At 40.0% G+C, this 121,896-nt stretch overlaps 5 protein-coding genes across 36 annotated transcripts; 2 read left to right on the plus strand and 3 right to left on the minus strand.

Annotated features, from left to right (window-relative positions):
* Nucleotides 1-16,324: 16,324 nt before the first annotated feature.
* trmt61a (tRNA methyltransferase 61A) lies at nucleotides 16,325-34,082 on the minus strand. Of its 2 annotated transcripts, none has more exons than XM_031280409.1 (4): nucleotides 33,856-34,082; nucleotides 31,575-31,921; nucleotides 24,849-25,115; nucleotides 16,325-17,034 (listed from the first exon to the last, which is right to left on the minus strand). In XM_031280409.1, exons 2-4 carry the CDS (start codon nucleotides 31,903-31,905, stop codon nucleotides 16,733-16,735), a joined length of 900 nt encoding a protein of 299 aa, XP_031136269.1. In that variant the 5' UTR covers nucleotides 31,906-31,921; nucleotides 33,856-34,082; the 3' UTR covers nucleotides 16,325-16,732. The 2 variants fall into 2 exon arrangements, with proteins under 2 accessions (XP_031136269.1, XP_031136268.1); XM_031280408.2 differs by having other exon boundaries at nucleotides 33,972-34,055.
* Nucleotides 32,436-39,740, plus strand: ckba (creatine kinase, brain a). Of its 4 annotated transcripts, none has more exons than XM_031280404.2 (8): nucleotides 32,436-32,661; nucleotides 36,621-36,808; nucleotides 36,935-37,089; nucleotides 37,321-37,453; nucleotides 38,557-38,728; nucleotides 38,842-38,965; nucleotides 39,101-39,290; nucleotides 39,406-39,740. In XM_031280404.2, the coding sequence occupies exons 1-8, from the start codon at nucleotides 32,639-32,641 to the stop codon at nucleotides 39,582-39,584; spliced, it is 1,164 nt and encodes a 387-aa protein (XP_031136264.1). In that variant the 5' UTR covers nucleotides 32,436-32,638; the 3' UTR covers nucleotides 39,585-39,740. The 4 variants fall into 4 exon arrangements, with proteins under 4 accessions (XP_031136264.1, XP_031136267.1, XP_031136265.1 ...); XM_031280407.2 differs by lacking the exon at nucleotides 36,621-36,808 and adding an exon at nucleotides 35,319-35,520 and having other exon boundaries at nucleotides 32,503-32,661; XM_031280405.2 differs by lacking the exon at nucleotides 32,436-32,661 and adding an exon at nucleotides 34,016-34,053.
* Nucleotides 39,741-42,336: 2,596 nt separating this feature from the next.
* Nucleotides 42,337-98,592, minus strand: mark3a (MAP/microtubule affinity-regulating kinase 3a). Of its 26 annotated transcripts, XM_031280395.2 has the most exons (21): nucleotides 97,948-98,592; nucleotides 89,583-89,765; nucleotides 86,941-86,994; nucleotides 79,458-79,506; nucleotides 77,323-77,388; nucleotides 74,893-74,963; nucleotides 73,188-73,244; nucleotides 70,911-71,147; nucleotides 69,965-70,105; nucleotides 67,884-67,983; nucleotides 62,702-62,814; nucleotides 61,139-61,286; nucleotides 59,449-59,666; nucleotides 58,880-58,983; nucleotides 58,116-58,304; nucleotides 55,930-56,202; nucleotides 53,322-53,348; nucleotides 49,789-49,868; nucleotides 49,541-49,588; nucleotides 45,540-45,584; nucleotides 43,098-43,218 (listed from the first exon to the last, which is right to left on the minus strand). In XM_031280395.2, the coding sequence occupies exons 1-19, from the start codon at nucleotides 97,996-97,998 to the stop codon at nucleotides 49,542-49,544; spliced, it is 2,208 nt and encodes a 735-aa protein (XP_031136255.1). In that variant the 5' UTR covers nucleotides 97,999-98,592; the 3' UTR covers nucleotides 43,098-43,218; nucleotides 45,540-45,584; nucleotide 49,541. The 26 variants fall into 26 exon arrangements, 24 of the variants coding, with proteins under 24 accessions (XP_031136237.1, XP_031136240.1, XP_035850410.1 ...); XM_031280377.2 differs by lacking the exons at nucleotides 49,541-49,588; nucleotides 49,789-49,868 and having other exon boundaries at nucleotides 42,337-43,218; nucleotides 97,948-98,066; nucleotides 98,258-98,591; XR_004101712.2 differs by lacking the exon at nucleotides 49,789-49,868.
* Nucleotides 98,593-104,441: 5,849 nt separating this feature from the next.
* Nucleotides 104,442-113,793, minus strand: eif5 (eukaryotic translation initiation factor 5). Of its 2 annotated transcripts, none has more exons than XM_031280362.2 (12): nucleotides 113,698-113,793; nucleotides 112,178-112,406; nucleotides 110,409-110,688; nucleotides 110,123-110,204; nucleotides 109,556-109,728; nucleotides 109,322-109,433; nucleotides 109,055-109,182; nucleotides 107,812-107,973; nucleotides 107,251-107,412; nucleotides 106,569-106,733; nucleotides 105,790-105,936; nucleotides 104,442-104,866 (listed from the first exon to the last, which is right to left on the minus strand). In XM_031280362.2, the coding sequence occupies exons 3-12, from the start codon at nucleotides 110,478-110,480 to the stop codon at nucleotides 104,768-104,770; spliced, it is 1,302 nt and encodes a 433-aa protein (XP_031136222.1). In that variant the 5' UTR covers nucleotides 110,481-110,688; nucleotides 112,178-112,406; nucleotides 113,698-113,793; the 3' UTR covers nucleotides 104,442-104,767. The 2 variants fall into 2 exon arrangements, with proteins under 2 accessions (XP_031136222.1, XP_035850637.1); XM_035994744.1 differs by lacking the exon at nucleotides 113,698-113,793 and adding an exon at nucleotides 113,610-113,628.
* Nucleotides 113,794-114,280: 487 nt separating this feature from the next.
* vps29 (VPS29 retromer complex component) lies at nucleotides 114,281-120,275 on the plus strand. 2 transcript variants are annotated; one of them, XM_031280459.2, is made up of 5 exons: nucleotides 114,311-114,409; nucleotides 115,644-115,655; nucleotides 117,076-117,267; nucleotides 117,859-118,094; nucleotides 119,750-120,275. In XM_031280459.2, exons 1-5 carry the CDS (start codon nucleotides 114,407-114,409, stop codon nucleotides 119,865-119,867), a joined length of 561 nt encoding a protein of 186 aa, XP_031136319.1. In that variant the 5' UTR covers nucleotides 114,311-114,406; the 3' UTR covers nucleotides 119,868-120,275. The 2 variants fall into 2 exon arrangements, with proteins under 2 accessions (XP_031136320.1, XP_031136319.1); XM_031280460.2 differs by lacking the exon at nucleotides 115,644-115,655 and having other exon boundaries at nucleotides 114,281-114,409.
* Nucleotides 120,276-121,896: the final 1,621 nt, after the last annotated feature.

A 121,896-nucleotide genomic window follows, 5' to 3' on the forward strand; every position in this document is an offset into this window, starting at 1 on the left:
TTTGTGTTCGTTTTTTCAGTCAAAATTATATGTTGTATGCTTATGAGTCACGTCGTAGCTGGTTAGCCAAAGGCATGGTCTAAAACTCTCTATGTACGGATTTTTCTAGACGTCAATGGGAGAAATGAATGGGAAATTTACTTCCGGAATCCAAGGTCTCTCGGAGGAGGGGCGGGACTATTGAGGTCCCAGACGTAGTACTGAAGGGAAATGAAAATTGAGCGTAAGTACGTAGGAGGGTGGAGCCAGGCTAGTTTAAATGATGTTTAACACTATAAAAACCTATAATTTACTTGAAATGTGGATGCTTGGTGTTACAGGGTTATTGCACAGGGTTTGTTCCTGACACTAAGGTGTTAAGTGTTCATCGTAGTGACGGCCTGTGGATATTGGACTTACATTCATCATGTGGACACAAGCATGGCTGTAAATGAATCATCACGTCGCTCTGTAACTACCTGATGTGTAAACAAACTGTTTGCTGACACGATGGTCATATTAACTTTATAAGCTGGTAATATTTGACATGTTTACAGCTTGTTGTGATGCCCCAGAGTGTCCAAAACAATCAGCTAATGCAGATGTTTTACATTCAATTTATTTAGCTGATGCTTTTATCCAAAGCGATTAAATAAGTGCATTCAACCATGTGGGTACAATCCAAAAAAGTGAAAGAATCATGCAAGCAGTACATCAACTTCATCAAATATGCTGATCTACTTCAGGTGCTACATTTGGACACAATAATGAATAGAGAAAAAACGTTTTTTTTAAGGTAAACTCAAGCAACCAGACCACTTATAGCCTGAGGCATTCTGTTATTTATATTTTAGATCATTTGTATTCAGTTTTCAAGGTCAGCTTGTCTTTGAGTGCTTTCTGAGTGTGAGTAGTAATGTTTTCAGATCGTTTCAGTTATTATGAGCACTACACGAGTCCGGTGCCTTTTAAAGAACTGTGTCAGCGTCCTGCTTCGTTATCACAAGGTTGAGCTGTGACTGTCGGTATGTAAAGTCCTGCAGGCAGCGATTAGGCCAACTCTGAGCCAACATGCAGGGCTCTCGGCACTCCTTGTCTCATATTGTCTTTTTATGACTTTGAACTTCCTCAATGACAAGCGTTTTAAACATATGATAACACCAGTAGCCAATCAGAAAGTCTGTAACGATGCTTTTACATGTTTTTATATTCTGCTGATAAACTGACAGGTTGGTTAAAAAAAGTGTGACCAAAGATAAGATGATTCAACCAATATGAGTTTTTATTTTTAAGTTCAAGTCTTTTAGGTTTTATTTGTTTTAATTCACACTTGTGTTATCTTACTTTATTGTGGTGCATTTAAAAAACATTTCTTACCGTGTTCCAACTTATTATGCAAATTATATTTTACACTGACTTTCCTAAATAGTCGATGCAAATGACATTATAATTATATAATTTTCAAGTCACCAACCGTTATAACTTGAATTTCATTGAACAAACCACCCAATGAAAACTGCATTTTTTTCAAAAATAAAAAAACTCAAAATGCACTGTTCCAAATTATTATGCACAACAGAGTTTCAAAACATTTTATAGGTTGTAAAGAACTGAAAATGGTCATTTGCTGAATTTGCAGCATTATGTGGTCATATTTACTGAAATAAAAAGCTATTTCAATCAAACACATCTTAACAGGGCAAGTTACATGTTAACATAGGACCCCTTCTTTGATATCACTTTTTTTCTTGAGGATGCTCCAAAGGTTCTCAATAGGGTTGAGGTCAGGGGAGGATGGTTGCAGTGGGCCCAGAAATACATGAAGACTAATTTTCAAACAGTCTTGTTTACTGATGAGTGCCATGCAACCCTGGATGGTCCAGATGGATGGAGTAGTGGATGGTTGGTAGATGGCCACCATGTCCCAATAAGGCTGCAACTTCAGCAAGGAGGTGGCGGAGTCATGTTTTGGGCCGGAATCATGAGGAGAGAGCTGGTAGGACCCTTTAGGGTCCCTGAAAGTGTGAAAATGACCTCGGCAAAGTATGTAGAGTTTCTAACTGACCACTTTCTTCCATGGTACAAAAAGAAGAACCGTGTCTTCCATAGCAAAATCATCTTCATGCATGACAATGCACCATCTCATGCTGCAAAGAATACATCTGTCATAGGCTGCTATGGCCATAAAAGGAGAGAAACTCATGGTGTGGCCCCCATCCTCCCCTGACCTCAACCCTATTGAGAACCTTTGGAGCATCCTCAAGCAAAAGATCTATGAGGGTGGGAGGCAGTTAGCATCAAAACAGTAGCTCTGGGAGGCTATGCTGACATCCTGCAAAGAAATTCAAGCAGAAACTCTCCATAAACTCACAAGTTCAATGGATGCAAGAATTGTGAAGATGATATCAAAGAAGGGGTCCTATGTTAACATGGAACTTGCCCTGTTAAGATGTGTTTGATTGAAATAGCTTTTGATTTCAGTAAATATGACCTCCTAATGCTGCAAATTCAGAAAATGACCATTTTCAGTTCTTTACAACCTATACAATGTTTTGAAACTCTGTTGTGCATAATAATTTGGAACAGTGCATTTTGAGTTTTTTATTTTAGAAAAAAAAATGTAATTGGGTGGTTTGTTCAATGAAATTCGACTTATACCCTAACGGTTGGTGACTTGGAAATTATACTGACTGTCATTTATTAATGACATGACTATTGTACAGATATTAATGACTATTTAGGAAAATCAGTGTAAAATATAATTTGCATAATAAGTTGGAACACGGTGGTAATTTTGTTTGTTTAAAGCTATAGCGCATAGTTTCTGTCGCCCACATGAGGAATACTAAGTAATGACAACAACACTGGCGGCGCTTTAAAAACTTTATTTTGAAGTTGAAAAAGGAGGTTGCGTGGTTCAACAATGGAGATTTTTGATGGGGTGCTAAACCCCAAATCCAATAGGCATGTTCCAAAAAAGTGAAGAAAAGGTAGCACATCTCAAGGTCCTACGTTAAGAACGACAAAATACTGTCATCTCACTTATTTAATTAGGCTCCCATCACAATAAATCAACGCACAGCCTAATAAATAAGTGAAATGACAGTACTTTGTCCTCCTTAACATGGGACCTTGAGATGTGCTACCCTTTCTTCACTTCTTGATTTAGACACTTTGTAACGTTGTTATGAAAAGTGCTGCACTTGTAAAGTTTATTATCATTTTCACCACCTTTAAATACATAATTTGTGCTGATTAAAGGCTCAGAAAGTCCTCTAGCATTAAGAGACACAAAAACTAAAAATAATAAAGTTCTTTCAACAAAGTGTGACCACCTGGGACAAACCACACCTACACTGTAAATTGTCACACAGGAATTCAGTAGAATCAACTCACTGGGACGCCGGCGTTCGGCTGGGACTGTTTTTAAGGTAGCACGAGAACTTACATTTTTATGTTGAACCAGCAATAAGAAGTGATGTAAATGCCTACACACGCCGATTCCTTCTAAGCATGAAAAAAAAATCGTCTAACAAGTGCCTTGATGTTGTTCCCTTCGACCATGATGTCATTTTACAGTCACCTTTGTGGGCTTTGACTCACACAGTCACCTCTGCAGGAGTAACAGATAACAGCCTGTGTTCATGCAGCATATCTGCTCTTATATGTACTCTGTCTGTAGGCAAAGAACAGGCTTCACATTTACATTTTGTTCAGATAAGATACTGACCGCTGCAGTAATTTTCCTTCAGCTCCGACATTTAGCCTACATGTGCAGTGTGTTCACTCAGGATCCTCTCATGAACAATTCCTAAATATCGCTACGAAATGTAATGCACTGTAAATGTTATTGTACGTATTTATTACTGTATGCACCACATTTGACTGCTGTTGTATAAGGGCGTGAAGTGCCCTGCGAATGTTGGAAGTCGGGGTGGATGCTTTCAAGCAGGTTTTAACCCAAACCATGATCTATTTTCCTAATCTTAACTAGTTGTTTTGGTGCCTATACACTTAATTGTGGTCGCCGCATGACGCTCACTTTCTGTTGGCTTAACTCTGCAACGGCCTCTGAAAGGACCGTCGCCTCACTTTAATCTTCAATTTAACTGTACAGACCGCTAAACTTAACTGTCATGTGACCAGTCGTCGCGTGAATATCATTCAAATTGTTGTGCATACATTTTCGTACGATATCATACGAACACTTTCGTGAGAATGTGTTGGTTCACTTATCGGCAAAGCTAGGCTGCCATTGAATAATCAAAACATTATTTTTCCTAACCACTTTTCCTTGGTCAAGGAGACATGAAAGAGAAGATGGACTACTAAAAGCATCTTAGATACTTTGCTCCATCTGTATTTTAACATGTTGTTTCATGCAGGCTATATGAACTTGGACAATGGAGTGAATAATATGACTTCATTGCCAAGGTTGGAATTGAAATAAAAAGAGGAATACAGGCTAAAAGTGAAATAAAATGGTTTTCACATTGAGAATGGTTGCTCACGATCACCAGCCTGTCCACTCATATTTATCTACATGAATCCCAATTAGTAGGCCTATCATCTAACTATAAATCGAGGAATCTCTGTGCGTGTGTGTGTGTGTGTGTGTGTCTCCCGCATGTGCAGTACAGCAGCAGGGGCAGGGAGTTTCTACATACATTACATGAGCCCTTCATTGATTGCAGTACACCGTCTACCGGTGTCGTACCAAAACCTGATTATCCGCCAAAAAGTGATTACCGTCCACCCTATGCACATGATGAAATTAATCGTACACAAACATGTTCGATGAACGCCCAGGCTCTTGGGCTCTCCACTTTGGAATAAAAAAAAATACTGGGAACCAAGCAATCGGCCCGCTTGGAACAGACAGACTCCAAACGGGCACTGCACTAGTCGTATGAAAATAATTGTTAAATTTATGCAAGATCGTTTGTTTTTTCGTGAACGGCCGAATGGTGTGTCGCTTTAAATGCTGACCGTGGTTTGGGTTAAAATCAGGCGTCACTTCAATTCCGGTTAAGCAGGTGACGCGGAACGGTTAAGTCTTCCAAAAAGCTAGGGAAAACATTGCATTAAAATACATAATTTAGCTTCAGATACTTCTCCCCAAAACATTAAAAAAACTGGAGAAATAAACCTAACTTGGGACGTGGGCTACTCATTGTGTAACAGAGGCGTGTGAATTCAGCAGAGAAGAAGAGGGTATTCATCTTCCAGTTTACAAACATGTTGCTAAAAATGTATCAGGAATATTTAATCTCCTGCCCTCTTTAAATGCTTTTTTTTTGCTGTGGTGTGTGAAGTACACAGGATCCATTTTCAGAGCTGCAGAAAGTGTAACAAAGACTCAGCTGACGGGTGGCTGACGTCAGAGCGAGGCAGAACAAAAGCCTCGACTCTGACCTCTGAGAAACCACCGCTGATAACGCACAAAGACTTACAGTCCGCTGACACACACTGAGAATGTACTCATCTGCAGGCGTGGACACTTCCTGTCTTCCTGTCTGCAGATTTACAGTACATTTCATGATTTCAATATCCGCTGATTATGGTCCACATTAAACTTATAGGAAATGTTGTTCTGAGATTCCATTAGGGCTGGGTATCCCCACCGATTTCTCGAATTGATTCGATTCACAAGGTCCCGATTCCATTGCATTTTTTTGGGGCATTTTCGGCCTTTATTTTTGACAGGACAGCTGAAGACATGAAAGGGGAGAGAGAGGGGGAATGACATGCAGTAAAGGGCCACAGGTCGGAGTTAAACCCGGGCCTGCTGCGTCGAGGAGTAAACCTCTATATATGGGCGCACACTCTACCAACTGAGCTATCTGGGCACCCTCCATTAGATTTTTCGAGTCAATATCAAATCAGTTATGGAAATGTCTGTTATAATACCAGTTTTTCCTAGATATAAAAGAGATTCTCAGAGAACTCATGCCGTTAATTGTACAAGCAAGAAGAAACTCTTTAATATTTCTTAGAAGCACCAGGTTAATGTTTAGCCCAAAAAGTGGGTCAATGGACCACATTTATGGTGAAAAGGCATATTAAAAGATTGATTTCGGGACTTTATTAATCAATATCAGACATCAGCAAATTTACGAACCAAAAGTAAAATCCCCATTATGCCGACAGTCCCGTTTCAGAATAATGTATATTATATTACTGAATTAAAAAAAAATACTTCCAGCACATAACTTTCCTCACAAACCATAAATTGTAGTTTCTATACTCTTTTTGTGTATTTATTAAAGAAACAAGATACAACACTTACATTTATGATTTTTAGAGGTGTTTCCCGAGCTGCTTCCAGTCTTTATGTAACATTTGTAATTCATTTTGGATGTTTTTTTATCGACTTTGGATTTTTGCCACTTGAATCTGGACAAATCTGATTATCTATGTGCATTTTAAGGTGTGAGAGACTGCATTTAAATTCGTCACACTGTGTCTTTTCCAGGCTTTTCTAGTGTTGGACAAACTCCTCATACCAACACAACAAACCCTCTTTTCCCAGAACGGTCCCCAGTGCACCCACTGCTCAGTTCCCATTTGCAGCGGTGGCCTCCTGCCAACCAGTTCGCCCATTAAAGGAGGATGAGCAGAGAAACACTGATTGACCCTCAATTGTTGTCCTACTCAGTGGGTGACCCCGCACCCCAGTGATGAAGACGATTGGCCCCGATCCAAACTGTCGCAGGAATGTCAGGGGAGACGAGGCTGGTGTTGTGTTCTAATGAGGGTGGTTCCCAGGGTAACAATGACTGTCTCTTAAAGCTCAGTGGGTGGTTGAAAAACAGTGAAACTATCCTTTAATTCCATTTAATTTATCTATCAGTCCATTTAATTTGATCTGCATTATCTACACCTTTTCTTTAAGGTTGCTCCATTTATGAATCATGAATCCCACCATACTTTAATCTGGAGATCATGTCGCCTATTCTGACCCTCATGTGATGGAAGAAATACACTTTTTGATCAGGACATTTTAAAGATACAGTAACTATCAGTGGTGGAATGTAACTAAGTACATTTACTCAAGTACTGTACTTAAGTACACATGTTGAGGAACTTGTACTTCACTTGAGTCTTTTCTTTTCATGCCACTTTCTACTTTTTACTCCACTACATTCATCTGACAGCTTTAGTTACTAGTTACTTTACACATTAAGATTTTTACATACAACACACATGTAGTTTATAAAATCTGATGTTTTATTATAAATGAAACTAGCCAACAATATAACGGCCTACAAGTCCAGCTGAAATGATCAGACCATTAAACACACAACTGTTTGGATCCTTTACACTTTATAAAATGGGAGGATTTGTCTGCATTGAGTACTTTTACTTTTAATACTTTAAGTACATTTTCCTGATGATACTTACATACTTTTACTTAAGTAACATTTTCAACACAGGACTTTTACTTTTTATTTGTAACATAAAAAGTATTTTTATAAAAGTAAAAAGTATTTTATTGAGTATTTTTTCAGTGTGGTATTAGTACTTTTACTTAAGTAAAGGACCTGAATACTTCTTCCACCACTGGTAATTAAATTAAATAATGCATACATTTATTGAAATAGAAGTCTATTGGTTGATAGACAAAAAACGGTCTACAACAGTCTACAGCTCTGTGAGGCTGAACCTAGGTACAGCGGTACTTTGAGCAAAATGCTAACAAGAGCAAGCTCACAACAAAAATGTTAACATGCTGATGTTCAGCAGGTATAATATTTACTATATTCTGCATTTCATTTTTGCATGCTAATACTTACAAATGGGCACTAAACACAAAGAACAGCTGAGGCTGATGGGAGTGTCATTAATGTTGCATGTATTTGGTCATAAACCAAAGTATTGGACACATTGAAATGTTGACCTGATAATGGCGCTATAGGAAAGGTCATAGGTTATTACAAAGTTATTACAATTCATCCAGGGGGGACATGAATGGTTGAACCACATGTCATATCGTTGTGCAATATGTTAGTTGTGCAATTCGTAGGCTATTTGGGTTGTGCATTATGTCAGTACATTGTGTCATTTGTGCAATACGTAGGCTATTGGGGTTGGGCAATATGTTAGTTGTGCAATATCTCATTGTGCAAGGGCTGTGCTACACTTATTGCAGAGAATGCAGCCGACAGGGTTGTTCAATTAAAAAAATGCCAATGAAAAGAGTAGTTAAAATGCTTACTATATAGGTACCTGTCTAATGTATATGAAAGCATGTTTTGTGCTGCATGAGAGTATGTGTTGAGAGATGCTTATTTTCTGTATTTTGTGTTGTCTTTGTAAAGCTGCGGAACAGACAGAGTCCAAAACAAATTTCCCTTCGGGGACAATAAAGTATATCTTATCTTATCTATCGTATCTTATTTTATGTCAATCCAGTTAACGGTTGTTGAGATATCTGATTAAAAACCACAAAAGTCAACTTGATGGTGGCACTAAAGGGAAAGTCAGAGGATCATCAAAGTCAGTAGAATTCATCCTCTGGGAAACATGAATGTCGGTTTATCGAATATTAGGATTCGTTGCTTTTTTAGTGTTATGTCATAACTGATTATATTTGGGTTTTGAACTGACGGATGAACAAAACAAGCAATTTGAAAACATCACCATGGGCTCTGGGAAACTGTGCAGGACATGTTTTATTCATCTCGTTGTAGATCAATGCATTAATCATTCATTGGAAACAAAAGACTGAGTGACACAAATTATCATCAGTTGCAGCTTTCCAAGATGGAAAGTAAGTCAATTATTCATTTACGTACACAAAAAAAGTAGAAAGAGGGCGTATATACTGTATATTCAAATAAAAAAAATTAAAAAATGCAGATTAGCAGTCTTTCTAAGACATTGAACAAACAGCATTGTCTTTCAATCCCAAAACTGATCGATAGTAATTTAGGAGACAACTGGAACAGATTCAAACAAGCTGCCCTATCAATATTTCATACAGTAATGAGACCACAGAGGAGGCCCGTGGAAACATTTGTCCCTCACTGAAACTGGGTCACAGACATTTTGTCTTAATTATTACTGGTGGATCCCCAGATTGATTAACATCTTTCTGTCTAAGTAAGCTACAGAGTAAGTCTGTTTCTGTATTATCATGTTTCCTTTTCACACACTGTAAAAAGCTTTTTATGGATTGTCCCGAGTCACCCGAGCTAAAACATTGAGTATACGACAAACAGAGCAAAGCAAAGAACTAGTTCAGTTAGGTCCGGACATAAAGGGATAGTTAGATGTTTTGCAGTGTGGTTGTATGAGCTATGTCTCCATAGTCCGTGCATAGGCGTAGATTTCAGCGGGGATGCAGTAGATACGTCCCCTCCAATATTTAGAAGAGGTAGATTTTATCTCCCTCAAAATATATGAAAGACAACTCCCTCCCCAAAAAGAGGTAAAATAACCGTTCAGGGGGTTCAAAACAGGTATGTGTCTACCTTGTGCTACAGTGGGGGGTTAAAGAACACAGGAGCGTGAATTCTTTTTTGCGATTTCATGTCTTTTATGTAGTTACATAAGTAGTGTACTTTGGAGCTTCTGGCTTTAACAAGGTCTCATTCTCTAACAGATTTGTTGCCGAGATGTACACGATTCCTAAAAAAAGCATCCCGAAACACGTGTGATGTTTTGAATAATTTCCTTTACCTAAATAAAGACATTTGCACCATACATTGTTGCATAAAAAAAATCACCAGAATGCAGGAAATTAAGTTTTTGACTCTCAACACTTTATTGGGGAGGACCCCCAGCCCTGCGGTTATAATGTTATTAATGTTGAAACTAAACCTACGCCCTTGAGTCAGTTTGCTAGCTCCTAGCTCGGGAGCAGCAGCTAAACACATTTTACCAGACTCCTTTAAAGCATAACTCTCGCCGAAATGCAACCTAGGGTCTTTTTGTGAATGTACCTGAGTCAAACTTTTGTTTAAAAGCATATTTAGGACGGAATCGCCACTTTGAAGATTTACCGTATTTTCGGTCAAATGGCCTTTTGAATGGGAGTCCTAGGGGCACTTCTATGCTAGCCTCAAAATAGCTATTTTTAAACCACTAAGAAGGCTCAACACAACATGAGACTTTGCTCCAAGTATCACCAGGGACTCTAAACCTTAACGATAGCATTGACAACATTGTTTGTGTACCCAGAGTTTACTAAAAAGAAAGGTTTTGAAATACTCACCGTAGGTCTTGTTGTTTCCGGCCGCAGCCATTTTATCAGTCAAAAACAATCGATTTCCGAATGCAACGTAACAGGGAGGAGAGTAAAGATGGAAAGCTCATAAAGCTTAGTTCCATATAAATGCACGGATTATTTATTGTTTTGTCGTTATTGAAAAACAATATTGACCTCGTAGTTGAAAAAGGAGCCTCATATGGAGTCCGTTCATTCGCATTCGGATATCGACTCGTTTTGACTGCCGAGGTGGTAGACCATCATCTACTGTAACTAACACGCTGACTATGGAGACGTAGCTCATACAACCACACTGCAAAACATCTGAACTGGCCCTTTAAAGTCATAGCTACCAGTTAGGTTCGGGTCTCAACAGTATTTTAGGCCTGTGTAGAACTCTAGTCATTAAAATAATTAGGATTTATCTTCAGGAGAGCATAAACATTTGACTAAATGTTGTAATACCGGAAATCTGAACATATTTTCAATAAAATCCTGTTGTGTGTTTAAATGTGTCATTTCTTTTGTGTTTTATATTCTCCCATACTGGCATTATGACAAAATGCATTTAAAGTCAGTTTAATCATCATGTTTTCTGAACACAGGACTGTTGCAGTGATGTTCTTGTCTTGATTTGAAAGGTTCAGTCAGACAGGAAGCTGGATGTACATACCGCCTTCCCCACTGACAGGGAGTGTTTGTTACTACGATTATGTTCTTTTATTACTGCTTTTTAGTTGTATGTAGAGCTGGGTGATATGGAGAAAATAAAATATCACGATATTCTTGACCAAATACTTCGATGTCGATATTGCGGCAATATTGTAGTGTTGATTATTGGTGCTTTCACAAAATATTAAAACAATGAGATTTTAAATAAATAATCATAAGTAATGTAGCTATAATGACTAAATGGGTAAAGGCAAATAATAAAACAGCTAGTAAGTCTGGTTATTTATTTATTTTTTGTCGTTGTGTGTGTGTGTATGTGGGACCTGTCTTGGATGAGGACCATCAATGTGCAGGTGGACGGATAAATGGGGGCGGGGGTGGGAGAGGTGGGCGGATGGTAGGGTGGGTTGGGGGAAGGGAGGTGGGTTGGTAGGGGTGGGTCGGTATAATCAATACTTATTGAGGGAAGCATAGTATGTAAAAGTAGAGACGAAATTCTGAAATTGTTTTTTTCCCCCATTGTTCTTGTTTCGCCCTTATTCAATGTACTTCCTGGTACCTAATCATGATGACCCACAGAAATTAATAAAAAAAAAAAAAAAGTAAGTCTGTTAAGTTCAGAAAATTACATCACTTTACTGTGATGCAGCCTTTAAAACCAGGAAAAGACAACACTTCATATCACATTATTACGATATCCAAAATCTAAGATGATATCTAGTCTCATATATCGATATTTTGCCCAGTCCTAGTTGTATGTAATATATTTTAATGTAAACTCATCACACTTGTAAAAGAGAACCTCCTGTTCCTCAGTGTGTGTTTACCATGTGTAAATAAAGGATATGCTGCTTGAACAGTCTACAGTTCTGACCTTTGACACCAAATCTTGCCAATCACTTTAACTTGACAAACAGGAGCACAAAGCCCCCTCCTGCTGACGTGTCCTTGAGCAATAATGATCTATGGCTGCTGCTCTGCTACCCTTTGACCTCTGACTCTGGAAGGCAGCTTTTTTTTTTTTATTCTTTTTTTTTTATTAAATCGTGTACATTCAGCCTCACTTTAACTTTGATAAATCCATCCATTATTGATGGAATTAAAATCTATCCGCTGCCATTTAGACAGCGAGATGAAGACTTGTGTAAGAGGTTTATTCAAACCATGGAGCAGCAACAGAAGCTTTATTCTCTGAGTCTCTTTTCAGCCTCTAATCTCATCATCGCTGCTTTCTTCATCTCGCTCACTCTTTCTCTTTTAGTCCCACCAGGATTAAAGGGTTAATGGCAGCCCTGTTACTGTCCTCTGCTGAACTCCTGACAGGGTTCTTGATATTAAAAGAAAAAGGAAATGAAACTGGAATATCACCTTTTTTTGTTTTTTTTTTACAAAACTAAAGACATCTTAGCATTTCATAAAAAGTCATAATTAAAACACTGAAAGAGATCTGAGACTTTTTGTGTCCTTTTTGACGCATTTTTCTTCCCTGCAAACAGTCGCCGTTTAATTCAGTTAGCAACTACAAAACATATTGACATACTTAAATCAATGCTTCCTCCATCCACCATATACGGTAATATCTAACCTCAGTGTCCTCTCCACAACAACCTTTCTGCACCATTCGTTCAGTTACCAACAAACCTGCAACTATATCTTTAAAATGACTGAGTCGACTTTTTGAATCCTATTTTGATGCATTTTCTCCTTCCGAACCACTTGATCTCCTTTAATTCAAGTACAAAGTAGTTTTAATTGAAGAAAATGGTGAACCCTAACCACATGAAATCATCTGACTACTATTTTGAAAAATGGAGACATTTCTCTTCATTTGTGTCCTTCGTTTACACGCAAACGGAGAATTTGCCTCTGAAAACGATTCTTTCTAAAAACTCCGGCCAGAGGGGAGATTTTGGAAAACTTCAGAGAAAGAAAACGGAGGTTTCATCTTTGTTCAAAAGAGAAAGAGGAAGTGAGTCGTTGCTGTTGTTGCTATTTTCGGGATTCTGATTGGGTAACATGGGCTTGAGCTTCTCGTTACACTGCCCCCTACAGGTTTGTATGCTTGCATGCTCTTGATGGCATATACACGGGTTCGTGTATTGAATGAACACTATCCTATGAGATACTACAATGTCACATGTGGAAGTTGGCTGCAGTTTAAAGTGGCTATAATCAATATTTTTAATAAATGTTTAGATGTGAAAGGATTCGCACATGGTCAGGAAGCCACAGAAAGCCATACCGTGACGACTCAGTTCCCCTCAGCTCTACGAAGCTTTATAGCGTCTTTTAGCTCATTCTTTTGGTTTCTCTCCGCTCTAGTAGCGTTGTTTTCAGCCGTAAAAAAGAGCTCTAAAACCTACTGTACTTTACCTGCTTAGCACCAAATAGCTGACAAACAAAATACAGTAAGTAGTTGGTCAACATAGTGAAACATTTAGCATCTAAAAAGCCAGAATGAATGTCTCTTCTTCAACAAGACACCACCTGAGACCAGCTCAGTGACAAATAAAACCTGCAACTATTTTAAACCTAAAGCGATGACTCTGTTCTTGTGTCCACTTTGGAGGCCTTACACGCCCCCTCGCCGGGATTTGGTCGCGTGCCGCCTCACCACATCTGTGGTCTTGCTCTCTGGCAGCGTTGTTTCAGGCCTGGATGTATTTGGTATCAGCGTTGGGGCTCAGGAGGGCAGAAGACAAGCTGATTACGCGGCAGGATTTCCAGCAGATCAGGGCTGCTATTCCCGGCCTCGGCCCGGTGCAGATTAAGACCCTCCAGAGCTGCCTGCTGCTCTGGTGTGCGGGTGGGACGATTCACTGAGTGCTCAGGCGTTTCTCCAGCTTTCACTCAATTACATGACTCTGTTTTCTGGAAGCTCACCAGAGAAGCTAGTATTTATTTAATGAAGGGTTGAATAACATTCTCATCAGCCTCCTAGAGGTCATGATAGTAGGACATCTCTATCTCCCAGAAGAACAGCCAAGAGAAGGCTTTATATTATACAGGTTTGGATTTTTTTGGATGTATTTTTGCTCCTCCAGGCATCATTTGTTTCCATATGGTACAAAAAAAATATCAAGTGTTAAAACTAGAGCTTGACTTTATCCATCGCAGTGAATATCAAGTTTGCTTAACTTTGAGTCAATGTTGCATAATCATTGCATGGTAAAGAAAGTCTGCCCTGTATTACCTTAACAGAAATGTCATTAATGCAGACATGTTCACACAACTGCAGGTTTCAAGAGTCTAATCATTTTGTACGATATGGAAATGAATGCCTGGAATGCCAGAAAAAAAGTACATTTAATGTATAGAGCACTTCGATACTTCGAATGATTAGCTGTTCTGAAAGAGACATGATTTGTAGTCAAACTATTCATTTATAGTTCGGCAGTCCTCCTATTCTTTTTGAGGGCTATATTACATTATGTCTGGCTTTTTGCGAGACATAAAACTAAAACAATGAGCTGAAAGACACCAAAACTGTACAGAGAGATTTGGGTGATAATTCTCTGTGGGTTTTTCTCTATGAGCAGCACCTTTCACTTTACACAATCATTTGATTCATTGATAATTCCAAAATACTGATTAGTGCAGGGGTCTCAAACTTGCGGCCGGGGGCCAACTGAAGCCTGTGGGCTGATATTTTGTGGCCCCCCTACTTGACATCAAAGTTTAGTGTCAGTGCGGCCCGCGTGTTGTTCTGAAACGCACCTTTTGGCTGAGTCGTTGCGTGTGCCACGCTTGCCACGCTTTTATTTTATTTGTTTAGCACTTACGGGCTTACTCCTGCAGATTCATGCGAACACAATCCAGTTATTAGTCATTTCTCCAATTAAACGACTCCCCCGTTTCCCAGCCAGGGCATCATTTATGATATGTGACATAAATCCAAAACAACTTCAAGTAACACCCCATTTACTAGGGATGTCCCGATCAGGTTTTTTTGGCCTCGAGTCCGAGTCATTTGATTTTGAGTATCTACCGATACCGAGTCCCGATCCGATACTTTTATAATAATTCAACTTTATAATACCTCCAGACCGCAGACATACTTGCGCTTTCCGCTTCAAGCTGCTTCCGTGTTCTACTTTGCCGGCATTTAACCAATAGCGTCTCTGCAACAAAGTGATGTCATGCCGCACGCGTTGCTGTTTCTGTGTGGAGTCAAAAGGGTCTAACTCTGTGCCACCGCATAACTATAGATGTGTTAAAAAATAATGAGAATATATATATACATATATATCAGAGTCCTGATCGGGAGGTAACGTCCGATTCCGATCGAGTCTGAAACCACGTGATCGGGCCCGATTTCCGATCACGTGATTGGATCTGGACATCCCTACCATTTACTGCTGTCAATTTCTAGTTTGCGCCTTATTGACAATGAATATTAGTAATATATTGATAGTAAAACAGGCTGGTCCAGAAGTGGAAACTGGCTGTTATAGCCACTCCTTCATACACAGTCAAGATGCAACAACCTGTCCAACACAGCGGACTAAAATAACCAGTGCTTTTTATAGCCTACGGTAAACCGCCAGGATTATACCATTTAACAGGCCCGAAACGTCCCGACAGCCTCCAAATGTAGCAGCAGGTTTTGACTATTAACAGCAACAGCAAAGCAGGTCCAATTTAATAAGATATGATCAAATAAAAATGTGTCACAACATGTCATTAGATTTCTTCAGTTTTAAACACTAAACATCTTCCAGTGAAGCTTTGGGAGTGACTTTTCCTCAAAGATGAATGAGAACACCCACAGTCCAAAATTGAAATACAGCAGTAATGATTTTCCGGTGCTTCTTGGTGCACCGGATCTCTTTGTGTCAGAGAGGGGGAATGGGAAAGCTCACTTTGGGACAGTGCAATCAGTCAGGGAAGGGAATAGTAGAAACTCCTCTGTGTTTAACTGCAGATATTTTCTCTGCCTTCTTTGGTGCTGAGCTGCACAGAAGGGAGACACTTTAAAGTGTTTCAATGTGTTGCAAAGACTATAAATTGTCACTGTAGTTGAATTGAAGAAGCTGGAAAATAGGACCCTTGGTTGATGTTTTTGCTTTTAACTTTTTTTTGGAAAATTCAAATACCTCTATGTGCATCTTGAATTAGACATGGCTATTTTTTTGTCTGTTTATTGTGCATTTATTGTGAAACAAAATAAACTTTGAATACAAGGAAAGAGAATGAAAAGGAGGCTCAGTTGACATTGAGATGAATCCTGACATGCAACCTCAGTAGATGTGATGATTTCATCCAAAACACTTTTAGGACTTCTCATTTGTGTTTGCTTAGAAAGCTTTCCAAAAAAAAGCCAGTAGGTGGACCTAGCTGGGATCGGATCTCGATGGTAAGTCGAAAGCTCCAGAAAAAAGCTTTTACAAGTCACATCAGCGAAGGAATTAAACGTTTGACTTTTCTGCTTGTGGTGCAACAGATTGGAGAAAAACAAGAATCTTTTCACACATTTATTGTACTTACTGAATACAAAAGTGCAAAATAAAAAAACTGAAAAAAAATATTTCTTCCCCCAACAAATGAAAGAATTGATTAAAAGTGATTTTTATAAAAAGGGGAGACAAAGTATAGTTCATTCTTCTCATATGAAATCACTGTTGACTTGATTTTCACTCTTGCTTGATGCAAGCAACAAACCAGTGCCAGGTGACAGAAGGCTAAAATGATGTAACACAAACTAAATCCTCTTGGTGCTGCAGTGCCAGCCGGGACCTGGAGGAGCCTGGTGCCCCTGCTGGATTATCAGTCTTATTAATGTACATGGAAAACACACTGGAGCGAGGCAAAGAGCACACATTATAACCACGTCCTACTTACTGGAGGGGAAAATAAAGAAAAATCCCTTTAGGTTCTGGGTTTGGTAGCGAAGGTGAGGTACCCTGTGTGACCTGGCATTTCTCTGGGCAGGATGGTGGTCTTCATGGCGACAGAGGCCTGGATTGGAGGCGTTTTCTCTGCAATGTCGGGCTGAGTCTGAGCTAAGGAGTCAGGGCCGAAGTCGGGCAGCGGCAGAGAGACGGTTCGCACGTCGTGGATTCTCAGCAGGATCTCCACGGTGCTGATCTCCTCGAAGCCCTGATCCACCAACGCCTCGCACGTCCTCTGAACCTGCTCGATACACGGAGAGAACGAACATACCCGACCTCCTAGGCAGAGAGAGAGACGACAGTTGTTGATGAACAGTTAATAGCTTGTTCACCAAAAATAATAAAGACCAGTTAGTAACAAATATGTCTTCACCTTCTTTTGAGCACCATCTGTTCTTTCTGGCTCATTTTAACCCACATTAGTGACTCTCGGGATGGCTCCACCACTTTGGTCCCGTCTGAAATATCTCAACAACTACTGGATGGATTGCCATGAAATTCTGTACAGCCATTCATGGTCCCTAGAGATTGGATCACAGGGACTTTAATGATCTTCTGACATTTCCTCTAGCGCCACCAACGGGTCAAAGTTTGATTTATCCAATGAAACAGCTTATGGATGGTTCCCAGAGGGTCCATCCCAATGACTATGTGTTATTCTGAGGGGCTTTGGTTATCCTCTGACTTTTTCTCTAGTGCCACTTGTAGTTTTGAGTAAACATCTCAGAATTATTGGATGGATTGTCCGAAAATTAGCACATGTACATGTCTGAACATCTTGTGCTTACTGGGAATCTTACTAGTTTTGCCAAAATAAGATGAGCCCATGACCCCCATGCATCGGCAAATAAAAGACTGAAACCCAATTGAGTAGCAACTTGAAATCCCTACAGTATTTCAGCTAATGCTAACATACTAGCTGACTGATTGTGGCAATAAACCTTTTTCTGATTCTGATGTTTGGCGAACATGCAGACCAAAGTTGGACTGTTATGTTGGTATATTCCCAGCTGCAGTATATAAACAAATTTGATTTAGCAATCCAACACTATAGTCAAAATATGAATGCGTCTAAACAGTAGTATTTTGATTTCTGTAACCAAGAGTAGCCAAGATTTGTAGAGCAAAAAAGTCCTTTAGACAATGGTACAGCCTATTTGGCACCCCCTAGCCTGAGAGGATGCCCCAAATCTTTATTTACTGCCCATGTTTCTGACCTCATTTGGGACACCCCCACTGTTATCAAACATGGTGGATATCTTTGCTAGGTATCTTCTAGTGTGAACTAGCTCAAACTAAATGATCTGATACTGGGTTATGTGAGAAGTCTGGGGAAATGCCAGAGACACCGCTATTTCCTGAAGAATGATAAAAAGAATTTCCAAAATATACAACAATCAGAAGCAATAACTTTTGTTCTTCTTCTCCTCTAACACTGGGATGGTACGAAGCAAGATTTGGCGTTAACGAGGTAACTTCAGGTTCAACCCAGGGTTTTCTGTATCACTTGTCACTTGTTACCGGGTTAAATCGCCGTGGTAACTTATGCTAACCTGGTCGGGAGCAGGTTATGTTGGAGATTAATCAACTGGTGTAAAAGCACCGCCTACTGACCAATCAATACTCGACTGATAACGGAGTCACCGTTCTTAGAAGATCCGGTAGAGCTTGGTGCGCGGAGAGAAAGAGGTACACTCAGAAAAGTTAAAACATTTAGAGACCGACAACCCCGTTAACATTCCCCGATGGGTATTTTTATAAAAGAAATAGATTTTCAACAGAGGGGAATTACATATAGGCTATTTGTCGGCTTCTTGAGCCGTGTGTTGCCAATGGGCACATCGGTTTGAATTATGTTTTTATATATTGTATTTGCTCTCACGATTGCTTACCACGCCAGGGTTGCAACTGAAATAATAGGCTAAAGCAATGACAGTTTATGGAAAGAACAAGTGTAATCATGGCCAGATCTTGTGCCTGACTGAGGGGTTGATAAGCGTTGTAATTTACGCATTTACAGCGTCGGCTATTTTTTTTGCCAGCTTTCGTTCCTGTTTTAGGAAGCAGCGACTGTATTGCATTTTGCTTGTAAAACGGTGTCTGTGTTCTTCATATTTATGTACAATTATAGTTTGCTCTTCTTATGTAAAATATGCGGCTGATGTTTGCGATTGGTCGTGCTGTGCAAACGCCGCCTCTTTTATGTGAACGCACGCGTCGCAGGATTGGGAAACCCTGGGTTGATTGAACTAGTTGTTAACCACCGTCGTGACACAGTTTATGCGGGACCGCGGTTGTTAGGTTAGGTGAAGCCGGGTAAAATCCAGGGCATGTTGATCTTGATTGGTAGTACAGGCCTCACGAGTCACTCACAGTTGTAATTAACTAAGTGATTGAACATCAAGACAAGACTGCTTCAGGTCCACTTATCCCGGGATCTGTGTTTACCACGTCCTCTAAGGGAACGTTTGTGAGATTATACACAAGGTTTATGAATGAGGATATTTGAAAAGATTATACAATTTACCATCCTTGCATGGTTATTCTTTGGACAAAATCAAAGCTTCCTCAAAACATCAAGGGTCTCAAAAAGGAGTGTAGAAGGTGTTTTCATAGTTATTATTATAGAATTATGCTTTAAAAAGCAGTCACACACAAATAAAAATAATCAAAACCAGATTTATGAACTTAATATGGACTCAGGAGACATTTATTCAACTCCAGGGAAACCCATGATACTCCTACTACTATTAATAATTTGTTTTTCTTACAACCAAAAGCACTTTTCATAGCATATGTTTTCCTTAACAAAGCAGGTCTGTGACCTGTTCGGCTCCAGGCTGTAGTGTGTGGATCATCATGGGATGAACCTGCGCTCTAATAAACACAGATCACCTCTCTGCTCTGGGTCTCTCAGCTCGACATAAAAACCCTGCGGTGATTCGTGACGGGAGGTTGGAGCAACGAGCCAAGAAAAATTTCACCGGCTGACCTGAAGAGCGAAGAATGTGAGACTGACCAGGACAGCTGGAGAAGGGTTAGGGTTAATGAAACAAATTGAGTTTCTATACGTTTTCTACTGTAAAGTGACTGAGAAATCATGTGGGTTTGTCTTGGATTTTGCAGTTAGAGATGAGATTTAAGTGTTGGGGGATGAAATTGGTGCAACTCTGATGTGATGAATGTGTAGCATTTGAATAATTTTACCTGGCTTAAGTAACAAAAATAGCTAAATGTTGTATGCCAAGGGTGATGGCATGGCCAGAAATACTGCCATATGAATCACAAATAGTTGCTGCAGGTTTGATATAACAATATCACTGTTTTTTTTAGGGGCAGGGGCAGCGGGAACAAGTTGTGATCACAACACTGACATCACTTTTTAAGTTGATATGGTGGACTTAAGGCTAGAGGTCGACCGATATGGTTTTTCTCTGGCCGATGCCGATCTTTAGAAATCAGAGTCAGCCCATGGCCGATTAATGCTGCCGCTTTATTTTGGCCGATATGTGCTTGTTTTTAAACCTCTATTTGAAAGATAAAATGTAACACTAATATACACAGAATTTCTCAACAAAAACATTTATTGAACACTTCACCAATCTACACGTGTAGCCTATACTTCAATTAAAAATGTATAATGTAAAAACATACTGTAGCCTATATTGTATAAATAATGTATGAAAAATATAGGCCTATTAAATAAACGAAACAGGTAAAAAGAAAATAAACTTTGTCAAATAAACCTTTCAATGAAAAAATAAAGTTTAGTGCACTTAGCAGCATTTATTAAACTTCTGAGAATACAAATCTGCAAGCTTCACAGAAAGTGACATTATTATTAATCTCAACACTATTTCCTCCTAACTCCTGTTGAATCACATCAGACTAGGGCTGTCTAAAGTCAGTTCTTGTTCACCTTGTTTGTTAGATCATTGTTCATTTGTAAGTGTTTTATCTGTGTTTTGGGGATCCTACTGTTACATGTCCTGTTGACCTCATTAGGATCTTATCTGAGCACATTTCTGTCATTCAAACAACTCTGAGTTGTAATTTAAAACTCGTCCAGCCAATTTAATAAAATTAAGGGTTTTATTCGTGCTCGAGTCCATAGATACAGTTAATGGATAGCCTACAGGCACGGAGAACTGAAGGCTCTGTTAGCAACGATTAGCTCCGTTAGCGGTTAGCTCCGTTAGCTCCGTTATAGGAGTGGATGAGACTGCCATGGACAGGGGTAACAACCAGACTCTGATAAATGCAAGAACACCAGCAACATGCTATTGCTAACGGTAGCGTCTGAACCTGAAGTGACTGTGCGAGACAGACACACTGCGCAAGAAAGAATTCACGAGGGGAGGGGCTGGAGGCAGCTGGTCTGGGTGCACTGTAAAAAAATGTTGCCTATTCATGTTTTTAACACTAGGCTGCCCGCAGATGCGCCTGCTTATTAATCGGCCTGATATACTGGGATATTGGCCGATGCCGATTATGTAAAAAAATGCCAAAAATCGGCCGATTAATCGGTCGAACTCTACTTAAGGCTCATTTAAGCTCAACGTTAGATATGTATTTGAATACAGACGGAGCCTTCTGATACTGAGGAAATGCAGCAGTTCCAGTGGAAATTACGGGGGCAGTGTAGCCAATAGTTCAAACGAGACAAGTCCATAGGACCCAACAATAACATTTAGAAAATGGCAGAGCTAGGGGAGTTAGAAATAAACTAGAACATCTAAATGATGTTACTGCGCCCGGGCACAGGGACAAACATCAGAGGAGATTGGACAGGGTTTACATGTAAGTCGGACGGTGGCAAAGGAAAATTGGAGGTCTTCACAAGACTGATTTGTTCAAGCACCCCCTAGATGCAAGGAAGTATGTGAGCATTATTTCCACATACAGCAGCAACATGATCATTAATTAGGATTATTTGTGTTTGTCCAATATTCTCTCTTTTAGCTCTGTTTTTGGTCTCCACCACCTCCTGAGGAAAATATCTGTCGCTTTAGCTGCTAAATGCTCCACGCTGTTCACCAGCTAGTCTCTAACTGTGTCTGGCTGCTGACAATCATTGTGAAGCAGAATTCACCAAGCGTTGGATTGTTCACCCACTAATAGGGAACGTGAGCTGGGTTTAGACCGTCGTGAGACAGGTTAGTTTTACCCTACTGATGATGTGTTGTTGCAATAGTAATCCTGCTCAGGCACTGGCTGTTCAGTGGGGTTTTACAGCTTTTCTCTGATAAAGACGCTATGAGAGCGCTGAAAGTGAACCAGAACAGTAAAGTTGTGTTAAAGACAGCTAAACAATGAGCTGAAACACATTATAAATACTATACTCACCCCAATGCCGAGGAGCTGCAGATTAAGCTGATAATTCTCTGTAGACTCATCACTACGAGCGACACCTTTCACATTGTCATTTGATAAATGTCTATAAAAATATTGATTATCTATTGCATGTCAGTTGGTTGTTGGCTGTTCAGATTACAAAGCCCTTTGAGGCACAATTGGTAATTATTTTATTGTCTAGAATAGAGCTGGGCAATATAACGATATTAGATTATATTATATATAGATATTAGATATCATCTTAGATTTTGGATATCGTAATATGGCATAAGTGTTGTCTTTTCCTGGTTTTAAAGGCTACATTACAGTAGAGTGATGTCATTTTCTGAACTTACCAGACTGAAATATTTTGTGAAAGCACCAATAATCAACACTACAATATCGTTGCGGTATCGATATCGAGGTATTTGGTCAAAAATATTGTGATATTTGATTTTCTCCATATCGCCCAGCCCTAGTCTAGAATTTACATTTTGTATTGCAGGCACCACATACAACAGTAAACTTGTTCAAGACATCCATTAGTGTTCAAATCCTCCTTTTCTATCTTCCACTAGCCACAACTTTGGGGTTTTTCGCCTATTGAGTATCAGAGGCTCACAGCTTTGCTGCAATCTGCTCATTTAATCTTACTTTATATTTCAGAGGGGAAAAATCTGCATTCTGAAGTGATAATATGAGACAAATGTATGCCTGATGGGAGACATGTGTCTGGGATTCAAACTTTATATTTTGAAGTCATCAACATGGAATAAAAACACACTGCCGAGTTACTGACTGAAATAAAGCACAAGTCTGCAGAGGGCAGCCTTGTTGAAGAGTCTGTTGTGTCTGATAAACATTCAACTTTGGGATGTTTCAGATAGCAGGCGTTCCTACAGCTAACAGGACCAGTGTTCTCCCTTCAAGATGGCCATAACAGAACTCAATGGTCTCCTAGAAACCAGGACTAACACAGGGAGGGGTCCGGTTGAAGATTGTACAAGGGCGTCTCAAGTGGTTAATATTAGCCTCAAATATCAACCCTATGTCCATGACTAGCGTCTACACATGCATGAAACTATGATTCCTTATCGGGTTGTTGAGTGTTTGAGTTCATGGGACATGTTTGCTTTACAGTTGAATAAAAAGAGTCTGAGAGCAGGGAGGGAGGGTTAATCAGGATCCAGGGTCCTTCTCAGAGTCCAGACTGGGCTGCAGGCCAAAACATTAGAAGAATTAGAACTTTTATATTCTGTCCACTGCAGCAAACTAACTCTCAGCAACTTTTTTCTTGAGCCTGAGAACAGATCTGGAATCAGTCTGTGCAGAAAAACAGGACAAGGACAAGGTGATGAATTTGGGCTGTGAGTGATAAGTCATGCCTCCTGTCGTTTCCACTCTACAAACAACTTGTCTGGCAAAACACTGGCTAGCTTCCTACCATGTGGTGCACAACACCTCAGAGCTTTCCCAGGTTACTTTTTTTGCGTTTAAGCATTTTTGGGGGACAATGGTGCTCAGCTTGCCCTTGACTCTCTAGAGAAAACATCCAGTCTGAGCAGTGGGAAGTAAATCAAAAAGCCTTTCCTTATGGAGCCACATTCACCAGCTCTCTCTCCCTGCAGCATAACCCTGTATGGTCATGGGACTGCTTCTACAATGGCTGCACTCTATTTATCTGTATCTCTGTGTGTGTGTGTGTGTGTGTGTGTGTAATATGTAGCAGTGGCACCATAAAAGGGATTCAGAGAGGAGGAGGGAGAGCAGCATTCCTCTTCATATTGGGGCTTACTTTTTAAAATCAGGCTGCATTTAAGTGGCCACATGAGCATGTACACATAAACCACTGATCCTGTGCATCTTAACATTTTACTTCTAAACACTGACCACCTCAGTGAACCGCCAACCTGCCCAGACATGCTGCTGCTCATGGCTGTCACAGAAACGCCAACATCATTCTGCCACCAGGTACAAACACACACAAGGACAAAGTTAATGAGAGATGTGTCGATCGATGGTCAATGTGCGAGTGCAGAGTGAGGCGACACAGCCGGAGGGGAATAAATTCCCTGGCTGGTATTTTAAAATGTGCTCAGTCACAGTCATGTTCCTGCAGTGTAAGACCGAGTCACAGAAAAGTCAACATCAGCTGATGGTGAATGTTTTTCTGCAGTAACAGGAGAAGGATATATATATGTGTGTGTGTGTGTGTGTGTGTGTGTGTGTGTGTGTGTGTGTGTGTGTGTGTGTGTGTGTGTGTGTGTGTGTGTGTGTGTGTGTGTGTGTGTGTGTGTGTGTGGCTGGGCGATATGGAGAAAATCAAATATCACGATATTTTTGACCAAATACCTTGATATCGATACCGCAACGATATTGTAGTGTTGACTATTGGTGCTTTCACAAAATATTTACACAATGAGATTTTTGATAAATAATCATCAGTAATGTGGATATAATGACTAAGTGGGTAAAGGCAAATAATAGAACAGTTACAACAGTCTGGTAAGTTCAGAAAATGAGATCACTTTACTCTAATGCAGCCTTTAAAACCAGGAAAAGACAACACTTATGCCATATTACGATATCCAAAATCTAAGACGATATCTAGTCTCATATCACGATATGGATATATTGCCCAGCTATATCTATCTATCTATCTATCTATCTATATATAAGTCAATCAGTGTGAGCTTAAAAGACTCCATTGGTCAAGTACTAATATAAAAGACACATGCAGGGTGTCTCACAAGTCTAACCTTGTTTCTTCATAGCAGCCTTGGCGTGTCTCACTGCCTCCCAGGGACTGGGGATGTCCAGGAAGACGGCGTCCGCCACCCCGGTTACTCCGAAGCCGTCCTTGCACACATCCTGGTTCCTGACGGTGACCAGGTGATCCACGCGGTGCTCCTTGAACTCCTCGGCCACCTTCTCCGCCCGCTGCTGGTGGAACTCCACCGTGTGCAGGTGACCTGTGGGGGCAATGGTGCGCAGGATGGCGTGGGAGAGAGAGCCGCTACCGGTCCCTAAAACACAGACACCAACAGGGAGGATGAGAAAATATATCTGCAACCGTTTTTAAAATTGCTATGAGACCTTTTTATTGGAGTAAAAATTTCCAAAATTCTCTGGTTCCAGCTTCTCAAATGTAAATATTTTCTGCTTTCCTTTGTCTTCTATGATAGTAAATTAAATATCTTCAGGTTTGGGGCTGTTGCTCAAAACAAGACAATTGAAGATGTCACAATGGGCTTTGGGAAGATTAGATGGGCATTTTTCGACATTTTAAAAAGGAACTTTATATGATGTTATTAATCAAGATAATAATCAACTCAGAATGAAGCATCGAGAGCACAGTTAGAAGTCAGCAGATCCTCCCCCTCCCCCTTCTTCTCCTGACATTACATCACGGCCGCCTTTGTTCGTGCAGCGACAAAGAGGGCAGTGTAAACCCCAGAGCAGCACTTTGACGTGCTAAAACCTCACACTGCTGAGCCGGATGGAAAACAGTAAATGTGGAAACTGTGAATGGGTGATGTAAACCTTAACAGTTAGGATACACAGATGTAAATATGCAGCTATAAACAACAAATGTCTCATAAAAAACACAGCAGAGAGAGACAGAGAGCTAAAACCTCTTAGATAAGCTTTCTGCTTTCAATCTCCACCACTAATGCCACAAATATGGGCACTTATTTTCATATTTTCTTAACTTTATTTTTTATTATTCAGTGAGTTTTACTTTTCATCTTATGTTATGCATTCTTATTTCTACTATTATGAAGTGTTTTATTTCCCATTAATTATCGTATTCTATCCCCTTACAGATTAATCAGTCGATTATAGATATATCAATCGTAGTCTATAAAATGTTGAGAAAAGCCTAGCAAAGTGTCTTAAAATGGCTTATTCTGTCTGATCAACACTAAAAAAAAGAAAAAAAAAAAAAAAGATATTCAATGTATATAAAAGAAAAGCAGGAAAGAGCAGTTGGTATTTGCTCATTAAAGGTCACATGTTATGCTTTTTCGTGTTTTCTGTCATATCTACAATGTTATGTTGGATTTTCATGTTAAATGGGCCAAAACTTCAAACAATGAGGTAAACGTATTTTAGACAAATCCCTGTGAGCTAAAACGTTCAGATTTCCAACTATTGGACACTCAGATTTCAACAGTTTTTTCTACTCTCAGCTAAGTGTTACACAACTCTAAGCCGGGCTTCTATGATTGGTCATCTGCTTTTTTTTGTGTTAACATTGTCCCATGTAACTACATGCTAACAGCAGTGAACTATGTCACCTTGGCTGCCAGTGTCATTAAATTCTCTCCAGTTTGGGGTTGCATTACTGCTGAAACAGTGTGTCAGATTGGGTAGTGTTTGGTTCAGAGGCCTTTATCTGCGATTTCTGAGGGTAGAAAGTGCTGCTTCGTTCCACTACCAATCTAACGTTGGCATACTGCTAACTATTAAGTAGCTACCTGCTAACGCGACATAGCTGTAATCTCGGCCAACGCTGGTCATTTCTCCCCAAATTCCGGTCACTTTACTGCTGGGACACGTCCGGTTGTGTAATATTTGGTTTAGAAGCCTTTATTGGTGATTTTTCACGGTACAAAGTCCTGCTATATACTCCGTTGCAGTAGCTCCAGCTTCAACTAGTGAAACACGAAGCGGAGGCTCCGGAGATTCCAGGAAGCGTGCTGGCCAATCAGAGCAGACTGGGCTTTTTCAGGAGGAGGGATTAAAGAGACAAGCGCTATATGCTATATAATAGTTGCCCTTTAAATGTTTTAAATGATTAACCGATTTCCGTTGACCAACTAACTGATTTATATGTTATTTGCTGCCATTTCATCAGCAGTGACATAATAAACTTAAATGGCCATATAGTCTGAAATAACTAAACCAAGACTTTGTTTATTATTACACTGTTATATTGGCTGAACGCATTGTTCCCCATCTGTAAAGCAGAATTTACTGTTGAGAGGAAATGGCTGTGCATCCAGCAGCGTTCTGTCTGAGTGATGGGGGAGCCTAAAGCTTGAACACTATCTGAACTCGATCCGCATTAAACAGACAATCAATCAGCACAGAATCAAAATCTGGACCTCAGGCTTCATGCCAGCGTGCTGACAGTTCAAGTCAATCGCCAAGTCCACCAGAAATACACTCAGTATCAGCTGTTTTGTGTAATATCATGTCAGGAAAGCAAGTCAGAAATGTGTAAATACAAAATGAAATGTGATTATAGAGCACAAATGTTTAACATTTGTTCTAAAATTGGAATTAGCATTTGAGTATACAAAGTGCATATTCTGGGAAAGGACAAATTTAATAAAAAAGGGATCTATTGTTGTAAGTGGTACTGTAACTGGAGGCACATTTTTACATTGAGAACATGAGACAGTCGGTCCTAAAGTCAGACTGTCCTCTAAACCAGGACTTGCTTATGATCTGTTTACACTCACAGGCTGAAAGACAGTTTAATTCAAGTTAGGGATGCCCCAACACATTACTCTGCATTGGTTATTTGTTCAATACGAGCCAAAGCCAGACAAAGGGGAAGGAACTTGAGAAAACAACATGTCAGCTGTGTGGAAATATTTTACACTAAAAAACGAAAAAAAAAAAAAAAGGAAACTGATGAGAGGAATCAGTGTTAAACCATCATGTATTTTTGTTATAAGTTTAATGAAAAGGACTCTGATGAAGTTGGCAAAAACACTGAAACAAGAAGACAAAAACGCAGAGTTTGGACGCAGAGTCTGAACAGTTCATCACATTTTAAAATACTGGAAGAATTTAAAATGGTTTGACCCGATGATGGCGCTAAAGAAAAAGTCAAAGGATCACCAAAGTTTCTACAATTCATCCCGAGGGGAACATGAATGTCTGAATCAAATTTCATCTAAATCCATCCAAAAAGGTATCAAGAAATTTCATGAATGTTTTTTTTTGTCCCAATCCATCCAGATGATTAAGATTTTATGAAATTCTGCTACTTCACACGGTCAAACTTTGACCTGATGGTGGCGCGAGAGGAAAGGTCAGAGGATCACCAAAGTTTTTAGGATTCATCATGTGGGGACCATGAATGTCTGTACACAATTTGATGGCAATCCCTTTAGCAGTTGTTGAGATATTTCAGTCCAGAATAAAGTGGTGGTCCGGCTGATTGACCTTGTTATCCCTAGAGGCATGTTGCTAGCAAACCTTTACAGGCCTGGAATTGGCATTTTTCAAATTCCATAAATTTTCCAGGTTTTTTCAAAACGTATGAACCCTGTAAAGAGGAAATGCAACTCTGTTTGACCCTTTAGACATGTCGGCTAAACTATGTGTACATAAAGAGGAAATGCTATTTTGTTTGACCCTTAAGACGTGTCAGCTAAAAGACCTGGTGGCCACATTAACCACCAGCTCTTTATTGAGGATATAAACATAATAAAAATCTCCTGTCACCGTCTATGTTATAAATACAGTTTGTTGTAGGTGTACTGAAGAACAAACTATTACATAATACTTAATGAGGGCTTTGATGCAAATGGTCAAGGCTACTCTTACTCATATCAGCGTTTCTAATCTGCTCATAGAATAAGACGTCAAGTCAGTGGGCAGCTACTGTACGAGAGTTAGAAGAGGATGATGATGGGGGAGGGGGCTGTTGACCTGCACTGTGGGTCATCTCTGCTTTCTGTTCTCCAGTACTATCATGTCGTTAACTAACATGGTCGTTTCCTGGGTGAGAAGCAAAAGCGGTGACTGAGGCCAAAGAACTTGAAATCCCTGCAGGCAGAAAAAAGTCCTCCAATCATTAACCCACTTCTATTTCTGTAGACATCAGTAAAGCACTCAATTCCTAAATGTTGTAGTACAGACCAACAGTAATTAGAACATCACGAGAAACTTAAAATCATGAAACCACTAATGAAATTACTTAAGGAAAAAATGTCATCCATTAAATTGTAAACTCTAAGCAAAAGGCCTGGAAGTAATTTAGTCAATTCTAGTTAGGATTACATTTATTTTCAGGAAAATTCTCTTTAAAAACACATTTTTAGGATTAGGTTAGCGACCAGCCAGTACAACCACAGCCTTATGCTTAGTAAAGTTATTCATTTGGAGTTTTAGATACACATTACTGCTAATGGTGTCACACTAATTCACTGATCTACAGGTGGTGGTGATACACCAAGATATGCTGCAATTAGGATTGTGGGCAGTGTCCGTGGTTTCTCAAAGTGCGCTAGTCTACTCTGCCTTTAGCTGCAGACTGTTGGACGTCCCACTGGAATCCTTTCCAGTGAAATACAGCCATGCAGTAGACCATTTAGCTGTCAGCATTTTAACTGTGTTTAAGCCAGCTACTAGCTAACGGTATGCTAACATTATTTACCGGCTGTGTATTAACTAGCTTCATGTGCAGTGATGCTTTTGTTGCCTCAAATGTCTGTTACTGAGCACCAGAGAGCAGCGCAGGCATTTTAGTGGCACTGAAAGGAGGCACCTAACCCGCATCGCTATTCGGTCCGGTGGATACCGGTCGTTTGGTTATGGTTAATTGATTGAATAATCGGTACAATACTCGACTACCAAAATAATCAATAGCTGCAGCCCTAGTTGTCAGTAATGTTTGTTAAAAGCTTCATATTGGTAAGTGTCTCCATGTCAAACAATGTTTGTCTAACCAAGCCTTTTCAGATTAATTTCATAATTAATTTGAAGACCTGTGTTTTGGTATCCTTTCCAGTGAAATACAGTCACACGCTTGACTGTTTCGCTTTTAGCATTTTAACCGTGTTTCGTAGCTAACGGTAGGCTAACGTTACCTGCTGCCAGGTGTAATGTTAACTAACGTCACGTGCAGTGATACATCTTTTGCCTCCAATGTCCGCAGTGGAAGCATTTAAGTGGCACCGGGTTTCGGTACCCAACCCTGTCTACGACACAACTGTTTACATTGGAAAGCAAAAACAAGCCAGAAGAACGGTACACACCTGGACTTAAACCCTGGGTCTGGGTCTTTGTAGGTGGGCAAATTGTGTCCCTGTACCATCTGTGCAGCCTAAATACAATGACGCAAAAAGCCCTTGAGTTACTGGGAGTATTTACCGAGTACACTGAAGCACTGATACAGGTGTAAAAAAATAAAACGTACAGTAAATAGTTAGCTTGGCCAAGGTGACTCCTCTACATGACCGAATGCTCCTTCAGTGGTTTCGGTTTGTAGGCCCAAGTGAGAACAGCCAACAAAACGATCACCTCTAATCGCTGCATGTTTATACAGCTCACTGACACCACAGGAAGGCACGTACTGGTTATAGACTATCAGGGTGGACATTATGAGTCACCACTGTGTCGTACAAAACACTGCAAAGTTATTTGCAGCTAATAAAATGCTGCATTCAGGAAGTAATTTAATAAAATGGTAATTTGATATTCATATTTCAAAACCAATATTCCTTGGAATTTAAACAAGATAGGATTCCAGAGTGATGGTTTAAATATAATGCATGTATGTGGATGCAGAGTGTTAAATATGCATTACAAAAAAGCCAGAGTTATGTGATGCCGATGCAGATAGTGCAGTCCTCTTGCTGACTAAACAACTTCCTTCTGAGCTCATTCATCACCCTGACCCAGGAGCCCCCTCCACCCACCCCCACACACACACACACGGTTGCCAGCAGTAAAACATGATGAAGCACTGCACCACCTTACACATATTAACATCCTCTCCCATCCCCCCCTCGCTGCCCTTGGAATGGAAGAAACTGCAGCTCCAGCTAACCCGGAAAACACACCAAACACTCTCTTTGTGATTGGAATTAAACAAATGGAAATGCAGGATGCAGCTGAAGACGAGAGACATAAAGTGACGATGTCAACAAATTGTATTACATAATTGTCTTTGGCACATCTGTGAGCTATGATGTTCAATATCAACAGCTGAGGCTTTGTGGGACAGAACATCTGACTCAAAAGGTGAACAGGACAATAAAATCAGGTGCTTTTTAAAGCTGCAGTGGTGAAGATTTGAGGCCTTAAAACATTATAAAAAATAGGCTGCAAATAACTAAAATATCCCATGACTCTTCTTGATACCAGTGAAGAAGTATTCAGATGCTAAACTTAAATAAAGTAATCAATACCACACTATGAGTACACTGTGGGGCGACCGTTGAGTGCAAGCAGCGTCCAGCTTTTCACATTCAACATTTTGACCGTGTTGAGTGCAGCATCCGGGTACTTACAGTGCACTACAGTTGGCCACACTTCGTCACTGTGAACGCACTATGTACTCAAAATAGCAAGTGCAGAACTGCGCGATATGAGATAGAGCACAAATGTTCCCTGTGCGTGTTTTCCTATCAATTATCAAACTATGTGACACTTTTTCTTGATTTAATCATTCTAAAAAGATTAACAAATACTATGTACAAACACATAAATATTTGTCTTGAATCTGAAAGAACCCTCACCTGACTCGCAGACGACTGAGCCCGGCTTCAGCTCCAGCATCATGGTGATGGTGGCGATGTCGGTGGTGTAGAGGATCTGTGTGCGGTGCGGCAGGGTGACCGTCCACAGCTCAGGTGTGGGGTGAAGCACGTAGACCCAGCCGCCTTTGCTGCAGGTGACCTTCGACCCGTACCGCTGACCTATCAGGTCCGTGGAGTGGCGAATAGCTCCGTAGCGCGTCTGCGTTTGGGCGCCCTGCTGCACCTTGACTGGCATCATGGATTCATGGCCCAGGTAGACGACAGCCACGTCCCCGTCCTGAATGAAGTCTGAGTACTCCACAAAACTCATGGTGAGCACCGTCACTCTGTAACAGGGAGGTAGGAGATTAACTCAAAATGATTTACATGTCTCCATGTGCATCAGCCTGTCAAACTAAATGCATTTAATGTTGCTTATATGAAATTGTTCATTGAAATTTGAGAGCACCTAACCCTTTGTAATCATGGTTGAGTTTTAAACTACATGTTTATCATATTTTTTGGATACCACAAAGGCATATTCTATATTAGACCTAAAATGGTTAAATTAAAATCAATTAATCAGCAACCATTTTCACAATTGATCAAAAACTCAACTGTTCGTCAAAACAATTTAAGACATCATCTTGGTAAAATAATTTCAAGCTGAACAGATGTAAAATCCGACTTTGCAACAAACCTGAGACATTATCACTAAATTCTAATGTAATATTAATCCTTTTAGTTAGTTGGTAAATTTCATAAGTCCTTCCCAAATATTAACATTTTACTGGTTGAATTCAATTTGTATATTGTCACACATCACATCAACCCTTATGACAAACAAATAAAGTAAACGCAACAGTTAGGGGTTAACAGTTATGCATTCCCCCCTCGAGCCTTTTTAAATTAACTACCTCGCACTAAACCAGTTATTTTTTTCAAACCAGCATCTTTCAAACTGAAGAATAACAGTAGCTTAATTCAACAGCTAGCTAAACTAACTGAACTCACACTTCAGAAAGAGCAGGACGAATTCACTTTGCTGATTCACGAACGAAAACATGTCGGACAACTTAGAGAATATGTGAGTTAGATGGATGAATGATTGATTGATTGAATATTGTTAAATGTCTGATGTTTCTTGTGGGGGCAAATCTGGGTTTGTTTTAATGTATATTTCTCCTTCAAAGTGTTTCCTGTAACGTGTATTGAGGAGGGTTGAGTTAACGTTAAGTTTGAAAGTTAATTTGAGATTAATTTAGCCTAAGAATTAAGTAGGTTTAGATATATCACAAGTCGATGGAGAAACAGACTTCGACACAATAACGTTAACTGAAGATTTGTTTTCCCTGAACCGTTTATTAGCTAACGTTAACTTTGCTAACTTTTCGATAATAACTAACGCTAAAGTTAGCGGTTATCGATGACTGTTCGGGTAGGTAGCAGCTAACTTTATAATGTATTGGGTCACATTTTAATAATTTAACGTTAGATTATATAGCTAGCTAGCTAGCTAGCTCACAGTGTTTCCCCTATAACTGTACAACGGGAACCTCCGCCAAAAGATGTCTAACTGCAGGACAGTCGAGTAGCTAGCTATCTAAACTGCTAAAATCAGTTGAAACGTTGTCGTTGACGGTTAACGTGCTAACGGATTCGGTGTTTTGTGTTTTAGCTGAGATGGGAATGAGATGAGAACATTTAGCTAGTTAACGTTTACGGATCGGTGATGCTGTTCTGCCTTCATTGTTCTGCGTGAAGTTTGCTGGAAGTGATGTAACGTTAATGTAGCTAGCGTTTTGGTAGTGGGCACTGCGCCAGACTCCTTTAAAAAAACAAGTTGCCTTTTAAAAATCGACATTGCTTGTATGGAAATAACGGGAGTAACAGGCGACCTACCGTTAATTGTAAAAGCAACGTTTTTTTTTTGTTTTTTTTTTAAAAACGCTGCGCAGTGGTTCCAATTCATACCGAGGTTAAGTGGTTCATGCTGATTTCGAAAAGTAACGTCAACTGATAACGTTAGCTAGCTAAATGTTTGAAGAAACGCTCTCAACCTAGGGGAAGGTTAACACTGTAAATATATTACTTCAATGTATATTAAAACACTGTCTAACATCAAACACACAGAAAGGTCACGGTGCAAAACGTCTGTACGCTCAGTTTGTTTGAATTTGAACGTTAACTGGTTGCACTTGCTAACTAGCTAATATGCTAACGTTAGCTGTTGTAACCGTCAACTACGCTCAGCAGAACCGTTGGCGGACTCTCCACTTACCTTCTCCAGAAGTGGCGTTCTTTTGAGTTTAAACGAACGCAAACGTTGGTCAGTAAACGGCAAGTCGTGCTCTTAATGCAGTTGAATGTGTATGTGTGGACAGCGCTGACAGCTACCCATTCATTTCCCTCACACGTGGTGTTGTTTTCAGAGGAAGTTGAGGAGACGTGACCGGATGCTGAGCCGCCACACTGATAGGTAAACTCCCTTCGCCGAGACAGTGGATTCAAAGAAGCTGTCCAGATGATTTGTAAATCTGCTTTTCACCCGCAGACGCCGCATATTTTTTATCAGGCTCCAGAATGTAGACCATAGATGTAGACGCACGGATCTCCTGAAGTATGATGAAGCTGTTTTTGAATTAAAATTACACCATGTTCAAGTAGTAAAAGGGACATACTGAAACAATAAGCCAGATACTTTTTTTTATTTTTATTTTTTTAGCAATTACCTTTCTGTCAAAATACTAAATTAACGTTAAAAGTAAAACTCTTGTAACATTATTTAGAGGAACCCAAGTAGCTGTAATTGTATAGTTTTTTAAATGAAAATGTACATGGCTACTTTGTTACTTGCCACCACCGGCAGTGAATTAACATCACAAGAGCAATTGCATCTGATCAAATTTTATTCGATTAGTTTAATCATTATAAATTTACATGGAGGCACTTGACGCAACTTCAGTTCCACTCAACGTTATTGGACGTATGTTGGAAAAACAGGTACTTCATCTTGTTGATTCGTTTCATTTTATATTATCTGCAAATTATGATTTACTGCACAAAAAGATGAATAAACTAGTGTAATTTGTGTATGTAGAAGGAGTCCCCACTTTAAGCGGAGCGCGTGTCCAATTAAATGAATGGACTACAAATACAGACCAATGGGAGGAGAGATGGTCTAGTATAAATAACGATCTCCTGGCATCATCGGCAAGTCTGACCGGAGAGCTGCTTGCTGTTAGGCCACTGCTGGTGAATAGTAAGCTCCTCGGCTGGAACAATAGGGATCTTCGTATCAACCACTAGTAGTAGTAGTCCTCAAATCCGACAACAGGTAGGAATATTATTTAATTAAGATCGAAATTCCGTCACACGTGCAGATTATCTTTGATTTTTAACGATTAAATGATATCTGGGCGGTAGGCTAGAGACAGATTTTCTCGGCTCTTCAATACAATGATTTATGGTATCACTTTGAGTCGCTTTAATAAAAATAATCTAGAATTATACGATGCATAAAATGTATCTCAAAATGTCTGCTACACATTTCTGCACCTGTTTAATTCGCATTCAGGACACTCTGTTCACTGCAGGATATTTCATTGTCGTTTGAGCTAAAAATGTAACCTCCATCATAATCTTGACACGAGCTGTAGAATCGCTGCTGACTGTCCGCACTGTGCATTCATTCGGTTTATTTCGCTGCTTTTCACCGTGTCTTCCCTCCCATCCTCCGCCCAGGGATCAGCCATGCCTTTCGGTAACACGCACAACCAGATGAAGATGAAGTACGCCTCGGAGCAGGAGTACCCGGACCTCAGCAAACACAACAATCATATGGCCAAGATCCTGACTCCTGCTATGTACGAGCGGCTGAGGAGCAAACAGACACCCAGTGGATTTACTCTGGATGATGTCATTCAGACTGGGGTTGATAACCCAGGTAAAAAAAAAAAAAAAAAAAAAAAAGAGGCTCTTCGGCAAATCAGCCATCTGTTCTTCCCCACCGAGCGCGTTTAATAGCCGCAGCGGCGCTCTGCTTCATGCTCCTGAGAGGGAGCTAACAGCTTTCTGCACTGTGACCTTGCCAAGGGGATAATACACCATGGGCAGCATTTAGAGACAAATGGATTGCCGAATCAGTTAGAAAACATTCAATTTTCCTCTAAATGGGCCCTGATTATCAGAGCATATTGCACATCTTTATAGCAAATGTTAAAGATTAGCAGTGTTGCATAATGTATGCAGGGCGGCAGCTGATAATCCACTGCAGCTTTCCCTGTTTCATTATGTCACTTACAGTCTGTAGTGTAGATGAATTGTATCAGCTGGACAGTGTTTACACCATTCAGAGCAGGTTTCAAAATAGAGCCTGACCGATAAAGGATTTTTAAGGCCGATATCTCCAGAAATGCACAACAAAACAGATTTCCCTAACATTAGTTATTTATGAGTCCTCACTAAATAATATGATAATGCAGTTTAAAAATAAACTTTGTTTTATTGTCAGAACAGAGGAACATCAAAAATATATTCAAAGTTCTGATAAATAAAATGTATAAAAATACAAACTTAAGATATGAAACTTAAAGGGTTAAACACGAGTGATGCTCCCTCTGGTGGACAAACTATGCAACACCAACACTCAGAACATGGTTGAAGGGTGTTTTGTCTGTTTTTATTTTTTTAAATATTTCATTTATCGGCCATTATAAATGCCGATACCGATAGTTTGAAAAATGCCTAATATCGGCCCACCGATATATCGGTCGGGCTCTAGTTCAAAATGAACGTTTTTGTCGACCAGCCATACGGCTAGTGAATGTTCAGCTTTTACCAGCCACTCAATAGATTACCATTGGGTTTTTCTGGGGGGGGGTTGGTGAGTGAAGCAAATCTACCAGCCACTTGCATATTTTACCAGCATTTGGCTGGTGGATGGCGCTAATGTTGAACCCTGATTCCGGAGTATTCGGGTGAACTCGGTCACTGCAGTGTAGCAGGTTGACACTCCTTCACCCTGTAGACTGTGTTTCTGTTTAGCTCTGAGAATATGGCCAAGCTGACGCTGAAGAGGCTGTCGGCCGAGGAAGAGTTCCCAGATCTCAGTCAGCACAACAACCACATGGCCAAGTTCTTAACCCTGGACATTTACAAGAAGCTGAGAGAGCGGGCTACACCCAACGGCTTCACCATAGATGGTGTCATTCAGACAGGGGTTGATAATCCTGGTACAGTAACACAGTCCCACCCTGAGCCCCGATGACACGCAAGCAAATTGAGTTAGTGAGGATGTTGGTCAGTCTGTCCCTCTGTGTCCACCGTCTCCTTGGTGACCCGGTTGTCTTTGTGTGCAGGCCACCCCTTCATCATGACCGTGGGCTGCGTCGCCGGAGATGAGGAGACCTACGAGGTGTTCAAAGAGCTGCTGGACCCCGTGATCGAGGACCGACATGGAGGCTACAAACCCTCAGACAAGCACAAGACCGACCTGAACCCAAGCAACCTGAAGGTACCGCAGCCGTCTGTCCAGCTAACCAGGCTGACCGGAACACCCAACAGAGAAACTAACATGCAGGGCTTTAAAGTTCTCAGGAACCATGCTGTAATTTAGGCATGAAGCCGTTTAACATTTTATATAATACTTGATTCAATACATTGTACACTTTTCCTCCAGGACAGCATTTCAGGCTTACACGTTTTTTTTTTGCTTTAACCTCTGAACATGTGTTTTTCTCCAAAGGGTGGTGATGACCTCGACTCCAACTACGTCCTGAGCTCCCGAGTGCGAACCGGCCGCAGCGTCCGCGGCTTCTGCCTGCCGCCTCACTGCAGCCGAGGAGAGAGGCGCGCTGTGGAGAAGCTCTCCATCGAAGGTAACTGGAACACTTGAACCTATTAATCATTATTACTGAATCAGAATCAGCTTTATTGGCCACGTTTGCGTAAGCAAAGAAGGAATTTGACTCCGGTTAATCTTTGCTCTCAAAGTACAACACTCACTTAACGGATAGAATAAAAACAGGACAGTAAGACATATAAAAAATACTATTAAGTATACAGTATAACAATACAATAGAATTTACAAAAAATATACAATAACAATTGAAGAAGAGAGGGAAGGAATAGTGCAATATTGGTATAGTCTTGAGATTTAAATATAAATAGTGCAAGGCTGTTCAGTGCAATGGTATATATTAGTAACAATATTGTAATTGTAAGATTGAAATGTATGAGGTAGATGAGCAGAACAGTGTTGATTGACTGTGTTCAGTGTAAGGGTGGGGGCTATTTCTGAGCGTTCAACAGAGTGACTGCTTGGGGAAAGAAGCTGGTTTTGGCAAACAGTGCCCTGTATCGCCTACCAGAGGGAAGGAGGTTGAACAGTTTGACCAGGATGGTGGGGGGGGGGTCTGCAGAGAGTTTTGCTGCCCTGACACTGCAGGTGCTTCTGTCCATGCTGAGGCCCTGACCCAGAGACTGCCGTCTGTACTCACTGCTCTGCATACAGGGAGAGACGTGATGACTCTTGTGTAAAGTGCATGAGAGTAGAAGGCTGTGGCCTGAACCAGTGATGCTCAGTGTAGTCAGCATGATGTTGGTCGGTCTCTTTTTTTTGTGTAGCGGTGGGTTCCCTCTAGTGGTAGCACGATGAATGACATTATAGTACAGAACTCCTTTAAAGGCAAACCTGTGTAGTGACGATATTGTCCACAAACAAACTTGGAGCCATTAAGCCGTTCATAGATAGATAGATAGATAGATAGATAGATAGATAGATAGATAGATAGCTACTTCACCTGGGTGGCTGAGGCCGCATGGTACTTTCAAAACAAAAGCACCAACAGATACTGAAGTAACCAAATATAATTAATAAATATGTAACTATTAAATGAAACAAAAACAATGAACAGCTCCAACTTGAATTTCTGCGTTTTGGTTTTTGACATTTTGAGATGTGTGGTCTTCAAACTTGCAGCTCTGGCCTCCCTGAGTGGAGACCTGAAGGGGAAATATTACGCCCTGAAGAACATGACGGAAGCAGAGCAGCAGCAGCTCATCGACGACCACTTCCTGTTTGACAAGCCAGTGTCTCCTCTGCTGCTGGCCTCAGGGATGGGCCGCGACTGGCCTGACGCCAGGGGCATCTGGTGAGACTTTATCGTCACCGGCACACAACCTCGTGTGCGTGTATTTATTTATTTTTTCTCTTTTGGGAGATTTAATTTAGACAGAAGCTGAACGTAATTCCATTTGTTTGAAGGCACAACGATAACAAGACATTCCTGGTGTGGGTGAACGAGGAGGACCACCTGCGTGTGATCTCCATGCAGAAAGGCGGGAACATGAAGGAAGTGTTCGATCGCTTCTGCACCGGACTCACCAAGGTTAGCAGGAAATCTGGAGTTTATCTGTAGTGGGTGACTGTTTACATGAGCCAGAGTAAATGATTGTGCTTTATATTGACTTCTATGATCTGTACAAGGAGCTTTTTTTTATCACCCTGGTTCTCTTGTGTTCAGATTGAGACCCTGTTCAAGGAAAGAAACCATGCCTTCATGTGGAATGAGCACCTGGGCTACGTCCTCACCTGCCCTTCTAACCTGGGCACCGGCCTGCGTGCGGGTGTGCACGTCAAGCTGCCAAACATGAGCAAACATGCCAAGTTCGAGGAGGTTCTCAAGAAGCTGAGGCTCCAGAAACGTGGAACTGGTTTGTACAACCATCATTATTACGTTTTGTAGGGCTGTGCAATTAATCGCGGCTGAACTTTTAGTCTTTGAATCAGTTGATGGAAGTTTTTTCAATGTGTCTTGTCGCCATCTAGGTGGAGTGGACACGGCCGCTGTGGGCGGAGTCTTTGACATTTCCAACGCCGACAGACTGGGCTTCTCCGAGGTGGAGCTGGTGCAGATGGTGGTTGACGGAGTCAAGCTGCTGGTGGAGATGGAGAAGAAGCTGGAGAAGGGCCAGTCCATCGACGACATCATGCCCGCCCAGAAGTAAAACCATCCCGACGCCCAACCCCCGCCCCCCCCCCCCCGTCCCCTCTGTCTGAATGAATGTTTGACTCTGTCCTGAAACGCACTCAGTTTGGACTTGTTAGTGTATTTAAAATGAAACGGTTCCTGTGAGAATGGAAATGCAATAAATAAAAAAAAAAGTTCTGGTTCAACTTCTTTTATGATTTCATGCACTGAGATTTCTAATGTGTTAACATCAAGGTATCCTAATTCTCACCACCGTCCATAGCGTTACAACGTTGAGTCTAATGTGACCTGCAGGTAGGGCTGGACTTTGATAAATGAGATATCATCTTAAATTTTTTATATTGTAATATGACACAAGTGTTGTCTTTTCCTGGTTTTAAAGGCTGCATTACAGTGAAGTGTTTTCTGAACTTACCAGGCTGTTCTCAGTTCTTTTCGCCTTTTTAACCACTTAGTCATTATATCCATGGTACTGATTATTTATATAAATTCTCATTGTTTAATGTTTTCTGAAAGCACCAATAGTCAACCCTACAACATCGACATTGATTTCTTTGGTCAAAACTATTTGATCTTCTCCATTCTTGCCCAGCTCTACCTGCAGCTACTTGTTTCTGTTCCACCTTTACAAGGTTTCAGACTAATGTAGACATACAACTTTTCACTGGTCCTATAAACCATTTCAGTTGGAAACGCAAACCTTCTAAATGGCCCCAAGTTGATTTCCTGTTTCAGTGTATGTGAATGACATATGACAGGAAGTTAACAAGGGGCCAGGCCGTCCTAGCAATGGAATTCCATTAAAAAGGTACTGTATATTCACATGTATGGACAGCTAGACCTACACGATTACATGCTCTAGTAAAGCAGATTAAATCATTGGGACACATTTAGGTTTCCGAGATAAGTGTGTTGAGGATGCTACTGTGTTGCACTATGGGAAATGTAGGGTCTTGCTATTGCAGCTTGACTCATGCTAGAGACTATGATCTCTCCATCTGCTGCTTTGATATTTTTTGATCAGTCTCTTGTTTTCCAAGTTTATGGAGGTGCAGTGATAAATATTTGGAGTACTACTTTATTACATTTTGTATTTATTCTGCAGTCATACCAAAAGCATCTTGGCGTAGTTTCTTAGTATCTTAGTAGTTTATGTAGTTAAGGGGAGACACTGCAGGTGAATAAGGAAAAAAAAAAGATGACAGCCATGAAACTTCCCCAGTTGATTACTTACATTAAGACAAATATCTTTTGTATTACAAGTTTTCAGGAATTTTATGTTTAAATATGGAAATTAAGCATTATCTTGTTAAATGTGCTTATTTGCATACATTTCCAGAGAAGAAATCTGAACATTGGAAAAAGCCAGGTTCAAAATTCTTTTTATTTTGTTGACATATTAGAGTCATAAGGGTTTTACAGAGGGGATTTTGGATATCTCCTTTTATCACTGCAAAAATCAGAATATGGTGTCAACAGCCACGAAAAATCCATTTTCGCCACGTTTTCAGGTATATAATGTTGCATAAATCAGGCTATGAATGTTATCGGAACAACCCCCTCTGTAAAAAGCTTCAGAATATAGATAGGAATGTATCTGCAAAGTTTGGTGTATGTAAGTTCTACTGAAGTGGAGATTTCTGGCTCAGAGTGTAAGAAAAACCCATTTTGAGAAAATGACCTTATGGATTATAAAATATCAGACATTTTGTGAATAGGTGAATAGGGTAAAAACATGAAACTAACAGATAAACATGAACCTTTCCCAGTTAATGACTTACATTAAGACATATTTTTGTATTAAGTTTTCTGAAATGTTTTGTTAAAATATGCAAATGAGGCATATCTAATGCTAACTTTTGCTGAATTTAGGAGAAATTCACAGGTGCAAATACACAAAGGGTAGTAAAATAAACACATAAATGTGTATTTTGGATGTTTTTCCCCAACAGTCTGAAAGAAGTAAAACAACCCAAAAACTCAAAAATGAAAAATGATGGTTTTGCCTGGGGTGTCTCGCCTTAAGACTTCTCGCCCAGCTGTAGTGAAGGGACAGTTAGAAATATGTCAAACTAAATACTGGAGCTTCAAACAAATCCAGAACTAAACTAGATCAACAATCAGCGTTCAGCAGAAACCCTGAGCTCTGAAACTGCTTCAACACCTGAACAACTCAAAAGTTGTAACATTTCATTTAGGAACTGTAAAGCATGGTGTTTGGGATTTGTAGTCCTGAAGACATCTTTGTATCTGGATTACAACTGGACTAAATTAGGTTAAAGTTGTTTGGGTGTCTAGATATCTAAACTGTTTCCACCCAACTTAATAACCTCAACAAAAAGATGTCTTTAGACCTCAGAATGCTTACGGAGACTCTGCAGCGCCAAAGAGACAATACAGCCAAGAGTACAAATCCGTTACAAAATACTACATATCCTTTTTGGGAAAAAATGAGTATCAGTTCAGTATCTCAAAGTGGAAAGGTGAAGAATAACCAGATTTCCAAATAATCACTTAAACATGAAGTCACAGACAGTGTTTCTATAATGCACAAGCCCAGATTTATTTAAGGCTTTTATTTTAAACCATCCATTTGTTTTCCTTTTTGAAATGGGCAAAACTTGGATTTCAATCCTTTTCTTCAAACACTGAAAAAATCCATTTAAATACTGGAATGAAGCTCCACACAGAAGCAGCAAAACAGAAGCAAACATTTTTTTTTTTTTATATTTTCATCTTGTCCAGATACAAATAATCAGCGTGAGACATTCAAGTTGACAGACACTTTAATTGAGACATGAGTGACCCTTCAACCAAGTGAGCATTTACACGGACTCCCCATCATCTCTACTTTTTAACCAAATACAAAAGAAAAACAAAACAAAAGAAAAACAAAACAAAATGAGTATTGCAGTGAAGCCGTCTTGAAAGTAAAGATACATTATTTACACTGAAAACAAAAAAAACGCTACGTCCTTTTTTTTTTTCTTTATAGAAGAGAAAAACAAAACAAAAAAGATGAAATAAATAAGACTAAAAAGGTTTTCTTTTTTTTCGTCCACATTCACAGCATGACAAATCATATTCAACTCGTTACTGTCGACCCCGTGTGGCCAGAATAGATTGAGATATTAGTAGGTAATTCAGTGATTATTGCCAAAAGCCTTAATCTATACATTATAATATTCAATACATACTCTGTATTTTGTTTAAAAAAAGGAGACATTTGGAAACTGCTACTTGGATGATTGTACAGCTTAAATACTTCTAGATATATATATGTATACTTTTAAACCCCTTTTGTTCATAGCTTTAACTCGTTGGCAACTTTGGAAGCAATGTTTTTGAAAGCGATGGATGATCCGGATATCCGTTTGAATCTGACGCCGTTGAGGGAGAGACGGGGCAGCTTGCAAACCTCCATCTCCCACTGGACCAGGTTCTCGGCGCACCCGTCCCCGTGGACGCAAAGAAGCAGGAAACTCTCTTGCTGTTCGTAATCGCAGTTGTTGGCATCGAGCACCTTGCGAATCTCCCGCATGATGTCACAAGGCTCCATGGAGCTGGTGGTCCTCATACTCCAAGTGAATCTGAGGGAGCGGGGTTTACCGTCTTTATTTTCCCCTTTTTGATCCCCAGGTACATGGCGACTGTCGGGAAAAACACACGCACAAAAAAAAAGTTTTAGTATGGCAGACTTGATTCGCTGTTTCTTCATCACAAGCTGCTTTGACTGTTTCATCAAAGAATGTTTTATTCTTTGTTAGCTTAAAGGTGCAGTAGGTAAGGCTTATAAAACTAACTTTCTGTCATATTTGCTGAAATCCTATGTTCCAGTAGAACTACATGAAGCAGGTCATTTAAAATAAATCCAGCTCCTCTGGCACCACCTACAGCCTGGAGTGAGATTTGCAAAAATCCACCGCTCCCTGTTCAGATGCACCAATCAGGGCCAGGGGGCGTGTCTAACTGTGTGTCAATCACTGCTCATGCACACACATTAATTCGCCCTTGTGGGGGGAGGGGCTTAGGAGACTGTTTTGGGCTTTAGCAGAAGGGGGGGAGGGACTGTCGATGTTAAAATTTTTTGGCTAAGTCCTGGATCTTCACAATCCTACCTACGGCACCTTTAAATATACGGTGTGACATCAGTCAAAGCAGTTGGTCAAAATTTAAAAAGGAATAGTTTGAACGTTTAGGGTTGTATTCGCTTTTTTGCTGAGAGTTGGATCAGAAGATTGATACCACTCTCATGTCTGTATGAGAAATATGAAGCTACAGCCAGCAGTCAGTTAGCTTAGCTTAGCACATAGACTGGAAATGGGGAAACTGTTAACTTGGCTCTGTCCAAAGGTAACAAAAATCCAGCTACAAATTAACATGTTTTATCTAACCCTAACCCTAGGTTTTACTTGATTATTTCTCTCATCTAACTCTCAGGCGAATTTCCCAAAATGTCGAAAACTATTCTTTTAAAATCCATTTGGCTTTGGCTGGGTGTGTGTTTTGGTTTCCACTAGGACACACCCACCAACCCCAAGTTCAAGCTTGATGCATCATTGCATTCTAGTCACAAAGCTCAACATTCATTTTTCCAAAAAAAAACTATAAACAGCAAGATCGTTTGACCAGGTTAAATGCTTTTCTGAAAGTATTTCCAGATCCCTTAAAAGACTCCTTAAACCATCTGGATAAAAAATATTCTGCCAAACGTCATAAGAAGTTTGTGACTGGTTTTGTTTCAGGTAGCTGAAAACGCCATACAGAAGTAGAGTATGAGGGAATGCCCTGACAGTACCTAGGTAAGGACTACTAGCCAGTCAGAAGCAGAGTATGAGGGCGTGCCACGCTAGCAGCTAGGTGAGCATTATAACGTGTGTTACAAAGTGACCACGTTTGTCTCTGAAGTAAAGGCTGGACTACAATAGAGCTGTTTGGAGCAGTTTGTGAACAGTGTTTTCTGTTGGAGATGGTAAGTCCCTTTGGGGTGGACTTAATATGGCATAATATGAGCACTTTAAATCCATCTATATATTACTTTAAAGATATCTCTTTTGGCAATTCTGTGCCCAAATCCATCCGGGGGACGTTGCAGTTACATAGCAAGCTCCCTAATCGTTATGCCACCAAGGTGGCACACTTTCTATTCTTTCATTTATTAGTTTATTCATACAAAATACCGTGTGTATCTTTCTTAAGCAAAGAAATACTGAACTCTCAATAAGTTCATACAATCAAAAAGGAGAAGAGCTCAAGTCAAACGTGACAATAGAGCAGATCAAAAAATACATTTGAGTATTCAAATGAATATTAAAAACGGTCCTATTTTGTTTCCATACATTTAAGAGGCTTAAAGTTCAGTTGAGTAAGTTCATTAGAATATGCTAAAAAAAAAAAAAAAAAAAAAAGATAGTGAACAAAAATCTAAACTTGTGTATCAACGCAAGGGACAAAGTTGTTCTACCGAAATTCTACATTTGTGTCCTTTAAAATGAACCAAAAGCACAGAAAAATTGAGTTTAAATGGGTTAATAGAAATCTAGTTTATTGAACAGTGGACGGAATTTATTTCTAATCCAGATGGTGAAAAGGAGTCTTTGAGGATAAAGTGTTAATATCCGTATTTCATTTTCCGGAAAACGTAGCTCTGTAACTATGAATGTAATGTAAACTAGGGCTAGACACATCCATGCTGTATTGTTAATGGCAGGTTTTTTTTTTTTTTTTTAGGGGGGGGGAGGGGTTATTTTTCAAGCTGACAAGAAAAATATGCCATGCTAACAGAGCAGCACACAAGTACAGAGCCATGCAAACAACACAACAGAAAACAAGCGAAAACACTCAAATGCAACACAAAGGTTTTCAAACATCCCAAAGCAGAGAGGGCTTCCTGTGCAAAGACGAGGACAAACGGAACGTTTAAAAGGGCCACCGACACATTAAAAGGGGGGGGGGGGGGCGTTAACCTCACCTTGAGCCCTCAAGTCTCCCGTTTCTCTCAAACTCGGTTGAGACTCTGAGGTGCATCAGAAGATCAGAAGGGGAGGAGGAAGAAAAAAAAAAGAAGATAAAAAAAGATGTGGATTGTGCACGACAAGAATATATATATATATTTTTTAAATAAAAAAGAGAATATGTGACGTGTAAATAAGGAGAGTGACACCGATGTGAAACGAGAGCCACCACCGAAGAACACAAAAACACAAAGAGATGGAAGTTATTATTTTTTTTGTACTTCCAGTGAAGACTAAGAGTCATGAGAGAAAAATAAAAAACAGCGATGAATGTTCAGACACTGATCTCAAACTTAAACCAACACTTTAAAGCAGACAGAAACAAACACTCCGAAAACACAGAAATGCATCTCAGGAACCGGTGCGATTGGGTCGACCCAAATGACAGCAGAACAACAACATGGACTCCAGCCGACAGGTGAGACTCAGGTAGGGTGGTGTTTACAGGGAGGGAGGTGAGGGTGCGGTGGGACCCGTTTTTTTTGGCAGTTTGCAGATTATCTGTATCTGCGTTGTATTTGCCTGATAACCGATAAAATTCAAGTGCGCTATTTTGGCTCGGCTACAGCCTAAACGGTGTCTGAACCGATACTTAAAAAAATATGGTAATAGGGTATTTTACAATAACTTTGAATGCACCACGAGGCTTACTAGTTTCAAGTGAACGCACCGTCTGTGTCGTTTTTCCGACAACGGCAGCTGCAGGCTGCTTAACATCTCGCTGTTGGAATCCTCTACAGGGAACTACAGACACCTTTTACACCGTTTAGCCGTCAGCATTTTAACCGTGTTTAATCCAGCTGCGAGCTAACGCTAGGCTAACGTTACTGCTGTCAAGTGTTAACTAGCGTCACGTGCAGCGATGCTCCTGTTGCCTCTAACGTCTGTTTCAGAGTATCAGAGCAGTGCAGAAGGCATTTAAGTGGCACCAAAATGAGGCACCGAAATCTGCGTTGCAATTCGGTCCGGTAGATACCGGTCGTTTAGGCACCGGTGCCATATTAGCACCGGGTTTCGGTACCCAAACCAGTATCGGTCGATCCCTAGTGACGATCTCTAATATCTTTATTTTCTACTTCTTTTCTTTTACTTTCCTCCTCAAAAAGATTATTTGAAATCGATATCTATTCCTTTTTGGTGATTCTAAAGTAGTAATAGTGGATATGGTTAAATTTAATATTATGAATTAGCAAATGTAAAAACAATTACATAAAAAAAAACCTATATACGCGAGCTTAAAAAGTTCATTATTAACCTTATCTATATAATCTCACATCATCTTTTTCTGAACTGTCAGCTGCATCTATCAGACTTCCTCAGTGGTTAAAAACATAGATTGGATTAGCTCCATCTACCTAAGGAAGACCATGAGACGCGGTTAAAAGGTCCAGAAAAGGCTCGGAGCTATATGGAGTAACATTTCTTGCCTTGAGGTTCAACTGTCTTTCACCGTTTAAAATTACATTTTAAAAATAAAAATGTGCAAAACAAAACCTAATTGTGAAATGGTGTTTAGTATTCATTTTGAAAACAGAATTTGATCATATCATGTTAATATAGTTTTGTGAATTATCACCTTTTAAAAGCTTTATTATCTGATCAGCGGTGATGGTTTTTATTGACTGTTGGTCGTCTAACTTTAGATTTTGTATTCTGACTGGGTCTTTGTTTCTCATGTTCCTTTTAAAGACTAGAACTCCATCTGACAGTTAAAAGATACTAAGGAAAAGTGGGAAAGCTGCGTCCACAAACAAAACTAGGACACGGTTTGCGACATTTCTGGGTTGATGCAGAAGGGAAACGCTCCTTGCAAAAGGGAAAAACTCGCGGCTCTAAAAATAAAACCAAATGTTCCCTGACAACAACAGTGTCCCTGTGACTGAGGCAGCAACATGTTCAGCAACTCAGCAGAAGTCCATTCTTTACTTCTCTAAAATAAGGCTGAGGCTCAACGAACCTGTCATGATCTTCCAGTCAGATGTATGGCTAAACATACATTTCATTTAAATATAGTTACAATAGACGAGAAACAAAAAGTGTTGTATGATCAGCAGAACTTTGTCGCATGATGTTTTTGGGCATGGATTGTATGTAGTTCCATGACGGTGTCAAAAACACGTGATGCTTAATCAGGGGTGTAGTGCTGCTGGAACGCACCGGAACAATGCTCCGCCACCTTTTAATTCCAAGTGAGGAAACAGAATATTTGCAGTTTGCATAATTAGTAGGGCTGTGCAATTAATCGAAATTGAATCGCAATTATGATTTTGGCTCCCAATGATCACAAAAACAGAATTGAGAAAAACAATTATTTAGGTCATTACGTTTTGCAAGTAAACTCTTTATTTTCTCTTGTGTTCTGAATGAAAAATTAAGTTTAGTATTTAGGCAAATTTCACAGTTGTATGTGTTTTTTTTCTGTTGATTTATTTAACTTCAATAATTGCAACATCTTTCCAGAAGCCAACAAGTAATCGTGTTAAATTATCGTGATTTCAATATTGATCGAAATAATCGTGATTATATTTTTTTCCATAATCGAGTAGCCCTAATAATTAGTTGGTTTTTTTTGTGGTCATTTTTTTAAGTGTTTGAAGATCCAATAATTACTAAAGCGTATGTCATGCAAGAGAGACAATATACACAAATGAAATGGTCAAAATTCTCATATTGACATTTGAGATGTGTTGATTGATTCACAAAGTCAACTCATGCATTGAGTTAAATGCAAAAAAAACGTTCCACCTTAAAAGTTAGCTTTGGCTCAGCACAGTGATTTTAGTTGGTTTTCTTCTCAGTCTATAGCTAGCTAACTGTTAGCTAGTAAAGATTACATGGCAGCAAAACATCCTTTCATTTGACAGATACAGCCGACTGATGTGGGGGAACTTGCCACCGTAGGAACAGTGGTTAAATAACCTTCGAAACGAGCCACAATTTAGCCGCACGTCCACGCATGCACACGTGTCATCGGTGCGTTCCGGCACCTAAACAAACAGCACTACACCCATGGGCTTAATGTCCAAACTGTTGTCCCTGCATCATTCACGTATAAATTGGTAGTTTAGTAACAATAGGTTACTAAATTACTACACCACTCATTTTATTATTCTGGTGTACGCTGTTTACATACGTATATACTGGACTTGCTTTCCTGTAACTTTGGCTTCAATTGCTCTCATATAGTTCATATTTTTACTTCTATACTTATTCTAGTTGTAAGTATCTCTTATTATTTTTTTACTTCCCTATTTATCTGTACATATTTCTGTCTTTGTGCTGCCACACCTGAGTTTCCCCGCTTATCTTATCTTAAATACTGCTTCATGGCAATATTGAATATTTATATACTTATGCATCAACGTGATAAAGTACGATTTAATTTGCTCGATTAGACAAAGACTTGCATTTCTGTCTGGTTATTTTTCCGTAAACTGATTGTCCTTCCTAAAAAAAATCATTTTATCATGACATACATCAAAATAAAATGACAAACTGAGGGATTTTATCCATAATGTTGCCAGAAAATAGTAATTTTATCTAAAGACAGCAACACCAGCACAGAGCAACAGTGTTTCTAATGTGCTGCTGCTTTTACTGGGTGAAAACGGTTAGACAGACAGGAAACCAGTCTCTGAATCAATGTCTGAGGAATATCACAAGAGATTAGAAAAAGCAAAAATAGCAGAAAGCTCCCTGCTCCTCTCACAGGACGGGTTTATGGTTAACATGGCTCCCAGCATGCACTGCAGCCTGGAGAACAGAAAGAAAAACAGGACGAGGGTGGAGGAGGAAGTGACTCTAAAACCCCCGACAGCTCCAGAGACTGGACAACAAGAGGACAGGTGGACAGACAGGACGGACAGCAGAGGCCGTGATAGGGGGTGGGGGGGTCCCTCCACACAACTCAAGGCTTTATCTCAGAAGAAGAGATTGAGGGATTGAAACAGCCCCTTACGCTAGATCTTCATCTTCCTACAACTCTCTATATCTTCCGCTCCTGAATCTGAAAGAAAAAATGGGAATCTGAAAATTTCCTCAATGAACACACGACAAGAAAGAAAAAGAGAGAGGGAAAGAATATATTAAAATGTATGGACATGAGGACAGGCCGAGAAAAGAAAAAAAAACATGGCGGAGGATGATGAGAAGGAAGAAAGGAAGGAAGGAAGGAAGGAAGGAAGGACAGGCTTATAAGAGACTTACTAAGGGTCTTTCCTCCCTGGGTAGAGGGGATGGCAGGCCCTGTTTTGGCTGTCTGCCGTTTGGCCGGGTCAATACTGACCCTGAGAGGAGAGGAAGAGCAGCAAGACGTCAGAAGGTTAAAGGACACAGGAAGGTTAGGAGACAAAAACACACAAACTGTGAGGAGAGGGGACGAGGAGGAGAAAGAGGGAGGGGACTGAACCTAAAAACGTCCTGAGGAGAAGGGAAATGACAAAAACTTGTTGGTTAAAGTCCCAAAATGTGTTGAAATGTACGCAGGTTTGAAACTGACAAAATGTAGTCAAACGTTGTCAGACGAGTCAAAAATATAACTATACATAATATTGTTAGTTGAATAATTAAAAAAGGGACTTTAAAAATAAATGTATGAACTTTATACTTTACATTTAAACTTCAAATCAGTTGGTTATAAAAACTAGAAACCATAAACTTAAATTTTATTTCCCTCTTTCAGTTGCTTGTTTTATCATGAACGATTTATCTGTGGATTATTTCTCGATTAATCGTTTGGTTTAAAAAAAAAAAAAGTAATAGTCTCAGTTTTATGCTCATTACAGACTGAATATCTTTGGGTTTTGGACTAAACAAGACTTTTGAGGACGTCGCTTTAAGCTCTGAAAAACTTGGATGGACATTTTTTCCCCGTTTGATTATTTTTTTTTTTTTAAACAAACAATTACTGGAGAAAATAACCTACAGAGGAATTTATCATTAAAATGGTTAGTTTAGTTTCAGTCCAGAGCAGTGATTGAACCAGGGTTCATAGAAAAATGAAGGAGTTTAAAAATAAAATGAGCAACTGAAAGATAAAGAGTAAAATAAATCAAGTTTTAGTTTATAGTATTTATAGATTTCTATAACTAAGTGATTGAAGAGTAAATGAAAAGTATAAAGCTCATTTTTACACTCCATAATAATCATGTAACTAACAATATTATTAATCGATGTGTTCAGTTATGTTTTGGACTCGTGTGACAACATTGGACTGCATTTGGTCTTGATTGAAAATGGAGACAAAGAGAAAAACAAAACAAAGTTAGGTGATTGGAGTGAGATGGGAGGACCGTGGTGATGATGACTCCAGTGCTCTGGATAGTGAAGACGGGCCACCAATCAGCCACCAGAGGGCGCTGCCGAGCCGAGAAAAGGCACCCTGGGGAGGGCCAAAAAACCTCCTCTGCTGTTCCTGAGAGGCCACAGCTGAGACTGATCATCACACCAGTGGCTGGTTCTGGTGTCTAATCACTTAAAAAGCTCTATTTTAGGAATCCATTTGGCTTGTTAGGTTTTATTCGTAGTGTCCTGGCCTGATAAGAGTCCCACCCTGAGCCCTCATTAGTGGGAGAAACCAACTGAAACTCACCCGACAGGAAACCACCAAAGGATTAAAAGAGGGTTCAAAAGAGAGTCCGAGATTGTATTTGTTGCAGAGTATTCTGAAAAGTTGATATTTTGTGTTTTACATTTATACTACTCTTCTGCGTCCCTGGGAGTAAATGTGATATTTTGCACAAAATATAAAAAAAAGTTTGGATTTTGTTTAGTATATTTAGTATCTATGGTGATTAATAGCTCTAATAAACTGATCAGTGGACTGTAGAGAAACCACCTCTGACACCACCCTGATAGCCAAACTGAAGCTCACACTGCTCTCAAAGTTTGATATTCTTATTAAAACGATTCACCGAAGCCCAGAAATCCTGTTCAGGAACACCAAATACTCCCAAAAACAAAACAGAACAGGTCTTTAAAAAGATATTTACTCTTGGTATAAGTTCCGATATGCAATGCAAAGCTTAATGAAACACTTAACACCACTGGATAGATCAACCAAAGCCCTACACAAACACGACAATCTACACAAAGGCTGGATTTATTAAAGGAAAAACACTAATCTTATTTTTTTTTTTATTTTTTTTTTTTTTTTTAGCTCTTTATTTTTGAGGACATTTCCTCCTCTGAAAAAAATCTCATCTGACAGCTAGAGAAAAATCACATCTGAGCCAGAGGGAGTTAAAAAGAAAAAGAAAAAAGAAGGTGAATAAATGCAGCAGAATAATGTTTAAAAAGGCTCTGTCTAAAACGTGCAGTTTCAACAGCAGAGAGACAGAGAGTTCAGTCGATAACAGCAATCAATGTGGCGGGAAAACAAACCACAAATCAATGGCAGCTGTACGAAGCCACCCTGGTGCATGCATCAGCGACTGGTTAGTTGCAAGCTGCTGCTTTGTTGTTGTTCCTGTTGGTTAAATCGACTGATTGGTTCCAAGAGTCGGTCTGCTCTCCCAATCAGCCGTTAGCCACGCAGACCAACCACAGCCACACTGGCTACATTTACACACTCACAAACACCAGCTAAAAACCTGATCAACGCACAACTCCAACTGAGACAATTATCATTTAGATTTACAATCACATATTTATAATTGATGTCTTCTTCAATTAGCCGTCAGACATGGTTTAACATGGAAATAAAAACGAATAATCTAACTAGATCTGACTGTGTTACATCCTTCTTTAAAAGGAATGGTTTCGACATTTTGGGAGAATACACTTACTTATTTACTTTCTTTACACAAGTAAGATAAGAAGATTTATACCACTCTTATATTTGTACAGTGAATATAAAAGTTAGCTTAGCATTAGCATAAAGACTGGAAACAGAGGGAACAGCTAGCCTGGCTCTGTTCAAAGGTGACAACATCCACTCCCCAGCCCCTCTAAAGCTCACTAAGGATGTTTAACTGTATTCAATTATACATTTCTGTTATTTAGCCTATCCTCATTGATAGAAATGGGGTAGACAAAAATACAAACACCTGCAGCCTCCAATATGACCATAAAGTTGAATCAACACCTCTCTTAAACAGCTAAAAACTGAACATTAGAACCTTGACGAGGGTTGGATTTATTACAGGACTGTCGTATTAGACTGCATTAGCTTTAGCTTGGTGTACCTAATAAACTGGCAACTCAGCGTGTCTCTAGGTAAGACAGTGAAGAAGTGGATTACTCGTTACAGGAAAAAATAAATCTGTTTATGTAGGGATTAAACAAACAAGATATAACATGTTAATTAGTGAGCTTTATGGGTGCTGGTAGTGTTGCCTTTGAACAGAGCCAGGCTAGCTGTTTACCTCTGCTTCCAGTCTTTATGCTAAGCTACGCTAACTGAATGCTGGCTCCAGCTTTATATTTACGGTGAAGGCATGAGAGTGGTATCAATCTCCCTATCTAACTCTCGGCAAGGAAGCAAATTAGTACATTATCCAAAACATTCCTCAAACTAGTGATTGACAAACTTGGGCTATTAGTGTAAAATCACCATATTGTAATCACATGAATCCGTTTCTAAAACTGTGTGCATGTAAATGTAGCCAGAGAGTTCTTTTTCCTGCTAAGCGGTGTGTTAGTTCAGTGCCAGCAGCCCCACGCGTCTGTGGAGTTTCAGAGGAAGTTTTTTTTTTTTTTCAGTGAGTTTGTTTTCGAAAAAGGCAGTACAAGAGTCCTACCTTTTGGTAAACCTGAATGACATGTTTCTACAACAGAATCAGACAAAGAAACAGTGAAAATGGTGGAGGAGGAGTGAGAGGAAGGAGGGAGGGGGCAGGGGGTATGAGGAGTCTGAATGAGTGAACAAAAATGGGGTCATTGGAATCATCAACAGTTAAGGGGAAGTTTTTTCATCATTTATCAAATGATTTCAATTCCTCATTTTAGGTCAGTCATTGCAGGAGTGATGTCACTGGCCTGGCTGCCACTTTAAGAGCCTTTCAATGCCAAGATGTCTTGCGGTTTAATTGGGGCTGCGATTCTTTATTATTTTCATTGTCTGCTGATTGTTTTCTTGATTAACTGAATTATCCTTTTCAGATTTAATATGTCAGTTAATAAAAGAGATGTCCATCACAATGTCCTACAGCCAGTAGTGGAAGAACTACTCCGATCTTTTACTTAAGTGAAAGTAGAAATACTATAGTTTAGTAATACTCTGATCCAAGTCAAAGTCCTGCAGTTAAAATCTTACTTAAAGCATAACTCTCGCCAAAATGCAACCTAGGGTCTTTTTGTGAATGTACCCGAGTCAAACTTTCGTTTAAAAGCATAATTAGGACAGAAGCGCCACTTTTAAGATTGACCGTATTTTCGTTTTCGGTCAAATGGCCTTTTGAATGGGAGTGCTAGGGGCACTACTATGATCACATCAAAATCATTATTTTTAAAACACTAAGAAGGCTCGACACAACATGAGACTTTGCTCCAAGTATCACCAGAGACTCTACACATGAACTCCAGCATTGAGAACATTGTTAGTGTTCACAGAGTTTACTAAAAAGAATACAAAATAGTTGATCTCCGAATGCAAATGAACAGACTCCATAGGAGCCTTCTTATATGAGGCTCCATTTTCTACAAGGTCAATATTGTTTTTCACTAATGACAGAACGACAAATTATCCGTGCATTTATATGGAACTAAGCTTTAGGAGCTTTCCATCTTTACTCTCCTCCCTCGACTATTTTTTACTCGTGAAATGGACGGCGACCGGAAAAACCAACAGCTACAGTGAGTTGCTCAAAACCTTTTTTAGTAAACTCTGGATACACAAACAATGTTCTCAATACTGGAGTTCAAAATAGTGATTTTGATGTGATCATAGTAGTGTCCCTAGCTCTCCCATTCAAAAGGCCATTTGACCGAAAAACGAAAATACGGTAAATCTTAAAAGTGGCGATTCCGTCCTAATTTTGCTTTTAAACGAAAGTTTGACTCAGGTACATTCACAAAAAGAACCTAGGTTGCATTTTGGTGAAAGTTACGCTTTAAGTAAAAGTACAAAAGTATTAGCATCAAAGTATACTTTTAAGACTCTTAATCCTACAGCCTGTACTATATACCTGTCCTCTGCACATTCTATATATCCTGAACTTTTGCACATCCCTCAACATTTTGGCACATCCTGCACTACACAAATAAAGAGGCTGTATAGATTCAGCCTCTTTTTTCGTAATGTTAAATAGTTACATGTATGTGTTATTTGTTTTTGTATTGTATCAAAGCAACTTATGTTTTGCTTTATGTGCTTTACTTTATATTTTTTTTTTAATTTTTTATTATTATTAATCTAGTAGAGTAAAAAGTACAATATTTCCCTTTGGATTGTAGTGGAGTAGAAGTATAAAGTGGCAGGAAATGTAAATTATTAAGCACCTCATAACTGTACTACAGTATTTGAGTAAACGTACTTAGTTACTTTCCACCACTGACTAAAGCCTAAACTTAAGTCTTCAAATGTTTTGTCCAACCAACAACCCAACACACTAAGCGATCATTTTACTGTAATATAAGAAAAGCAGCCAATACTCCCATCTGAGAGGCTGGTTTATTTTATTTTTGCCTGAATAAAAATAATTACCTTCAAAATAGTTTTGACTGGATACACAATCCAGGTTCTTTTACTGGTTTGCTTGCGATAGGACAGCCCAAAACATGTTTCTAGATTTGGACCAAAGAAAACCAAGTGAAGGTCTTATTTCACCGTTGTATATCTTAATTCTTGAAGTATATACACTGCATGAGAAGATCTTTATGACTAGTATGCAAGAAAAGGATCAGCAAACATCTTTAATGAATCACAAGTCCTGGTTATGGTCCAGGAAATGGGCTATAACCAGTTTCTGGACCATAACGCAGCTGTAACCATTAACAATATCACAAATTCCATTAAAAAAAAAAAGATGGTTGAATTGAGGCTAGCTCAGAGTGGTTTCAGTTCTCTGTGGCAGGCGTCCAGGCAGCGACAGATAAACAATTTAGATTTAGGAATAAATCACATCGTACAGGACAGTGAAGCGTTCCTCCGCCATGTAATTAATCATCCTAACTCTACAAGGCACTGTGTTGATTGGCTTCTAATTGGAACAGAGTCACAGGAGATTGAACTGAACAGAGCAGAGGGCTGGAGTCTATCCACTTTCTAGTTCAGATTTAATAACTCAGAAGTTGTGAAAACGTGTACACAAATGATTCTTTTTAAATTAAAATTTTAATTGGAGTGAACAGAAAGAGAGCTAAACCCCAACCCTTGGTGCTTCACTGAAGAGGTGTTTCCTCGCCTACCTGCGGGTGAGTTTGGAGGTGAGCTTGGAGAAAAGGTTGCTGGTTCCACGGCTGCGGGTCTGAGAGAGAGGGGTGGCATCGTGGGAGAGGGTGGGCGAGGCCGGTGGCCCGTTGTACGTGGCCGTGCGGCGGTCCCTCAGCTGGCCACCGTGGAAGGTGCTGCGGCTGGCGGTGCCGCGCGGGAAGCGCAGGCGGTCCGGTGTGGTGGCGTTGGCAATGCTGTTAATGGACGCCACCGGGTTCCTCTGGCCGCCGGGCGACGCCGCGACACTGCTAAGGCGGAGGAAGAAGAGGGGAGACAGTTAAAATCAGAGTTTAAACCCCAAAAACAGACATTAGTTTTTCCACTGCAGACGTGTTCTTCGCTGTATTGTATAAGGTCATATTTTGTCTTTTACTCATGTGTCCAGTTAAGTCAGACTCATAAACAAACCTGTGTTTACAGTGAAGGTCAAAGGTCTTTGCTTGGTATACAAGCATACAACTGCAATGGAAAAACCGTATCTTATCCGAGTTACACTGTTCCTTCCTTATCTCCAAAAATGGCTGAGAGTTGGTTATTCCTACGTGGATTTCTAATGTTGCCATGGGGTTTAAGTAAATGAATCTTGCATGTTAGATGTCAACAGGGTAGTAAATTAAATACAAATGTATATCACCCAATCACAGTAGCTGGTGGAATCAGACTTTAAATAGCCAGTTTTGTTTCTTCAAAAGCCCTTTGATCAAAAAGGTGCAGTTCTCAAAATACTGAAAATAAAGTGGGCTGGGATTGCATCCACACGGCTCTCACAGACCATTTCCTAACTCAATCCAGACGCTTTGTCACAGCACACGGCATCTGATACCAATGCAAAATGAACTCACATGCACGCACAGCTGGACCAGCTATCAGTACAAAAAAAAAAACATACATACAGTATACTATATCCATATATACATACTGGGTGAATTAAGCTGTACACAAATTGTAGACAAGTTGCAGTTTTGAAGTTTGCTTTTGACCAAATGGTGCGGTTCAGCATTGCAAACTCTGCTCCGATAGCCCCAGACCAGAGACTTCTGGGGGCCAGAAACTATGAGGGGGGGGGGGGGGACCACTTTAGACCCTGGCTGCTTCATACAAAGGGCAAAGTTTTCTGAGTTGCTACAAGGGTTTATGCCCCTGAATAAACAGGGTTTAGCCATGGTACCAGGACCCAAACATCTTTAATTAAAATGTTAAGAGTTCATGAATCCACCAGCTAAAAGATAATTCCATAAAGGAAAGATTGTAAAGGTGAAGAGAGAATTTAACAGCTGTAACTGTGGTTGTTAATTTCCCACCCTGAACATCAAGCTCCTGACGTGCACAATGAGGGGGGTGAGTTGGGTCCCTGATCAGTTAGAGTCTAAACAACAAGACGATGGGTCTGAGGGACAGCAGGGGAGTGCTGGAGGTCGGCTCATCGTGTCGACTGACCGGTGGGGTTCCAGACGGCGAAAATCAGGGGTCAAAGTTCACAGCAGAGATGGAGTGGAGAGATCAGGAGCAGAGCTGTGAGAGTTTTGTTATTGCAAATGTCTCTCGCGGTCCTCCAGTTCATGGTTTGCAGAGGGAGATGATGCAAACATGGAAAAATATTATCACGCACGAGTGTGGCAGCTTGATTTCAGTGTGAGGATATATATTTTTCTCTTCTTGTGCCTCCACTTTTATCAGTGTCTGAAATCAACATCCACCAGTTTCCAAGTGCAGCCGGACTCCAATCCAAGATTTTTATTACGACGCTGCCATAAAATTGCTGCTAATAGTGCAGCATCACTTCCTGCACATTATTCACAATAAACGCATGTTAATGTGAGGGCAGCGGCGAGCCTTTACTATGAACCCGGAAGTGTTGACAATCGCTGTTAGCGGATGCAGTTTTTGTCACACGGTCGTCAATCAAAAGGAGAATGGTTCAAAGCGTCAAAAAGTAATTTTATTTTACCTGCTCGTGGCTGATGAGCATACATTTCAGACACTGACAACCAACAACACGTTGCTTTCCTTTCTGTTCTTTGCAGTGAATGGCGTCCATGGATTAGTTGCGGGGTTACAGAGTGTGAAGCTGCCTGGATGTGTGGGTTAGCGTGGGGCCAAACAGGGGCTGAGACATGAGAGGAGACAGACAGGGGGGGGTTTGGAGGCCCTGCCGTCTTACTTGGGCGAGCAGCAGTCCAGAGCGTAGTAGGAGTGGGGCAGCGTGGCCCAGCCTGCCTGGCAAACATACAACGGGCCGACGTTTTGATACCTCAGCCGCACTGAACCGGACGAGGCACCGGACGAGGCACCGAATGCAGCGGCCGCAAAGCCAGAGGAGGGGCTAGTGGCACAAGCCATCTCAGTCATGCTGCTCATGCCACAATAAAAAAACAACAACATCCCCGCCGAAACCACAAACACACAGGCAGAAATGAAAACAAAAAAATAAGATGGTGAGAAAAAGGGAAAGTAAATACAAGAAAGAAATAAGGAACAGAAAGAAAAAGGGATGAAACAAAAAGGGAAATCTTTCCTTGGGATCCTGTCTGGATTTTCTTTCAACAATAAAAAGGGTTCTCAAATGGTGAAACACTGCTATTAGAGTTCAACCAGTATGAGTTTGGAAGGCTGAAGTCGATATTTTTTCCTATATCCATATTTAATAGCCTTGAACTTGACCACATTCGTGTTCATAATGAGGAGTTTTGCATTCTTGTTGGGTAGAAAAAGCTCTAAAACAGCATTTAGACCACAATACTGGCAAAAAAAGCACAGACTGGTAAGAAAACAAACATACTGGCTTCCATAACGGGTTCCACAAAAATGTACAGGCTCAATAATCTCATTAGAAGCTTTTTGTGTCCACTGTTCTTTCTGTGCTGACACAGATTTTTAGTTTTTCGTGATGAAACCAGGTCAAAGACAACAAACATCCCCTCTCACCTGTTCTCCTTGCCGTTGGGGATGACGGAGAGGCGGTCGGTGTTGTTTCGGTCACTGCAGACGTACGTGTTCCTCCGGGTCATACCTGCCGACGCACTGTTATTCTGTAGAGAAAATCAGATGTGATGCCATAAAATAATGAGTCCGTTTCAAGCTATAGTATCCACATTAGTTTCAGCTGATGCAGTTGCAAGTCTTCAGATATAAATGGGACAAAGAAATAACAAAAACATCACGAGCACTATAAAATACGTACAAAAATCAAATACTTAATAACAAAATGGTAATGGTACATAAACCCAAACAAAGTAAGACAGGTTCAAAGAATGACTACAGTTAAATGTAAATGTTTATATAACTAAAATATATTTCAAGGGCTGCCCTGGTATCTATTTTTAAAATTCCACTTGCAGTTTGAGGCTTTCTGGATAAGTAATTCATTTGACGGAGCCTTTTAAATAACTTGGGTTATAGACTGAGACGTTTCCCTGATAAACAACAGGATACAGCAGATGAATGAGTATTTGTTGATGTTGGTGAGCTGAGCTGGAACTGATAAAGTGACTCACGCTTGGGCCGGTGGTGGCGCCTTTCCGGCGGTCGGGGATGTCGGCCTTGTTGGGGTTGTTGGCGTTGCCCAGCAGAGGGCTGGCGGGCGGAGCCCCGCGGCTCCCCGGGGTGCTGGGTTTACGGAGCTGGACTCCACTTTCCTCCTTCACGCTGTTCTCCGCTGTAGTGGTCTGACTCCTCTTTGGATGGGACATCCCTGGAGGGACGTTTTGACCAACTGCAGAGAGACAGATGTGTGAGGGAGGAATCAAAGATGTTGTTTGCACCACTGGTACAAAGACTTTTTATTTTTTTAGAGGGTTTTTTTTTTTCTAAAATGAGACAACCTACATTTGGAAAACACAGACTTAAGGTGCACTATGAGTTCCTGCATGGTTTCACCGCGATTTCGTTTTTGTCTCAAATCGTAGGCATCTCTCCTTGATCCGCTAGCTGCCTGCCCCCTGAACACACCGTGAAAAAGCCCGGTCTCGGGAGACAACACAGGGGTCGTAAACGTCAAACAAACGCTGGAGGCACAGGCTGTGTACCTAAATACAACAAACCACATTCCAGCCAATCACCGACAAGACGGTTGGGGGAGGGGGTGGGGGTTAGTGACAGTTACTCAGTTAGTCATAACAGTTACGGAAACATGGGGGGAGAGGAGAGCTTGCTCTGTTTTGTTTGGTATTTACTTGGAACGTCAACAGAAGTGACCATGCAGGAACTCATAGTGCACCTTTAAACTGACATAATCATTAGCACATTAACGTATTTTCAAAGAACATAGAGTGATATATAGATTATAATATTAATTGTTGAAAAAATATCTGCCTCTTGTTTATGTTTTAATGCAAATGATGAGCTTGAAGTCATATTTTAGTTCCCCAAAATGGAGACGTGGCTTGAGCTGATGTATTGAGTTGATTAATCTTTCAACAGGAAATTATTCAACAACAATTTGTATAATTAAGCAAAAATTGCCAAACAATTAACTGGTTCCAGCTTCTCAAATGTGAATATTTGCTGGTTTTCTTTAACTGAATAGCTTTGCTTGTCTTGTCTGACCAACAGTCCAAAAGTATATTTTACTTTTTGGACTTGGACTTGGAAAACTATGATGGACATTTTTCACTATTTCCAAACATCTTAAAGACAGAAAGAATAATTTCATCGAGGGTCCGCTTAATTGATAATAAAAAGAACCATTTGCAGCCCTACATGTGCAGAACTGTAATTGAACATATTGCTATTTTGTGTCAGTAAAAGAATACACAAAAAAAACTTGAAACACTATGGTGTTCTTTAAAAGTACGTTGAATAATTTCTGTTAGAGACGGAGCTTAAAAGCTTCTTAGTGTAGCTCTTTAAGCTGCAGCTCTAACGTAGAGGAAAGCAGTACAAACAGAAGTTATTGACAAAGCATTATATTACAGTGGACAGCACTGAGCTAAGGTTAAAGTGCCTTCACCATGTTAACTACATTTATCAGCCTGACAAAGAGCTACTGACAGCAACCAACCTTTTTAAAGAGGTAAACGCACGACACAGTTTGAATGGTGTTGTTATAAAAAGAAAAATACCACAACTGCTAAAAGTGTGAAATAAAAAGGTTTCCAGATTCAGTTTGAATCAATAAAGCCTTTTTAATGTTAGATCTCTTATTTACAGACACGTGGCTGAGGAAACATGTTGTGCCCTCCTCACCTTGTTCACTGTAGCGTCTCTGTTTGTGGTTGGAGGAGACGCTCCTCTGGACTTTGAGGTGTGAGGGTGACTGGCCGTTGAGCTCGCTGTTGGGTCGGGCTTTGGCCAGAGACAGGTTGCTGCTGGACGCTGACTCGCTGGGCTCCAGCTGGGAGGACACACCAACACATTGGAGTCAAAACATGCAGTACATGTACATGAGTGCCATTTATAATCAGTGGTGGAATGTAACTAATAACATTTACGTATGAACCGTACTTTGTACAATTTTGAGGTACTACTTTACTTGGACATTTCCTTTATGCTACTTTCTGCTCAACTACAATTATTTGACATCGGTCGTTACTTTGCAGATTTATATTATACATGATTATGTATTATTATGATTAAACATTCAAATTAGCCCCACATTTATCAGCTGCAATATTGAAGTGATGGACACAATAATGCATCAATGACTATCATTCCAGAATAATACATATTATTGGATTGTAAAGCATTCTGCATAATGATTACTTCAACTCTTTGTACTTCAAGTATATTTTGATGCATTAGAGACTGATTGACCCGGAGTGACAGTGACTCCTAGTGAACTGTAGTCAAATGCAAGCAGCGCTGAACAAACATGAATCAAGGTTGTGTTACTGCATTGCCCACTTCTCACCTCAAATGTTTTCAGACATATTTTAGTGTCCCGTTTAGCTACTGTAACAACTGTAGCTTTAACTGAACCAGAGATTAGTAAAGATGAACTACTGTGCTGATACCAGGTGTATTGTAATGTACTGTTGTGATACCAGGTGTACTGTAAGGTACTGTGCTGATACCAGGTGTATTATAATGTACTGTTGTGATACCAGGTGTACTGTAAGGTACTGTGCTGATACCAGGTGTATTATAATGTACTGTGCCGATACCAGGTGTATTGTACTGTTGTGATACCAGGTGTACTGTAATGTACTGTTCTGATACCAGGTGTACTGTAATGTACTGTTCTTATACCAGGTGTACTGTAAGGTACTGTGCTGATACCAGGTGTATTATAATGTACTGTGCTGATACCAGGTGTATTATAATGTACTGTGCCGATACCAGGTGTATTGTACTGTTGTGATACCAGGTGTACTGTAATATATTGTTCTAATACCAGGTGTACTGTAATGCACTGTGCTGATACCAGGTGTATTGTAATGCACTGTGCTGATACCAGGTGTATTGTAATGCACTGTGCTGATACCAGGTGTATTGTAATGCACTGTGCTGATACCAGGTGTACTGTAATGTACTGTACTGATACCAGGTGTACTGTAATGCACTGTTCTGATACCAGGTGTACTGTAATGTACTGATACCAGGTGTACTGTGCTGATACCAGGTGTACTGTAATGCACTGTTGTGATACCAGGTGTACTGTAATGCACTGTTGTGATACCAGGTGTACTGTAATGCACTGTTGTGATACCAGGTGTACTGTAATGTCCTGTACTGACACCAGGTGTATTGTAATGTCCTGTACTGATAACAGGTGTACTGTAATGTACTGTAGCAGGTTGATGTTTGTACCTCAGAGGCCTTCCTGCCCAGCAGCAGGTAAGTGGCTGTGATCTCGTCATACTTCATCTTGGCCAGAGAGTCCTGGATCTCTTCCAGGTTGTAGCCCATCCCCACCATCACATCTGCACAAAACAAAAACACAAACAGGGGCTCATTTAAAAAAATATTACAACCAGGATTTTAATAAGCAGAATGTATACACAATACATGATTGAAAGCTCAAAGACTTTCGTGAGGTATACGACAGAAAAACGGTTCCCTGATGTTGGAAAAAAACATTTGGTCAATCACTTTAAAACTCGATAATTCCTTTATGCTTAGACCAAAATGATCACCGATTTAGTATAAATAGCTGTGAATAATAATCATTTCAAAAAATGTCACGAATCAAGCGAAAAATAAAGTTATTCCAATTGACTCCTGCTGCTATTAAATTGAAAAATATTTTTGGGTTTCGGACAAGATTTCACCTTGGAGAAGTACTTATCAATAGTCCCGAGAGCCCATTTCCTAGACCAAACAATTAATCAAAAGAAATTGACAGATTAATAGATGGTGAAATAAATCACTGATTGTAGGCTTAGTCTCAGTCTGCACTTGTTCCCCACTAGTGGCGATGGCTAAACATACTTTAGGTTTCTGTTTGTCACTTGAGGTATATCTTTTGAGGTACATCAATTTTATGTACCTAGTAGGTCCGTGTTCCTAAATCTCTCTGTGTGTTATTGTTTGTTTAACCAGGCTGCGGGATGAATTCCCCCTTGGGACAATACATCTAAGTTCAAGTACAAGTGTTATACTTGGATCTTTATTAACAAAAAAAAAAAAAAAGGAGTAATAAATAATACCTGAGGTGTTGTTACTATATGAATTTGGAGTAACGGTTTTGGGATAAAGCTCTAAATTCGGTCTAGTTTTTGCAAGAATATGTCAATTAATGGTGTTAACTTCCTGCACCTGTCAGAGGACAGCTTCACTACACCAGCCACACGTTTTTAAAAAGGTGATCTCTACCAACCCATTGCATTTTGCAGGGATTTATTGTTTCTGCTTCATAGGCAGCAATAAAACAGCAAGAAATAGCCAACAACATATGGCAGATGATGTAAATGACTCCGTCTGACATTTTGCAATTGCTAATCGGTGACTGCATCAGGTGAATGGTTAATGATGATCACGTTTATATGACGGTGTGTGAAATAATTCAGCTGAGTGAATCAGGCAGCAGCAAAGTTCAAGTAGTCAGCCCCCTGTGCCTCCCAGTTCTGCCTCGACCAATCAGAAGCAGAAAAAGACGCTGATTAGAGAGAGTGCGTGCGTGCGCGTGTGTGTAAGTATATATAAAACACAAGGCTATGACGTGATGCCTCCCCATCCTCCAGCTTGTAGCATGCCAGCTGAAGTAGAGTGCTGTTTCCTGCTGTAGCTCCAGTCAGATCTGCTTAAAACATTTATCTATGTGCACGTGTGTGTGTGTGTGTGTGTGTGTGTGCGCTTCATATGAAGGCTTTCATGTCAACACTACGCAGCCTATCCATTTTTAAAAGACTTCCTCCATCTGAAACATGTTGAAGAACATTTCTAATCTGGTTTCTTAGTAAAAGGTGTTAAGATAAGTCACGAGCAGGTTGGCGTTATGTTTTCATTCAAATCTAAACCTGATTTTGAGATCAAACTCTCAAGAGATTAGGTTTAGTTTGTTTTTAAAATGTTGACTTTTAACCACATAGCGGTTTCAGCAGCCTAAAGGAAGATGTACCAGTAAAGAGAGTGCAAGCATCGCTGCATCTCTGTGATCTGGGTGAAGTGGAAAGGGAGTCCCATTTTCTTTGAACTGCACATACTATGATGATTTAAGGGAGTTAATGTCGCATGAAATGTCTCGACAAAACCCACGGCTGTTTAATTTTTATGCGTTTAAGTCTGATAACGTTGTCTCAAAAGCCTGGGAAAAAGAGGAAACATATTTAATTAGTATTTATTCCGATTTTCCCCCTCAGTACTACATAGTAAATGATTCTGTCAGCGATTTAAGAATGTTGTTGTACTCAATGATGGTCTGAAGATTGGACCGTGAAAGATGCTTTAGTCGTTCCTCTACTTTTAGACTACATTTATAGATTCTGTTGTGTGAATAATGTGAAATAATGGGACATTAATTGCAATATCATGGACATAATCATGAACATTCTGTATTGCAACTGCTGCACAGCAATTTCTTTTAAGATAAATAAAATGGTATCTTATCTTACATGCTGCACTCTGTTGTATGAATTTATGTTGTCTTGTTTTCATTATATTTTGATAATTTGTTACAATTACCCAACAGTTATGACTTAGCTCAGGGATGCTTTGGCATCGGTTGCAACCTGTAATCACATCAGCAGGACTTTTACATCTGCATGTATCTGCTTTAAGCAGCCCACAGTGCTGGTTTTAAGATCCCTGCAGCTTTTGAGTAAATGTTATGCAAGTCTGATGTTATCAAAACACCAAAAACCCTTACAAATTCAAATGCTTTATCCTGTCTAACAGAATTTTACTTGCCGTCAGGGTGGAAAAGCCTCTCAGGCAGCGTTCTGATCATCACGTCACACTAAAAAACTCCACTGAAAGCCGCTCTAATGCCATTATTCTCGGTGGGTTAACAGCTCTCCTCTGCAGCTTTTTACTGACTGACATCTTCTAAATTTGGTCGAATTAAATTTTCCCACACCAACATGGAGTAATCCACCCTGACAGATGTGATAAATTTAGGTAAACTAAAAAAAAGAAAAACGCCTACGCCATGAATTAAAAAAAACCCATCCGTCTCCTGACCCCGGAAAAAACCACTCGAGTGACTTTGATGGTGAGCGACCTGCAGGGTAACATCATGTAGACGTCAGGGAGAGAGACCGACGATGACAAACTAGCTCTGCCTCTGTAACCAGGCAGAATCACTGAAAACCATCTTCCTCATCCATCTCTGCCTTCTCCTCTCTCACTTTCAGCCTCCTGTTCCTCCTCAACACTTCTGCTGCTTCCTTTGTTCTCCTCAAAATGTGCATAGAAGTCCTCATCTTCAAAGCAAATAATAAGATATTTTTATGATCAGACTCTAAATTAGATTTAATAATGTTCCAAATGAAAAACTGCATGTTTTAAACCCTTTTTTCTCTCTAATTTCACCATTTAATTAGGAAGTGCACCGGCACAGAGTGACAAGCTCTTCAGATGGGCTCTCATTTAATTCCCATTTGCTCCTGTTCGAGGAGTTTTGCTGGAAATTGTAAATATAGAGAAGCAGTGCTGGTGTGACTACTCTTTTTTTCTAAATCACAAGGCGAATTATATATTTTTACAGACTAAGGTGACATGAAAAGAATCTCCTCTTAGAATACAACTAAATTATTATTTTTATTTAATCATTCAGTCGAAACAATGTCAATTAGTGAAAAATGTACTTCAGTTACCAGAACTAAAAAAATGTCTTGTACAAAAGCCCAAAAAAACTATTCACTATCATAGAGGACCAGCAATAATTCACCTTTGGCAGAATGGAAGTACGGAATTTTCAAATAAAAAAAAATGGTTGCAGATTAATTTTCTTGATTAACTGACACATTGTTTCAGCTCTGATCTCAACGGCTCGTTCAAAGATGTATTAATGCCTGTGTCCATAAGATGATAATCGATTAATAAATGTATTACAGTGCTCTTAATAAGGCAGAACAAGACATGCATTTGATCTCTCTCTGTGTACTGAACTTTGTGCTGCTGCCGCCTTTACGTCAATCTGACGGCATTCAATTCAAACGTGCTGAAAGTGTTACACAAATGTTACTAAGAGTATTTTCACACCTATAGTTTGTTTGCTATCCGTTGATGAGTGCGTTGGAGCAATTTTTCCCTTTAGCGTACCAAAATGTGTCATTACAAACCACACAAGAACGTTCACTCCGCTTATTGGTCGGATGTGTGTGGGGGCGGGAGCAAGAAAGTAAATACAGGAAGAAGGTCCTGTGTCCTGGACTAGTGCATATTTCTTTCATCTCCGTGGTCAAAGCAGCTCATTTCATTCAAATAATCAGACATTGTCACTGAGACTTGGGCGTCTCCAACTTTAGCACTTAGCAGCGGCTGGTTTGACCCCGGAGATGAGAGTGACGGCGAGTCTATTTCTGTGAGAGAAACACTGCAAGCTGCTACAGTTTGCTGCTCTGCCGTATCACAGATTGCAAAGCACACCTGACCACAGGAGACGTTTAGCTCAGACTGGAGGAGAACACGTACAGTAGCTAGTGTGGTTCGAAGTCCGATCATGTTCTCACCACAAACCAACCGCTCCAGAGTTCGTTTGAAAGCGTACCGAGACCACCTCATCAAGCAGGTCTCGGTCCGCTTTTGGTGCGCACCCGAGTGTGATTGTGCATTCACACCTGCCCCAACGAACCGCACCAAGGGGGCAAATGAACTCTAGTGCTATTCAACCAAATTAAATAAAGCGGGTGGGAAAGCCCCCTAAATCCAACTTTGTAAGATTGTCCCCCGTGAATTATGTAAAACTTACTCCAACATGTCAAACTGCCGACACATTTAAAGACATACATGTGCTGTTTTTCCCCAGGTATTGTTCACATCCCTCCTGAAGTTTCTGCAGTTTAAAGCATTTTTTCCATTTGGTGGTTTCCGTCCTGTTTTTTATTTGGGAAAAGGTTTATGTAAAGTTCCAAATGCATTATTTAGGATTCAGGGATTCCTTAGCAACATTAAGACATCTCCCCCAGCTTCTCTTTTCCCCTGCATTGACTGGGTGACTGGGAGGTTGCGCTGACGCATGTGCACCGACAGCCAACCCCAGCTGCTGTTACATAAGAGCTCCACCTGTTTACAGCTCCCATCCAGGGCACGATGGGGAGGCTTCTCTCTCTCTCTCTCTCATTCTATTTGCATGCAGCAGCACTGCTCCCGTTTATTTATTCATCCTCACGTTTCATCTTTTCTTTTAAAGCTCTTCAGCGCTGAAATAATGAGACCAGCTCTGTGACCCTGTTAACGTTAAAAACGCCTCACACACTTTCAGCAACACACACATCGTTGCTGTAATAAAAAAACGGAAAGGAGATCAGGCTTCCACAGGCACAATGGGCATAAAGCTTCATCAAAATGCAGTCATGTGACTTTACAGGCGTTTCTTTTTTTGTTTTACCTATTCTCTTCTGATCCGTGATGTCCAGCTCTGGCTCAGTGTAAGGCTTTAGCTCGTCCTCTTCAAATCCTGCATTGATCCATCGATCTTTCATGATTTGCTGCAAACGCAAAGTGAGACAATTAGAGCCAGACTCATGCTGAATTTCACTAATACAAAACACTAATAATGACAAACCAAATATACATAAATATTTTAAGAAAGAATAACGACCGCTTTGTGATACAATGAGACAATGATGGACCAATGCAACTTGGAGAATAAGGCTGAGCATATACTTATACTTAGCCTTACTAGATGGGTTTTACTGAAAAGGAGCATAAGAATGAAGAACGCGTTCTTCAACCTGTTTGAGGTTGTCTTCGCCATCTACAATCTCCCCCGCCATCAGAAAGTTGTAACAGGACAAAACTCGAGCAGCCCGAAGCTATCATTTATTGGGGTCCCAGTGGTGGCATCTCCATTTGACGTCAAGTTGAATTTAAATAAAGCCACAACAATCAATAATCCCCAAAGCTATGCTGTAAACATACAACTATAAAAATCACACTTAAAACAGACTAGGTTGTTAACATGCATCTGTTCTTATGAATGCCTATTAAACAATTTTAAAAGCTAGAAATTATACAGGAATATCTATTATATTGTTTTGGTGTGCTCCCTGCAAGTTTTAAGTTAATTTTAAGCACAAACTGCTGCACTTTAAAGAAAAGGCAGAGAAGAAAATTGCACATATTTCATGTGTATTTTGTTTTGGCCTTCGACAGCAACGTCCATATTATTCTGCGCTGCATCTAATTTGTTTGCACCTTTACTTAAATTTTGGAGCTGATCAATTGCTCTCTGGGGGTTTTAAGACAGGACAGAGCCTAACTAATTACCGCTGGCCCTGCTCTGATGTAAGCAGAGCTTCTGATATAACCCAGGCCAATCATGTGGCATCTGAGGCCAACACATGTGGCCCTCACAGTCCAGCCAACAACATTTTGTTTAATTCACTTACATTCAACAAACACACATTAATTCACTTACATTCAACAAGACACAATAACTGTTAAATGACTGTTTCCTTATTATAAAAAGCTGAAAGATGTAAACCAAACCTCTTTGATCAAATGGCCCATTTTAAAAAAAACAAACACAAGAATGCCTTTAAAGCCGATCAAGTTTAGAGCCCATATGCTAAAAATGTTCTTGAAAAGAAATTGTGTTTTATATGTTAATGATACACTGCTGGGTGTCAGGCGGAGCTGCACGATCACAGCTAGAAAGAAGATCATTAACACTTTTCTGACAACGTGACCGCCGCTCTGATTGATCTGTGGAACGGTTCTCTCTCCGTCCTCTCTGCCTCTTACATCAAACGCAACTATTTTTATCTCAGCAGACGCTCTAAAAGAAACAAAAATGTCTAAATATTTCTAGGATTATCTGAGTAGGAATTGTGGAAAATGAAATAACGCTGTTTAACTTGTATCTGTCAGGGCATTTCGACATATTATGACCTTTAATAAACTTTATTCAGAGGTCCAAACTTGAGCAACACTTCCGGCCACAAAGCCTAAACGTGTTAAATATAATTTAATAAATATATTGGGTATGACATGCAATAAATGTCCCACAGCTGAAATCGAACTGGGGTCTTTGCGGTCATATGGTGCTGTAACCTTTCGGCTACCGAGACGCCCCAGTGATTTTTGCATTTGTGCAGACAAAATCATTAATTGCCTATTGAGATTCAGACTACACAGGTCTCCGTCACGAATAAACCTTTAAAAACAGTACAGTCTATTGATACCAGCTTAGACTCGACTGAGCTGGTTTCATGTGCCCTCCACTCATAGATGAAGGCAGAGAAGTGAACAAGAAAGACTTTGGTACAAATACAAGGATGATGATGATGCATTATCAGAAAGAAGGAGGAGAGTGTGGGCCAGGCGCTCACAGGAAACAGGACACCGTGGGCGTCAGAGGACATGAAGGGGGGTGGGGGGGGGTGGGGGGGGTGGATAGATGGCATTCTCCGATGGTGCAGACGTGCTGGGGGGGGAGTGAGATAGGAATTGAAAAGGTATATTTACATTGTCTGCGTCCTCCCTCACCTCGAGAGTCCCCCGCTTGGCCGGGTTGAGCACCAGGAAGCGTTTGAGGAGGTTCTCGCAGTCCGTGGACATGTAGAACGGGATGCGGTACTTCCCCCGGAGCACGCGCTCCCGCAGCTCCTGCAGGGAGAAGAGGCCACGACCAGGCATCAGCAACAACACTTAAACATGCAACGGGTCACATTTTGGTATGCCAACTGAACATCTGAAGAAATCAACACATGGATTTCCTCTTCATGCTGGAAGAAATGTGACGCAGTAATAGCTTCTAATGTCTACATTTGCCTATATCTAAAAAGATAGACACTGGCAGGAGCAACTTAAAGTGGCTCTGATGTCTGCTTTCACACATCATTTCACAGCTAAATACATGAGTCACATATAATGAAATTGTAGCCAGTGAACCAGAACTGTAAGAAGTGGCGAGCGCTTACAGAATTTGGACAATTTGGACCCAAAGACGTACAGGTTAACTCTCAGACATCTACACACGTACTGCCAAGTCCAACACCACAAATTAAAAGACCAGTACACACTTATATCACCCAGGTAACCAGCACCTTGCATGGGTGTGTGTATGTAAGAAAATATAATAAATCTACTCTATCATTTACATAACTTCATAATATTGTCCCAAGTCTTTAGGGAATACATGAAAATGAAGGTCCATTATAGAACAGAACGGTCTGGTTGTTACATAAACATTTAAGCATCCCAATTTCTACATTTTAAAGAATAATTAAAATACAAACTTGTGTGTGTGTGTGTTTTCATCACAGGTAACACTAGCCTCATTTATGACCACAGTACTCCGTATGTGTCTCTGTGATGTTTTTGTGATCATAAAGATGTCCCGTTTCTGATTCAGATTTTTAAATTACATTAGGGTAGATGTTTAAACTGCAGCACGGCCACGCCCTCCTACCTTGAGGTTCTGTCCATCAAAGGGCAGCGAGCCGCTGACCAGCGTGTACAGTATGACCCCCAGGCTCCAGACGTCCACCTCCGGCCCGTCGTACTTCTTCCCCTGGAAAAGCTCAGGCGCTGCGTACGGCGGGGAGCCGCAGAACGTGTCCAGCTTGTTGCCCATAGTGAACTCGTTGCTGAAGCCGAAATCTGCGATCTTGATGTTCATGTCTGCGTCGAGGAGCAGGTTCTCCGCCTGAGTACAGACACGAAAAGGTTCACCTACAGCACATCTATCCAGTTCATTACTGTATATCAGCTCATTCAGTCGTTTTTAAACCGATGGACATTCAAAGTGTATTCCTCAAAGCTACTTAAAGTATTTTTAATTCAGTTTCACAGTCAGCGTTGGGATTCCAATTAATCAATCTTTTCATCTAACCCTCAGCATGAAGCACATTTCTCAGAACGATGAACTCTTCCCCTAATTGTTAAGTATATAAAATGATAAAAAAAAAAAATAAATAAGTCTTCCACTTGCCACTTTCCCAACCAAGAGTTTAAAACCAAAAGATAATTAATTCACTATAATATACAACAGAGAAAAACAGCAAATCTTCACATTTTAAAGGCTGGATGAAAACAAATTTGGGCCTTTTTAGTTCATAAATGACTTAAAACAATTCAAAACATCAAAACTGTTGCGGATACATTTCTCTGCAACTTGACTTATTGATTGATCCTTTCTAACAAATAAAAATGAACACAACACTTTATATTCATCAAGTGATCAGGTTTGAAGTAGTCCGATCTAATAAAAACATCTCATTTGTGAATCAAAGTGTTCTAAGCGTAGACGAGGATTTCAAGTCCAACATCTGCTCCCATGCAGCTGTAGGCCAAAGACTAATTAGGAGGCTGGAGCAAAGAGAGCAGAAGGAGGAGGAGGAGGAGGAGGAGAAATCTTCCACTGAGCCGGAGGATCAACCGTGAGAGGGTAAACAACACTCATTGTAACGTGGCTGACCATAATCACTCCCACCGACGGTGAGATGAAGACACAGAAGCATCAATATTTATACCCCGAGACGGAAAGCGGCGTCACGAAATAGAGGAGGTCCATTTACAATGCAGCGGGTGATGTGGTGCAGAACATGTGAGCAGTTCAGAGGGGACACCCATTTGTGGCGTAATGAGTTTTGAAAAGATGGTTGTACAGCTATAAAGAAAAAAAATAAATAAATAAAAAGGAGAAAGGGCAAAGTAGCGCCTCATTAGCAGCATATGCGATGTTTTTGGAAATAGACGTGCTGTGTTAGAGTCGTCAGTGGGAATATGGGAGTTGCGATGAGTGATAAAACACGCAACACTGACGTCAGCTCCCTACACTGTGACCTTTCTATCCAATAAGAGTTGGAGGTAATTAGCCCCAAAACATGGAGACAGATTGTACATTGAAACTCTTCAAAGGACGACTGATAAACATGAATATGACTAAAAAGGAGTCATCATTTTTTTTAGCTCTATAATGCAAATTATAATCTTAAAAATTAAGTTTTCTGCAGCTGGAAATCGGAGTTAAAAACGTCATTAAGCCTCCAAATACTCACAAATATCCCCAATCGGTGATGTTCACGGATATATCTGCACATATATTTACCGGCTCCATATCACAGATATATCAGTACACAGTATCTGGAAACTAGAAGTTTAGGTAATAGGAGGGAACTAGATAGGTTTTTGGTTTGCAAGGTAAAACCGTGTATAAACTATACACAAGTAAAAACTTATTTTCATAGTAGTTTTGGACATTTAGACATGTTTGCATTGTCACAGGGTATTTGTGTACTTGTGTTTTAAATAAGGCTCATTTACATTTCAGATTTACTGTTGCTCATGTGTTTGAGACCAAGATCAATTGAAAATGTCCTGTGTCAGTTCACGTCTCTGTTACAGTATTTTTATAATCAAATCACAGGAGTTCTTGCTAAAAATGTATGTATAATACAAAAATAATCGGAAAATACGCATTTTAACTTTTAATAACCCAGTACTGTTCAGACACTAAATTGAGCCAATGTTTGAGGTTAGCTTTTGAAATGGATCGACATTCGCCCTGGTTGGTTGATTGTCTTCTTATCTCAAAAAAAGCTTCAACTCAGGAGAACACAGATGTCGCGGATGATAATTGCTGAACAACAACACATCATGTGGCTGCAGAGCATTCTAGTCGAGGGAAGATTCTGTCAAGTTGATCATGTTCTGCTAGCAGCCAGTGTGGCTTCTCTGAACTCACCTTGAGGTCTCTGTGAACAATGTGCTTCTGGTGGCAGTACTGCACCGCTGATACAATCTGTACCAGGGGAAAAAGACAAGAGTTTAGTGAAATGGCTGGCACTCTGTTCTCAGACTGTGATAAAGGATGTGGTGGTGGTGGTGGAGGAGGAGGAGGAGGAGGAGGAGGAGGAGGAGGAAGAGATGTGGTGAGAAGGGTGAGCGAACTGGCTTTCTCTGTGCATAACATGTATCGGTCTCACAGTCCAGATAACAGCCTGCACTAATTGTACAGAAAGGCTGTGAGGCTTTATCATATCAGGGCAAACAGGGGTTTGACACTTTTGAAATGTTCACTCCTTCCAGTTAAGTTTATTTTATTTATTTATTTTATTTCTCTTTGTTTTGCATCTTCAGCTCTAATTTGAATAGAGCGAGGTGTTCAGTGTGGTAAGAAAACATTACCACGACTGTAAATCTATAACATCCACACTTTGCAGCTCTGTGATAGAAATCCTTTTGCTAGCCTGAACAGATTTGGAGTACATGGTATTGCAGTACAAAGATCCACATTTGGTTGGCTCCATTTTTGCCAATATTTCCAAATCCACACTGCTGCAAAATGCTGCTGCCTTCAGAAAGAACAGGAACTGGCAAATGACACCAAACCATCTTTGAAAATGTTACAAAAAGGCACAAGTTTTGTATATATATTAACACTGTATCATGGTTGTTTATAGTCAACAAACATGAAGACTGGGATTGTCTGTAAACAGAGTATGAAGATTCTTTGAAGACAAAGTGGGAAAAAGTTCATAAAGTAGAACAGCCACAACTAAATAACATACATTTTCACAGAACAATCACTTAACATGTTTTAGCTGCATGACACGTCTTATCTGATGAAGCATACTAGCAATGTCTTTGAAAGTTAAACTCTTAATAATTAATACTTAAGGGTGAGGATGACAAAACTTAAAAACTGCGGCCATGTTCGGTCATACAACTCAAAGACAAAAAGGTTTTTGAGTTGTTTGCTTTCTTTTTGAGATTTGAAAAGATGTTGTCATGCCTCACTAACATGCAGTTCTTTGCTAACAGTGACTACCTCACAGTAAGTGTGGACAATATTTCTCAGCAACAGACATTTGTTAAGAAAGGTCTCGATTTGCAAATTTGGTGTCCTAGAAGTTTTGAACCATCTCAGAATGATGAATTATTCCTTTGATTGTTTAGTATACAAACTGCTCAAAAAGATTCCTAGAGCCCATAGTAATGTCTTCAAATTAACAAACAGTTCAAAACCAAAATAAATTGAATCGTCGTGGGAGGCGCCAAGCGCCGGACGGAGGTATGGTGCCTCTGCAAAATAGCCTCGGGAAGGAACTTGTTTTGGTGGAACAAGTACAGAAATGTATTAAGAAATGTCTTGAGAAATGTCTTGATTTGCAAATTTGGTGTCTCTAGAACTTCTTAACCTTCCTTTGAACGCAAAATAGTAAAGTTTCTTATTGTCAAACAAGACTCGATGCCTTTGCACTGTGTGTGTGAGTCATTGAGAGGTGAGCGATGGGGAAAGAAGCAGGTCTGGATGTTTCTCATCAGTCTTTAAGACAACAAGAGACATTTCTGTCCCAGAATGAGGACAGAGGACGGCGACCTGTCTGAGGTAGAGCCGGGAGAAGAGGTGTGAAACCAGAACACTGCAGGGGGAGAAAGCTGGGTACCTGTCTAAATTTAGCCCTGGCCTCTTTTTCCTTCATTCGTCCATGTGCAACCAGGTAGTCAAAGACCTCTCCTGCAGAAGAGAGAGAAACAGAAGGAATTAGAAGATGACAAAGACAGAAAGAGCAATGGATGAGAAGTCAGAGAATAACGAAACGACAGAGAGAAACAAAAAGTGACTTTCAACTTCTACGAATAAGCAGATACAAATAACTTCACAATGAACTTTTCTGGAGCAGCTGGCCGTCACCCATGTGCATGGTTCCAGGGCGTTTGTTGACCATATTGAGGACGAGCTCGGTGCTGCCTTCTCCACACTGAGCCCCTCCTGGAGGCACAAAGCTGCTGCCCATCTCTGCCCAGGCAGCAGACCCTTCCCTCGGCCCACACTTCACACTTCCAGCCAAAACGTGACTACGCTTGCTTGTGTGCTAATTAAACTTGAGTGGCTGCCGTGTGTGTGTGTGTGTGCGCGCGTGTGTGTGTCCATACCGAGGCGAAAAAAGAGGAACTAAACAAAAAACGCAACAAAAACGCCTCCCCCACTTTTCCTGAAACCTCCCACTCTCGCCGCTGACCTGCAGAGGCGGTCAGAGTGTACGTTTTGTGCACTTCAGAGCTCTAGAAAACCAACAATTCGTCGCTTCTCTCTGACTCAACTGCTAAAGACAGAATGTGGCAGCTAACACTTAGCACGTCAGAGCTAAAAGGGCACAGCGTGTACGGTTCATGGGGGTTGAAATTAGGGAAGAAAACTGGAAAGCAGGAAAGAAATTGCAGCCTTGCTTTAGAAATGAGAGTGCCGTTAAAAACACACACACACACGTAAAGAGAAAAACTAGAAACTTGGTTCATGTATGAATGGGAGTTGAAATTATGTTTAAAACATTTTCTGGCAGCATGACCTTCCTATAGAATTCAATAATGCTGAGGCAACTTCTCGAGCCATATTGCTCCACAGAGTTGCCTCAAAGATTGCCTGTTCCAATGCAATTAGCCCTGATCCTGTACCATATACTACTAACATGGCCCTGAATAGAGGTCTACTCAAACTTAAGTTTAAAAATTAAAAACCACAAACGTAGGCACAGTGGGGCTTTGAGTTACATGCTAACATCAGCATACTAAACATAAGCAGGTCTAATGTTTACCACGTTCATCTTAGTTTACAAGTTTAACACCTCTAACAAATCACTAAAACAAAGTAGAGCTGAGGCTGATGGGAATGTCTATCATCTGTATGTCTGAAACACCCTCGGACACAAGAGGGAATATTAAGTACTCATATCGGTACTCGGTATTGGCCAGTACCCAAATGTAAGTACTTGTACTTGGTCTTAAAAAAGTGGTATCGGTACATCCCTATAATTTACCTTTACAGAGTCATCCCTAAAACAGAGACCCAGTCACAGCCAGTTATGTGTTATGTGGGGCTACAGAGGAGGAGAATCTCCACCAAGTGGCCGAAGTGCGTTCATAATCTGGTCGAGGCTGAACAAGCTAACTTAATAAAAATATAGATGTTGATAAAATCAACGTTTTGGTTTCAGACATGTAGAAATCCATGGAGCTGATGGGAGTCCACCAGCAGTAGTTTCCTGCTCTGTGTTTCCAGGGGACCTATTTGTGTCTCTGCATTGACTTATGTCACCGTCTCTTTCCATGTTCCAACCTTAAGGGAGCAGCTTGAAAGTTTCACACATTTTCAGAAACTATGTTTGCTTAAGCATTACTTTATGGGTCTGTATGTTCCTCGGCAAAAGAAGAATGTGAATTCATGCTCGGTTTCAAATGCCCTTTTTCGCATTTTGTTTTTACATCAGCTTCTTTAGCTCAAAATTCAAAAGTTCAAATTTCGGGCGTATCCACACTACATGTGGATGGAAACGCACCTAGTGTTCAGTCGATACACTTCCAATTAATTGCCAAATTAGGACCAAATTACATCCTCACCAGTAAACATTATAGAAAAAAATTTGGAAACAATGGACCCTTAAAATAAAGCGTTATACTCTATATATTATTGTAAAGATGCTGATTTCATGTTTCATGTTATGGACTTAACTTCATGTCCATATGTTCTGTAAGCAACCTCAACTTAAACATCAACGGCACGAGTCATCTCTTTATGCTCAATCATACTGTAAACACCACTCAGATTTATGTTCTTCTCCATTTGTACTTTCAGGTAGAAGCAGAGTCTGAAGACTATATGCAGCTCCCAGTGTGTATGAATTATTAATGCACACATATATCACACTCTGGTGTTAATAAATCATACTTGTGACATTTGGGAGCAGCACACAGCGTACAGATTTCTATCGACTATATCTGGTCTTCTGTACACCAGCTGTGTGTGTGCATTTCTTAGTCAGACATGGTGGAGTTTAGTGTGCAGCAACAAGATCTTGACAATCGTATTTCCGTCTCACCTCCACTGGCGTACTCCATCACCAGGTAGAGCGTCCTCTCCGTCTCAATCACTTCAAAGAGCTTGACTAAATGGAGGGAGAGAGAGGAGAAGAAAGAGAGCGGAAATTAGAAATTAAATTATTTCCTAAAGATGGAGGAGATTCAGACGGAGATGGTAACCTATGTATGGGCACAAACGGCAAACATGTTTCCAAACAGGAACCTAGAGAGAAAAGAGAAAGTGAAGTTACGTGGATGTGTGGATGTGTGTGTGTGTGTGTGTGTGTGTGTGTGTGTGTGTGTGTGTGTGTGTGTGTGTGGTGATCATGTAAGAACAGCATTGAGCCGAGCTTAGCAGCACTCAATATTTACTGTACAGTACAAAAGCTGCAGTGTTCAGCTCGAAGGTATAAAAGAGGGAAGTGTGATGAGCGGCTGAGGGCTGCACTGCTAAATATAGACAAGGTGGGAATGGAAGACAATGAGGGAGAGATGGCGAGTGTTGGCTGCTGAGTGTTTACTATCACCCTGTTAATTATAATCACATTTCTGCATAGGAAAATCATGGAGCGCGGGGAAAGGAAATTAAAAGGAATTAGCGGGGAAACGCGTCTCCAAAACCAAACACATTAGGGAAGGCTTGTCTGATGTGCATGCTCTGTGTCTGTGTGTGTGTGTGTGTGTGTGTGTGTGTGTGTGTGTGTGTGTGTGTGTGTGTGTGTGTGTGTGTGTGTGTGTGTGTGTGTGTGTAATTGAGTTCATGTACAATAAGAGAAAAACAAACACTTTTTGGAGCCTTGATGAGACTTTTTGGAGGCTTGTCGCCGGTCCTTATGAACACCACTAACACTTGGCTTCATCAAAAAAAAGTAACTATTTGGATAATGAATTGAGGTTTTTTTTCTCAGGAAAAAGCAGCCAAATATTTCCTGAATCCAGCTTCTTCAATGTGAGGATTGCTGCTTCTCTTTGTTACAACTTTTGAAAGAAAATGTGCTTTAACCTACAAACTTTTACTATATTTCAACCTCACCCACAGTACTTTTTTATGTATTCATTTATTTATTTAATTCCAGATTATTTTCCGACACGTTTGCCTTTGTGGACAGTTGAACAATGACAGTGAAGGAGAAAAAAAAAAAAGAAGAAAGGTCCAGTCGCAATCAAACCATGGACGTCAACTATCTACTGTTAATTTACTGCAATTTTATTTGCTTTAAAAAGTGTCTTTTTTTGGTCTCTTTCTTTAAAAACATATTGTTCTTGCAGTCTTCTGCGATATTATTAATAACCTTAATTTATTCTTGTTGTCTTGTGCCTTAAGAAATTGGTGACAGACTTTTTTGAAAACAATTTTCTTAAATTTTCTGTACCAAACATGAAGTGAAGAGATCAAGAAACTAAATCGTCAGACTAACTGATAATGAGAAAAATCGTTACAACCCTAAACATCCCATGATGCCATTTCTCATCACTGCTGAGCTTTTTGGGTTATTGGCGTCTCGGTGCTGCAGTGGTTTGTTAGTTGGCATTTGCTCTGGCAGCCGGCAGTGTGATGCTAAAGTCTGTGCTGCTCCAGACAGCGGGCTCTCTTTGTTTAAAATCAATCAAAGCGGCTTCATTTTCTCATCGCAAAACATAAAGTAGAGAATAACCTTCCAGTTTTAGTCACATCAATTGTGTACAATGGTCCACAATATAATGTCCCAGATGATTCATCAAACATTTCAATTGTACATACTTTTTTTTTTTTTGGCATAGGCTGCAGTGTTTAAACTTTCCTCATACTTTGGATGGCTGCCATATTTACACAAACGTTCACTTTTGCCAGGAATGTTGGATTTTAAAGAATACGTCTGTGTGAACAAAAACAAAATAAAAAGGAACTAAAACTGCTCAAACAGCAGCACTTATAAGTTAAAGCAAGCTGATGAAATCCATGCTGGCAGCATGTTGATCTTCACTTTTGGCACAACAATATTTTTTAATGTCTGAACTTCCACGTGTGGAACTTCTAAACTAGTCCACCACACATTTCTCCTAGATTACTTATATCTAAGTCTTCATATTTAATCATAACTAAGTCTCTAAACTCATGTGAAAGAATGCGGTTAGTGCTAATATACTGCGTTTATGCAGTGTATGACGCACTTACCTATATTGGGATGATTCAAAATCTTCATTATTCTAACTTCTCTGAAGAGCTGAAATGGAAGAGAGAAAAAGAAAGGTTATAGTTCACTCTGTGGGTTTCAGGATTCAAGATTTTATTGACATTTCAACTTAGTTAATAGGAATATTTTTTTGATTTGGTGAGCTCAGAACAGCACATACAGTAACTGACAAATACAAATGAGTGGTAAACTGAATTCAACCCCTCTGTATTAAAAACCATGATATTAAAAACGAGAAATAAGGAGGAGAGCGCTGACAGTGTTTACACTAAAGTTATTAAAATGTCTGTCCATCTTGAGGTGTAGTTGTCCCTCTTTACAGTTTGAGCACACAAACAGAATTTTGGGGACTATTTTCAGTGTGTCAAACTGTACCAATATACCACAGCATTAAGGGAAAAAAGCATATAACAAATATCTATAAAAATGTATTTATATAGCGCTTTCCACAGATAAAAATCACAAAGTGCTTTACATAAAGCATACATTATGATAGATATTAAAACACAAAATTTAAATCACAAAGTAATACGAAAAAAATCATAATAAAGTGCAGACAGGTCAACGCCTGTTTAAAAAAGTAGGTCTTTAACTGATTTTTGAAAGAGTGAGCAGAACCAGTAGATCGTGTTGGAGGATGCAGAGCGCTCCAAGGCTCGGTCACCCCGGGTCCTAAGACGGGTGCCAGGAACAGTTAGCAAATCTGACATGTTAGACCTTAGAGGGCGCGCTGTCACATAAGGTTCCAGTAGGTCGGCCACATATGCAGGTGACTCACCCCTAATTTCCCCCGGGAGCGTCTGCGCTGCGTTCCTGGCGCATGGGGTGCCCCGTGAGCAATCGCGGCCATTCAAGTCATTGTTTGATATTTCACCATGCACGCCGCGTCCCAGAAGTGTGCGTGAAGCAGCGCTCCGCTAAAGCTACGCGCCAGGTCTATTTTCACATGAGCCGTTTCAACAGCTGGACGGGAAGTGAAAAAACGAGACTACCCAGTCAGTTTACCAAACGACAACCCCCCCCACTATAGTTTATGTTTCCTCTACAACACCACGGACGACGAGAGATCAATCTTGGAGGTTGAAAAACCTGATATGACATCACTGATCTTTTTTATTTTTTATAAAAGGACAACACCAGAAAAGAGAAGGTATGGAGTTTAATTACAGGAGTGATTGGAATGGAAGGTAGATACTAGCTTAATAAACACGTGATTGTTCTGTAAAGTAGCCTATAGAGACAATAAAATCTGCGAGTTGGGCAGCAAGACGGTCCGCTTCGGAGACGCTCCCGGTGTGGTATGGTGCGTGGCGGAGGACGGAACAAAAGGGGAAGGCAGCGCAGGCGCGCCCAAGCGGAGAATTGGTGTTACCGTGCAAAGCTCTGTGTGTTAAAGTGAGAATCTTAAAGTGAAACCGATATCTGACAGGTAGCCAGTGGAGAGACTTGAGAACATGGTTTGTGTGACATTGCTGGTGACAAGGAAACCCGTAATCAGGGAAAAATTTGGACCAAAAAAAATCTGACAGGACAGCTAGGTGAGAGAGGGGGAAGACATGCAGGAAATCGTCACAGGTCGGATTCGAACCCTGGACCTCGGCGTCGAGGCATAAACCTCTCAGTATACGTGCGCCTGCTCTACCCACTGAGCCAACCTGGCCACAACACTGCTGTTTTTAACAAGAGATCATGAGTTCAGAAACCCAAACACTGGTGCTTGTGCTGTGCCAACATCAACACATTGCACAAGGAAATGTGATCGTTTTGTCAGCGTCGAAACACAATCGCAACAGGATTCCGTGCAGCAGCAGAGTCGGTTTGATCCGGCCTGAGAGGATCTGAATGAAGCTAAACATGCACCATCACATCTCCCGCCTCTGCACTAATAACAAGACACTCAGTCAACACACGCTCTCTTCCCCCATCAGCACTCAGAGTGACCAGACAAGCAGATTTGTAACGGCCCAAAGTGCTTTTTAGTCTTCCGTTGTACGAGGCACAAAAAGGAACTGAGTGCTATTTATTATTGATCCGCTGTTAACTACACCTCGCCCTCTTCCCTTCCATAAAAATATAAAAAGGCATCAATGTTTGAGGCAGGAGTAGCCACAGTGTGGGCAAGTCGTGAGGCTGCGCAGCCAGAAAACACACACTAAAATACTCCCACCAAACCAACAAATACATACAGCAGAACATGTATTTCTCAAAGTGTTCAAATTATTAATTTTGTTTGAAAAACATTCAAATTGTTCCATTAATTAAAACACCCAAGACCATTGTTAAAGCTTTAACCACCAAATGACTGACATTTGTACTTGCTTACAAGATTAATTATTAAAAATTGTTCAATGGAAATGTTTCAGCAGCACTATAATCTTTTTATATACATTTATGTGCATACCTTTCTACAAACTTATTACACATTTACATTTAACTATTATTGTAACCCTGCCTACCAACCACAATATTCAATTTTATTTTTAATTCTAATCCTACATTTAGCTGATTTCTATACATATTTTGTAAGAACATTGTTGGAGGGAGCCTGAGATCTAAGAATTTCTTCGCCAAGGACTGCTTCACTGTAACTGCTGTGCATATAGTCTATATCGACGACGATTCATTTAGGGAATTGTTTCGGTGCCGACGAAGGATCCACCGGATGTCCGTTACCTTCCTCTTTCTTTGTGTTGATATTCTAAACACCGGTGGATTTCTGAGGACTATGGTTAACTGCTCCTCAGATCTCTGCAGGGTAAATCCAGACAACTAGCTAGACTATCTGTCCAATCTGAGTTTTCTGTTGCACAACTAAAACTACTTTTGAACGTTCACATGTTCCACCAAAACATGTTCCTTCCCGAGGCTATTTTGTAGAGGCACCGTGGCTCTGTCCAAAAATCACCCAAAGCTGGAGCGTCCCGATAGGTGACTGCTATGGTTTAGTTCACAAACTGAGCCAGGACGAGTCTGGCTGCTACGAGGAGGAGTAGGAGAAGAAAAAGAAGAGCCTAAGGTCTCTCCTCACTGTCATTACACTCTGCCTGTAATACCGATCTGCACATCATTATACTGAAAATACTCTGTAATACTGTAGCACTGTGTGAGCGCTAAGAGGAATAAATCTCATCTGGTTTTCTGTGGTTGCAAAAGGAAGAGGAACTTTATTTTTGCTGATTAGTAGCGAGAACAGATCTGTTTTGGGTATTTAGGTTGTCAGTCTGAGACTAGCATATTAATACTTTCTGTTACTGACAGTCTGTAATGTCCTGCAGAGCAAAAACAGTCCTTTTGACACCTGGGTAGGTTTAAAGAACCAACATGTACATGGAAATACTTTGTCAGGTATGTTAACAGAATTAGTGGAAAAAACACGCAATGATTCACCACATAATGGACGTAACAAGGTAAACCTGCTGGTGATCCAGTCATACCACCGCGATGATGCAATCAAGCGGTCCCGATTACACAATCGCTCTTGTGATCCAGACAAAGCACCTTCAGGACAAATGACACACAGTTTGAGTGTGAAATCACACCTTTCAGTCGCCTTGTTTCAGTCCAAACAATAGGGGAAAACTGCATTTTCCTGTTTAGGTAACTTAGCTCGTAAACAAAAATCCTGCGCATTTTGATCATTTACTGCATGTTTCTGGTAAACTTTCATCACACCAGGTCAGAGAGTTAAAAGCGAGTCACAACAAATGAGGTTACAGCAACATCAGCTAGGAACGATGGAGAGACTTCTGAGTGCCGTTATTTGGTCTCTCTAACGCGCCAATGTTATTGTTCCCATCTGGACACACAAATGAACCTGAGGGAATAAACACTCTGGTTCAAATCAACTGCTCCAATCACACTGAGATCAGGAGACTTTACAGAAAACCGGTTGGTCTCAGACTTCTAAAGTTACGAGGCCACAGATGAAGAGGTGGCTGCTTGGGATCGGCCTGCGGACAAACTTTAGCAACAAGTTAGGAGTTAGAAATCTTTCTTGCCAGGTAGGCCTGTGACAACTATTACATAACTGTCTAATCGCATTTTTTTGACATCATCGCCAATTCTTTATTTAACCGCAATTCATCGCTAAGATTAGCTAAGGTCCTAAGGGGTATCACTGTTGATGGTAATTGTCAGTTTTATGTTTATTTAAGTTTACTTAAAAAAAAAAAATGTTTTATGATAATAAAACAGAAGAACAAAGAGGCGTAGTTTACTTCATATGCCGTGTACCTGTGATATTACAATATCTGGGTCACGTAACAGTTATATAACCAAAAGATGTATTCTGGGATTCATTCAAAACTGTAATTTGTTATGAATATCATATGAATATGAAGCCATGTCTACTGGTTACTTCTCATCCCTGGGTGTATTACTATTTCAGTCGCAGTTCAATTAAAAACTAAATGTACGCGACTGTATAATTTGAATCATTTTTAGAGGCCTGAAAAAGTCGAAATTTTCAGTATTTCACAAGAAAATACTGAAAATGTTGTTAGTGGCCACCTTAAAGCAGTCAAACTGTATAAAATCTGGAGATATATATAAAATAGTAAGTAAGAATCTGATGAGTTTTCAGTAACAGCCATTTCGATACCCCAGTAGTGTTAAAGTCAGTGCTTAAAAAACTGTTGAGAGGTTCAATACAGACAGCAAGTATTTGTTGTTTTTCCACATGATAAACGCTGTTATTTTTTAATAAAACGTTTTTAAAAAGTTCCTTTACAAATCTACTGTATTCTGTTCTGACACACCGTGGCATCCTTGCCTCCAAGTTGAGAAATGGTGCGATAAATAAAATCGAAAGGCTTTAAATAACTGCTCTGAAACCACAAAAGCTCAGCCCAGGGAACAGAGGTTGTTTACATTTAATCAAGACCTCCAAGTGTCACACTCGCTCCCTGACCTTTGACCTGGACAGGTTGAATTAGGAAGAGAGAGGAGGGGAAGAAGAAGAACAGAATGGGAGCTGAGAGCAGTTTGCCAGGAGCCAGTGACAGATGTGAACATCGACTCAGCTCCTCCAAACTATTAAGAACAGAGGCTGAAAATAAACATTTAGGCTTCAGAGACGATATCCCCCGCTATCAGCCTCTCGCCAATTCTTCCAGTTACATAAGAGGTCAGGACGCAGCAGCGGAGGCTCTGATGCAAGCACTGGCTCAGAGGAAAGAGGAGAGCAGAGCAAAATAAACACCGGATCATATCCCTCTAAACTCTGCCTGAACGCTTGAGCTACATACCCTTAAAATCTAATCCATGTCAGGATTTCCTTTAACTCTGAATATTAAACTCAACCAAAAAAAAGAAAAAGAAGGAACACAGAAAGTGAGCCTATAAATGGAAACATGTGACAGGAATGGAAACATTTAAAGTGCCAATCATGAAAAACTATACTAAAAAAAATCTCTTTTTTCAAGTGTGTTCCAGTTCCTTAAAATAAACATGAAAAGAAATCTCAGTCCCTGGCGAGCAGCTGAAAGATAACCCGACAAATTCCTAAAAGTTTTTTGTTCCTAGACTGTGACAAAGCAGTTACCTAAAAACAACAAGGACGGCAGACAAAAGCCTGGCCGCTTTGTGTTTTCCGTGAACAGCGGCGTCATGACTCAGTGTTTTTCTGTCAGCGTCGTGTCACAGCCAACGCCAAAGGGCCCGGGCCTCTGAGGATACAAAGGCCAGAATCAATGGAGCTTTGGAAAAACTGATGGAAAACCACTAGCCGATCGCTGAGAGGGACGGGGGAGAGGAGAGCCTGGGCCGACGGGTGAGCGGCTGAACGTCAACACCTAACACAGCGCTCGCAGCAGCAGCCGCTGCCGCCACGCTCTGCCCCCGTCCCCTTATCTCTGTCTGATGGGCACGAAAGCCTCCAGAGCTGCAGAGTCGATATCGCTCTGACTTCCCCGAAACCACTTCCAGGCCGAGAGACAGAGCCAAAATCGACAGCGGCACAGATCAAAACAACCACACGCACACACGCACATCTCCATGAGTGACAAAAAAAAAAAGAAAAAAGAAAAAGAGGAACAGAGTTATGGGCAGCTCGTTCTCAGCTCACTGACTTCAACTGTCAGGTCTAACTGCTTTTCACGGCGTAAAAACAAACTAAAAAAACAATCCCATTCAGTTTCTCTTGAACGGTTAATATGGTAAACAGTTTCCAGCAAACGGTGTTTAAATGAGACAAATCTAAATCTTGGAAACATTTTAAAAGTGGAAAAAATACTTCAATTTAAATTAAAAAAAAATCCTGAATTGGCGAAACAGAATTGAAGTACTTTACTTAATTACAATTTGGAGGTACATTTTATGCTACCAGTACATCTTAGAGGGATATGTTGTACTGTTTTACTACATTTATTTAACAACTTCAGTTACTTTAGAAAATCAGATTATTAATACAACATATTAGGGCTGCGCAATTAATTGCAAATGTATCAAAATCGCAATATGGACTAGTGCAATATCCAAATTGCAGGTGGGGCGCAATATTTGCACATTTGCTCCAATATCGTGAATCATATTGCAATATCAGTCAAAGTAATCGCAATTAGATATTTTCCTCATATCGTGCAGCCCTAAAACATATACATCAACTGATCAATTATGAGGTATTATAGATTAAGCTACCCAGCAGTATATAAAATAATTAAAATTAGCCCCACCTTTACCAGCTGCAACACAATTATAATCCAATAATGTAATATGTATTATTCTGAAAAAGGTGAGTTCTTTTACTTTAGGTACTTTAAGTATATTTTGATGCTAATAGTTTTGTACTTTTACTCAATATTAATAATAATAATAATAATAATAATAATAATAATAATAATTATTATTATTATTTGGAGTGCAGGACTTTTACTTGTAACAGAGTATTTCTACACTGTGGTATTGCTACTTTTACTTAAACCTGGCTCAACGAGGGTTACGGTGTTACCAAGCGGGTAAAAGCCAACTCCAGATTCACTCTCGTTTTGGAACGAGCTCAGCGTTTCGCCTTCCTATATTTGCGTTTTTTCAGTGCTGTAGCCGCCTTTTCCGTAGCTTCCTCTTGGATGCGTGCTTACGATCTGGCACCTGGTCGCTAGGTTTTTCTAGAGGTTGACGCCCAGAAACTTCCCGAACAAACCAAAATGAAAACAAAAGAGGATCCTGCCTGAGGGGAGTTAAAGTACTTTTTCCACCACTGACCGAGATAAACTTCTTTTACGGCCTCAGGTCAGATTTTAAAAGGAGCTTCACAGTCCAAAGTCATCTCCTCCACTGCAAAAGCATCGCACTTAAATAATAAACGCTCTTAACTTTATATGGAGAACACATGCTCAGTCCCAGCATGCCCTGCTTCCCATTTACACAATTAATACTCAATCTGTTGTGCTTCATGAATTTATAAATGAATTCTGCCACAGAGTGAGAGTACAACGTGACAGCAGAGAGAGAAGGGGGGTAAATTACCTTCTGAAGGCTGTTTGGGTTCAGCTGTGTCTTGTCTATTATCTTAATTGCCACCTGGGGAGAGAGAGAAACACAAAATCACAAGTGAGTTAAATAAGACGTAACAGCAGAAGTGTGAAAAAGGGGAAGTGGAATATGAAAAATCAATCAAATAGCAAAGAGACAACCACACAGAGAGGGGAACTGAATTTATCTTTATCATTTAAAAGACCTTACAGACAATCTGAGAGAGCAATAAGACCCTTTCAACTTCCTCCTTGAGGAAAAAAAAATATAAAAATGTCCTGCCAAATAATTAACAACAGAATCGGAAGGGGATTGAGGGGAAAAGGGCACCAACATTTCGTTAAAATGTCGTACAACGTTAAGGAGAAGCTTGCTCTTTCTGTTCATCAATTATGGAAAAATCTGAATGCTCAGCAGCAGCGACTCAACCCTGAAAGCATCCATTACTGCCAACAAGGTTTGGAGCCATGACTCTGTCAGTATATGGAGCTGGTAGGGCTGAGAGGTAACTGATAGTAGCGCCTAGACCGAGTTTCTATAAAATCTTTTACTTTACTTACGGAAAAAATCTAAGTTTTGAAATGTTTAATGCCGTCCAAACACAAGCAGATGTTTGGGCTTCATTCTGAATTGCATATGGAGCTGTCTGATCAAAGAAGAATACACAGTACTACAGATCTCACTGGGAATTAAATGCCAGATTTTGACAGTTTTCTCACTTCAAAATTCAAAAGTACAGAGATTTGGGTTGAAATAAAAACTGGATATCTGCCCAGCAGTGCTATTCCCCACCAAAATCATCGGTAGAGCTCAGAGGGAGTGTAAAACCTGCAGTAAAACTTCAGACTTCTCGTCTGAAAAGAGCTGCAAACTGATAAAACAATTCAATTGTTTTTACTTTCAATGAATAGTTTACATAGTTCTAATGTAGTGTGTAGAGGTTTAACTAAAGGTAGTTCAACTTATTTACTTAGAGGACACAGAATCTCAAAACTCGGTAAACCTTAATAAACCAGGTCAAATTTAATGGCAATACCGACGTAAAATATGTGTAAATCCAACTGTTGGTGCCGACACTCCGGCTCACAAAGCACATATAGTAGACACGGGAGAGGCTGCGTGTAATTTAAAAACGGAGAAATCCGGCCGATATTTACCTGAATCTTGATCGCTAGATGTCACTGAGTACTGTCGATAGGAAAAGAAACGACCAAAATCGGTGCTAGCAAACTGGAGTTGCTGCAGCTAATGGCCAGAGCTCCCAGTTAGCTAAAATGCCAGTTGTGGGGGCATATTCTAAAGAGTGCCTGTGTGCCTCTTAACAGACACAAAATGCAATTAAAATTTCTGTGCAACATGAACAGGGCCCTTAAGGTAGTTACACACCAACCAGACGGCCGACCGTCGGCAGAAAAGCCAGTCGGACTGATCAGTCGGGTCCCCGAGGTCCAAAAAGTGCCTCAGAACACACCAAAGAGACGCCGACTTAAGCGTACGCTCTGCGCGTGCGCGAAACGTAATACGTCTCCATACCAGCAGGCAGCGCTGCTCTGTATTATTTCCATTAACAGTCTGATTGTTTCCCAAAAAATGAAAACCGGCAGCTGCTTGGACGAACGCGTCACGTGGTTCTTTTTTCTCCGGAAATTCACAGCCAGACTGTCATGGCGGCTTGTTCAGAATATGATCTCATATTGTACTAAAATAGTTCACCGAAACGTGTTTCTGAAAACAGAGAAATAGGCCATGCAGTTGCTGAATCTGTCTTCATTTCAGATCAACAAAGGTCAGTTTAAAAGATTTTCGTCAGATTTTGAGAGGCTCATCCGCTCGCCATTTCCGGGTGAGTCCCGACTGCCCTGTCTCCGACTGAACATGTCGGGTCGGCCAAAATGAATGCCGACGGTTCCTCGGACGGACGACGGCACGGAACACACCAAACAGACTCGAGTCACCGACCTCGCCAGACGGTCCGACGGCCAATAATCGGCTCTGTGTGTCAGCACCCTTACGTGACAACAAGATGCGTTTTCAACTCAGACATTGTGAAGAAACGGTTTAAATTCAAAGGTTGTACTGCCACCTACCTCTTTTTCCATCGGTCGCTTCACCGAAGCTGCAGCAACTCCAGTTTGCTAGCACCTATTTTTTTTCCTATCGACCGTACTCGGTCACATCTAGCGATCAAGATTCAGTTAAAAATCGGCCGGATTTCTCCTTTAAGTATTGTTTTATAGTATTAATCTTATCTTGCATACGTTTTTACTTTATTTCTCTACTTGTTTATTTGCATTTGTTACAGAAATGTACAGTTTGGTTACAGAAAAAAAAAAACTTAATTTGTTGCATTTCTATTTAAATTATACATTTTTATCTTTTCATCCTACAAGGACTCGGACGGAAAGATTATACAGATCTCATGTCTACTCTGTGTGCATTTTAATTGACCTACTTTCTTTCTGGGACTCCAAAACCACAAGAATATTCTTATTTACCAATATTTCTAAGGTTGCTGTTAAAATTCAGCAGCTTATCAAAGGTGTCCTAAGTGAAGTTTCTCAGAATAAGAGTGTCAAAGTTGATCAGCTAAAACGGGACTTCACTGTGTATAAAATCAGCGATTGTGTCCGTCTCACCTCTCTGCCGGTGAGGATGTGTCGGGCCAGTTTGACTTTGGCGAAGTTGCCCTTGCCGATGGTTTTGAGCAGCCGGTAGTTGCCGACGTGGGGCTGCTGCGGCTCCTCGGAGGTGCGGGATCGGACGCCGGTCCGGGCCGAGCGTGTGCTGATCTCCTGACGTCCATTACTGTGAGACGTGTGCTGTGGGGGGAAGAAAAGTGCTAGTGTTATTGAATGGTACATACTGTGACTCATGTTGAACCAGTGTGACGTATCCACTTAGACTCTGCAGAAAATAAACTTGATATTTATAGTTCTGCATCCAGACAAGGAAAGCTTTTCTTCCACCGGCCACAGACGGCTAATAAAATCCGTGTTTTCTAGGCAGTTTCACCATTTCATCAACCGAATATCAGAGCCTCAAAACTAGAGGAAGATATTACACTGCTCCTTTTCTAATCCTTCAGTCACTGTATGGTATTTGTGATGTTTTAAAAAGGGTGATAAGTATGTCATCTGGCTAATACTTGACAATTAGTTGATTAATGTTGAATCACTTCATCAATGAAATGTCAGAAAATAGTTCCCAGAGTACTCAGTGACGTCTTTAAAATGCTTGTTCTGCCAAAACAACAGTTCAAAACCCAAAGCTATTCAGTTTAGCATCATATAAGACCACAAAAAGCACTAAATCCTCACATTTACAGGACTGGAAGCGAGCGATTTTCCACATTATTTTCTTTAAAAAAAAAACAACAACTTCAAACAATGAATCTATTATCAAAATTGTCGCAGATTAATCTTCTGTCAATCAACCAATTGTTTCAGTTCTAAAAATGGATCATTTAAGATGCAAACGGCCGAATGAACACTCAAGTTGCACTGCTAACATTTCTACGAACTTAAATCATAATGAAGACAAACTGATTATCAGTTTAGGAACATGTTCTGCTTCTTGTGAGTGTTGCTTAGATTTTTTAGATGTATTTATTTGTAGGATAACCCCTTGAGATGAATCATCTCATTTTCGAGGGGGTCCTTAAAACAATTAAACAGTAAATACAAAACAAAATACATTCACAAATACATACATCACTCCCAAGCATAACTGCTCCAACAACAACTGATCCCCCTCCCGCATATACATACAAATAAAAACACAGTAAATTTGCATACATCCCAAATATTATGCCATTTTAGTAGATGCACAAACAGGAGCTGTAATATGTCAAGTTAGAAACAAGAGCAGGTTATTTGTAAATAATTAAAGACAGATGCCTACCCTACCCAGAATGCACTGAGAAGACTTGTCCTGTCACTGGCTCCCACATATTAATATACTAAGTTTATTTAATATAGCACCTTTTACAGACAAAGTCACAAAGTGCTTCACATGATAAACATTTGTAAAAATACAGCAAAAACCACAGGAAAAGGATTGAAAGACCAATGGAAATCATTTAAAAGGATTAAAACCCAAAGTTACAAACATGAGTCAAAAGCAAATTTAAACAAGCGTGTCTTCAGCTGCTTTTTAAAAGCTTCAACAGAGACTGCAGACTGTAGAACGTAAGACAATATGAAGGGCGTTCCACAGGTTTGGAGCCACCGCTTCAAAGGAACGGTCACCTTTAGTTTTTAAGCGAGTGCGTGGGACCACCAGTAGTCCCTGGTTAGAAGACCTGAGGGACCTGTTAGTAGTGTACGGATGGAGCAGGTCCGAGATATAAACAGGTGCCTGACCATGCAAAGCTTTATAAGTCAGAACAAGAACTTTAAATTGGATCCTGAACTTGATTGGAAGCCAATGTAAGGAGTATAAAATTGGAGTGATGTGCGACATCCTGCTGGACCTGGTCCACAGCCTTGCAGCAGATTTCTGGACCAGTTGTAGACTAAATAAAAGGTCACGTTCACACACAAGTAACTGACAACTTAACTGAAATAAATGTGACCAGGTTATCATTATCTCAGACAGTTTCTTGCTCTTCCTCATTTCGTGTCCTGTAGGTAAGCTACCGTAACAAAAGCTATCATGCGTTTCTTTTCTTCTCCGTTTGTCCACATGCATTAGATTTTGTTGTAGAATCATGTGTGTTTTTAAATGTTGTTCCACTGCATTTTTGCCTAATGTAAAGCACATTTAAGCACCACTATGTTTGAAAGGTGATACAATAATTAACTTCAAAACTACAAAATTAACTTTAACATGATCTGGTTAGCAGCTACAGTCAACGTCATATCCTGTGGTGCAGAATGTCTGAAAACAGGATGTGCAGCAGAGCATAAAGCAACACGTGTTTCAAAAAGGTTAATGAAAAGTTAAAAAACAGGTACAATCCTAAACAGAAGTCTGGTTCAAATACTGTAACACACTACTGTTCTGATTTAACACATGTCAATTGTTCAGCAGAGTGGTTAAACCGCCCAGATCTTAATCCATCTGGTCTCAATATCAGTTAGTAGTTGACAGTTTAAACAATATTTAGACAGTTTAAGTTTGAGGCTGTAAAAAGACGTAAAAGAAATATATTGAGAGGTAAAATGGATAACAGAAACTTCTACAACACACTAAATGTTCAGAAACCCCAGTGCACTCTGGTTTGCGTCTGTAATCAAAGATGAACTGCTCGGTGCGGGTACTGGGATTTGGTGGTGCATAGCTCTGACAGCAGCACCACCAATGGAGGGATTGATTTTTTTTTTTTTTTTTGGGTGCTGTGTTCAAAAGCACTCTCTCACACCCCTCTGTGTCCGATAGATACTCGGTGCTGCCTCAGTATCGACTGTCCGAGCGATGCCTCATTGACAGTACCGGTGCCCTCTGCCCATCCCCGACCTAACTGACCCCATTCACCCCGGAGACAATGAAAAGGACAATGATAAAGGTGGGGGAACGAATAACAAGAGTTTAGACTTTCATGCAAACCCAGACTCTCATATAAAGCACATAGGGACAGAGGTCCAACATGAGAAGCAAGAAACATTATCTCTACTTTATGGTTTCACTTCACAGGGCATCAATCCAATTAAATATATAGTTAGATAACTAATTCTATAAAGATAGTTTGCAGATATTACAGCTAAAATAACTCTTGTTTTACAGATACCACAGAATATAAAGTTCCCACTAGGTAGGACATGATCACAATAAACTTTTAAAAATCTCTATGTGAATTGTTTTACAGCTAACAAAGTATAAGATGTAAACAACAAGGTCACTTTAAACTCTCTCCTAAGCAGCACACACACTTTAAGTCACTAAAAGAATATTTTAGTTTAAAATACCACAGACACGCCACAAAAAAACACCTGTAGGACACAGTTTTTCCCCCCAAATTCCAACATTTCATCTGCTAATCGTAAAAGACACAGAAAAATCTAAAGTTTTTCAAAAACAAAAACATGCATTTCCATTTTTCCAGTTAACTTCCTGTAAGAAAAAAAAAGAAGAAAATGTGATCCTTTGTTTTTCAGTAGTTACTCACAAGGCTGCGGTGTCTCCTGGCTGCCTGGGCGCCCGTCATGTTTCAACAGGAAAGCACTGATGATGCCCATAGAGATACCCACCACACCAGACTTTCCCAACTCAGAGAGCAGATAACCACAGAGAGACAAGAGAGCAAGACGGCAGCACTGATCCCAGTCAGCCTGCTACTGGTAGACACCCCGAAACCGGAAGCCAGGACAGCGTCCTTTCAGATTAAAAGCATTTGGTCAGCTGCTTTCAGTGTCGGGAGTCTCTTTTTAAACCGACTATTTTGCTCCGGTACAGTGTAATGCTGACATTTCCAGCGCCTTTAATTCTTCATTTTCCATTTTAATTTAACTGTTGATAATTATCTCGATTAGTCAATATAAAACATCAGAAAACACTAAAGAATGGCCATCAAAATAACCTAGAGCACAAGGTGACGTCAGTCCAACACTCAAAAATATTAACTTTACTAATTGTAAATTAAATATAAGAATAAAACCCCAGAAGAGGCACATTCTGACATTAAGAGAACCTGATCCATCAAATGTTTTTGCCATTTTTTTTGAAAAATAAAAATAAAATAAAAAAAAAAAAACTTAAAAGATTAATCATTTATCAAACTAATTGACAGTAAATGTTCTTATGATCAACTGATAAATGAATTGTTATTTCTTCAGTTTCAATTAGGGTTGCAAAATTCCGGGAATATTCAAGGGGGAAACTTTCCATGGGAATTAACAGGAATTGATGGGAGTTCATACGAATGAAATGGAAATATAGGGGTCATTTAACAGACATAATCCATTAGTATGCCAAATAAATCCATTCATTGGTCAAATACATACAATGTGAAGTGTGCCATGTGGCGAGTTATCTAGCTAGCAACCTAAATAATGGGGAAAGGCAGTTTGAAAATTTGAGCCGACAATGTGGTCTGTGTGCAACTCAGGGTTTAAAGTGAACAACTTGTTTATAAAAGAAACATTTTAGAATGAGGACAGAATGGAAATAGTTGAATTAAAACTCCTCAATTAGCATGCTCAACCAAGCAACATCCCACATGCTAACAGCTGTTGACAAGTTATAAACTGTGTATTTTGTTTAGGCTACTATGTGCTATTAGGTACTATGTTTAGTCCTATGGCTCAGAGTGCACGCATGCTTTCAAATGATCTGTACATGGTGGAAGAGTGTGCTGCTAAGTGCTGTGCTGTTACAATTCAACGGGCATACTTTTAACCAAAACATGCCATAAGACCTAGTATCGCTTTTATGTGCATCATCACCCCACCCACCCCCCCACCAAAAAAAAAATAAATAAAAAAAAATTCCCCAAGCATAACATCCCTTGAAAAAAAATGTCCCGACCCTTTGTAACCCTAGTTTCAATTATTGCTTCTGCTTGTTTGCGAGCGAGTCTTTCTCCGGCTACTGAGGCTTCACATGTGCAGCTATTGAAATGGTCTACTTTCCCTACAGGGATCAATAACATTTCCCCACATCTTATCATCCTCAGTGCTCGTTTGTGCAGGATAAGTCATATCTCCGGCTGACTCTCTGCTGCTACCGTGATGAATCATGTGATACTGATGATCACATGTAGACGTTATGTGGCTGCGGTTACACAGGTCGGATGTTGGGAGAAATAAAAGGAATGTATGGAAAGGATACAACAAAATGGAGATACGTGGAGTATGAATTTATATAACCCACTGAATTCATGCCAAACAGAAAAAAAGCAACAAAAAAAAGACTAAGTATGGATTTACAGAGAAAGTACAAAGCAGCTATTGAAATAGTAGATTACGTTTCAAGTGAAGTAAATTTGCATCTTACAGGTAGATTAAGATAATAATTATGTATGTACAGAGGCTCACATTTCCTTATTTCCGACCAAAAGAGTTAATGTTCTGTAGCACTGAAAGAATTAGTCCATCGACAGCAACTACACTAATGGCCAACAATTTTGATGACCACTTAGTCGTGTAGGGCATTTATCAAGATAAAATGTCAACATCTTCTGGTTTCAGCATCTCAATTGTAAAGATTTGCTGCTTGTCTCACTTTTTTTAGTTGTAAATTTCGTTTTTGGGCAAAATTTGAAAAATCCGGTCGGGACAAAAAAACATTCCACGCCTTGGACTCTGGAAACTTGAAATGAGCATTTACCACTATGTTCTGACACCTTGTAGCTTAAACAGTTAAATATATCAACAACAAAAAATAAGCAACACAATCAATTGTTGAGTTACCCTGCACGGCAGCTGGATTCTCCAATTATCACAAGATCACACGATAAAGAATCGCGGGATTACATATCACACAAAAACCTATCTTGTCAGGCTCCAACCTAATGCGTTTGTGTCTCAACTACCAGCTTACCGCACCAATCAGTGTCCGGCAAGGAGCTCGTGGCAGCTACGGGCGCGGGACACTTGAAGACATCACTTTGGATGTTGAAACGTGATGGTAGATCATTACTAGGTTTCCTCTCTTTCCTCCAGTTCCAACTTCTCAAATGTGAGGATTCTCTATGTTTAATGTCGTCATTATTTGAATATCATCAAGGTTTTGGACAGAAGATCTCGCCCTTAATTTTGAACAACTGTACTACTTCTCCATAGTCAGATATCAGACAGTTTAAATATCTGGCACATGTTGTGCGTAAGAGCCCCCCTGCTCCATTTTTCTTAAATGTTTTATGTCGTTAATGTAACTGTTTTTTATGATGTTAGTCAGAAAGTCATGATAATAACAGTCAGTTGCTGCTCTACCGTAGGGCTGGGCAATAATTCAATATGATAATTTATCATCTTTCAATGGAATCATATCGTGATGAAATCATATCTCAAGATATCGTGATATACAATTACCTTGTCTAAATTGATCACAACAAGCACACACTCAATTTTCTCAGTGATTTATTTTTTCTCTATAAATTTCACTTGGAACGGTTTACCACATTATTGATGATTATTTATCTAAAATCTCATCTTGAAAAATATTTTGTGAAAGATTTGGTTTGGTCAGGAATATCGTGATATCTGATTTTCTGCATATCGCCCAGCCCTACTCTACCGCGGCCTCCATCAGTTTGTTTGTGTTATTGTGTGACTTTGGTGAATTCGGACTAACCCTTTAAAACACCAAAGTCACACAATAGCACGAAGAAACTAACCGACGGAGCCAGTGGTACAGCAGCAACTCCTGTGTTCTGCGAGGGGAAATACAGTTTTTATCAAAGGAGTCTCGTGGCTTTAAAGAGAGCATGGATGGCTATACCTTCCTAAGTTCCTCGTTGGAAAGGGCTGCCTGATGGCAAAGTAAAGCAGAAAAATGTATAGCATACACTTTATATATTTAGGTGGGCCTTTTTAGGTGTCTAAAATGCTATTAGCTGCTGCCCCCATCCACAGTAGAGGTGTTGAAATGAATCAAATAATCGATGCATCCAATCGTGGACATGGACGATGCTGCATCGATAATCGATTATTTCTGTTTACAATTTAATGTAGGCCTAACAACATTTCTGTTTACATATTCTGTTATGTTTTGCACATTCAGGAAGTGCCATGTGCTCAGTGCTGTAGTTTTATGTATCCAATTTATTTAGTATTAGAGCACTGCAGAATGTTTGGTTTTTGAAGCTTGAAAAGCTATGAATTAAATATCCTATATGGCTTTAATAGAAAAATGTATTTGACGCATCGTGATATCGAATCGAAGACATGATAATCGTAATCGAAAGATCAGTGAAGATTCACACCTCTAGTCCACAGCAGGACATTGCTTAGCTTCCGTGTACTCCTGCCTGCTTCTCCAAACTGGGGCTAACACACTGACTTAGGCCTGGGTGATATGAAGAAAATCAAATATCACGATATTTTTGACTAAATACCTCAATATCGATACCACGATATTGTAGTGTTGACTAATGGTGCTTTCACAAAATATTTACACAATAAGATTTGTGATAAATAATCATCAGTAATGTGGATATAATGACTAAGTGGGTAAAGACAAATAATAGAACAGTTACAACAGTCTGGTAAGTTCAGAAAATGACATCACTTTACTGTAATGTAGCCTTTAAAACCAGGAAAAGACACCACTTATGCCATATTACGATATCCAGAATCTAAGACAATATCTAGTCTCATATCACGATATCGATATATTGCCCAGCTCTACACTGACTATGGGTCAGTACCCACTTTTAAAAATCCAAGCTATCCCTTTAATAGATTTCTATTTTATACTTTTTAATTTCTGTAGGTTTAAAAAGCTGGAAAATAATAATACAGAAATAGTTGTATGACTACAACAATGCAACAATTATTGTCACGATTATCACAAGTGGGAGATTAGTTTAATTTTTACAATCCTGACCGGAAGCTACATTGTCGCTGCCTTGACAACGCTGTTTCGACAGGAGATTCTGTTGGTCACGAGGAGGCGGGACTAAAGTGGTCCATATTTGGAAGCTGAGCGGTTGAAACCTTTGAGTGACAGCGGGGAGAACCAATAGCGAGCCTGAACAGAAAACTACTGTTGCCTGCCAGAACCCAGCAGGCAAAGTACCGTAGTTTTGTTCGTGGTTGGGCCTAAATATCCCGACTACATCCTAATTACCTTCAGTTACATTATAACTTAGCACAAAAACATAATTTACATGTAAATAAATACCAACATGGACGTTGGGTAAAATTAAAGGGCCTTTTTACTTGGAGGATATGCTTGTTTACGATTTGCTAACTAAGTGTGAAACAATTCATCCAGTCCAATAATGCAACATAATCAGCCTCAATTTCAGTAAAACATCCACCTCCTTCTAGAACATTTAGATAGATTTTACAGCGATTAATTACAGTACAGCTAACCCAATAAACAACAATTTTTACTCACACTTTCTGTCACCTTCTCGTTGACCGTAGGCAAAGGAGTTTTTGTTGACATGTTTGTATTCGTCCTTTCTTTCGCCAGTAACGTCTGAAGTCCAAAAATCCACCGACACCCCCTTCAGTCTGACAGCCGAGAAAAAGAGATTATTGCTTTGCAGCTCTGCTCTCCGGGGGGAAACAGTCTCAGCATGGATCGTGACAATTTTCAAACCAAACCGGACGTGTTAGAGCAGAGCACCTGAACTGTTGGGGACTGAAATAAAAAAATGCCTGCAATAATCTTATGTTCACTTATTTGCATGGCGCGTACATACCCGTTCACGGCCTGCGTTCAACTCAAATCAGTGTCCGTCTGTCCGTTTGTGTTTGAGTCAGTGAAGCTAACTAAACTAACGTTAAGGCGCTGTCGGTCGCCACTTCCAAAAAAAAAAAAACCTACCCCAGGCTTTTTCTTTTTTCACAAAAACAACTGTTTAAAAAGAAGCCATGGCGTCGAGTGTCACCAGCCGATGTTTCTTAGAGGGATTTAGAAGGTTTTGGTGGCTGAAATACTCGCCGTCGACTCGGTTTCTTCCATCTCCGACGGCCCAAAGTGAAGCTGGTCTGTCCGTTTTAGGTGGGACCAAAATGGCTACTCAGCGGCTGGGCTGGATTAGGCTGCTTTCACGGACCCCTCCCCGGCTCCGACGTCAGAACGTTATCATGAGCAGTCAAACAACCTGTTATTTTTTTTCTTCCCAAATCTTAACATTTTTTTTTGGTTAAATTCAGTTTGTACATCGATACGTTAACCCTTATGACCAACATAAAACGTGAACGGACATTTTATAGAATTTTTCTGTAGCCCTGAGTAAATTATATTGATGTCTGTCTGTTTACAATGTTGAATACATAATAAAAAAAAAAAATATTTTCATTATCAGCAGTGGTGGGATGTAACTAAGTATTATTATTATAAATACAGTAACAAAGTATAAAGTAATTAAAATTAGCTCCACCTTTACCAGCTGCAACATTAAAGTGATGAACACATGTATAATTATAATCCAATAATGTAATATATATATATATATATATATATATATATATATATATATATAAAATACTCTGAAATGGGACATTCTGCATAATGAGTACTACTAGTTTAAGTATAATTTGATGCTGATACTTCTGTACTTTTACTTAAGCAATATTTTGAATGCAGGATTTTTACTTGTAACTGTTTTGTTTTTTTACACTGTGGTATTGTTACTTTTTTTTTTCTTTAAAAGATCCGAAAACTTCTTGCACTAATGTTACTGGAAGATCTTTTACTCAAGTACACTTATGCAAAAATAGAAATACCAGTCTAAAAATGCCCTATAAGAAGTAAAAATCCGCAATTCCAAATGTTATTCAAGTAAAGTGCGAGTGGAGCTCAGACAGAGCGTTTCAGGCAGAGGCACCGCAGCAATGGGCAGTATGAGAAACATTAAAGCATGTACTGTAAACAGTGTTCCAAATGTACTTTTTCGTCCACCAGACAAATGGCTAGACTGTTCAAATTGTACCAGCCACTTAACAGATTACCATTGTTTTTTGGCTAGTGAGTGAAGCAAATTTGGCTGGTGGATGATTTAATCATTACATTTGAACCCTGCATGTAAACCTATTCTAGCAGACCCCAAGTGTACGAATATGATGCTGAAAAGGAGTATAATAGGGGCTCTTCAAGTACAGTACTTCAGTTAATGTACTTAGTTACATTCCACCATTGCTTAAGTAAAAGTAATGCAGTGTAGAAATACTCAGTTAAAAGTCAGGCATTCATAACGCATGCATAAATGTAGGGAAGTAAAAAGTACAAAATTTCCCTCTGAAATGTAGTGAAGGAGAAGTATAAAGTGGCATAAAGTGGAAAAGGGAAGTACAAGTACCTTAAACATTGTACTTAGGTAGAGTACTTGAAATGTACTTTGTTACATTCCACCACTGATCAATTAATAATCATTATTTTCTCGATTAGCCTCAATTTAAAATGAATTTTATTGTGTACAATTAGAAAAAAATGTCAGGTATTTGCTCCAAATTTTCAAACTATGGAGCAAATACCTGCTATATTTTTATACTTGAAAAATGAAAAAAAAAAAGTTTTACTATTGATACATCTGTGGGACATTTTCATCGATTAATTGTGAATAAATATACACAATACCTCCTGTCAGATTGGGTTGAATTGTTAATAGGTATATTTCCGACAGCCCCTGAACGCAGCATCAGTGAGCCCTATTGAACGAGTGGAGGAAGTGAGGAAACCGGCTGATCTGAGTCCCATTGGACCAGAAAGTACAGAGAGGTCTGTCATCATCCAGGAGGAAACGTCTCTGTGGGGATTTATTTGGCTTCAAAGGAAAATGTTTCTGCACAAATGCAGATCAAAGGGAGGAAATGCAGAATAACAAGACCAAAAGTATACTTTCATTCTTTCCATATTCATACGCAAATTAATCCGATTTTCTTAAAATACCAATTTTCTCTAAATATTTGACACATATCACTGCAAAGACATTGTCTGTCATGTTCAGGTTTGCCACAATAAATTACATTCCTGAACTATTTTCCCTGATAACCCATAACATATCACATTTCTACCACTGTCTGATAATCAGAATGTTTTTTTTGTTTTTTTTAAATCATGTCATTTACCAGCTATTTTTATTGATAACACTACAGAAAATAAAGTTGGTGAATCATGTAAAAACTTTTAAGAGGTGATTTGCAACAAAGTCTCCCACCGAGGAGGCACGAGAGAGACGCGAGGAAATCAATGTGTTTTAGAGGGATGAGACGTCCTTTCCTCTGTTCATCACATTCATTCGTCAGCTGTTTTGGTGGAGTTAGCAACTCCTTCAGCTCACCTTCCGGGAAGGCTGCTCTCGTGTAGGCTATCCTCGCCTAAAGCTCCTCAATGAGCCATCCTTGGGGCAGGAATAAGAGCTTTGAGACGACCTTCCCCGAGGAGGGACGGAACCACTTCCGATTCAGCCGAGGACCGAGGAGTCGAGGAGCTATCAAATAGGAAGGGAGGCAAGTGGAGGAGTCGGGGATGCTTTTTTTTTGCTATTTAAGCGACATGAGATGCACCGTGGGAGTGGGCGGTTAGCTACCTAACCCACTAGTTCCGCAAAGGGACACCCCCAACCTGACTACGAAGACGAAAAAACACGAAACAACCCGACGGCCCTCGGAGAGGTGGGGTGAAAGAAGGGCCTAAAGGGACGGATTTCTCAGGAACAGACTCGGACAACGAATTTAAAACTTTGAAGAGATGCAGGTGCGTGTGGGAGAAGGTGACAATGTTCAGAGGGTTATGGATCCATCAGGGAAGAATGAAGTGCGGACAGGAAGGCCAGCATCAACATTGCACTGCAGCAGCGGCAGCTGCAGGTCAGACAAGCGGAAACGGAAGCCAGGTCACAAACCACAGCACTGAAGGTTCCATTGTTGCTGAGCGCGGGCAGGAAGAGGAGGGAAGAGGACCAACAGTGGAGGGTAATCTCCCTGAACGTGGCACCGTGGAGAGCACACCCAGAACAACTTCCAACCCTAACTCCAAGCCTAGTTGGGTACTTTGAAGACCTCCAGATGTGCTACAGCCATTAGGATTTCACCACTGGTTGACAAAGGCTAGAGGTAGGCATTGTCATGGGGTGATCAATCTCCCCCATCTTGTTTGTTGCAGCTTTCAAGATCCATCCATCTTCGTCCGCTTATCCGGGGTCAGGTCGCGGGGGCAGCAGCACCAGCAGGGGACCCCAAACTTCCCTTTCCCGAGCCACATTAACCAGCTCCGACTGGGGGATCCCGAGGCGTTCCCAGGCCAGGTTGGAGATATAATCCCTCCACCTAGTCCTGGGTCTTCCCCAAGGCCTCCTCCCAGCTGGACGTGTCTGGAACACCTCCCTAGGGAGGCACCCAGGGGGCATCCTTACCAGATGCCCAAACCACCTCAGCTGGCTCCTTTCGAGATCATTCTCACTAATGCAAAGCAGGTGGTCGGAGGAGTGAAGTTGCCTTCAGGCCAGAGGCTACCACCATTGAGAGGCCATGTGGATAACATCACCACCATATTCCAGACATCAGCATGTAGAGCAAGACTGATGAAGAGGATTGATGAGCTTGTGGAGTGGGCAAGAATGAGGATCAAGCCCTCCAAGTCTCGAAGTCTCTGAGCTGAGGGTGTCCATCGACTAAGTGGTGAGAGCAGCGGACATCCAAGTATGAACCGGGAGGAAGTGGAAAGTCCAGGAGAAGGTTGACTCAGGTTGCAGCACCGTGAGGTAGTCAGCCGAGTCCACGAGGGTTGAGCAGGCCTGGGTAGGGAGACCCCGTCTTCTGGTCGAAGGCCTCGAAAGTCGAGAGGAAAGCCATGGTGGTGGCAGAGGTGTCAAAGGCCGAGTAGGAAAGATATAACATTAAAGTGGTGTCATAAGGCCAGCAGGGAGGTTGGATGCCGTGGGAAGGTCTCGTTGACAGGCCACTGTCATGGTCTAATCTGTGGAAGATCCCTTAAGCCTGTTTTATGGTTCTGCCGAGGCTCTACGCAGAGCTTTCACCGTAGCCTACTTAAGATGGCCTGATACTTGTGCGCTGGTGTGTGTGTAGAGCCGGCGTGTGTGTGTGTGTGTGTGGTGATTGGGTGATAGAGCGAGGGAGAAGTGAGAGAATGATGGCGATTAACTTCGGAGCGAGTACCGACTCTATAGTCATAGTGAGAGAAACAAAGTGTCTCCCCTTTTCTGACCACGGTGGGAAATCTGTAGCAGGAAAAGTTAACCCTCTCCTTGATTTCATGTTGTTTATGGAGAAGGAGAACCAGGAAATGAGTCGGGGGAAATGCAACGCTACCCAGCCATTGCCGAGCGACATGCGTCGCTGCAACGTGTAGTTACATTTTTCGAGAGGCGTAGGGTCCGGCGTAGACGCAGAGGGGTCTGCGGGGGTAGGCCGTCGATTCGCAGAAGCATAAAACGGCCTTTAGGCCAGGCTCAGTTTTCTAATCAGAGCCACCTACGACACCCTACCTCGCCCTTGCAATCTCCACCAATCGTTCGGTGCCGAAGAGCCCTGTCTCCTGTGCAACACCGCCAATTTGAGTCTCCAGCATATCCTGACAGGATGCAACCCAGCATTATCTTAAGGGTGCTACAGCTGGCGGCACACAGTCTGGTTCTGAAGAAGCTTGCTGAGGTGGCAGTGAGATGCAGGCAGGAGGCAATTAGCAGACCCCCAGTCCATCCAGTTTGCGAGAGCTGGGGAGAATGGCAACGCCCGGTGCCCAAGGGGCACAGCAAGTATTCTCCTACCTGGCAAGGAGTGGAGCTTAAGAGCTGATCTGAGGAAGCAGCTTCAGTTCCCAAGGGGAATAGTGGAAACCTCGGTCCTCCCTGACCTTGTGATGTGATCGGTGGCCTGCAAGAAGGTCCTAATGGTGGAGCTCACAGTGCTGTGGAAGGGGGGGCCTCGAGGCTGCTCATCAGCAGAAGCAGACAAAGTACTCTGACTTGGCTGCGGAGTGGAGGGAGGTTGAATGGAGGGCTGTGACAAACCCAGTGGAGGTGGGGTGCCGGGGTTTTGTCGGCTCCTCAACCACTCGACTGCTTCGAGACAGAGCGCTAAAGGAGCGAGGCATCGCAAAGCCATCAAAGATCTGGCAGAAGAGGTGTAAAAAAGGTAGCTTCTGGTTGTGGTGGAGGAGGAAGGCGAAGAGTTAGGGGCCAGATAACACCTAGGGTATCAGCAGTGGGTGGCAGGGAGAAATCCCTGCAATCGCTCTGCCACCAGGAGACATACTGGGGGTAAAGGAGAGAAACGTCCGTGAATGGTGGTCCCCAGCTGACGACCTGTTAAAAGTCTGGCAGAGGTGTTTGATCTGTCTCCCCCAGAAGGCCTCACTTGATTTCTGTCGGTGGAAGTGTGTCAGGCAGTAATGCCCTGCAGGGAGACCAGCAGCCTGTATCTCAAACTTTTAATGTTGTCTTAAACCTAAACTATTTTTATACACAGAAAACATGAAAAAAAGGTCACTAAGTTAGGCCTCCTGTGAAACAGTAAGAGCATTTAAATAATCCTTCAATTCCTACATATTTGGACCATGGCTGCAGCTAGTGAAAATTTTCATAATCGCTTAAAATCGTGAAGTTCATAAAATGGCAGGAAAGTGAAAAAAATTGCCATCACACTACTGTATTTAACAGACTAGCTATTCAGTTTATCATAGAATAACAAACCAGAAAATGTTGACATTCAAGAAGCTGAAAGCAAAGAATTCTTGGCATTTTTGCTTTCAAATTACTTTAAGATTAATTTGTCAACGAATTACTTATATTTCTACAATTTGGATCTTCTACTCAACAACATAAGTCTTAGATAAAGAAAGTGCAGCACTGCATGTTCTTCATCCATTAACGTTAAACCTAAAACAAGATAACAGTGACCGTCACACAAAAAGTAAACAAGTGTGGTGGATAGCAAAACATTCATTCTTTATTGACTGGAAAAATACAGGGACCAAAAAAGAAAAATGTGCAGTCAAAACGATCCCCAAACACCCATGATTAAAATCCCAAAAGCGACTTCATTTTATCAACTCAATACATCTCAAAATATCAGAGTTAATGTGCAGCAAGTAAAGCGCTATGTTAAGCCATGCCACAAAGCAGAGGAGGGTTGGGGGGGTGGAGGGGTAAGCAAAGGAGGGGGAGGCCAGCCATTTAGATGGTACAGGGCATCGTGAGTCAAAGCCACAACACAAGAAAAGCATCATCATCATCATCATCGGAGTCTCAGATCGCATCAATGTCAATGTCGTCCTCTTCTTTTTCAGGCTTGTCTGGTTTCACAGTCTCAACTTTGAGCTCGCGGGCAGAGGAAGAGTACACCACCTGAGGACAGAGAACACCACCAGCTTTACCTTTTATCATCCAACCTTTAACAGACTCTGGTGTCTGGAATAAGGCTGGTTTTGGGAAATATACAAGTATGTTTTTCTATAAAAAGCCTTTTTTTTCATTTAACAAAAAGAACTCAAGTTGTCAAATGTTAAAACACATAAGCAGATGTACGTGAACTTCGCCCGAAAGAAGAAAAGAAAAAAAGTACTCCAACCAGGCATTCAGCGCTACTCGTTAGTTTTCATTCTTGGTTTCAAAACAATTAAGAATATTTAGGTTTAAAGATCGCCTCCAGACATGTTTTATGACAAAATTACTCCACTTTGACTAAGAATTTATGTCCACATGACGTTGAAACAAAAACATTCAATTACTCTTGTTAAAAAGAACATGCAATCCAGAATTTATGAATAATCAAATATCAAAAGTTAACTACTGTACACAAGATGTGTCTTACTTCACTAAAAAAGTCCCTTCTCAGTGTTTGATACTGGACTTATGGTTATGATTTATAAAAAAAAAAATAAAATAAAAAAAAAAAATCATACCTGTTATGTATACATCATAAATTTGGATTTAAATTAAGAGTACAGAGGAACTTTCCTCCTTCAGAAGATGAATTTGAAAACAGCTTTCTTAAAGTTTTCATCACTGCCTTAATGAACAAAAAAAAAAAGTTGTATATATATTTTGTTCTGTGGTAGTTTTGATATTTGCATATGGAATATGTGAAATAAAACAAACATTAAAATGGGAATGTTCTGATGAGCAGGTTTGATGAGAAGTGTATTGACTGCAGCTACAGACATTTGTTAGATTTTTTTTTCTACATACAATTATTTAGATTTAATGTAGAATTAAAAACACGACTTTGTAAAACAATGTTGATAAAGTGATCTAAGTCTGTCTGTTACCTCCACGTTCTCATCGTCATCTTCCTCCTCCTCATCCTCCTCGCTGCCCTCGCTCTCCTCCTCGGCCTCCTTCAGCCATTTGACAAAAGGAGCAGCCTTAGCGTGGATCTCTTTGGCCAGTTCCTTAGAGACGTACTTCTTAGAAACCTGGTGGAGACACACAGGCAGTCTGGTTGGTAACAGCTCGGACAAATACAGAGACAATCAATGACAATCCAAACATTTAACCACATTATTAGTGGTGAGGATTTAAAAACTTTACTGCAGACAGTGCCCAAAGTGAAAAAATATACAATAATTTGACAATAACCAACTCATGTGGCAGTGTAACTGTTATCAAATTAAACGTATAGGAAATGTCAAGGAACAAAGTAAGTTGACACGATGAATTCACAGCTGGATATTTAAAGATGTTTTTTTTGGAAGCCAGTGCCAATATGTGCTATTTTCTTCACATATGTTGTTTGATAAAAACATTAATTCTAGTTTAAAACGTGCAAAACTGGTTTAACCAAACTTGTCATGACCATGTTTAAAGTAACAACTGATCACTTTATTCTAATGTTAACAGTTGCATAAAATTAAACACTTGAATAGAAGCCAAAAATATGCCCTAAAGCCAATATTTAGCAGATACCAACTTTGCTTTTTCAAGTTTATATCGGTTAAAAGCTGACACGTGCTGAGACTTGACATGAAGAAAAAAATTTTTTTTGGACCATTGTATACATTTAACATTAAATAAAAAGATCAACATAAAGATATCTCCACTCTCCCACCTTCTCTGCCCAGGCGAATATGACATCTTCCTCCAGCAGGTCTGCGTCGTACAGGTCTTTGAGGATGATGGGAACTCGAGACAGCAGCTGGTTCTGATGCAGCTTCACAACACACTCAAAGCCTCCCAGCAGATACTTCTGGGCCTTCTTGTTGCTCAGGCAGAACTGTGTGGGAATTTAAAAATCACAGAACAGTCAGGAGCAAGCACTCACTCTCAATGCCACAAGGAGGACAATAGTGTTTAAACGCAGTGTAGATATACGTTACTGGAATTGTTTTCTTCCTTGTTTTTTCCCCATCTGTAGTACCCCTTTGTCTGGAATTTTTATTCTTTTCTTTCCTTTAAGTATATTAAAATATTTGTGTTGATTTGTAAATTTGGCAAGCATTTACAGCTGTCTTTATTTCAATGTTAGGTGGCTTACTTTTACAAGCCCTCAGGTTTGTTTATTTTTATCCCATCTGTGCATTTTATTATGTTACTGTACATGTCTTAAAAAAAATGTATATGCACAAATAAAAATAGAATAACATTTGATCTACAGACATGTTTCAAAGTGCAGGAGAGGATGTTTTGAGACTCATCTAAGAAAATGAGGCACGAAGTTGCAGTTTCCAATCGGCCCATCTGGGCCCAGAGATGGCCTCGTGACAACTACAGTGGTGCAACATTAAACTTACTCGCAGGAAGTGGCGCTTGTACTTCTTGATCTGGTCGCGGATGTTCTCGTTGAAGAGCAGCTCACTGAGGATGAGGGGGCCCATGGCCTTCACATCCAGACGTTCTGCCTCCGCCAAGATCTCCTTATCGGCTCCGTCGATGGTTTTATTCTCCTTCTTATGCTGGAAATGGAGAGCAGTAAAGTTAAGAGGGGTGGACACACAAGTCAAGATTTAAATGTTCCCTTCATGTTGCCCTTAATTCTTCTGTGAATAACTGAGAATGTATACCTAGAAGCTAAATCATATTATAAATAAAGTTTTAAAGTTATTAAGAATCGCCATACTTACAAATTCTCAAGATTTCTTTTCAGCTCATACATTTTAATACTTTGACTATTATAACTCCGGTAAGGAGACTGTTGTCATTATCATTTGGCATCATTTTTTTTTAAAGACTAAGATGAACTCAAATTTGGCAGTGATGTCTCCATCATTACAGCTAAATTAGTAGACTTTGAGAGGAATAAAAAATAAATAAAAAAGGACGTTGTGAATAAAGACTAAGAACTGAATCCTTACTTTAACAAAGTTGTAGAACAGGTTGACCCTCTCCTCCAGTGGTTTCTCCAGGTCCTCGCTGAGTGTCAGGTTCTTGGCGTGGTCGCTGATCTCCTCCATTCGCCTCCTCTGCGCCTCCTCTGTAGTCTCCTCTGCCCAGTCCTCATCATCGTCATCTCCATCCTGACAACGGAAAGGTCCGAAAAACGGATTGAAATGCACCCTAAAAGTTTTAACCGTAGGGTCTTCCATACAGTCAATTGGAATAAGCTGAAACATTGAAATATGAATCTGTGCTTATTCATACATGGGGACCATACATCTGTGCAGAGATGCAAATGTTCGCTCTGGCCTTTGGCTTGGCTTGTGAAAGGTAAGAAAACAGCCTCCTGTTGTATTATAACCCTCATGAGTAAAAAAACAACGCAATTGGTTGATGCCTTTAGTCGCAGGGCAAAAGCTCAGAAAAAAAAAATCCTGGTTCTGGAAAAAAATTACAATTACCTAATCGCTGCTTTTTATTCAGTTTCCGTGTGAAAGAAAAAACAAGCAGCCGTATGAGAACTTTGCCTAAAAAAAAGAAAAAAATGGTTGAAAAAGAAAAAAAGGAGAGTATGAATAACCAGGCAAGTACTTGTTAGTTTTCACATTTCAGATACCCTGGCCTGGTCTTTAAAGAGCCCCTCCAGACATGTTTAAGACATAAAATACTCGGCTTTGACTAATCATTTCTTATAGGTTTTTAATCCCACAAAAATAAAGTTCTATTAACTGGTTAAACCATTCTTTAAATGCCAACCACTCTTCCCCCTTAGAGAACTGACCTCTGGATGCAGCAGTAAACAGCCTAATCATCTTATCTAACTGCAAACATTTGTTGAGGTCCGAGGCTTCTTCTGTTGAAGCCATCACTTTGGATTACTAGCTTTAAATGCTAAAACCAGTTTGTCAACAAAACTGTAGTTAATAAAGCTCAATCACCACACAGATTAAATAAGAATCAAGAGCAACACTGCACTGCGTGATAGGGAGGGACTTCTGATCTTTGTTTTGGCAATGGGCGCAGAGTCAGCTGCTCACGGGGAGGTTGAACTCAGCAAACACTTGGAGTTAACACAAGAGCAAATAACACAGCGGTTATGTGTCTGACTGGAATCATCAGGCTGTGTGTTTGCTGTTGAGAAACTGTCTGACTCTCACACCGGTGGAAACGTACAGTAGCTCCTAAAGACTCGAGTTGCCTGATCCTGAACTAAGAACCCACCACCGGATTAGGAGCATCAAAGTTTTCTTGGTTTCCAGCTTCGCTGCCAGAGCCATTCTCCTTGTCCTTCTTGCGGTTCTTCTTCTCCTTCTCTTTTTTTACAGATGCAGACCCACCTTCAGTGCTCTCTGTTATTGGAGAAAAAACAAAACAAAAACAGTTGTCAAAAATCTGCGTCAAAAAAATGCAAGTTCAGATTATGTTCAACACAACAAGGAGCTGGGCCACCAACTCTGCTTTTAACTACTAGAAGGAGCTGAATCTGACCTGGTGGGTTTTTGAGGATGAACGTGCAGAGTTTGTGTCTGGTGTCGAGCATGCCGCGGTATCCACAGGCCTTACAGGAATTGCCAATGGTTTGTTTCTTGGGATTGACATGCTGAAAGAAAGAAAAATAAAATATTCGATGTAAAAAAATAAATAAATAATAATGATTAAAACACAAAGCTACACAATCAAGTCTTCCCTGGATCTATGTTACAGATGCTGTGAAATATTTACCAGATCAGTTTCAGGGTTGTCACACTCGGGACACAGCACAAATTTTCTGATGAACCCATCAAGCATGTCCTGCAACTTGTTCGCCTCGTGGGATCCGTTGACGATGTAACGGTCGTTTTTGCTATCAAACTGGGTCTGAGCACCGAGTTCACAACCAAAAAACTTGGTCGGGTCTGTGAAGAAGATCAGACGTGACATCAGAGGACACAATGAGACGGGTCATCTGGTTAGCCCGTTCTAAAACGTCACAGTAAGCATTTATATACTGTATATATGTATAAAATAAATAAATAAATATATATATATACATACATACATACATACATACATACACACACAGTCCCTATGCATTGTAAAGTAAGTTCAGAAGCGATAAGGGAGAAATGTAAGTAAAGCTTTGAAACAGGAACACAGCAGGGGTTAAAAGACAGCTGTACATCTTCTAAATCAATTTAAGTTTGGTTTATTTCTGGGTATAAATTGACTTTTTTCCTTGGTGTAATACTGGCCAGATGGTGGGAGTAAGACAAACCGAAGATGTTACTGCACATGGCATGTGTAACTTACATGTTGGAGGCCTGTTCAGTGCCTTTGCAACATCAACCATGTTGACAATAACCGTCTTGATTCCATTCCCTTTGCCTTCAACCTGGATGAGAAAAAGGACACAGAAAACAGACCATCAACACCCAAAATTAGTCATTCCTTTATTTTCATAAATGTTATCTCAGGCAACTTGAATTTGATTAGAGTCAACATGATGAAGCTGGTGTTCTCTCAACTTCTGTAGTAATTCTTTTGAAAACATTTGCAACTCAAACAAACTTAAAAACCCATCACAGCGAGCAGTTACCTTGGCAATCAGACGGGGCATCTTGTAGCGATAGAACTGGTCTGACACGCTGCGGTTGACGTTGACAGACATTTTGGCTGGATGTTAGCACTATCAGTAAGATAAAAGGATCTTGGTTGGGGATTTTTCGGGATCTTCTGTCTGGAAAAGAGGGGATGACATAAACGACTGCAAGCGCGCTCTGTCTCTGACATGAAAAACGCTGTGCCGCTGTGGCCGCAAGCTCCTTTCTTGAAGGCTAGATTTCCACCACACAGGTTCCAACGGCTGCGCAACAGCTCTGAAAGAGGAAAGTGACAAAAATAATGAATTTTTAAATAAAAAAAATAAACAGCAACTTCATAGTAGCCTCTGATAGCTAACTTGACTGAATAGAATAAGTTAGAACTAAACTTATTTTAATGCTCAAATTTTATTTGATTGCAGTCCTGAAATGTTTTTGTTCCTGGTTCAACCACGTACAGTGCTGATTTAATACAGTTTATTCTTCTTCCAAATATTTTATTTTAATTGTACTTTACACTGAACGCAAAGTGGTGTTTGCCCAGTACCATATGTGCAAATATGCAGTTGTGTTACTACACTTAATAAGTCTGTGCCAGTATTCAGGGAGAGCCCTCCAATACATTTATTAAATTAGTTAGTTTATTTTAAGCAAAAATGCCAAAAACCCACTGGTTTGAGCTTCTAGTCTGGTTAAAAAGGTAAATATTTAATGGCTGATTGGTTTTGTATGATGGCAAACTAACTATTTTGGGTTTTAGACTGTTGGTTAGTCAAAATAAGCAATTTGAAGAGATTAATTAAGGTTCTGGGAAATTGTGATGATTTTTTTTTAATGTTATCTGACAGTTTAAGGCCCAACCAATTAAAACTGATTATATAATTTCCTTTTGTATTAAAAGTTGTTTGGTATTATATTATACTTATTAGGTGGTGAATGATGATTCTTGGGTGACTGCTACCATTTAGCCAGACCGGACCGAATTATGATACATCCAGAAGTCCAGAAGGACGGGCAATAGAGAGCCCAGAGACAGCTGAGGGATATTGAGAGGTCACTTATACAATTACTGTATGTCTCCACTTGAACAAAATTGATATTAAATACTGGCAATGGTAGAGAACAAAATTGATATTAAATACTGGCAATGGTAGATCACAAATCCTAAGAAAATACTGCTGGCAAAAATCTAATCCAGCAAATATCCTTGTGACCCAACAGTGAGCAAGCAAGACAGATTAATCTAAAGAAGAAAAATAAAACCCAGGCACTAAACTGGATTCTTTTGTGGCCATACACGTACACAAATTGTTTAGTGAAGCCTTTTGTCTTACATGAGGGCCTCTGGTTTTAGTCACATAAGGCCTTCTCTTGTTATTAGGTCACAAACAGGAGGCCTAGCAGCTGCTAAACAACTCTCCCCCTGCTCACGGCTTTAACACCAGCAAGTCTCTAGTTAACTCAGTCAACATGAAATGACTCACAGCCGGTTTGACAGTGACACAATGACGTCTGGCGCTGAGGCGTTTCAGAAGGGCAGGGGTCGAGTCTATTTCATAAGGAGGCTAACTAGCTTAGCTGGCTGCTTGGTGCAGAGTGCGTCATACAGTCACTGCACACGAGTGAGGGGACTGGGAGACGCCATTTTGATACAGTGGCACAGAAAACACGTCATATTTCACAATAACATCGCTGGGAGACTAACCACACATCATACATATTGCCAAACATTTAAAATGCGACATGAATTATTCCCACAACTTACCGTTTTCGCAAAACAAAGACATAAACACAACGCTGATCGTCCAAGAGCCGCAGTGAACGGTGGTCGATGGTTGGTGCTGGTGTTGTATTGATTGCAGCAGGGTTTCTTAATGGTTTTTCGGCTCCCAAAGATGCACAGTTAAACACCCGAAAGCGTCCAAACAGTGCAGGCGCCAGGCTCAGAGACAGAAGGGGGTTATTATCTGGAACGTCCTCGGGGTTTGGGGGACCTTTGGGAGAAGAGGCGTATTGTTATCCATACAAACTGCGGACTAAAAATGCCAACGTTAGCATCATCAGGTGTGACAGCCGATGTCGTTCATTGGGTGTGTAGCTCGACCGTCACGTACAGTATTATAAAAACATGTGCAGCATTCACGTGGTGTCGGAATAATCGGAAAACGTAGTTTCCGACTGGGAATATTAACATAAATGCCCCCTCAAGTCTGAACAACTCGTAAAGTCTGCTAAAGTTTTGCTACACGACTTGCCAAGTTTGCGTTATATTACGCAATAACATGGCGGACGAAAGTAAATGTTGGGTTAATGATTAGGAACCTTTTTATAAATGTATCTCAATTTTGTTGATCACACGTAATTTGTATTTTGGTATTAGGTTGTAACATGTAGTTGCGGCCCACGTAGAGTGACCTAGATTAGTTAGAAAAGTTATTTAAATAGCGTCTTTATACACTTACAATTGTAATATATCTATTATGTATTTATGTTATAGACTGTAGCAGTACTTCGCCTTATTGTAAATTCCTTGCCAGTGCCACTTACTTTGGTAACTAATATGATTTAAATTATTATTAGCATTATCAAATCAGGTATAGCAATATTTGAGTGGTTTGAGATAATGTAATGTCACGTCACTGGTGTAGCAACAAGCCTGGGACAAAATCAATAATATAAACCTTTAAACTGGAAATCGCTATCAGCGTGTTGATTACACACTCTACGTCTGAGCAATAAAATACAGCACGTTTTCTTTGTAGCATCCATGTTGTTTTAACGAGTCAAGAACACATCGAAGTCAGGAGAACGACTTCCCAACTCTGGAAGGGGGAAAAATCCGAGGAGCACCTGACTGCAGCATAACCAAAGTCAGGACGATTCTCAAACGTTCCGTTGAGTCTAGTACACGTGTATCATCGTTACATCACCCCGAAATTATAACAAAATACGTTCATAAACGTGCATGTATCCTCAAGGTGATACGAGTGTATTGTGCGTCTCAAAACAGCTTCGTCGTTAGTCCGTTATATAAATAGGCGCTCACAGCATTAACGTTAGGCACTCCAGGAAATAGCCAGAGCCCAGATGCTAAAGCGGAGACGTTCCGCAGCTACGCAGTTCCTAGCCTGACGACGCGGTTGGGTAAAGATAATACATGATTGACCAATAAATGTAACGTTGGTTTAACTAATTACATTTCTTCCGTGGAATTACGACCATCGATGTGAAATCCACATCAGAATGAGGCCGAAAAAAACGTGATGAAATTATTTCGCACCTTACCTCTCGAATGTTCCGCGAAACACTGCTTCTAACGTTGCTTTTACTGACGAATGTCGAGCCAACAGACGCAACAAAGGTAGCAACTTCCGGTCGTAGCATTTTAAAAACAAAAGTCCGCTTTTCGCCGTACTTCGTCGTACGTAGCACATCTAATATAAAAACACGTAAACAATTTAAATAATAATAATTTAAAATAACAAATTACAATTACAAATTACAGGGGATATTTAATGACGCAAACTATGAAAAATACATACACACATGAAACAACAAACAAGGCAAATTCCTTGTATGTCAAAACTTACTTGGTAATAAACCCCATTCTGATTCTAATATAGCTATTTTTAAATAGTGGGCTAAATATATATAAATAGTAAAATATCTTAATACTTCTTCCACCACTGATAATATCTTTGACATATGAAATATGGGAGTTTTATGTAGCCCGTTTGCAGGACTTTTTCAGACTCATAAAATAATGTTAGTCATGCAATCTTTCTTTCAGAACTGATTTTAAGGATGTATTGAATTGTTCCCCATTACCTCAGACGTTAAGTTTCACTTCTTTTATTTGGAAAGGACAAAAGGAAGTATTGTATCTTACGCATACCAGAGAAACATTCTCTTCTCTCATTGGCTGACGGCTTGACGCTGTACGTGGTGCGTAGGCGCTTCCTCAACTTGACTAGCAGAAACAGCTAAATAGAAGATGGTGAGTATAAAATGGCGAAAAGGCCACAATTTCCCACATTTACAGCCCGCGTTTTGAGCACTTTTCTCGCACGATGTTTTCTAAGACTAGTTGGCGAGGTAAAGAGGGCGACATCATGGTTTTAAACGCGTCAACACAGTCTCAATTTCAATTTTTTTAGCAAAGCTTCATTCCGAGATGGATCAACGATCACATGACAGCTGGGCAGTTTAGTCTCCCAAAAAATTCACTGCAACCAGCTCCAAGCACCCTTAAAGACACTCTTTTCATTTGCACGATGGTCTTTCAGCTTGTCATGTTTGTTCATCAACCATTCTTGTTGTCTGTTTAGTTGATATCACGACGTTTTGTTACTTTTCCTGTATGTCAATCAGTAAGCTATCCGGGCTAACAGGCTAACAGCTACTTTATCATATGAGGCACTTTTTTTTTTCCTTCTGTCCATCAATATTGATGTTTATCACCCAGTTAACTGTAACTGACTTATTTCTAAAGTAAGCCAACTAGTAAGACAAAACTGTTTTCACATTAGGACTACAACTGCAAGTTATTTATTAGTTTATATTCATTCATTCACCTCTCTGTCTTTATATATTTGATCTGGAATGACTATAGGTTGTACAGTCAGAATCAGAATGAGATTTATTGCCAAAGTAAGTTTTCACTTGTGTTTTCACGCGTTTGATGTATACAATAAACATATGACATGAATAAACAACAGAGCTAAGTACTGCAACAGTCAAGAACATAAATATATATAATGTAAATATTACAATAAAAAATGCAAAAGACAGTACAATAATTAGGAGCAAGATAGTTGTAATAAGTTTAGGTGCAGTTTAAATATATGTTGTTCGTTGATTATAATAACTAAATTCCCATCGGCACTTTGATTTGCTTCCCCACATGATTTTGCTCACAGTCAGGTGAAAATTATGAAAATGCTTTATCATCCTCACTAACCATCGACCATTAACAATCGATTCAACCACATTGTCGTTTAACTTTTCTTGTTTGTTTTTGAATGATTATCTGTCTACTTAATCCATTCACTTTTTAATTTCTAATTTCAGTTTTTTCCCCCCTCTTGTCCCAACTCTTTCTTGTCTTTTGTTTTTCTTTTTTGTATCTTTGATCATGCCTCGTATCGTTCTCTCCATGCACATCCTGCCTTCCTCCCTATCTCACCCACTCTCCTCCTCCCACCCCTCATTGCCTGTCTGCAATCAACCAGGCTGGTCACCGGGTAAGTTCCCTCGCTCTGTGTTGGATCCCTGTTTTCTGCTCGCTCTTCTGCCTGCTACACTAACATGGGGTCAGGATTGCACAGCTGTGGAGGTTTGCTCTTTCTGCTGCTAATTCAGCAACTACAGTGCTGGGATCTGGTGCCCAGCAGGCTACAATGCTTTAATCACACCTGCTCTCGACTGTTGACCTGAACAAGAAAATACTCATTACTCCATTAAACAAAATAGTTAAGAAATAAGTCAGAGTAGGAAACCTAAAGCCCCCATATATTATTTCAAGAATGTATATAGAAATCTACTATGACTCAGACAGGCTTTAAGGTCATGTTTCACAACTTAAAATTCTTCTTTTTGTTTGGAGACCTTACTAGTGACTCATCTATTTCAAAACAAGAACTCGTCATGGAGGCTTTCCACTTTAGAAATAATGAGCTGTTCTGATTGGACAAATGTTTAGCAATTCTTAGTAAGGAAATCCAATCCGGACCAAGTTTCCTGTTTTGTATTTAAAGTGAATGACGATTGATGCAATAACAATAACTTTAGTTGCTCAGACTAAATAAATACTTACCAATGTTTTTACAATGCATGTGTATGAGGTGACAAAAAATATTCCTCTAATTGCACACATTTCATTGTTGTCCATCAGCTCCTGGTTTGTCTCAAAGCTCACCAGCTGTATGCACCGTTTTATCAGCTAAACTGATTTATGGTGTAAAATAGAACCCTGAAATGTTTGTTTCTCACCAAAGTTGTAACATGCAACCACAACTGACATTTACAACATCTCTCTGCTGGCCAGTGGAGTGAAAAGGTTATTTATGGGTTTCATGTTTAGTATAAACCTTTATAAACCAATTTTTTTGGTGTTTGATCCTTATTGACTTCTTGTGTTATGTGAAAACATAATTATCTCGCTTTCGTGTTCTACATCTGCTATTGAGTGTCTGAAATCCTGCTGGTTCAGTCTAGATTTTCCCAATCCACGTGGGCTGTTTTTTTTTTTTTTTTTTTTTTTTTTATTATGTAAGAAGTTACATTCACAACTCAGTTTGAATTCGGACACTTAATAATCTCAGCTTCTTACTCACAAACATTGCTTATTTACAAGTTTAAGCTTTACGAATTAAGTGGTTTAGCCACTGTAATGAATTAAACTGTAGCAGGTTGTTGTTCGGCTGCAATAACATAAAACTGAACAGTATTTTGATGGTTTTAAACAAGAAAAAAGACAACTTGAAAAAAACTGAGGAGTACAGTGGTTTTGGTGGATCCCGACCTGTGGCATCCCACAGAGCTCTATCCTCGGCCCACTTTCTTTTTTCAGTGTTCAGAAGCAACATCTCACAGCCTGAACTCTCCCTCATCGGTGGGTGACTAACCTGTCTGTGTGTGTGTGTGTCTGTGCGATGCTATCAGTTGGTCCTGGTGTTAGGTGACCTGCACATCCCCCACCGGTGCAACACCCTGCCAGCCAAGTTCAAGAAGCTGTTGGTCCCGGGGAAGATCCAGCACATTCTCTGCACAGGCAATCTATGCACCAAGGAGAGCTATGACTACCTGAAGACTCTCGCTGGAGACGTTCACATAGTCCGAGGAGATTTCGACGAGGTCTGTCTGTTTGTAGACAACAATGAAAGAAAAAACAGTCAGATTTATTACACCCCACCATACAATGACAAAAAGGCCGACCCAATTTCTTTAATCGTGTTGAGGGATTCATTAATTAAGCTGTCAGTGTGAATGCAAAATCTTCAGCTTCTTGATAAGCCAGACTGGCCTTTGTATACTTAACAATGTGTTGGGGGAATGACGTTGTTCTTCAAAGTCTAGCAGAATTTTTATTTTTCAGATTTTCCAACAGAGGTTTTAAACAGATAGGTGAATAAAAGACATTTATGTGACTGAATATTTAATTGCAAGAAGAAAGTGAAATGGATCTCTTGCCAGTAATAAAGAATAATTGCAGCGTAATGAAATTGTAATTGCTCCCTTCCCGCAAATTGAGTTTTACTTTCCTAGTTAATTTTTATTTATTTTTTTTTTTTTAGAAAAAGTCACATTTAAGAACTGGCATCCTTTGGTTAAACCTGTGCACATCACAGTTTACAGTGGTATAGTACTAAGAACAAGTGTATTATTCCCAGAATAGCACTTTCAAATTAAAACAACAGTGCATAAACCTTTTATGTTCCCTCTCAGAACCTGAACTACCCGGAGCAGAAGGTAGTGACAGTGGGCCAGTTTAAGATCGGTCTCATCCACGGCCACCAGGTGATCCCCTGGGGCGACATGGCCAGTCTGGCGCTGCTCCAGAGACAGCTGGATGTCGACATCCTCATCTCTGGGCACACGCACAAGTTCGAGGCATTCGAGAACGAAAACAAGTTCTACATCAACCCTGGTTCGGCCACAGGAGCCTACAGCGCACTGGAAAGGTAGAGGAGTCATTCACACGGATGTAACACCACCTCCCACTGTAACTACAAAGGATGGAAGTGGGGACACATTTCAGTTTAAGCATTCAAATAAAAAACAACACTTGTTTACATTTGTAGCACATATACATGTAGCCTAGATACAAATTGGCAAAGTGCAGTTTTTATTATTTTTTCCATTTTAGCACTGATTATAAAACATCCGATTTCCTTTCATGTGAGTAGCATAAGTTAGAATTAGGACACTGTGAGCTGAAGTGTGATTATTTGTTTTGTATTAGAATTGTACAACTACAGACATTGGTAAATTGATAAATTGGCACAGAAAGCCCAGCAGTTTATTCCAAACAAATCACATTTGCTTGTGTTCTCAGACTGTTGTTTAATGCAGCAAACATTAGTGCATTCACCATGACGTGTTTATTTGCTGGCATCCATTTCATCTCAGTCATGGTAGGTAGAGACACAGAAATTAAAATAAAGAGAAATGAAGAGATTCAGATTAGAGGTGCAACGATGAATCGATTAGTTGTCAACTATTAAATTAATCGCCAACTATTTTGATAATCGATTAATCGTTTGAGTCATTTTTTTTTATCACAAAAAAATAAGACTTCTCTGATTCCAGCTTGTTAAATGTGAATATCTTCTAGTTTCTTCTCTCCTTTGTGACAGTAAACTGAATATCTTTGAGTTTTGGACAAAACAAGACATTTGAGGACATCATCTTAGGCTTTGGGAAACAATGATCCACATTTTTCACCATGTTTTGACATTTTTATAGATCAAACAACTAATCGATTAATCGAGAAAATAATCGACAGATTAATCGACTATGAAAATAATCGTTAGTTGCAGCCCTAATTCAGATTGTTTATACAAAATATAGAACTAATTAATTGATTCATTATTATAGATAACGCTACCCAGCAGTGAATACAGTTATTAAGATTAGCCCCATCTCTGCCAGCTACAATATTAAAGTGATGAACACATGAATGATTCAATAATTATAATCCAATAATGTATATTATTCTGTAATGGGCCATTCTGCATAATGGATATGTTTACTTTTGGTACTTTTATTATATTTTGATGCTTATAGTTTTAGACTTTTACTAAAGTATCATCAGTGTTTATAGCAGCTCTTTCCAGAAAATCTATTTATCTGATAGAATGTAGTTCCAAAACAATGTTGCTGTCGAATTTGTTAAGGGTCATTTTTCAACGGCAAGAGCAACTTGAGGAGTGGAAGAGGTATTCAAATTTTTTGCTTAAGTACATGTAACGTAGGAAAGCTTTTTTGCACACCTCTTTTGTTGGGCAGTTGCGTAGGATATGATCAAAAGCTTAGAGAAAGTCCCGCACACTGACCATTACACTTACTTAAGTACATGTAACAATACCACAGTTCAAAAATACTCTGTTACAAGTAAAGTCATGCATTCGACAGCAACCTTTTTATTTATTTTTTAAACTACGTTCTATCAAATAGATTTTCTGGAAAGAGCTGCAGTGGACACTGATGATGTTCCCCAGTGTGACGTACAGTACATCAGGTGTAACAGTAGAAACCACACTGACTTTAATTGTAAGCAGCCAGCAGTGCAGGACACGCCCTAACCTAAGAACACATCTGTCTCCTCTCCTTACAGCAACATCATCCCCTCTTTTGTATTAATGGACATCCAGGCGTCTACAGTGGTGACGTACGTTTATCAGCTGATCGGTGACGACGTCAAGGTGGAGAGAATCGAGTACAAGAAATCTTAAAAGGACGGCAGGAGGAGGAGGAGGAGGAGGAGGAGGGGTTGGGTTTGCGTGGCTCAGTGTATCAGTTCATTCCTTTTCCACCAAGGGGCAGCATCTCCCCTGCAGTCACCAAAATGTTAATGCTGTAACAAGCTGTGCAGTAACTTAACTCTAAAAGAAACCTGTATTATATTGTTTATAAGTCATCAGCATTTGCTTGTGTCCAAGCTGTCATTTGGTAACTGTAGAGAATGCAATAATAAGTCACATGTATTTGTTATCAAAAAGAAATATTTGGTGCCATTTTTCTTCTTTTTTTTTGTTTTGTCATCATCGCCCTCGTCATGTCCTGTAAGCAACAGACCTTTAGCTTCACGTAGTCTGCCTTTTTTCATTCATTTCCCACAATAAAGATCTAATTTCACTCCATCACTTGTTTTGTCTAAATAATATTGAAAATGATAATGATTGTGTGCGTATAATGGATAACACTGTGATTGAGGTAGTAAAGGAGGAGCAGTTACTGAAGGTGCAATCCAGATGTATTTTATTGTTACTGTTATTAGTGGTTAAAGATCCCAAAAGTCACACGTTGGAACAGGAAAGAGACAAAAACAAACTGTTGAAGTCAAGTTGGAAGCACTTTATTGTCTAAAATATTGTGTGCTGTAGTTAAATGGTCACTTTTTGCTGATAAGTAAATAAGTATCTGTACTGTACCGTGTAAGCCGTGAATGTCTTTAGTGTTGTTTCTGGCACTTTGGAGTTTTTAGCAACACAATTACATAGCCATCCACAAAGCATGGATGTACAATTACTCCATTTATTTTTTGATTCAATATTCTTGGATTTGACAGATTTGTTTCTGAGAAAGTCATTTTGTATTCCCCATCACCATAATTATATTCCTGGTATTGTAGAAAAGTCATTGAAACTACATTTAGATCTCTATGTAGGGAGATAAAATGTAGAAAATGTGAAAAATTAAGAATGTTTGCCTTTCTTTGGTTCTTCAGGGGTGTTGGGTTGTGCTCCATGAGGCAATTTGGTCTCATGACCTCAATATTTAAAGACTCACTACGGCCCAGACTAAATACAGTACATGAGAAATGAATACTAGACAATATTATAGAAGAAAATTAATAAAACATTGGGACATATGGTAAAAGAACAGTTGTTTGACAAGTTCTTCATTAATGCAGCCTCACTATAATAAACATTAATAACCAATCAATACTATGGGTCAAAGGTTGAAACTGAACCAAAAATCCCTAAGGGGCAGACACTCTACCAGAAAGAACCTTGCTTTCTGACAACAAAGGAAACAAACTTTTAGCAATCTTTCAAAGTATAAAGCGTACATAAATTAATACAATGAGAGTATTTTTTAGAGGTTAAGGGAAAGTATTAATGTCTTATTTCTGCTGTACAGTATTTCCATCTTTTCATCACAACTTGAACATAAAGCTTGTTTGGAGAGATTTAAAACTTAAAAAAAGGTAAATTTGCCACCAGACATTACCTTCAGTCTCTAAATTATTAAAAGTTAATGTTTCCTTAATTTAAAGTTGGATTAACCATAAAGTATCACATAGGAAACATGGCTTCAGGCCATGTAATATCAGAAGCTCAAGGTATTTTTTTTAGTGCCTGTTCTTGTTTGTTTAGTTAATTCTGAAGTTGTCATTCATTAACAAAATGCATGTGGTTGTCTTCTCTCTAAAGAGTTAAATCAAAGTCAGGCCATGAGATGTGATCCCATTGCTCATCTTTTGCCAAGAACTGAACACGTGATTTCCCAGAAACTGTCTTTAAAACTGTTGTCTCTGGGTGCCACTGGGGGCACCAAAGTACAACACACTGTAACCTGAGCTGCTTTTCACAAGCCATCATGTCTTTCTTGTACAAGAATCCCAATTTCATGCTAAATTATGATAAACCTGGAGGTGTGTTGGCCTTTACTCAGAGCTATGAAAGTGGGGAGATTATTCTCGGGTTATATCAACACAAAAAATGTATTGTGACAAACCTAAATGTCAATAGAAATGTC

Source organism: Sander lucioperca, chromosome 18 (genome assembly GCF_008315115.2).
Source record: "Sander lucioperca isolate FBNREF2018 chromosome 18, SLUC_FBN_1.2, whole genome shotgun sequence".
Classification (NCBI taxonomy): domain Eukaryota; kingdom Metazoa; phylum Chordata; class Actinopteri; order Perciformes; family Percidae; genus Sander; species Sander lucioperca.

What these genes read in the sequence shown, in the direction of transcription:
- ckba (XM_031280404.2), top strand. Translation starts at nt 32,639, where the DNA reads ATGTCGGACAACTTAGAGAATAT. An exon ending in GACAGGGGTTGATAATCCTG is followed by an intron (nt 36,809 to 36,934) that starts GTACAGTAACAC and finishes CTTTGTGTGCAG; the next exon opens with GCCACCCCTTCATCATGACC. An exon ending in CCTGACGCCAGGGGCATCTG is followed by an intron (nt 38,729 to 38,841) that starts GTGAGACTTTAT and finishes ATTTGTTTGAAG; the next exon opens with GCACAACGATAACAAGACAT.
- trmt61a (XM_031280408.2), bottom strand. An exon ending in CTCAGTCGTCTGCGAGTCAG is followed by an intron (nt 25,116 to 31,574) that starts GTGAGGGTTCTT and finishes TCTGTGTTTTAG; the next exon opens with GGACCGGTAGCGGCTCTCTC. An exon ending in GGCTGCTATGAAGAAACAAG is followed by an intron (nt 17,035 to 24,848) that starts GTTAGACTTGTG and finishes CTCTCTGCCTAG; the next exon opens with GAGGTCGGGTATGTTCGTTC.
- mark3a (XM_031280377.2), bottom strand. Translation starts at nt 97,998, where the DNA reads ATGTCAACAAAAACTCCTTTGCCTACGGTCAACGAGAAGGTGACAGAA. An exon ending in ACATCCTCACCGGCAGAGAG is followed by an intron (nt 86,995 to 89,582) that starts GTGAGACGGACA and finishes CTCTCTCCCCAG; the next exon opens with GTGGCAATTAAGATAATAGA. An exon ending in CCCAACGGCAAGGAGAACAG is followed by an intron (nt 58,305 to 58,879) that starts GTGAGAGGGGAT and finishes TGGCATGAGCAG; the next exon opens with CATGACTGAGATGGCTTGTG.
- eif5 (XM_031280362.2), bottom strand. Translation starts at nt 110,480, where the DNA reads ATGTCTGTCAACGTCAACCGCAGCGTGTCAGACCAGTTCTATCGCTAC. An exon ending in TTGATGCTCCTAATCCGGTG is followed by an intron (nt 107,974 to 109,054) that starts GTGGGTTCTTAG and finishes TTCCGTTGTCAG; the next exon opens with GATGGAGATGACGATGATGA. An exon ending in TGTTCTACAACTTTGTTAAA is followed by an intron (nt 107,413 to 107,811) that starts GTAAGGATTCAG and finishes CTCCATTTCCAG; the next exon opens with CATAAGAAGGAGAATAAAAC.
- vps29 (XM_031280459.2), top strand. An exon ending in TCCGAGGAGATTTCGACGAG is followed by an intron (nt 117,268 to 117,858) that starts GTCTGTCTGTTT and finishes GTTCCCTCTCAG; the next exon opens with AACCTGAACTACCCGGAGCA. An exon ending in GCCTACAGCGCACTGGAAAG is followed by an intron (nt 118,095 to 119,749) that starts GTAGAGGAGTCA and finishes CTCTCCTTACAG; the next exon opens with CAACATCATCCCCTCTTTTG.